The sequence below is a fragment of the Phoxinus phoxinus genome, assembly GCF_949152265.1.
Source record: "Phoxinus phoxinus genome assembly, chromosome: 18".
NCBI lineage: Eukaryota > Metazoa > Chordata > Actinopteri > Cypriniformes > Leuciscidae > Phoxinus > Phoxinus phoxinus.
In genome coordinates this window covers 9361146-9463730 of record NC_136893.1, presented here as the reverse complement: position 1 = coordinate 9463730, position 102585 = coordinate 9361146, and the positions used below count along the sequence as shown (strand labels likewise).

Below are 102585 nucleotides of genomic sequence, written 5' to 3'. Positions count from 1 at the left end.
AGCCGGTGGACATGTTTAGCTGGAGACGAGGATGATGGAGAGAACTGATTTGATGTAGTGGTTCTCTGAATGGCCCTGGAGATAACGCAACTGCCTTCAGTTGAAACGTGTCATGCGCGAGCTTGAGGATGACCGTAACTTGTAACTCACGAGCTAAAGGATCTTACCATTTATCTCTCGTGCTCAGGGGCGTGCCCCCGCACGCGGCAAGATACTCCTAGTGGAAGCAAAGACTAAACCTGCACAGATAATATGCACTAGTTTTGCTGCGATATAGTGCATTATAGCCTATAGTTGTCATTTATCAGCAGAAACAGAAAATCTCAAATTGTGATTTTACTTCACTATGCAATAATCCAGATTATTCTGAATAATTTAAAATATTTGTTTCAGGAATATAATTGGTATTCAAGGACAATACAACCACATTAAGCAACCATTAATTTAACAGAATAAATACTTTGAAATAATGAAATAATAATTGTAAATGTTTCTAATAAAGATAAAAAAAACTCGAGCACAATTAAGCTTTTTTCTACCTTCGTATTTAATAATAATTGAAATTGAGACAACGGAAATGACAACGTTTTGAGAGAAAAAAAATGACAAGAAATGTAATTCTTAAATTCTTAATTTCAAAGAAATAGTGTAGAGAAAGCAGAGTAAATTTCATAATTTTTTCTGTATTTCCAATTTATCTTCATGCAATATGCCATTTTGACATTATTAATAGTAATGTATTATTATTGTTATACTAATAATAATTATTATTAAAACGTTACATTTAAAATATAATTCTACATTTTTAAAACCGAAGTCTTTTGTGTTCCTGCTGTCCTGATGTAGCTATTGTACAGTTTGGAAACTGCTGAAGGACAGCTAAATGTCTGTTTCACGTTATGCATCAGCCAGGAGCGCCGCACTTGCTCTCTGATTTTTTTTTTTTTTTTTTTTTTGCAGTTGTCAGGTGGCATTTGCCTGAGGATTTTAATAGTGGGTCTCCGACCGGAAATAACAATAGCGCGCACTGGAACAGTGGGATTCATAAAATGGTACAGTGACGACCGCACGCGTAATCGCGCATTGCTCATGGGAGAGTCCGTGCAGCTTTCAGCACCGATGCCCTCTAATAGGATCCCACGAGAAGCGTCTCAAATGGCCCACTGGCGCCTCCGGAGGGGCACGTGAAATGGATACTCCGCGTCCCCAAACCCCATGTTTTGCTTTTTTAATGGTACCCCACACCAGTCTCTAATACAACCTACTAATTCAAGCCTAAACATCCCGATCTGGGCGAGCTCTAAGTGGCGAGGTTGAAGGCGACTCAAGAGTGGTTTTAAAACAGGTGATGATTGCTAGGACACACGCGGGGGTATCTGCTCTCTCCTCAGCATGCTAGTTAGTCCCCATCATCATCCTTAGATGCCCTTAGTTATAGTGACGCACATTAAATGAATGCATAAAATTGCAAAAAGAACAATAAAGTTCACGTGCTAATTGCAAGTTTCGAGATTACCCAAGAAGGAGAGCGAGAATCTCCAGAGATCTGCCCTCTGACACTACAGAGTTCCGGTGTCTTAGAAACAGCATCTCTTCTCTCCTTGAGGTATTTTAACCTTGCCATAGTTCTTATTAACCTGACAGATGAATGGACAGATCTTGTTTCTTGCAAGAGCATGTCAGATTTTACAGAGATTACAGGTGTGATAAACCAAATGAGAGTTGTTTTCAATAATCTTAAGAAGAAGTAATTGAAAGAACCTTTACAGATGAATGCTCAGTGCAGGTATATAAAAAGTTTATTTTAATAGGGTCACATACAGTCTTTGTGACTCTGTGAGTCTCTCTCTTTCCCTCCCTGGTGGGTGGGCTGGTCAAAATAAAATAAAAGTGGGATATAAGATTAATCGTCCTGTCCTAATGCAGCATTATGCGAAGAGCTTAAAATAGCCACTGTTTTCTCAGACTGAGCTCTCTCATCTTCACCGACACTAAAACCCAGAAAGATAAAAAAAAAAGACAGGCTAATACAGAACAGTTCCCATTGCATTCAATAACATTATAAAAAGGAACTTATAGACATGACCTGCAGAAATACTATTTACATATTTATTTATCATTTTGATATATTAGTCACATTTGGAGCATCCAATAAAAATGTTCACTGTGAAAAAATGCATTAAAACCAGATGATCTGAAATCCGGCAATTATTACTATGAATAATAACAACAGCAGCAACAATAAACAGTGAGACTGTACGTGGCCATAACCATCTTGATTTTTATACTGAGCAGTCATCTATAAAAAAATCTCTAAATTATGTTTGCTAAAAGTAATCAAAAACAATAAATGAAAATATAATTAAACATTCAATATATATTGCATTTTATGAATTACATAATATAGCCTATGGAAATTACGACTATGATATCAATTTCAAAATTCTTTTGTAATCACTGACTGCATACAAGATCTGTCTGTCTTTCTGTTCCTCTGGTGTAACGGTGACAGACAGCAGCAGGTGAACAGCAGTCTTTGTAAATGAAAAATGAATGAACAAATACCACAGAATGTGATGTTCTCAGTGGTGTTAGTGGGGATATCACTAATTAGCTCTATAGGGTCAAAGGTTACTGGAAACTGGACACTCACATGTCCGCATCCGACTTAGGGCTCAAGCACACACACACACACTGACTCTTACTCTGAGAGAGACACACACACACACACACACACACAAACAGAAGAGGCGGTCACCCAACTCGCAAGATGACGGATAACAGCAACTGCACACACACTTAATCTTGCATGTACTTCAACGACACGCTCACTACAACGTGGCGTCTAACAAATGGTATTTCCAGGCCAGAACTAAACTCTAGGAAGGGAAAAATTTAAGTGACAACCTTGGTAAAAAAAAAAAAAAAAGAGATGAATTAGAATAACAAAACAAGACACAAAAAAAACGTTGATTTACCGGCTTGAATACAAATGATCCAGTTAGGCAGCACTTGGGTCAAACATTGTGGAGTCACTTAATAAAAACATAACACCTCATGAAAGACTTTATAACTGACAAACTGTTTAATATAGATGGATCGTGTGGTTTTAAATGTTGCTTAAGGACTTTGTTTTCAAAAGAGGAAGCCTGACACATACAATACTTTGGAATGTACCAGACAAATCTGTGGGTTAGCGAAGATGTAGCTGTTTTGTTTTGATAATCATATACAGTAATGTCTGTGCATCTGACCTGTATGGTTATTGTGTCACAGGGACATGGACGAAAGCGGGGTAAGAGATGAGGGCATGGAGTGCAGTCTGGGATGAACACTGACCTGGAATGGATCGGCCGTCAGATATTATCAAGATGTCTTGCAGCTGTGTTGTATTTGTGGATGTGTGTGTGGCTTGTGTTTGTGTTTGTGTGTGTTTTGGGGTAGGGAAGCTGGGAGTGGCGGTGTTACTCCCCTGCATTAGAGCGGCTAACTGCCAAGGTCAATGTCCATAGTCGGAATGCAAGTGTTTTGCCTTGTCGCAAAAGTGTTAGGGAGGACGCACAACCCTGGACGTGAATATGTTTAAGAGAAGAATACTTTGCGAGGGAGAATATTCCACAGTCTTGCTGGGTGTCATTGGCAGGTGTTGCTGAAAGCTGCTAAGCTTTTCTAAAGTCAAACTGTGATAGAATAGAACTAAAAACAATCTAACAAATATATGACAAATATAAAATTATAAATATGGTAACTTAATACAATTCATATGAAGATGAAAACATTAATTCATCTTTTGGGTGTATCTACTCCTTTTTCTAAAATGTCAGAACAGTGAATTTTTCCAAGCAGACACAAACACAAACATTAAATATAATAAGACAAGCACATTTAAATTTTAGATGACAGTGCAAGACGGAAAGGAATTACACACACACACACAGACACACACACACTGTGTATATATATGTGTGTGTGTGTGTGTGTATGTATGTGTATATTATATGTATGTATGTGTATATTATATGTATATGTGTGTGTGTGTGTGTGAGACAAACACATTTTTTTAGATGTATAAACACATTCCAATATATATTAAAATGTTAATATATTTTTAATTATATCAAAATATTTGTAATAATATTATATGTAACAGAATTTAATAATATAAAAAAATTTACATTTTAATTATATGAAAATATTATTAATAATATTATGTAACAGAATTTAAATATACACACACACACACATATATGTGTGTGTGTGTGTGTGTGTGTGTGTGTGTGTGTGTGTGTGTGTGTGTGTGGAATTTTTACAAGGCATATTGTCTGTGACCTTCAGAACTGTGAAAACACTGGCGGTTCATCCAATCATGAGGTAGGAAAACAGTTCAAAATGTAATAATTCTCACCAGGCAGTTCTTTTAAAGATATGTTTATATAAAAGGAAGGCAGGCTCTCTAGCGCTCACACTCTATAGGTTCATCTTAAAGTTGCGCATGTGGGGACGGCCAGGCCGGACAGATGTGGGGGTCACCCCAAAGCTGTGTTTATGGGACGGTTTGTGAGATTGAGCCGAGGGTCTGATAAATCGATCATGTGAGGCTGAGGTTATTTACGTTATATCTCTCACACGGCCTGAGATAAACGACTCTCTCCTCTATATGAGCTTCATCACACTCAACCTACTGCTCCTCTTCTCATCGCTTAAAGTCTATGCGCACACACATGCTCAAACTCACCAGGTGCATGAAACTTCATACTATGTGAACATGTGTAATTATGATAGAGACGGAGCGGGACGAATAGAAAGAGAGAGACAGAAATGGAAGGACACAATTTTTGGATGAGAGTACTGTGGGAGGGAGTCACATGGGACATATTTTCAAATGAGCAGAGCCAGCACAATTTATAAAGCTAAAGGTTTCTGTGTCCACAGAGAGTGTGTTATCATCAGGATGAGAGTATGACCAGTGAGGCTAACAACCCCCAAACTTCCCAGCAAAACTCCAGTATCAGGCTTAATGTGTTCAAAAGATCCTGTCTGTGTCACTCTCTTCAAATCTCTTCACGCCTTCCTTATTAGGCGGTGGAAGAACCTTTTGGTTCAGATATACCTAGACAGTGAACTGTTAACAACCACCCAAAGCACAGTAATGCCCTTGTAATGCCCTAAATTTGTTCAGAATACCTTAGCAACCACATAGTAACACCCTCATAATTTATATCTACCTGGAACTTAAACCCATCCTCATGCACACAGCGTCTCCTATCAACAAGAAATATTCCTTATATGTTTCATGTTTCAAGTCGAAATAAGTCGAAAAACAGACTATGTTTGACACACATAATCCTATCCAGCACTAACACTCACAAACTTCTGTTTTCCACTCACACATACTGTACTTCTGATTTTTCCCAACATTAGTGGCTGTGTTTTTGCCAGTCGGCCCATTAGCGGGATAATGAGAGGAAGAGAGCTGGCTCGGGGCTGCTTGTTTCGTAATGCTGCATCTGTGACTCATAGCTCAAACACTATAACACACATACAAAACTCATACATCCAGCATCATACTTCCATCAGTCTGTTTGACAAGCCTGACACCACTTGTTTATGTCTGCAAACAGGAATTAATATCATGCAATAAAAAATATGAGGAGGGAGATGCTGTGAAAGATTTGGATGGATGAAGCATTTTTTTCTCCTCATCTGAGGTCAAGGGTCAGTTTCCCGATAGAAACACTAAAGCCCTATCTTGATGTCTACCGTTTAATGTGATGGGTTCTGCGCTTATACATGTGTGCATATGCTCCCACGTTCACTCCTCACACTGTCTTATCACCAAAAATTAGCCTGAAAGCTTGGACTGCCAAATATCTTTATGGTAATGAGCCGTTCTGAGGTTGGTTCTGACCCACTCCCAGGAAGCCTAGATATCAGTATGGTTCAGATGGAGCTCTCTTGGGCTTCTGCGGCGCTGAGCTCACGGCGTGGAGCTGATAACCAGGCAGAAAGGCAGACTGGAGTCCGCCGGGTTTCCGCCAAGCCGGGGAGAAGCCCTATCGCAGCAGTGATAGAGAGGACATGATGACTGCCTCAAATGCAATATGTCTCGAACTCCTACGTTATGATACTGCACATGACTGCCTCCCTATTCTCACACACAAACACACGTTCTCTTTATTTTCTATAGATTTCCATCCACATGGCCTATCAGTTCATATATGGAGTCCCTCCTTTAAACTGCTCCCCTCCATGCTCTAAGGTTTGAATTAAAACGTCTTAAAGCACAATGTAATAATACAAACCTTTAATTTGGGGGATTCTCAAGAAAACCATCATGTGCTGGTGTTTTAAAACAACCAAGATTCCCTTTTTGCTCTTCGTGAAAAATTCAGCACATATTTTTATGTCTCCTTGTTTATGAGGGAAGTGAATCAATTGTTTCCCAGACGCATTGTAATCCTAATTAGATCATAGAAACCATTGGCACCAATGCAGTCTACGATTTAGACTCGCCATGCAAATGCAGCCTTGAAATCACACAAATCCCATAGACCACTTTCTTATACTTTCATACTGCTTTTTTGTAATTTTAAAGCTTCAAACCTCTAGTCCATTCATAGTAAACTACATGGAAAACTGCAGAACTTTTGTGACATAACAAGGAGAAAGCAAGCCATGCGGGTTTGGACATGAGGATGAGTAAATGATGACAAAATATATATTTCTCCATTTAAAGTGGTCAGATCTGAATCTGTGGCATATAGCTCTTTCCAATGGACTGCTACATTTGTAAATCTTTTTGGGAATGGATTGAGGGTCAGAGCAGAGACTGAACCCCCAAAACTGCCACTTCAAAATCCTTCATCACTCTGTCAGACGGGGTTGGTCTAATGCGCTCTAATGTCTTCCAAAAGGATGTTACTACAGGAAGGAACACGAGGAGAGAGAAGTGGTCTCTGGGGGGCGTGCGTGTGTGTGTGTGTGTGTGTGTGTGTGTGTGTGTGTGTGTGTGTGTGTGTGTGTGTGTGTGTGTGTGTGTGAACCCTGTGCATCAAAGTGGGCAATGGTTCAAGGAGATGTTGCAGTAAGCGGCAAAGTCGATCAATCAATAATGTACTTCATTACACTGGTTTCACAGTGATTTATGGGGACATTCCATAGACATAATGATTTTTATACTGTACAAACTGTATATTCTATCTCCCTACACTACCCCTATCCGTAAACCTACCAATCACAGAAAGCTTTCTGCATTTTTAGATTTTCAAAACACCATTTTCTCATGGGGACCCAAAAAATGTCCCCAAATAAAGTCAAAATTTACTGGTATTACTTATAATTTTACTGGTATCCTTCTTGTGGGGATAACTTAGGGATAACTTAGGGATAACGTAGGGAATACCCCCCCCCCCCCCCCCCCCCCCCACACACACACACACTCTTACCTAAGACATGCAATACTGTTGGTAATACAGTAAAAACAGGAATTTACATTTGTGAACCATAAACCATTGTTTTACATGGTTTTGTCAGATTTAGGTAACTTTGTCGCTTAAGTATAGCTAAGTAAAGCCATACATCATTTAGGTGTGGAGTAACTGAGGATTGAGGGTCATTAAAACACAATCGCTGCCCTTTGTTTTCCGCCCCTTTGCCCTCTGCAGTTTTCCATTATCTCCATCTGTTCTTACCACGGAATGCAATGTCATTACTAGTGACCCTAAAAAGCTAAACTGCTAAATCTTTTCTTCCTTCGAACATATTTGTTACCATTTTGTTTAGTTGGCTGCATTTACATTTTTATCTTTGTTTATTGTCCGTCTAGCACCGCGTTAAGTGTGTGTCTGCTTTTCAAGAGACCAGCTGCAGGCGTTACACTTCCCATGTTCACAAACGCTCTAACACTCTCTCTATGAAACTGAAGCTACGTTCATTATATAGGTATTTGAGCTCTGTTGTACAGAGATGAGGTGAGCGATGACTGATGATTGAGACGTTTTATTTAACGCCAACACTTTAGGATATTCAAGACTGAGTGATTCATGTATAATGAGTCTCTCTCACACTCCCTCACGTACACATGCACTCAACATAGTCAGACAGACACTCGGATACATATAAACACCTTATACATTTTCCGATTCCTCCCCATGGTCCTTTCATCCTTCTTTCACTCTGTAAACATGACAGAGTTTAGCTGATGAACGAAGTTGAACTCATACAGTGTGGAGTAACACTCATGCTAATGACATACACATTCACACACCTAGATAGTTTCTGTTGTCTCTTAAAGGAACAGTTTACTCTAAAAAAAGAAATTGTCATTCCAAACCCACCTTTCGCAAAACAAGATATTTTGTAGACTATCCAGACTGCTTTTTCCTTAACCGTTTTTTCATGGGAAAAAGCACCATTTGTGCACTAGAAGTCTTCAAAATCAAAGATACATTTGTGTGAGCAAAAGGAAGAAACTGTTATCGTTATTCACAAAAAAATCTGCTGCTGTAGCTTTAAAATCGATTTTGCTTCCTTGTTCGATTCAAACATGAATACATGTTTGTCTATCACACCAGTCAATGACTTCAATGCTGATTGGTAACGAAACAACCGATGACGTGATGTTAAACTTGACTGAATTTGAACTCAAGCTCAAAGGAGATTCGAGAGTAACAACCTGCTCCAAATATAAGCTTTGCTCCTTGAAAATGAATCCACCAAAAAAAAAAATCACTCAAATATCTTGCCAACATGTGAATTTTTCCCCTTAAACATCACTCTAGTTTCTCTTCAGCATAACTTCAGTATCCGCGAGGCACTCCTGCCAAATATTTTGATAACTGTCAGTGAATAACTTGCGCAGTAAATCTGCATCATGGCCAGATTTCAAACTTAGTTTATCTGATTCATCCACACATTCACTCACAGTGCAGCCGGTCAGAGTTTTTCCAAACAAGCACAAAAATGCTTGATGTCTCCAAAATGCATCGTCTTCCCGTCAAGATGGTGGACAGAGTTCAGGCCAAGAGTCTGTGGCGGAAAGAAAACAAGTTGAGTGTTTGAGCTGCACTTCTTAGGAAACCTCCTTGGGTCAAAGGTCAAACTATCTCTCAAAGCGTGTCTATTTCTATCCTACGTACGAGTTCTCTGCATCTTTTGCCTTGTTCCTTTTTGTTGCTCGTGTTTATCTTGAAATAATGAAATATTAGCTATTTTAATCTAATTGAAACGCCTCATAGATTTGTATATGGGTTTGGCACACAAGACCTGTTTGACACAAAAGAGAAGTGTTTGAAAGGAAATAAGGAGTGTTTTACAGTTGGAGTGGATGTGGTGTGTGTCTGCATGCACGTGTATTTGTGTAAGAAAGCTTTCAATCTATCATTTTACCGACAGTTTGATGGCTCTTATCTATTTTTCACATGATTAAAGATAATAAACTTATATGCGCTTCCCTTGTGTCTTTTTCCTTATTCAGTCTCTCATTCATCTATCTCGTCTACACACACACAGGTGTCTGAGGCTGGGGTAATGCATATGTGCAGTCTCTCATCCATACACAGCTGCGCAGATAACTTTTAACCCACACACTACACACATACACATTCAGCATGATGGATCAGTTATCAGAGACATTGGCTATGGAAGTGCTGTTCTCCTCATTTAAAAGAAGTAAGGCTTCTTAAATATGAGAGAGAAGGTAAAAAAAACGAGAAGATGGTGGACAGGGTGAATGCTTAAGCAAGCAAAAAAGCAAGCAAGAAAGTTATTATGACTACAGATCTGGCTTTGATTGAGACTAAATTGGAAAATCCAACTTTTACAATCATCTTTTCCCATTCATTGCTTTCTAAACATCTTGTTCTCATTGAGAAAGAGTTTCTAAGGGAAGCAGAGAACATGAATCATTTGTTTAGCCTATTTTAGTCACCTAAAACAAAACCTCTTCTAGGGAAGCTCTCTTGTAACAGAGAAGAGAGAGAAAATGGCATTGTATCAAAGCCTGTAAAAAGAGAGTGCTGCTTCCCCCTCTCTTGATGACATTTACGCAGGTGCATTAATCCAGCACAGAGATAAATCAGTAATGCAAACATTTGCATTTGTACATTGCTTAAAATGTGGTACACCGCTTAAAGTGTGGTACATTGCTTCAAAATGAACAATTCTTATGGAAAATTGCAATATTTATTATAAATGATTTATCTGTTCCCATCTTTATTTTTTAAAATTGTAATCTTTAATCAAAATAACTTCCCCTCCCTCTTGCATAATCATCATCTCTTTATGACGTGTTTACTAGTGTGAGGGCGGGACAACCTGTCACTCACATGACATCAGCAAATCACGATCAATTTCCGATAGACAAAATCAAGTCCCGCACATCATTTTTCCTTGTTTCACTCAGATATACATCACAATAGTAAAGAAAAATCTATCGCAACTTCTGTTTCATGCCGACTTTAATATTTCTTTCAAGACAAATGTAGAACCAAGGAGGATCATTGGGTTATATTTACAGCCTATGTAGTTATTGACATCATTCAAATACTGTACACCTAAATACAGATACATTTCTTTGACATTTAGATATACAAACAAATGCAAACCTTCTACAATATCAGTGTAAATTAATTTTATTACAGGCTTGTTATCATACACACACACACACACACACACACAAACACACAGCCAATATCTGTGTCCTTGATAGGAGACAATCAACAATATTCGCTTTACCTGTGACTCGTCATAATGATGGCTCATCAGAAAAAGAAAAAAAAAAGCTCTGTCATGAAACTCTAGATGGTGAAGGTTAATTGGTCCTTAACTCAACCTGCTTGTAATCACATCGTTATCTATAGGGGACAGCTGATTGGTTCCTGCTGTATCAGTAGCCAATGAGCTCACCACTCAACCATACATGGGTAGCATTTACTGTAGCAGTGCAATGCACTTTCAGAAACCCTCCACCTTCCCCATCTCCACCTGTATAGATCTGCTGCGGGTAATTCATTTAGCAGACGCTTTTATCCCAAGCGACTTACAACTGAGGACTAAACCAAGCGAGTCATGGTGAAGAGGCAAAAACAACGCAAGAAGTGCTCAAAATACAAAGTTCAGGCATTGCTCAGAGTAGCATAAGCCAGACAAGGGAGGATTAAAGGAAAAGGAAAAAAAAAAAATCAGCAGCAGCATGTCTTACTTGCTCACAGCAGCGTGCCGTGTAATGGCAGAAGCAAGTCCCGCACTTACTCTAGCAGCAATAACAGCAGCAGCAGATCAATTCCACCAAGACCAAACATTTCAACATTGTCATACCCATTATCATGCCAAACACTCAGAGAGTCGTCATATTTATGTATGTGTGTTTATATATACTGTATATATATAACACATACAGTGATGTAATACTGTTGTGACACCTAGCAAATGCTTGCAAATACACAGAGAGAGAAAGAGAGAGAGCTGAGGGTTGCTGAACTCATAGTCACCCACGCATTGTAACAGGATATGAAACTCAAGAGGAGAAATATTACTCTCATGTGAATGAGTCTGATGATTAATCTCTGCTGGGGTCAGTCACATATTTGACAGATTTTTATTGGTTATGGTTTTGAGTTTTAATAACATCCTCAGATCTAAGAGGTGAATTGTTGTGTCATCTGACCGTTACGTTCGTTATGCTCAGGATCGGTATGGTTTAATGAGGGCTGCCATGACAATGATGAAGAATTATTTTCTAAGAATACTTTTCCTAAAACAGTCCAGCCTTTGGCTGACTCCCACAGACCAACATTAAAATATGCGCGCACACACACAAATACAAAACACATAAACAAACACACAGAGAGAGTATAAAGGTCATCAACTGGAACAGAGACCAAAAATTATATTTCAGAAATCAACCAAGTATCACCAGCATTCATTATAAATTGAATTCTAATTGTATGGATAAAAAAAGGAAGAAAAAAAAAACTTCAACACACAACCCTCTTAAAACACAACACACTCTCATTACATGTGCACTTTACCACTGCAGACAGTGACGTATGTGTCTGAGGTCAAACAGTCATTCACCTTCTTATCTGTACTGTCTTACCTCCTCAGTCACTCACTGGGGGTTGACAACTTCCAGTACAAAAAATACAACATCTTATGCGTGATGATGGTCACTTACTAGCAACTTTGTATTATGTCATGACATACAAACCATCTATCTTAAGTGACTAAAACAGAAGTTGCATACTGGGCACGTACACACTGCTGCTGAATACAGTCATCACTCTTCTTCAGAGTGCTTCATCGCAATCTGGACACACAAACATTGTTCACACTACCCAGGGTGAACATTTAAATAAAGACCAGGGTTAGTACAGGGTAAACACCACTTTTAACCCTGGGTTCCAAACAGGGTTAACAATGTAAAACAAGGATGTGCTAGAATGTTACAGCGAGTTACTTGGCAAAAAACAAGCAATCATAAACGGTCTTTGTACAGTCACAGACCTTTTCACATTTCCACATGTGCTGTAGGCTACTGTCCAATCAAAGTTATGGAAATACACTACCGTTCAAAAGTTTGGGGTCGATTTTTTAATATAAAAAATTTAAATAAAAGAAGTATCTTATGCTATGCTCACCAAGGCTGCTAATACAGCAGTAATTTTGAGAAATATTGCAATTTAAAATAATATGTATATTATTTATATGTGCATTTTATAATATATTTTAAAATGTAATTCATTCCTGTGATGGAAAGCTGAATTTTCAGCATCATTACTCCAGTCTTCAGTATCACATGATGCTTCAGAAATCATTCTAACATGCTGATTTGATGCTCAAACATTTATTAATATCAATGTTAAAGCAGTTGTGCTGGTTAATATTTTCAAACATTTATGTGATACATTTATTTTTCAGGATTCTCTGATGAATAGAAAAGAACAGCATTTATTTGAAATAAAAATCTTAAAGGCCATTTGTTACTGTCACTTTTGATCAATTTAATGTGTCCTTGCAGAATAAAGTATTAATTAATTGCAGCTTTTTGACACAATAATATCTACATAATCATTAAAGTACAAAAAAAAAAAAAATTGGACAATAATAACAAATGTTATTGTTATTTATGCCATTATATTTATGCAAAGTTGTTTTGTATCTAAATATTATTATGCATTATTATTATTATACTATGCTGTCATGAGTTTTGGGGAAATCCACAGACACAGAACCTTAACTAACGCTGTAGTCACTCGCAAAACTTTGCAGTGCGTACACGTGGCACAAACTCATGTTTAGTTCCAGTGCGCAAGATGTAGTGCATTTAGTTCATCCAGCTTTGTTATTTTTTGAGTAGTTGAACTCAGACGAGAAGCCCTCACATAAAACACTCCAGCCTGAGTGACAGCAGAGGTCAGGGAGAACTGTGACATCACTCACAGTTTTTAGGGGCCAGACTGACGTCATGGCCTTTCCCCCTCGCTTTTTTATCAGTTTATTTATCTCAAGGAGAGGATGAGAGAAAGATAGAGAGGCAGAGAGAAGAAGAGAGAGGTGTTTGTGATGAGAGAGGCTGGTCTTTATAAACACATCTTCTCTGCCTTTCTTGCTCAGTCCAAACACATCCACAGCACCACACCCAAGCACTTCATCTCCATGGAAATCAGCTGACCTCTTCCCCTCCATCCCCACCTGTGCCAGGCCTGAACTTCCTGCTAATGGGACTCTAGAAGACATGCACAGAGAAGCGGTGGCATGGGCAAATACTTGCAATGGCAGGTGAGGCGTCATTAAAAACGTGCATGTTCAGGGGCTCTGTCTTAGAAAATAGCCTAAGAAATATTTAATAATTATCACTTTCGTCTGTCCACTTAATATGGCTAGACAACAAAGTAAGCAATTTATAGGCTGATATACTGAAAAGTGTAAACACTGGTGCTATAAAAACATTGCTCTGTTTGTTTTTGTTTGAACATCCCAACCAGACCAACAACAGCAACATTGGCTCAACCAATGGCGTGAGTTTGGGGCGGTACCGTCTGCTTGTTTAACCAATGGCAGAAACCTGTTTGAAAACCAAATCATTATTTTGCCAATTCCATTTCGTGGAAATTGGGAAATTCTTAATTAGAGCAAATTGATTGTATGCATTTATTTTATTTAAAAAAAAAAAAAACTATTTGTAAGCATGTAAATATTTTGGGATTAAATTAAGAGGCTGATGATTTTTATGCAAATTATTGAATTGAAGCGAACACAGCATTTATCGTCTGACTTATGAACTTGTGTGTGATTTAGCTGGTATGAATGGATGATGTAAACATATGAAAGTTCCCAGAACTGTGTTTACGGCTGAGACGGAGTCTGTTCTCACACACACACTCACTCACACACACGCACGCACACACACACACACACACACACACACACACACACACACACACACACACACACACACACACACACACACACACACACACACACACACACACACACACACACACACACACACACGGTGTCTGCTCTCTTTTTATGGCTTAGTGCTGAAACACCAGACACTCATGTGCATAAATCTACTGACTTTAAATCACTTGTAGAAAATAAACCAGTGCATAGAGCAGGTGTGTGTGTGTGTGTGTGTCTTTCTCTTTTTATCTCACTTTGTCCTGCACTGTCTTCCTGCTCAGACGGTTCTCTTTTCTGCATTGCCAGATGTGATAAAGATGCAGAGATCTGAGAAGTCTCGCTCTCTATGATTTTACGGCACAATTGTTCACAAAGCTGCATGGGAAGTTTATCCATAAATTCCTTCTTTATTTAAAAGCTATCAGGAAACATCACATTTTGGCTGACTTATAGTGTATATATTTGCACAAAATCAACGTGTAAAATGTAGTAGGAAATTATCAAACAGTTTTTTTTTTAATTACAATTTTTATTTTTTCTGCAATGCTAAGGTTTATTACAAATTTCATTTTACTTGTTAGCCAGTCAAAAAAGAATGATTTTACTTTTGCTTAAACTATTTGTATTTAAATGGTTTTCTAATTCATTTTGGGGTAAAGTATGGCCTAGAATAAAAAAATAAAAAAATAAAATAAAATAAATTATAAAAAATAAATTATAAAAAATAAAATAAAATAAAAACCAAAACATAAAATTTAATTCTTCCCAAAAGTACAGTCACTGCACAATAAGTATCTGATTAGCCTCATGTTAACTTCCCATTACCTTCACCCACTTGATCTAAATATGTGAAACTGCTCTACGCCTATTCCTGTTATGGTGGCCTAAGAAAGACCTGATTACTGTAAGTGGTTTTATGCACATTACTTCATTTATTTACCTGAAAGCCCTTGAGATAAAGCTGTAAAAACAAGACCAAAAGCATTTTCATCTGTAAAGAAGAGAATATCTGAGATGGCTGCTCCCCAACGCGTATCATTACCCAGAATGCATGTCCTAGTGTTTGGTTCCTGTGATTTCTGCCCAATGTAAACACGGAGTGGAGGTCATGCTCCACCCCTCCTTGTTTACAAATCACCCTCATTACCTCAGCAGCACATCCAACCGCACAAACAATGTTTAATATGACATGGCGTTTCAGCGTCTCTGTCTTCAACCTAGACAAAGAGTCGCCCAGATGCGTTTGATTTTACTTTTACAAGGGGTTCTAAAGGGTTCCAGGACTCACATCCTCCTGCAAGCGTACGCCGTCCAATGCCCCTCATCTAACCCCAAACACTTTCCAACGGATCCGACCCTTTCCTAACCTCCGACCCGAGTTCTGAGCGATCGTGAACGTCCTCTTTACTAGCACAATATGCAAATGGTGCATAATGCTGGTATTAAGCCAGTGAGTCTTGTTTATGCTGTTTGGCAGAGGAGATAACAGTGATAGCACTTCCTTTTTCTGACCTCCAGCGCGGTAAACCAGAATGATGGCTCTGGAATCGACTGGAATAAAACCCACGGCTGTTTTTGTTTTTTCACATCCAAAAGATGAGCGGATAGGAGGACAGAAGATCCGAGAGGATCTTGGTGGTCGGGCTCACGGAAGAGCAAGGGAGTGATGGAGAATGTGTTTACTCTGCCTGTTCTGTCTGTTTATGTATCTTCTATCTTAATGAACAGTGCATTATTTCTCTCAGGAAGAGAATTTCAATGATGCTAAAGTCTATTTTATAGTCTATAAACACACTTAAGTCTCTGAAGTTGCAGTGAGGCAGGGGGCGCGGCGGACATCGCTTGTGGTCTGACACTGCCGTAACCTGCTTTAAATCTCAGGCTTTATAGTAAACAGCTCTGGACATCTCTACAGGGCTTTCCACACACAATTTATTTTATTTACTTCAGTATATTTCTGCCAGAGAGGCCCTTGAGATTTCACAAAGCCTATCTGGTAACCAAGGAGGAACCAAACAACAGCACTGAATCACTCTGAAGCTATTGTGCTGTTTTGCTTGGGAAACATCCAGTTTGGACTTGGAGTCAAGGGGTCTTTAGAGTTCAAGCGAGCCCAAATTAGTAAAATCAGAATGGCTCTGTAAACACGTTGGAATGAAAAAACAGGGACAGATGAAAGTACAATCGCATTTCTTCCAGGGACCTTACTGATAGGCTATCGTATAAATCAGGACTTTATCTGAGGTTGGTTCAGCGTGTAATATAGGTGTCATGAGTTCATTCATTAAAAGCACTGACAGCTGAAAACCCTTAGTTATATTCTTTACTCCTAGTCATGCCAGAGTGGCTACTTCAATTCTGCGGTTACCTTTCCAGAAACCACAAAAACAAAAAAAACACTAAAAATGCATTCTGTCCAGATGTGTCCACTTCAGACAAAAGCTGCTGACCCCTTTAAACCTGGACCTGAGACAGGACAAAATAAACACAGCAGTGGAAAGCTGTGAATAATATCTCAGAAAAAAGGGTGTCGGACACAATGCAACGCTGGACGATTCTTTCGGGCTCATGGACAGATGTCCAATGTACGATGGTCGCTAAGTAGAGAAGACAGTAAGAGAGTGTTTATGTCAAGCAATTATTTTGGATTAATTAGTTCAACATGTTCAAAGGAATTCACATATGTTGGGGTGCAAACTCCTGCTTTTCTCAATTCTTTACAAAATGTGTTTCTCAATGTCTGTCACTTAATTATGGTCCTCAATTATGGAATCTTAATTAACAACATCAGATTCAAAAAAGTGTCAAACTATTTTTATCTGTCATCCATATATTAAATGCAGCAGCCATTTTTAGAGTAATGATAAAAACAGCATGATGGAGTTGACATACAGATTGTGACAATGAAAATAAGCACAGAAACTTAAAATTATTATTTTTTAAAACTATAAAAGTCACCTGTTTCTTTGTGGTGGTGGTGCTGAACAGCAGGTTCATGGAAAGATGACCTTTAGAATGAAGGATTACTTTGATATTGTCTGATTTAAATATATATATGGACAAAAAATACTGACAAAACATAAAAGCTTATTTAAAATGTTATTAAAAATCTCTTTGTTTTATTGTTTTAGTTTTTTAAAGATACAAATAAAATATTTTATTTTGTTTATTGTAATCTATTTTTGAATGTATTAAAGCTGTGGCTGATTATGATTTCACTTTTTTCACTTTAGTTAGTGTGTAATGTTGCTGTTTGAGCATAAACAACATCTGCAAAGTTACGAAGCTCAAAGTTCAAAGCAAAGGGAGATATTTTCTTTTAAAGAAATTGCCTTTTAAGGATAACAACAAACTGGTAGGGACTACAGGACATTCCTCCCAGGTTAGTGACATCACCAACCGTAGAATTTACATAAACCCCGCCCCCTGAACGCGATTTATAGATTATCATGACAGAATATGTTAATCAATGACTAGAAGACAGAGGTGGAAAGTCCAGGGGTCAGAAAGTAAAAGTCCTGCAATATGTTTATTCCACCCATGAACTCAGTCAGCTGATTTCACTAATTAGTTCTATCTCCTGGCTGAAAAACTGTGCTAATTAGCAAATCCAGGTGATTGGAACAAAATACTGAGAAGGACTTTTACTTTCTGAACCTGGACTTTCCACCTCTGCTAGAAGATAACTACACATCACTACATAAATTCATCCACTAACCATTCAGAAATGTCCTGTTGCTTCTACATGTTGTCACTTCTTCTTGAGTCTCTCCATCTTTGGTTTGAACATAAAAAAGTGTTTGAAATTTTCAGTGCATGTCTGTGTGAGGTAAAAGGACATGAGCTCTTGAAGCTCCGCCCCCTTTGCTGGGAGCAGCAGCCCATTTGCATTTAAAGGAACAGACACAAAACGGTGCGTTTTTGCTGAACCTCAAAAAGTGACAATTTTTGTGAAAAAGGCCTTATACCACCCTTTTAAATTTGAATCTATCAAATGTATTAAATTAGAAAGAATTAAGTTCTGGTGGAAATGTTGCTATTTAAAAAACGAACAGCGGATAAAGTTTGATACATTTTGTCACATGTCTCAAAATTAAAGTTCACCCAAAAATTTAAATCCTGTCAACGTTTACTAACCCTCAAGTTGTTCCAAGCCTGTATGAGTTTCTTTCTTCTGCTGAACACAAAAGAAGACATTTTAAAGAATATGGATAACCAAACAGTTAATGGAACCCATTGACTTCCATAGTATGGGGAAAAAAATACTATGGAAGTCAATGGGGTCCATCAACTGTTTAGTTACAGACATTCTTCAAAATATATTGGTTTGTGTTCAGCAGAAGAAAGAAATTCATACAGGTTTGGAACAACTTGGAGTTATCTATCCCTTTAAGAGGGGGGTATTTTAACCCTTTGAATTTATGTATTAAATTCAATAATACGATCAAGCTTTGAGATATATGTTTATAATATAAATAATTATAAAATAATTATAATTATAAATAATGTTTATGTTTATAAATAGTCTGTGAGTAATGAAGGAAATGTATGGTCTACTTTACACACTTTTAAATTATGTCGCTGTTCTCCTCCCATCCGTTTGGTGGCGCTGTAGCGTCCTATAGCGACAGTTTCTCATCTCGCGCAGGAACTAAGGCATCCTTGACAACAATCGCCGGTTGACTGTTGTATGTGTGGTGACGCTTTTGTTTACTTTTGATGCTTTCTCAACCATTCATTTTATTCATATAGATTTTTAAACATTCATATAATTGTTTTAAAAACGTTTTACCACAGTATAGCTGAACATTTTATCGGACACACCATTTTAGCGCCCAATATCACTCAAGTAAGTGAAAGTTTTATTAGCTTAATGTGTTTGCTATTTATTTAGAAATTAACTAAAGGTCTCTGTGTTATTAAACCTTATTAATAATCACTTTCGCGTGGATATTAATCTACAATGTTTTATTTCCAACAGCGCTGCTCTGTTATTTACTCTTTGAGCTGAAAAACCGCTAGCATGCACGTTTAATGTTATTGTCTCCTATTGATGAATTGCATGCGTTGCTTTGTATAAATGTGTTTATTGAATGAAGGAATAAATTGTGCTGCGATCAAACAAAATATGACCATGGCATGGCGTATTGTTGTGTCATGTGATCTCCGTGCCAGTGCTTTGGGGGCACCTTCATTTTACGTTAAAAATAAAGTTGAAGATGTAAACTAATTGGCTGATTTGCATTATTTAAGTAGGCAGCTAAATTTGCATGGTTCCTTTTTCCACTTTACTGTATACTAACAGATGTTTTTTTTTTATCCAAAGTGACTTACAGTGTATTTATTACAGGGATAATTTCCATGGAAAAGCTGTGGTTAAGTGCCTTTGTTTTGGGGACAATGGTCTTAGTTAATGAATCACCACCACTATTGTGGGTTTTAAACCTAAACGCCTTTGGTTACGCCATCTAAGACATGTAACTTCATAAGTTAGATTCAGCTAAATTCTACATGTAATGTAAAACAACAATATGTTTATGTGTTCTGCAGGTTGTGTTTTGTAACGTGACATGCATCTGTAAAGGGGTTGTCAAGCCTAAAACATCTACGGCGGCTCCATGGAACCCAGTAACGATGTGGCGCTTGATATCATCATTACCAATGTCGTATCTGTCTTCAGAACCAGGTGCCATCTAAACCTGCGTACCATCGGCCTAGAGGGGACTAATGTCATCTACAAGCCTGAAGTGGGAGTAAGTAGACAGTCAGATGTTTTAGATCACATACATTAGCATGAAACCATTGGTAACTGCATTAACAGGGCCTGAAACAAATTGTTTTCATCAAATAGTCTGCCAACATTTGAGATGTGTTCCCATAAATTAAAGACAAAATGTTTGTTTGAGCATTTTTCATACAATAGGTAATAGAGATTAATTGTGCTAGATGAAAATTGAATAACAGAATGAGATGCCATGCTGTACGAAGAGTCCTACTTATTTTTTCTGTGAAGACCATCATGCCTGTTCTGTTACATAATAGTTTAACATGTCTAGACTAGTTTTGCATAATACAAAAACACATTTTGTTCGTCTAAAGTTGTAATAGGACACTAGCATGTACACAATTCATGGAAAGTGGCATCAGCGCTGTTTTCACCCTGAGATCGTCAGTATCAGCAGTATTAATCAGGATATGGCCAATCATTAACGCTTGTTGTTGCTTATGTTCTGTGGATGTTTTTCTAGAAAGTCCTGATGAAGCTGAGAAAACCACGTATCACTGCCTCTATATGGTCATCAGGGAAAATTATTTGCACTGGAGCAACAAGGTCCCAATAAAATCTAATTTTCAATTCTCAGAACTGCAGATAGTTGTTTGTGCTACTTCTAAAATTGAAGTTGTCTTCTAAGATACTGTTTGTTTGGTGAGTTGGTCAATTTTTTTTGTATGTTTATTTTTGTTTAGTGAGGAGGAAGCCAAACTGGGTGCTCGCCGTTTGGCCCGCTGTCTGCAGAAGATTGGATTCAAGGTGTCTAAATTGATTAATACCATACTTGACCATTTTGTAGATCTTCTGAATGATGATTAAAAATGTATTCTCTCATCTGCAGGTGAGGTTCTCGGAGTTTAAGGTTGTCAATGTGCTGGCTGTGTGCTCCCTGCCTTTTCAAATCCGTCTCATTGAGTTCACTAAAAATAATCGTCCCATCGCCAGGTAAGACGTCCCAGGGTGTTCTCCATCTACACACACAATTGATCATAATACCCATGTTTTTTTAATAGTAGGTGCACTTGTGTTGATGATGGTCAGTTTTAGAGACAACAGACTGGCTTCTTAGACATACACTTTGTGCTTATGCCTGTTGATTTGGTATACATCTGTTTTGAGCCGAACTGACAAATGGTCAGTGCAAAATACAGGTTTAAACCTTAAGTGATGAAAGTAGTGATGAAATTGGAGATCTTCCTCCTCTCAATAAAATTCAGTCACAAGTGGTCACAGGAGACACATTTGAGATTTTGTTAATACCAGCTGTGAACATTAATGTGCCTCCTCTGACCACTTGCGATCAGATCGCTAGAGATGGATGTTAACACCAGCTTCACAGGAACCTTAAGGGCCTAAAAAAGGGAACAGTGCTCTCTAGTGGTGGAATGGTGTATGCGGCGCATTGAGCAATCTCACATGTTCTCCTGCAGCTGGATTGCAGGGGTCTCATCTCTATGTTTGTGTCTGTATGTATTTTTAGCTATGAACCTGAGATCCATCCTGCTGCGACATACAGAATCAAAAACCTCAGGAGTACAGTGCAGGTGTTTTCCACAGGCAGTATCACTGTTACAGGTAAATCACTCACACACCTTTCACTCGGTTTCATTTTATCTACCGTAATCAGGGTTTTGTCTGAAAATCTAGACAGTTGAAGATCCTTTTACAGTTTTTCTCAAATGCTAAAACACAAAAGCCAATCCTCTAAACCAAATGACCAGTTGTCTAAACACTTTTACTAAATCTAGCCATCATTTTCCAATATCATAAACACATTTCACATGAAGACACAATTCACAAAACACAATCCTCCGTTCTCCTTGCTAAAACACAAGTTGCAAAAGAACTCTGCTCATATTCTCAAATGAAAGCTCATGTGATGCAAAATGCTTGCCACAGTCAGCAATATTTGAACACAAAGAACACACCTGGCGTCATTCATTACACACAACGACTCAAAATTGAAGACGCTTGTTGCTAATGCTGTGACCACATGTATAAAAGCAAGTTCAGAGTGCACAGTTTGCTGAAGATTTCAAACAAACACAATGGATGAAGGCAGAGTCAGGGGAAGAGGAATTTGAGTCAGAGGAGGGAGAAGAGCTGGCCATGGAAGAAGAGGAGCAGGCCAACAAGGGAGAGGAGAAGGTCCTGGAGGGAGACCAAGACAACCTCGCACCATCATTACGGACGAGATGCGAGCAACAGTCATTGACCATGTCATTGTATTTTTTTAAATTGAATTTGAATTTATTGTTAAGAGGAAAACCCCTTGAGATGTAACATCTCGTTTTCGAGGGGACCTCAAAAAAAAAAGAACTCTTCCTGGATGAGGCTGGCTTTAACCTACAGAGACGAAGGCAAAGAGGCCGTAACATCATTGGCCAAAGAGCCATCACTGAGGTTCCTGTCCAATGGGGGGTAATATTACTCTTTGTGCGGCCATGGGTTTGGAGGGGCTTGTCCACCGGCGTGCTGTCCTTGGGTCTTACAACACCCAACGTCTCCTCCCCTTTCTAGAGGAGCTAAAAGACATCCTCCTGGACAGCCAACAACACCATCCTGGGCCCGCACATCACATTTATGTGATCATTTGGGACAATGTACGCTTCCACAGAACAAACCAAATCAGAGAGTGGTTCACCCCCAACAGTAACCACTTTTTAAACGTCTGTCTGCCACCCTACTCCCCTTTCCTGAACCCTAGAGGAGTTCTTCTCATCGTGGAGATGGAAGGTTCATGACAGACAACCATACACACTAGAGAGAACCTCCTAAGGGCAATGGAGCTGGCCTGTGTTGACATCCCAGTGGAGGCCTTCCAAGGATGGATTCGCCATTCCAGGGCGTTTTTCCCGCGGTGCCTGGCAAGAGACAATATTGCCTGCGATGTGGATGAGGTGATGTGGCCCGATGCAGCTCAGCGACATGATGCCGCACAGTGATTGTGATGTGTGTGTGGTGTGAATAAAGTAAATAAAAAAAGTTCACACCCTGATCATGTTTTCAAGAGTACTGTTGTGTGCAATAGATTCTGTTTTTGCATTGAGTTGTGTTACAGTAGTGTACATGCAGAATTTACTATAGATTTATACTTTTGATGTGAAACTCACAAATCTAAATGCCTAATCCTCTGCAGAGATCTAAGAAGATCCATTACTGTAAAGTTTCTAAAAATATGCATTGGCAGTTATGAAACAAAGAACCTTCTCACAAATTGAGCATCGTGTTTTCACTTGTTTTGCTGTAGTGTGTAATGATGTGTATAGTGTTTACATTTTTGAAAGCTTCGAGCTGCTCTTTTGGTGTGAAAGTTTGAGTTTTGAAGTGAGAAGGTGTGGTTGTGTTTATGTAGCTTTAGAAAAGGGTGTTGTGTTTAGACATTGGGGAACATGGAGGAAACGTTTGTGAAATGTGTTTTAGCATTTGAGAAAAACTGTAATACAATGCCAGCCCTCGGTATGTAATGACTTCTCAGTGAATTCTCACCTTCTCAGTGCAGGCCTCGATAGAGCTCATACAGATTATTGCATTAGTCACATATTTGAAGGATTATTCCTAGATTATTTAGCCACAGTATATTAAAGACAGTCCGCAGGATTCATGCTATGCAGACTATGAAGGTCTGCAAATGACCAAACATAATGCTGTGAGCTACAATGAGGCTCTGGAGTCTTGAATCAATATTTTTATTCACTAGAGACTAAATGTTGTTATACACGCAGAAGGTATCATTTAAATTACATTAATATATTCAGCTACATTTTATTTATTTATAAGATTTTTTACTTAATATTTTATCTTAATATTTATAAAACATTTCAGCAAGAGTTTGTCTTTTAAAAACTTTTTTTTAAAATATTGCATTTTTTAGTTATTAATATTTTTGCATTGTTTGAGTTGTTTCAAATTGGTGTTTGAGAATAATTTGATGATTTTTTCGTGTTAACATTTACATAATTTAGATTGTGAATAATGAATGCGACCACCTGCTTTCTTGTGTTTATCATAAAGAACTAATGTTGGATCTTATTGTTAATGACCATTTCCCCTCTCTCTAGGACCAGATGTTCAGACTGTGGCATCTGCCGTGGAGCAGATTTATCCTCTTCTGTTTGAGTGTCGAAAAACACTGTCATAAACCACACACACACACACACGTAGGCACCAGTTTGAAATTAAAAGCACCTTATCATTGAATGTTTTAAGGCTTGTAACTGTTGTACTGTATGTGTCTCCAAGGCAGCTTTTGCCATTTTCACGTCCAAGCGGGTCTAGGTCGTGTGTTTTCAGAGTCATGCCTTTGAACGTTGACCGGTGTTCTGACCCCATGGCAATTACAGACGACCTCTTAAAGCTCAGAAGAGGACCATTAGTGCATTGACATTGTGTTGCTGGCATTGTGTAGTTATAAACACTTGAATTAACTGTATTATAATGCATGGACACCAAAGTAAAAACTGGCAGGCAGTGACATTTAAAGATTACATTTTACTGAAACTTCTTTGAAATTTTAAACTAAATTGATTCTAGCGATGTCTTCGCGGCTCATTTAATGATATTTTAAGTCAGAAGCAAGAGGTTAAAGGGCAAACACTTCACATTTAAACAGCAGGAGATGTATATCTGTTGTATGCTGTGGACAAGAACACTCTGGGTTGTTAAGGAATCTTTGGTCCATATGTTTATGTAATATGTGAAAACTTTTGTATTTTATAATAAACAAAATAAAAAATAACCCCTATATTAAGTCATAATTGTCACTCATTTTTGTGTGTCTGTGTCTTGCCAAGAGGAATATACCAGCATTATACTCATATTTAGGCCCAAGTCCTGCATATCTACTCAATAAAACGCCATGTAAACAAGTCACAAATACCACAAGAAAATCAATTTACTAAACTCACTAGTTCTGAATTTTTTTTTTTTTTTGCTACAATCGAAACTATATTTACATGCATTTTTTTATTTAACGATTTATAATTAGAAAATGTGTTTAAAGCTAATTCTTCCAGAAATGTATTTAATGCATATGTATTAATGCATAAATGATGGAGCGGGACACTTTTTATTTTACTAAAATCACATATATTTTTTAAATTAACCAAATTCCATTTTGTAATAATACATATTGCTTGTGTAATCTGATGGCATGAAGGCATCTCGTATCAGTGATGTCTATGGTGGTGCTCAGCACACAAATACTGATAGGCCTTTAACTTGACATGGCATGAGTATAGTCATGACTGCACACGCACAGCTTCCAAAACATTTCATAACAGTGAGTTATAAAAGCTCCAAGTCCAAAACTACTTACAATGCTTTTTAAAATGTAATACAAATAAATCAGATTGACATATTAAATTAATCTCAACTGACCCATCGTGCCACGGGAAGGCTTAAGCAAAAATGTTTGCTTTCATGACGACATGACAGCATTAATTAGTCATATCTCTTCTACACAGTAGATCAGTGTAGTCACAGATTTGGCCGTCCTGCAAGTTGTCCGACGGCACAGAGAACAATGTGTTGCTTGCAAATATCCTTGTGCTCTTCCACTCTTCATCTAGGTAAAAAGTCAAACGGTTGCAAGAGCTTTTTCCTCCAGTGAGGGCTGTGCTGCAGTCTCGTGTTTTCTTCTATGACACAGCAGTGTGCTGCTCAGGTGATTCCTACAAAACAGGACACGTGTCTAATCGCTACGTGATGCACTTTAGAACATAACTTCCCTGATGCATGCAGAGTGGGGCAAATGCCAAGCATCGTAAAAAGAATGTTTTTTGATTCTCACATCTTGCAAATATGTTTCCAAATATGTATCTGAAAGGGGTGTGTACCTGGTATAGAACAGGTTGCTGAAAAAATGTGTTTGATATTCTGGATATTCTCACACTTCTTTGTAAAACTATGGGAATGTTTAATTTAATAAAAACAATTATTAGTGTTTTCTGTAATTAATCGTGATTAATCGCACCTAACATTAAATAATTTAATGTATCTCTATATTGTAATAATTTCACATTTATCTCCAAATGAATGTACAAACAACATAAAGAAGACAGTATATTTTAAATATTTGTTTAATGACATCTTTTTATGAATGAAGGCCAGTATCCCCGATACTGATGCAATTTTAGCCATTGATTTTAGCCATTCAACATTACGGTATAATTGAAAGCTGTCGATTTTAACATTTATTAGGCTTTTAAAAATATAAAAACTTTTAATTTAAGTGAACTTAAAACAATCTTCACATAAACCCATTATAATAAATGTCATATTTAGCTGGGCCTTTAATATATCAGGTTATAACTGATTATAACATAATAAAAGGGATTTTTATATGAAGGACTCGTGGCGTTTTTGCTGGGAAAATCAAAAGCATGTGACCGCTACGCACGCTCCTGAGTACCTCTCTTCTGGAAATGAATGCTTACACCATATATATATATATATACACATAGATTCCTCATTAGCAGCTCTTTCTACGGGCCGCTATACGCAAGCCGTTCTGGTATATTGGAACGGTCAAAGCCGGTCCATGAACACTCGAGAGTGTTCACCATAGTTATACGCATGTATGAATATCTATATCTGCAATAGACATCCGCAGATGAAAGACAAGCAGAGGCCTTCGCTAACATAACATTACAAATTTACGATAGTTTAAAAACCTGTAATATTGCGTTAATACGGTACATATAAATACACAAAACAAAAACACAAAACATTTTAACTTGTGAAAGATGATCCCATCAGGAATTTAAATCTTGGCGTTTTTTTTTACAAAAAGAGGCTGTGCAAAGATGTGGCATCTTGAGAAACTAATAAAAAAATGATTTTTACAGTGTGTGATGATAGCATTTGAAACGCTGCAGTTCACTTAACGGCCACCAGTGCCGCTAATAACATTCTGAATTCTACATGTAGGTTTAAGATTTAATATTTACAATAAAACATATATTCAATTATTTAATAATTATAATTGTATTAATTTAAAAAAATATTGTCTTACAATGGCAAATTTGATTACGGTACATATAATGAGCAATAATAAAAGTGATGCCTTAATGATGTCACTAATTATCTTCATTTGAAAACAAGTAACATGATAATGCATTTGTGTGTGTGTACTCACTTCATGGCAAGTTCCTTAGAGATCTGTTCCAGTGATCGGCCTTTCGTCTCTGGCACGAATACAATCACAAACACCACCAACACAAAGCTCATAGCAGCATAGGAGAAGATCACGGTGGGCAGGCCGATCCTCTCTACAACCACAACACATGACACTAAGAAACACTCCTTTCTGCTACAAAAAACTTTTTTTCGTTTATTGTTCTGTGGAAAAGTTTTTGTTTCTTGTGTTTTCATTCCATCTCTGCAGGAACATCCCCACAGGTGGCAAATGAATGTTTGGCAGACTGCCTCTAAACACACAATCCTAACTCAGTCCGTACTTAGCGATCAGTTTCTGAGAACTAATACAGTCCTCAATGATGAGTATGATAGCAACAGTATTTCATACAAATTAGTCTACAGTCTGATGATATATGGAGTTTCTTTCTTCTGTTGAACACAAAAGAAGATTATTTAAAGAATGTCGGTAACCAGACAATTAGCCATTGACTTCCATAGTATTTTTTTCCCTACTATGCAAGTCAATGGCTACTGTCAACTGTCAGCTTACCAACATTCTTCAAAATATATTTTGTGTTCAACAGAAGAAAGAAACTCATATAGGTTTGGGACAACTTGAGGGTGAGTAAATTATGACAAAATTTTCATTTTGGGGTGAATTATCGCTTTAACTTATTGATACTATGTAAGAAAAAGTGTGATATTATCAAGACATTTGCTAAATCTATCTATCTATCTATCTATCTATCTATCTATCTATCTATCTATCTATCTATCTATCTATCTATCTATCTATCTATCTATCTATCTATCCATCCATCTATCTATCTATCTATCTAAGCAATGCTTGAAGGCTATGGGAACAACATGATGGGTTACATTCTAACATTAATAATTGATCCACTGTTTTTCCAGATTAGTAACTTGAATCAAAACAACACTTTTTACCTTGTTACAGTAGTTAATGATCTATGGCTAAATGAACTCTTACACAACTCCTGAAGGGACAATATTATGGTGTCTTTGTCAGACTCTATTTGAAATTTAAGGACATTTATGTCTGTAGTCATGTTAATAAGGGACAGGTTTCATATTAAAATGTAATACTTAGGCTTACGCATTTGAACAAACCACTAAATATAAGTATGAGAAAAATAATAGTGATGCTCACTAATTATAATATTTTCCTCCTCGTAGTGTCAGAACAAGGTCACAGAGTAAAAAAGCATCAAATCAGCAACTGCTGGGACCCTATGAGAAAGGACCAATTAGCCACTTATCTAAATTGAGAAATAAAGCCTAAATCTTCATGGTTTTATTGGATGACCATCAGAAGCTGGATACTGATAAATATACTGACTGCACCCTGCAATATAACTGGCTCATGATGACCTACTGATCTCATATCTGTAAATAAGCTCCTCTGTGTGTGTGTGTGTGTTACCTGTCATGGTAAGGAAGGTCATTGATATGAGTAAATTTGTGGCCCAGTTAAAAGCAGAGATGACGGACACAGCCTTTCCACGGATGCCAGTCGGGAAGATCGCACTCAAAACCACATGAACCACTGGAGAAAGATGATTACACAGGCAGAAATACATTTGGTTAAAAAGTGAGAGAATCAAAGAACAGCTTATTAAAAGTTGAAATGTGCAACATAAGCTTTTCACAGAAATGCATAATTAAAAGAATAGTTAAAAAAAACGATAAAATATTTTTTTTTATGAAAAAATCTTTTACTCAATCTCCTGTTTTTCCAAACCTATATGACTTCTTTTCTTCTATAGAACACAAAAGAAACAGTTTTGAAGAATATCCCAACTCTTTTCAATATATTGTAATGGAAGTGAATTGTGACTGTGAAGCTCCATAACAGAATCCCTCTTTTTAATGAATCGGTTTGAATGATTCGTTCACAAATTGAGCTGATCCAGTTCTCAAGTTCAACTCACTGATTCAATGATCCGGTCACAGCAGTTAAGAGATGAGAGTAGTAGCGATGTCCAATTCATGAATGAATCATTCTATTGGGGTTGAACTTTTCAAGAAATCAGTCTGAATGATAACAAATCGGGTTTGATATGATTCTTGAGTTTCAACTCACTGATTCAATGATCCGTTCACAACAGTTAAGAGATGAGAGTAGTAGGGTTGTGCAATTCATGAACAAATCCCTCTCTTGAGGTTGAACTTTTTTTTAATGAATTGGTCTGAATGATTCATTCACAAATCTGAATTTTCCCTTTTGCAATCCACAGACGATCTTATTAGTTTGGAATGACATGAGGATGATTAAAAGATGACAGAATTGTTTTTTTTTCAGGTGTATTATCCTTTTAAAGGGATAGTTCACCCAAAAATGAAAATTACCCCATGATTTACTCACCCTGAAGCCATCCTTGGGTGTATATGACATTCTTCTGTCAGACGAATACAGTCGGAGTTATATTAAAAAATGTCCTGGCTCTTCCATGCTTTATAATGAGAATGAATGGCTGGAGATAATTTGAAGACGAAAGTCTTAAAGAGGAATGTCATATACACCTAGGATGGCTTCAGAGTGAGTAAAAAAAGGGGTAATTGTTTGGGTGAACTAACCCTTTAACATGAATGTCACTTAACAGGAATGGTCACTTACTTGGTCCCAAGCTGATGGAGAATCCAGCTACATACACCAGCAGGCTGACCAGCGAGATCCATTTTAGAGAGGGCGACACCTCATTAACATGAAGAGATTGAAGAGCAATTTTTGAAGAACCCTCAGCAGGTTCGATCAATGCTGTTCTGTGATCATAAGTGTAGTTTAAAATCCAATGGCCCTTAGTGTCATTAATGCTAGTGTGGAAAGGATCTGATTTGTGCTTGGTTTGAAGTTCATAATCAGAAGGCTGGTATAAGCCCACTGGAGTGTTTGTCTGGATATCAGTCTCATCTCCCATCCCAAGTACCGTGAGGTTTGCTTTATTTATGGGGCCTTTGCATAGACTTGAAACATGTGTGCGGCTCTGCATAGTAACAGCCCCCAGTGTTGCAGTTGACAACGTCATAATGACGGCTCCAACACACAGAAGGGCTTTAGGCCCCACTTTGTCCACTAGAAAGACTGCAGGAATGGTCCCGCCCACTTTAACCACGCCAAACCCTGTGGACGCAAGAGTCGCTGCCTCGTTCCCATGGAAGCCCACGCTGCTGAGAACAGTTGACGCGTATGCCAAAATGTTGGGCTGTCCCGTAGCCTGCTGCAAGAAAACCAGCGCAGCGCCAACAAGTAGTCTCTGAAGCATGTTGTCACAGGAACGGAAGAGGTCCAGGAAGCCGTGCTGGCGCTCCGCCCCCAGTGCCATGCGAATCGCCCGAAGTTCGTCCTCCACCGCATCTACCCCTTCGATCCCAGCACGGAGACGGAGGAGAGTGGCGTGAGCCTCCTTCTCACGCTGTTGGGCTAGCAAAAAGCGCGGACTCTGCGGCAACAGCGGCATGATGCTGGCTTGCAGCAAAGCAGGGAGCAGTACGCCAGCGAACGTAAACCTCCATCCATTCGGGACACCTGCGAATGCCCAACTCAGTCCAAAACCCAACAGCATCCCTAAAACTACCATTAACTCATATACACACACACACCGTCCACGCCAGGTGGCCGGTGCCACTTCCGCCGCATACAGGCAAGACGCTGTGCCTGACAGCGCTACCGCCATGCCGACCAACATCCGCCCGACAACTAGCGCCCAAAATGACACCACACACACACTCAGAACTGTGCCCACCACACACAGCAGCGCTGTGAGGATGATAGAGAACCGCCGTCCGTAACGGTCGAGGATGGTGCCGCCACCCAGAGAGAGAAGGAAAGCTCCAAACAGAAGAGACCCGACGACTTGCTCTTGCTCCGGGCAGGAGAGAGTCAAAGCATCCCTGAGTTGAAGCAAAGCTCCTGATATCAGACTCATCTCATAACCCATCATCAACCCACTCAGGCAGGCCACAGACACAGAACACAACACCAGCGCTGCACCATTACCTACAGAGAGACAGAGAGAGGAGGACATTTTAAAAAGATTGCACCGAAAAGTACAATATTTAAATACATTAATATGACTCTCAAATTACCTAATAGATTCAACAGTGCCAGTATACAATCAAAATAAGCCATGAATATGGGATGTTACAATATGTCACAAAAATCATCACAGAATCACTTGACTGATTGTGTTTGCTGCAATCCCTATCCTCAAACACATCGCTTTCGTTCATGAGGTTTGTTTCATAATGTCCTACAAACATACAGTCAGCTCTAGCAAGCATATGAATTGCTTTATTGCAGACTCTATAATCCTTCTGGATAAATGCACACTAATAATTAGCTAACTGACTATCAAACTATAATTATTTGACTATATATGACTGATTGATTACAACATCACAGCTGTCGCAAGATATGTACAGTGACAATGGGGTTCCATTAGTTATGATTTGGATTACATAACTGTTGCACAACTAAGTCAACATGTTCTAGTGCATCTTATCATTTACAAACAAATTATGAAACAAATACTTACATGTGAAAGATTTCTAATTCTAACAGATTACCAAACAAATCATAAATATAAAAAAAACAGGAAATTTGAAAATTTCAAGGATGGATGAATTTCAATTTTGCCATGTGACAGATCTGTTTTTAGTAAAGTTTGAATGGATACACAGACTTTGACATTAAAAAACATTTGAATAATTTTTCTTCTTCTGTTAACTGTTATAAGGAATACTTACCTGATTTTGCAGATGGGCTTTTCTCTAGATGTATGTGTGTATCTGGACTCTGTAGAAATGTTTTTCTCTGGGGGTCAGAAGTCATTCTTATGGACTCTTCAGATGCTTCCATGTTCTTCAAGGGTTGTGGTGCAACTACAGTAGGTGGACAGTAAAAAAAACAATATTATTTAACAATAGGTTCATAATAAATATTTGGTGATCGTGCATCATCATCAGCAATAATATTAGCAATGAAAAAGGATACTGAGGAAACTTATTTACCATGACACATTCACAACACTGGAGATATTAATTCAGGATTAAACCAATAGAAACTTTTCAAACATAGTCTGTCTCTTATTAAAAAGATCTGCAATTAAATATATCTCCAAATCAGCATGCAAATAACAATTGAACTCCTAAAAAACACTAACTGGTTCTCTAGTTCATGGAAGCTCATACTGACTAACAAAGCCACCAATGAGAGCAGCACAACATGCATCACTTAAAATGACTGCTCTTAACACATTTGTTACAGCATGTCCCAAACAGGAATGTACAGCCATTGACCATCTTGGATTTCTCAATGCCATTGCTCTAGGCACAGATCAACAAGTAAAAGCTCACTATCATTCAAACAGAGCATTCGCGTGTTAATGCGTCCGTTACCTCTTTAACATCAAAAATGGGGACTGCTGTCTATGAAATCATTGCAGCTCTTCGTCTCTCCTCCTGGGTGGCAGGCAGTAACTTCTCTGTCCTTGTGTCGATACACGTTTCTTGTTTTGGAAGCAGTGACTTAAACTCCGCCTACATTAACCAATGCAAAACAGCGAGACTGAAAGTGTCAAGTAAGCAGAAGGGGTTGAAGAACTAAGCAGCTCTGACTGGTCTGTGTTAATAAAGGATCCATTATTAAACTATGACATTATTTTTTTTTACATAATGGTTTGGACTTAACGATGTGGTGGTGACCCACACACTATACGAACGCATGTTGTCAGCAGCTGTTGCGATGCCCGGTTTTTTCAGGAGTCGGTGTTCAGTTCCTTTAGATTGAATCTTTTCTATGAATCAATGAACCGGTTCAAAAATCATGAAATTCGCCATTCTAAGCCCAGCTGCTTTTTGTATACATGGGTTACCAGGGTAACTGTTATATTTCTGCTGTTCCATAAACGCCCCTTATTGGAGTGAATTTGCATTTTCATCCAGTCCACAGCAAAATTTCATCCATATTTTTGACTCATCCTTTTTCTTAAAGGCTGAAATGAGCACGGTTTATTTATTTATTCATTTGTTTGTCAAAACCGGTATTTGAACTATAACTATGAGCTATTTAAATATGAGTTGTTGTTTTTACAGTCATTTTACGGTTTAGGATGTTTTTTTTGTTTTTGTTTTTATTTACAGAAAAACAGTTTCAGGGCAAATGTCACAAAAAGTGCAGTTAAAATCAATATCACTAACGGGGTATTGCCCTAACTCGATTTGCGCAAAGTTACCAGATACCAGATATAAAATCAGATACGTTACCGTGGCGTAGGCTAGAACATCTGCTGAAATCTGGAACTCGCGTAGGCCTAATCCCAGCAAAGTGAGCAAAACAGAACGGTCCCGGTCTGTTTGGTTATTTTGGGAACCACACGAACGTTCTCGTAGGTTCTTTTTCTTTTCTTTTTTTTACCATAAACTAATTATTCCAAAAATGTTCTGGCCTGGGACCAAGAATTGTTAATTTCCTCTTTCAGATCATCTCAGGTAGAGGAACAGTTTGAAGAAGAAAAATTAGTTAAAGTCATAGGCTAATGCTTCCACAAAAACAAACGGCTTTTTACCTCTAAATCAACGTAATAGCGTACGTGCGTCAAAGTTTAGGCCATAGCAAATGTTATAAAATAGCCTAGCCTACGTATGCCATGGTTATGATGATGACTCGATGCTTTATCAACACGCATGCAAAGTGTCATGGACCAATTTCTTACGTAATCGTCGCATTGATGGTTTCGAACCAGTTTTTTGAGTCGAACTTCTCATCAACTGTGTATTTGAATAAGATAGCTGACTGCATTTACATTCCCTCTGTTGACTGATTTCCTCTGAGGTTTCGTTAGAGTTCACCGGCTACCGCCTCAAGTTTTTTTATGTTGGTCATTTTATACTAGTTTTTCCATTTTTTTCCCCACCAATATCGAAGGCCAGTTGCATAAACATAGCCGTTAAGACTGTCTTAAGAACAAGTAGGAACAACTAGTTGTAGCCTAGTTAGAGGTAACCAGTCTTACTTTTCAAATTCATGATCAAAATTAGACCAATCTACGTTTTAATGATAGGCCTAGTTATGAACAGTCTTAAAGAAAACATTTTATGACTAACTTGTAAGACTAGTCTTAGCCGTCTATGCAACTGGCCCCAGGCTAAGACTAGTCTTACTACTTAGTCATCACATTTCTTTCTTGTGCATCCTTATGGACATTTTTGTCATTTTTTGAAAGCTAATTTTTTTTGAGATACCAAACCTCAAATTTGGATCACAACTTATTCATAAATAAATTTCATAAACTTAAACCTATATAACTTTTTGGGGGATTTACTTATTAATTTTTCTTTACTTCAGCAATAATCTGCCAAGGGTCTTCTTTAAAATGAAACCAAACTGAAGTCTGTGCTCCCAAGCTTAAAATTTATGACAGTTTTTTGACACAGACATTTTTGTCCACCATGGACCTAGGCCTATGTGTAACTTTTTTAAATTGATGCACAAGGGTTACGATTGTTCATAACTGTTTCAAGTCAGTTGTATAAAAACGTAGATTGGTCTAATTTGATACAATAAAGTAAGACTGGTTGCTCCTTGACTCCACACTAGTTGGCCATACATAGTACTTAAGACACAGTCTTAACATAATGGCTATTTATGCAACCGGCCCACCTGGAATATATAGGCATAATGACACTTGATAACTGAATAGCCTTCATGATCATTTATTTAGCCTAGGTGCAAATGCTATTCCAGCTAATAATTTACACTACTACATTAGAATATAAATCTACCATGAAATTAACCATCAAGTGGCCAAATGTACTTACATTCACATATAATTAACTGTTTATAATCTCATTACATAATTAATAGGTTATAATAATATCTAAACATATAATCCACATAATGTATGTAAGAATAAACACATTATGTTTAATCTGATTGAAAGTTAATTTGTGGTTTGAAATCGACATGTAATATGTCGGTCTGCTGTCACAGATAAACTGAGTTGAGTCATAAGACACTGTATGTCATTTGCTGTGGTGTGTGAGTTGCTGAGTAGCAGCTATATATATATATATATAGACACATAGACATTATATACTGCAGTGCTAAATTCACAAGCCATGTTTTCGAGAACAATAGCACCATCCCAGGTCATAGGCATGTTTTATTTTCGGTGAAAAAAACCCTGTCATTTCCAGAATAGCTTATCTTGATGATTTAGTGCCATCTACTGGCCAGAGAACTGCAATTACATGAAAGAGTGACAAGTTCAACGGCACACAAACTATTTTTTTGACTAGATTTTTTTTTTCTTCCTAAAATTGACAGGACAGGTGAACATCTTTACAAACCATTACAATCATTGTCAATTAAAAAATAAATAAATACAAACTTCCCTACGTGATGGAAAACCCAAAGCAAATGCAAACCCATTGATGGAACACAAATCTGAAAGTAAACAGAAATAAAAAGTTTATACTTTATTATGTGTATATTTGCATGTATGTATCAATCTTCAGATCATGCACAACAAATGTGGTCACTTTTTAAAAGCAACACTGGGGGGCGCTAGCAGACAAGAGATATCAGATTGTCTATCTATCTATCTATCTATCTATCTATCTATCTATCTATCTATCTATCTATCTATCTATCTATCTATCTATCTATCTATCTATCTATCTATCTATCTATCTATCTATCTATCTAATCATCTACACTATATCTCGAAAAGATCATGGGACACCTGCCTGTTGCATAAACCAAGTTAGACATCAATTTTATAAAGTTTACAGAGTTTTCTTTAATACTGTTCATAACTTTTTGAAATCAATTAAATAAAGATGTAGACTATTATAATTTGATATGGATAAGTAAGAATGACTGCCCCTTGACTAACTGCTAGTGGGTAATAAAAGATCTTACGAGTATTAGTATTAGTATTAGTATTACTGTCTTACTGTAACATAATGTTTGTGCAACTGACCCCTGACCATCACATCAAAAGGGACTTTAATGACATTGCATTCTAAATACATATTGAGTTGGTCTTTATGGACATTGCTTTGTGCACTGGGGCGCAGTCTTGGTAGAAAGGGTCTTCCCCAAGTCTTCCAAAATGTCTTGGTATGCTGAAGCATTAAAAATTCCTTTCACCGGAAGTAAGGGTCCTATCCTGACCCCTGAAAAACAGCCTTATACTATTACCCTCCACACCATGCACAATGCAGTAAGACATGCAACGTTCTCCTGGCATCCGCCAAACCCAGACTCGCCAAACAGAGAAGCATGATTCATCCCTCCACAGAACATGTTTCCACTGCTCCAGAGTCCAGTGACTGTGTGCTTTACACCACTCCACCCGACGCTTGGCATTGTACTTTGCGCTGTGAGGTTTGCATGCATCTGCTGAGCCATGGAAACCCATTCCATGAAGCTCCCGCCACACAGTTTTTGTGCTGATATTAATGCCAGTGGAAGTTTGGAATCAGCAGAGCATTGGCGACTTTTACGCACCATGCACCTCAGCACTCGTGACTTTACGTGCTTTTCCACTTTGTGTCTGAGTTGCCGTTCTTCCTAAACGCTTCCACTTTCCTAGAATATCACTTAAAGTTGCCCATGGAATATCTAATTTCACAAAGTGACTTATTGCAAAGGTGCATCCTATCAGCATATCATGCTTGAATTCATGCTCTTCAGAACGACCCATTGTAGTACAATGCATTGTTGTTCCCCAAAATTTCTATTGTAAGATTTTATGATACCACATATTTGCATGTTATTGATAAGTGTTATATTTAGTAACCTTTCATTATCACGGTCACATAGCCATGTTGGCCTGCAGAGCCAAAGCATCTTTACAGCTAATAGTTCCCTGTGTATCTTGCATAGGATGTCTCTAAAATCTCTTTTACGTAAGCAATGCTCAGGTCAGGTTTACTTTTAACAAACTACCAGTCATTTCGCTGATGCGTGACCTAATTTAAGGCCGCGTTTCTGTTGAACTTGCTCAGACCATTACACCGGGTCTCAGAAAAGCAGTTCCAGGAGCCACAGTTAATAAATGCAAACATTGACAGCTGCCAGAGAAATTAAAATGATGCTTGGTTAAAGAATGTGCAGGGGTGGCGTGAGCGCTGGGTTGTGAAAGAAAGACTGTGACGCACAACACTGTACTAAAAGAGACCTTTGATCAGCTGAGGTAACCAATGACGTTTCATTTTTGCTTTACACTCTTAAATTATATGTCCCAGTGTTATAGTTTCATCTACCTATTGTCTTCTACAGGAAAACACAAAGATCGTTTTTGGGGAAAAATAACCATAAAGTTTTATTGCGAACCAAACAAGGTCACACGATTCAAACATTTTACAATTTTACAGTACATTTATAGTTACATATAAGCATACATTAGGTTTTTGTTCCATATACATTAAAACTAATACATAGACCTTAAAATGTACAAACAAACTTAAATAACCTTTACAGTCTTATTCAATGGAATGTGATGTTCAGACAAACTGGCCCATTTCTGAGCTGTTACGATTACTGTACATCCTAGGAAGACTAAGGAGGGACAGAGACGTCGTATTCCTTGGTCCAGGTGCGTATCGACAAACACCAGCAGCACATTCCTCTAGCACCTTCCGCTCAAGTCAAAAGAACAAAAAAAAAAAAAGAAAAAAAAAGCAAGTGCTCTTTAAATTAGAAAGATAAATGTGCACCCTGATCCCAGACGCGTAACTGAAAGATCACAGAAACATCAGATGCTGATATATTTTAGTGGTTTTAGCGTCATGTTGACTGTACTGTATCTGACACGGACTGACATGCCAGATCACATGGTTTAGATTAAACAAACATGTGTGAAGGGGTGTTAAAATGAAGGCACATACACATTACACACACATTCAATCCATCCAAAACAATGAAGTCTAGCACAAACAATCCTATAAAAGTTGGAAATAAATCTCAAGAAAGGAAAAGTACATAACCGACGTCCATTAGCATCAATCTTCTCTCGTTCCTTTTCCCCATCTGTCTGTCTGACACAACCTGGGGTGAAAGCGGAGGAGAAATCGTGCGTTTGGATGCAGACGATGAAGATGACAAGTCTTCTTTTAATGTGTAAAACTCAGGCCTTTAAACAAAGGCCTTATGAGCTGCCATATGTCATGTGCAAATGCCCCCTATCTGGAGGCAGGGAAATGAGACGGGGTTTCTTTTCTCATAGTGATGCACTACAGGTGTGAATCCATGGGACAGTGTTTCCATGGTAATGAGCTACAGGTCAAAGTCTATAGGATGAGGTTTCTGCTTCGACGGGCTACAGGTAGGAATCCATGGCAGGGGCGTAAGAGAATCCCAGGAAAGCCTCGCCTGCCTCCGTGATGCTGGCTGTGACTAGAGCGCTGTCCGGAGAGCAGCCGATTGAATTTGGCACCGGCTCGTCCGTGAACTCGGGGTCGAAGTGTCGCAAGTCATTAGGCCCCGTCTGAAACAACAAAATGGCATTGCAATAAATTGATTAGAAGTTGCAAAACTTGCATTGCTGGATTTTAACTGCGCGTTTTCTTATCACAAATGATGCCAGCATGACTAGGACCTTCTTATCTCTAAGAACCAGTGCAATGTGGTCATAACCCACAGTCAGCCAAGAAGAGCGGTGGAACGTACCACGTTAGGGTTGAAGGGCGGCGTCAGCTTCTTGGCGTTTAGATCATCCCAGTTTATGGGAGAGAAGAACATGTGGTTCTTGATCTCAGTCTACAAAAGTGAAATAGAAGATACATTAGATATGAGCAACAAACTGCTATTTGATATAATCAGGCAAAGACTTTGCTAAATTTCAAACACACTTACAAAGTCATCAGTGAAGCCCAGTCTCTTGGTTCGGTCTTTTTGCAGCAGGCCTTCCAGCAGGTGTCTGGCAGCGTTGGATATGTTGGGTTTGAGCTGCAGTGGCTTGTTCAAGATGTTGTCGTACATTTCCGCCGTGTTACGGCTGTAGAACGGAGGCTGTGGAGAAACCATAAAAACAGTCAGTTCCAATTCAGTTAAGTTAGCTAATTACTTCAATACATTCGATTTAGCCATGAAGTGCATTTATTTTGCTGAAATAACTCACCAGGCCATATAACATTTCATACAGCACTGCACCCAAACACCACCAGTCCACCGTCCGGTCATACGGCTGCTTGTGTAACACCTCCGGTGCCAAATACTGCAAGACAAATAGAGAAACATCAAGACGAGTTCGCTTATCGACTGCAAATGCAATGGCATTGTTTGAAAGCAGCCGTTGTCTACCAATAAAAGTGCACAGCGTTTACCTCGGGTGTTCCACAGAATGTTGATGTTGTTCCATTGGGTTCTATGTTCTCTTTGCACAGGCCGAAGTCAGTCAGGATTATGTGTCCTTGTGAATCCAAGAGAATGTTCTCTGGCTTCAGGTCTCGGTACACGATGTTCAGCGAGTGCAGGTACCCCAAGGCGCTTGCAATCTCGGCTGCATAGAACCGCGCGCGTGGCTCCAGAAAGCATCGCTCCCTTTGCAAGTGATAGAACAGCTATGGAAAGACAAAGAGAAAGAGGAGACCGATTAGGCTGTGAATTCCATATCCTGAATGACATACTTAATCAAGGCTTTCTAGACTCTGCAATCCTGAACAATGGCAGGAAATGAGAACGTAACCCCCCCCCTCCGTAGCCCCTCAGAGATGTCTGTTGAGTTAGATCGAGTCTAAACCACCACATCTGCTAAATCTGGCTCCCCCCACCTCACACACTTTCCCCTCCCAGCCATTTCCTGAGGAGAGTTTCCTATTCAGAGCCCAGCCGCTCCTCTTTGCTTCTCATGACAGGATATCCTTTTTCTGTCTGCATCTACCTCACTGTCTCCTTCCAATGATCTATTTTCTATCACTCTCTCTTGTCATTATTGTTCTTCTAGAATTAGACAAAAAACTCCATAAATAGAAAAATCATTTATAGTATGTTCTCACCAAAAAGTAGTGTTTCGAGTCATATAAATATCCGGTAACACTTTAGTTTAGTCCAATTCTCCCTATTAACTAGTTGCTTATTACCATGCATATTACAATTATATTGGCTGTTTATTGGTACTTATAAAGCACATATTAATGCACGACCATATTCAACCCTTTAATCCTAACCAATACCTAAACTTAACAACTACCTTACTAACTATTAATAAGCAGTGATTAGGAGTTTATTGAAGCAAAAGTAGTAGTTAATATTTAGTTAATAGTGAGAATTGGACCTTAATCTAAAGTGTGATCAAATATTCTTCTGTATGCTGTGTAACTTCTTAAAAACAATGCAAATTAAATTACGCACCTCTCCGCCGTTGATGTAGTCCAGTACAAAGTAGAGTTTATCAGCAGTCTGAAAGGAGTAATGCAGGCCCACCAAGAAAGGATGCTTGACATTCTTCAGTAACACGTTGCGCTCAGACATGATGTGTTTCTCCTGAGGTTAGAGGTCATGATAAGTGGTCTAACATACTTCAGGGTGCATATGCAACCAATGCGTTCTACATATTACTGCTTGTCTTGAATAGTGAATTGCTTTTTATGATCCCATACCTCCTTTTTCTTCAAGATGGCTTTCTTTTGCAGCACCTTGACTGCGTAGGACTTCTCATCGCTCCGGTGGCGGGCCAGAAGAACCTTGCCGAAGCTTCCTTTTCCGATGACCTTGAGGAAGTCAAAGTCCGACGGTTTGGCGGTGGGGTTGGAAGAAGGACCGAGGTTTATTTGCTGAGAAGGACTTGGCTGGAGAGGAGAGAGATATGATTAGACAAATATGATTCAGACATTGTTTTGTAGAAATATGTATTTGTGCATATACACACATGCTTTCAATGGCCAAACAACATACCGGTGGGGAAGGGTTGCTGTTCATCAGTTCAGGATCTTGTGGAGGTGTCAAGTTCAAGATGGACTGGACCTCAGGACTGCAAGAAGAAAATATCAGATGCAAAGTTTTAACAAGAGCAATTCAGCAAACAAACAAGGAGAAATGTAGAAATGTAAAAAAGTTAAAAAAGAAATAGTTACTATTTTAAAATTAAGTGTAAATAATTTAATATATGGCCTGGTGCGTTATTTCAACAAAATAAATGCATTTTAAGCCTTTAATTGAAAGTATATTAGCTATAATTGTACATTTTTAAAATAATTATAATTTTGGCAAAAGTAGAAAAAACATCTTTACATTTCTTTACATATGTACATAAAATAAACTTACTGCTTGCATGCATACGAGTTTGTGGAAAGCTTCTGGATAAAGTCATTCAGTCCCATCTTTCTCTGTTTCATAAAGGCTGCACATAAAAGAGAGAGAGAGACAAAATACATTTAAAGAAAGATCACTTAATATGCTTCCCTTAATTTGCTAAAGTTGGCTCAAGAGATTCCATTCATCTGAAAAACAAAGCCTACCACTGAGATTAGCTACTAGTCCTCTTGTTTTAGAGTAGGTCAAGTCTGGAGCTGGAACGCTCGTCTCCGTTTGAATTGTCATTGTAGTTTTCCACTCCGGGCCAGTAACCAAAAAGACACAAAGCGCTACTGAACTCCTACACTACTGTTCCAACTATTTAAAAGGCTGGGGGAGGAGGCTAGAGATCGCTTACCGCTAAGAGGCGTGGCTTTGTGTGTGTTCTTAGAGAGGAGGCGTGTCCTGACGCAATGTCTCTGTCTAAGGGGGCGTGGTCTGTCGTAGACAGCCGTGACGTCTATGAGGGGACAGCTGTGAGTGAAGGATACACCACGAGCACGTCACACGCCTCAAAATCTGATGTTTACATGCAGTTGCAAACAAGATCTTCCCGGATCTAACAAGCTCAGCAGGACTACATTCTGTTGAGAGCAACGTCAGAAGGGTTCAAAATCGATACAAAACTTGAGCCAATGAGTCATGCACTTTTCTTTTAATTAAAAAAACTCTGCCTGTCATAAGTCGCAATGTAAACAACGTGTCTGTTCAGTATACAACAGTAAAGAGAAAACAGGAGATATCGGGTTAATTTATCAGACCAAACGCACGCCATTCAGTGCACATGGCAATCCTATAGCTCACTATTTCACTCTTTCCCCTCACGTTTTCTCTCACAGACCCATTTTATTCGTTGTGACAGATGACGCATGAATGAGACAAAAGCAAAGGGAGTCGAGCCAAACTTACTCGCTGCCTGGAAAACTACCGACTGTATTAACTGTGAATGAACCGTTCTTTTGTGTCGGATCTTTCAAATGAATCGGTTGAACTTGAACCGGTTTACACCGAACGATTCAATCACGAATCAACTGATTCAGTCCGAGGCCGAGTCGTTCTGTCAACTTACAACGAACAGGAATAACGACTGTCGACATGTCTGAATAATGAGAACCGATAATAGTGATAGTAAGAGCATTTTTTACAATAAACATTTTATAAATAAACAAAACGTAAAAAAAGTGCATACCCAGCTAACACAAATACGTGACTGTTACGTAACTGCAACGTAATCTGGTGACCAAACTTTCGTCGTGGCAACGTAACTAGTTACGTCGTGGCAACCGGAAAAGTGAAATTCCTGGATTCGTTGCCACGACGTAACTTTGTAACGTTGTCAGTAAGTAACGGCGACGTCGTGGCAACGTTGCGGATCGACAGTCGTGTGTTGGTAACCAGTTGGTCATTTTAGTTTTTTAATAATATGGGCGGACATGCAGTGGTCTAATTTAACTTGTCCTCATTTGCCCAAAACTATTTTAGAGACTTTTTCAACGACATATGAAAGATACAGACTCAAAATGTGATTAATTCAGTCCATTTACTATAGAACAAAGCACAAACAGCAAAAACAGTATGCAAACAGGTTATACATTTAAATGAACAAGGTTTTCCCCAAAAGCTTGAACATCGAACTGCTCCTACACGTCTTCATTTTGGTGGCCCTAATAACGAAGCAAGAATAAGAAAAGAAAAATGCAAGAAAAAAGAATAGTTGAGTGTTTTCCCATTTAACATTTAAATACACAAAGCAAAGCACTGAAAGATAGAATCTGTATAAGCAGAGTTTTTTTCTTAAATCGCTCATATATATTTTCTAACCATGGTCACAAAATTATGTTGTGGCAAGTGCATTATTTCCTTTTAAAATAATTTGATAACTTCATGACGTATCACTATATTCTATAAAATCTTAGTTAGAATCTTAGAAATAATTTGATACTTTTGAAATATTTAATACATATTATTTTGTTTTTCTTCTTCTGAAGTCTTGATTACGATGTCCATTTTTTTAAAAACTAGATGACTAGTAGGCCTATTTATGATCATTCCTGAAGGCAGCATTAAACCCCCAAAATGTCAGGTGGTGGTGCAACTGTCTGAACAAATGAACAGACTAAAAGAAAATAATTTAAAATGGTGTCTTAATAATAAAAAACTAAAAACTATGCCATAATTTTAAGTTTGAAGCCTTTCCTATAATTGTCAATGATATGAAAGGCTTCAAACCTAAAATGATGGCATAGTTTTTAATTTATTGTTTTTTATAAATATCAGTAGTTTTAAAGCTGTTGAGATAATTGAGAAACTTTTGTCCAGCAATTTGTATATTCTCAAATGGTATTATGAATTTTAAGGTAATAACAGTAAACATGATAATGCATCATCCACAGTAGCCTAACTGATCTCTTTGGCAGAGTGAATAAGTTTGTAAAGCTCTCTCAAATACTGATAAAAACTGCTAATTTCAAGTATGGGTAGGTTGGTGGTACAATTTTCATGTCAGGTGGTACAACTACAATACATCATATTTTTGTTGTACTGCCTGACATAAAAACTTGAATTAGTTTAAACACTTTAAAATATCATTAAACATCTGAAAATTGTTTTAACACATTGTCTTCAAGAGTGTTGATGTCATTAGAAGTCTTCCCAAGTGAGGCTGGATCCGAACTGGAGCTGCTGTAATCTCTAGTAAAATATGCTGAGCATCCTGAGATAGAAACAAGGAGACAACAGGAGAAAGATTAGCATTGCTGCTGTTCATATTATTTCAGGCAAAAGATGGTCATGTGAACTTTTTACTATTTCATGACATAGTGCAAGATTATGAGATGTGTTACCGTAATTGAATGCTTGGCTAAAGAGATGATTTAAATTAGGATAGTGTTTCTGGGCCCCAAACATTATCAGGAAGGTTATTCTAGAGTTATTCCCTTACATTTAGTGATCGACCGATATATCAGGTCGATATTTGCGGGTTTTTTTACCGATGCCAATACACGGCTGCTGCGTTCGACTGATAGTTTTTCCAGGCATTATTTATAGACAGGCGTCTGTAATTTGGGACAGCAAGGAATGTGATTTGGACTTTGACTTACTAGTCATATGGTGTGTAACGTCTTGGAGATGTTGTCCGACAGAACAGCCGCTCCGATTCTGCTGGGGTGCAGGCCATCAGCACGGTAGAGCCTAGGTCGCTCCCAAAACAGATTCCAATTATTTACAAAGAGCAGTCTCTGTTCATTACACCATGACATTAACCATTCATTTAGTGCAAACAATCTACTGAACCTTTCTTGTCCTTGTCGGTACGTGGGAATGGTCCAGACACGATGATCGTTGCTTCAGGCGATGTTCTGCGTACCGTCTCGATCAGGCTCCTCTAGTCCCTCTTCAGAACCTCCGTCTGCCGCAGCCTGATGTCGTTCACCCCCGCGTGCAAAACGACAGCTCCTTCAGTGTTTTCAGAAAATGGAGCAAGGTTTCAGAAATTGTGTTTTGGCAATTGAGAAAAAAAACTGTAATAGGAAATCATCTGATTTTAATGAGAAAACATGACCTAACGAGTCAGCATTTTTATATTTTAATACTATACATTCTTACAATGCAAACGTCCTAAACATTTCTGAGTATTATCAATGTTAAAAACAGTTGTGCTGCTGATTAATCTTTTTGTGTAAACCAGTGTAACAGTTTAATCCATTTTCTTTTCTCTCTCTCCAGGATTCATTGTTAAATAGACCCAACATATATAAACAGTAGTTTACACTACTGTTCAAAAGTTTGGGTTCAATAGAGTAAAAAATAAATAAATAAATAAAATTTTATTCAGCAAGGATGCATTAAATTGACCAGAAGAGAGAGTAAATATTTCTTTTTCAAATAAATGCTGCTTTTTTTTTCTTTCATTCTTTAAATAACCCTGAAAAACACAAAAATATGAAGCAGCACAACTGTTTTCAACACTGATAATAATCATAAATGTTTAATTTATGTTTTTAGTTTTACTTATTCACTAATTCATATTGCTCATACAGTGTCACTTACGTTTGGATGTCAAAACGTTCTTAAAATAAATTAAACAAGTAAATGTAAATATGAGAAATTAAAATACATATGCATGGTGATACAGTAGGTGACAAAATATTGTGAGAAAATGGATATGAAGTTATTTAATGAAGTTCCTCACTTCACCTGTTTCCAACTTCTCTGGCAGCAGCTTTCTTCAGAAATGTTGAAGTAGTGGAGCTTCCCCTCTGTAGTAGAAGGATTATTTTGTTGCTCCTGAAACCACAGAACTATTTTGATCACTATTTGTTAGCTAGCTGCTAGTTTCAGCTGAATTTCACACTTCATGTAAGTGACGTCATCGAGTACGTTTATGTTAAATAAATTAACTCACTTCCAAACTAACTTATTTCTAACAAAACTATCAAAACCTCTCATCTACCCGTAAGATGTGATTAAAAGCCTAAACTTTCATATCAAAAGCTCAAGCTGAAGTTAGCATAACGTTACATTACCTCTTCTGAAAACGGTTGATATGCTAACGGACTTTTCTCGAAGACACTAAACCATTTCTATAAAGTAAATATTCAACAGAAGCGTGTCAATAACAAGTAAGAGAAGTGTCAAGAACAGTTGTGTGTATTATTTGTGTGATTTTAGAGACTAAACTCACCTGAAAGCACTGAAAACAACAGCGAGAGAGGGAGTTCTGCAGCTTGTCAGTTGGAGTCAGTCGGTGCCGCGCCGTCTCCATGGCAACTCATCTCCGCTCCAGTGTTTTAGGTCGACTCGAAGGTTCACGCGCACGCCCATTAAAACGTCAAAGCCACGCAACATTTACAAACATAAACATCTAGAATTATAACCTTACTTGAATAAAATGAACGTCTTTCAAACGTACGGAATACTAAACAAACAATTGAAACAAATAAATTATTTCATAGAAATGCAGTCTGATAAGATGGTAATCAAATTACCGGCCAGTGACGTTGCAGTTCCGTTGCCAGTAAGTCATGAAATTACCAAGTTATTACGAATAGAGTACGTATCTGGAACGTTGTTGGTTATCTTATAACCTTATGAGGACGTACTGACGACGTTGTGGGTTGGTAATATGATGGTAATGAAATTTCGAGCATGCGACGTTGTAGTTACGTTGTCAGTTAGTAAGTCATGACATGACCAAAAAGTACGAATTCATTACGTAACTGTTACGTCGTGTGTTAGCTGGGTAGCCTAAATGTTTGAAGTAGCCTATACACACCGTGATGCCAAGGCGTAATCATGAATCTTTTCATAAAAATGGCTTAATTTGTTTTTGAATGGGTGTTCAAAACGAATTCGCAGAAATGAGTCGGACTTTTACTGCATTAACTTGCTTCCAGGAAAATTCAAGCATCCTTCTGCATTCTTTCCTTCTGTTAAAGTCCGTGATATGTAGGCTACACAAGATCATGGCATGCCATAGTTTGCCACAGTTACACAATATCATATCATACTCCACTCACATAGCCTACCCAACTCATAAGTTAAATGAGTTGGGTAACTTAAAAAAACAACAACCTCAAAACATAAGCCTCAATAAGATTTAAGCTCATAAATGACTGGATTAATTGTTCGGTTTTGTGGCAAAAAAACAACAACAAAAAAACTTTATTATAGTAGCTCGTGGCACTGAGCCAGCACAGTCCCAATTAAAGCTTTACAACAAAATGCATTCGAGTCACCAGGGTTGTATTAGCTAGTATTAGTAGACAATTACTATAGCACATAACAACATTAATTGAATTAAGATAGCCTATGCATACATCCCAACAATATTATTTTATTGTGACAATTTAGACATCAGTCATGATACAGTGCAAGAAAGCATGAATTAATACAACATTGAAGACTATAATGATCATCCAGTTATGCATTTTTACTGTAGGCTAACCATATAAAAGTTTGAACGCTCGTTGCCCCCTTCCAGATGTTTTGAATAAATCGTTATATAAACTATAGCATACATTGGCAATTGGTAATATAGCCTACACATATCACCGATTTATTATGAATAATGTTCTTGAAAAAAGTAGGCTACAAACCTTTTATTTCCGCCGAAGTTCTCATTGTGCTGTACATCTCTGTAAATCTGTTATGAGAGCCGAGACTGACTAGCGTTTCATATATTTGGCAAAGGCAGAGCCAAGTGCCCTTATCAGACTAAATCTATATAGATATGAATACGGTGTTAAAACTGGGTCACTGCCCTTAAGGTAACGCACCTAGAGATGCCTCCAGTGCAGCCTCAATAAGCGGACCGTCATTTAAATTAAAACAGTTCCATTATACAAACTCTCCGCGATATTTTCGGCAAGATTCAACTTACATGTGAGCGGTGAAGTTTTGTCTTTCATATGGTCAATGAAAGAGTAAGGAGCCGAAGACACGCTTGATAAGGAAGTTTGGAGGTGAAAGGATTTTCTCAATCCGTCGCATTCCACCAGGGCTGATCTGACACCGGATATCTGCGGGGCGGAGTTTCTCCAGCCCTCCAACAATGTGCTTCACTATTTTCATGCGGAGCCAGAGCTAAATGAACTTGGAGGCTGTCTGTCAAAGCCCAGTCAGTTGCCTACCTCAACAGAGTATTTTGTGCATCAATGGCGTGTACAACACAATTGAGACCATTGAAGGGACTTTCAATATGCTTTCAATGCGGGAATGGAGTGTGTAGGCTACTACCGTTAGTTTTGTATTTTTCTGTCTGAATAAGATAATTCAGATGAAACAAACACAACGAAGCGAACCTCTCAAACACTTAAGTTATTAGAAAAACAAAGCATGAAAATGATCACACATAAAACACTGAAACACATAATCTTAAAACCGGGGCTAGCTTGTCACATTGAATGAGGTAAGTTGTCACATTGAATGAGGTAAGTTGTAACAATAAAAACTTAGCCTATTGTAATAATATATAATATCAGCTTTTCCGCTAAATGTAAACACTACAAAAATTATGAAGAAAATAATTCACAAAGCAAATGTAACCAGTCCTACTCAACCTGCTCCGAGCGGGATTGGAATCAGGGTTTCCGACATAGTGTGTGCCAACCATAGACAGTATATAAGATGGACACAGCGACCCCATAGATTTCAACAGAGAAAAGTGAAGCCCATTTGAAGCACTCACTTCCTGATCGCCAGGCGTACTGCGCAGGCTCAAACTGAGCTTGGCGACCTGAGCTTACGTGTCTGACAGTTTTCAGTCTTCTAGTAGATGTGCCGAGAGAAATGTGAATCATTCCCTTCCGAATCTCGCAGAGACGGAGAGCGTGAGTATTAGCTATCCATGAGCTAGCAGCAGGATCAACTGTATCACTTTCTGTGGGCTTCTCCCTTGACTTTATCGGACTTTATACCTCCACGTCCCCCCGATTGCTTGCGAGCTTCTCTGCCGGTAATTATACGGTAATTTCTCTACAGTGCGACAGAGAGTCGCATGGTTATGACGCAATCGTTAGCCTATTTTTACAAAAATGGCTTCTACGGGGCCATAACGTAAGGTACAAGGTAATGGAGCCTTTTATACATTGTCGAGTTTCTTTAGAAATAAATAATGGACAAATGGAGTCTTTGGACGCCTCCGATGTAAAGTTATTCGCTGTCAAAGTGACGCCAAAATGAATGGGAGTCAATGGAATGCTAACAGCAGGTGAAGTTCTGCTACAATGGCGGCTCCCGGGGAGGCTTCAGTTTCCGGCGGATGGATTACCCCCTTGGTGCTAACAAGGATGTTAAAGACTGTAGCCACTAGTGTCAGTCGCTAGCACACCTCTTGAGGCCAGGGGAGTGAGGTTTACACACACACAGCTCTTACTTGCTTACGTCTGTTACTAACCCCCTTAAAGGATTAGTTCACTTTTAAAAAAACTTTTGCTGATAATTTACTCACCCCGATGTCATCCAAGATGTCCATGTCTTTCTTTCTTCAGTCGAAAAGAAATTAAGGTTTTTGATGAAAACATTTCTCCATATAATGTACTTCACTGGCGACCAAACGGTTCAAGGTCCAAATGACAGTGTCAGTGCAGCTTCAATGGGCTTTAAACGATACAGACGATGAATAAGGGTCTTATCTAGCGAAACGCTCGGTCATTTCAAAAATAAATAAAAAAGTTTAAGTTTTATAAGCACAAACGCTCGCCTTGCTCTGTTCTGTGATGCGCGTTCGTGACGTCACATAATACGCAATTACGTTGAAAAGGTCACGCTTCTATGAAAAGTAAAACATTTCTATCCTGACGAAAATTTTCTTTTAGGCTTTTTAATATTACAACACCCAGGATACGCACACGCAATGGGCATTTTAAACGATAAACTGACACAAAGACATTTGAATATGTGTATATGGTCCTCCTTCTGCACATTTGTAAACACTGACTCAGTGAAGCGTGACCTTTTCAGCGTAATTGCGTATTACGTGACGTCACGAACGAACAGAGCAAGGCGAGCGTTTGTGCTTATAAAACTTAAACTTTTTTATTTATTTTTGAAATGACCGAGCGTTTCGCTAGATAAGACCCTTATTCATCGTCTGGTATCGTTTAAAGCCCGTTGAAGCTGCACTGACACTGTCATTTGGACCTTGAACCGTTTGATCGCCAGTGAAGTACATTATATGGAGAAATATTTTCATCAAAAACCTTCATTTCTTTTCGACTGAAGAAAGAAAGACATAGACATCTTGGATGACATCGGGGTGAGTAAATTATCAACAAAAGTTTTTTTTAAAGTGAACTAATCCTTTAAACCTCACTCCCATCCGGGTCACGGCACTAAATGTACCTCGCCTCGGGCGCGCTAACAAGGACGCTAAGTTGTTAGTGTCAGTCGCTAGCGCGCCTCTTGAGACCAGGGGAGTGTGGTTTACCCGCACAACATTGTTGTGTATAACATTCTAACATTTAAAACATGTGACAACTTTGCTGTGTGACAACTAGCCATGGTTTTCCCTATACATACGCCACTGTATGTCATCACCACTGTCATAAATTACTCTAATTGTAGTTGTCTATTTTTCGCAACAGTTTTATGCAATGTTTAGAAACTAAGTTTGCAGTTCAATACTCTTTATTTTGATTCTCTTCCCCTTCTGTCTCCTTGTGCTCATCTCATCCAGATTCTCATCCTTTTCAATCTCTCATTGTGTAAATAGGAAGTGTGTGAGTGAATAGAGGTCTGGGAGAGGATAGAGAGACAGAGGGAGCACACAGAGATCAACGGGGCTTCAGTCCTAAGTGTCCAAACACTTTGTTTATTTATGTTGGATGATGGAGATTACGTAAAATCTTATTTAAATGCTGCTAAGAACTCAATACAGGACCAAAACATTATGCATACTAATGTGGACTTAAATCATACGCTGGTTTCAAGAGCATTATGCAATTTCCCTCAGACACACACATTCGCATGAATGCATACAAATATGTGCGTACACAAACACACCTGCAATGACTACATCAGGAGAAACTCTGGAGCTTATGAGATCATTTAGACAGATTTAGTGTATGAGCAATGTAATATGGACACAAACAAATGTAATAAAGATGTACTGTATGTAGTTCATAGGGATTGTACTAAATTACACATTTATGAGACTGCTAAGTGTCAGTGATTACTCCATACTCTGGCATGTTTTGTTTAAATGGGAAGCACATGTAATCCAGCTAACTGGTCCCAGGACACCCTCTCTGTGTTGTGATATAACAAGGGACAATCTACTTTCCACAGTAATAAGAGAAAGGTAATAAATCAATTATTTTTTGTATTTTCCCTTTGCTTTTTCTCAGATAAGCTTATCACGTAACCTTTAAATGACTGGTATTATACAACCATGACATGGTTAAGGAATTTTGGAAAATCTTTTATCCACAGTGTCAGCAACAGATCATTTATGGGTGAGCTATTAATTAGGGCCTTTTTGACTACTTGATATCATGGAAAATAAAACAAACAGGAAACCGCTTCTAGGTCACTTCCAATTTACGCCATAACCCAATATAAACTTTATTTTTGTTGAAAAAATGTACACTACTGTTCAAAAGTTTAAGGTCGGTAAGATGTTTTTATATTGTTGAAAAGAAGTCTTGTATGCTCACCAAGGCTGCATTTATAGTAAAAACTTGATTTTCTGTTTTAATATATTTAAAAATGTCATTTATTCCTGTGATGGAACTCCAGTCTTCAGAAATCATTCTAATATTCGAAACTTTTCTTATTATTATCAATGTTGAAAACAATTTTGCAGCTTAAGATTTTTGTGAAAAGTTTTTCAGGATTCTTGTGATGAATAAAAAGCTCAAAAGAACAGCATTTATTTGAAATAGAAATCATTTTGTAACATTATAAATGTCTTTACTGTCACTTTTGATAATATTAAAAAAATATCTAAATTCCACATGAAAACATAATAAATGTGAAAGCAAAAATAATATATTAGGCCGACCGACAGATTGTGTTTGTGTATGTCTGATCATGCATGTGTGCAGTCTGGTTAAATCAGACAGTCACATAGTCATCGCCGACAGTCGCTTTACACTGCCAATCAAAGATATGATGATCCTCTCTCATGCAGATTCACCACAATGCCTGTCTTACACCCTTGATCACACCCTAAATCATCACCACACACTAAAGACCTAGCACAACATGAAATCTTACTTCTTTCATCGCCACTTGGATCTCTCTCTTCCTGTTTTGCATTATCAGACTGTTTTGCTCCATTTTTCCTATCATGCAACCCTAATTTTACATTCATCATTTCCCCGACCCCTCTAGAATTACATTATCTTCAGTCACCATTCACAAGTTAAACCCCAATAAAAGTCTGATGATGTCTCTACAAGACAGGAGCAAACTAATGCAGATCCATCAAAAGTGAACAAACACATATAAATCTGTCAATTCTAATATAACCAACCCTATTTCTTATTTTGTTCTTCATTTCCATGTAAATGGAGCTCGATTACAGTGATATGGCACCTAATAGGACCAGCATGCATTCATAAAATTAAAAATAGTGGATGAACAGGCACACATACAGTATGACGTAACCTATATAAAAACGCAATAAATATTAATTTTTATTCTTAATATCATACAGTTTTACTTCTCATGTAAATGCATCTGTTTTTATTTTTATTTTTAGATATTGAACTGTAAAAAAAAAGAGAAACAATACTGATTGAGAAATCATTTTTTGAGGTTCTCTGTGTGTCGTTTAGTCTAGTCCTTTGCTCTAAGGCCATACACTCTTTCTTAACCCATTTACTCCTAAAACGCCTGCTAAAAACGCCTATAAAAACCTATGTTATTCTAGGATAAATGTCCTTATCTCCTGAGGGTTTTCTGAAAAAATACTACGAATTGTCAACGTCTACCAAAACCTGAATATCTAAGCCTCTGTAGCACTTAGAAACATGAAATAAAATACATTTTGAAGGTAAGAATCACAGGTTTGATTAAAACATGCTCCCTTAGCACTAACATAACAACACATTTTTCAAAAAATTCTCAAAATCATATGGGGAAGAAAAAAATATATATTAATATATAAATCAATTATATAAAATATAACAAATAACATTTTAAACATGCCAACACACTGAACAAGGCATCTTGTTATCAGAGAGAGGTGGGGAAAGTCCTGAGGAGGAACTGGGAAGAGTATCAGTCTCTGAGCTCCATGGCTCAAATCTCTCCTCTTTGGCTTTATCAGCATTATCCTCGCACAGATAGACGCGCACGCACACACACACGCACGCACGCACACATACATACACGCACACACACGCGCACACACACACACATACATACACGCACACACACGCGCACACACACACACACGCACACGCACACACACACACAGAGAGAGAGAGACAGACAAGAGTCAGATCAAATCATTTGTGACGAACGACGTGGTACATTTGGTACATGAAGCACTCGCGGTGCAGAGGAAGGTGCAAAACTTCTCACTAAACTCCTCACTATCTTCCAAACTCCTCACTATCTTCCAAGTCAATGTCACTGCCCTCGCTGTCAAAATCCTCTTCTGTCGTTGCCATTTTCGCACTCGCGTCTTCAAAAATCCAAAACAAATGCGCGTGTATGTCTGATTGATTGACGTGATTTTCAGCGAACCACAGTACATTTGGGTGGTCACGTGGTCTTTGAAAACTCAACAAGACCCACCTCGTGTGTATTTGAACCTATGACAGTGCGTTATATGCTGCACGTGTCATTAAAAGTATGACGAATACAAAATGCTGCGCTACGCAGCAGCCGGCAGGAGGTTCAGAGTTGCGCAACGCAGTAACCGGCGGTAGATATAATGTTTCGGCGCGCAGCATCCGGCACAAATGGGTTAATGTCTCTCTCTGTCTCTCACACTCTTTTGAAGAGCAGTATTTATTTGTTATATAAGTGCAAAGTAAAAGTGCATATTTTATCAATTTCCTACACGAAAAGTTAAACAAGCCCAAAATTGAAGAAGTCTGGCTAATAAAAGAACAATTCAAATCTATTATATTATATCATTTGAAACTAGATATGTTTTCCCCTTAAAAATCATCCAAAGAAAAGGGCAAAGAAAAGTTCCTCTAATTGAATAATCACACTTATACATAACATCTTTTTTGTTATCAGTGTCAGTTTAGCAAATACAATGCATGTTCACAAGCACTTGATATGTGTGGTGCATTTGTACCATTACCAGGTGGCGTTGAGTGTTTGCACTTGAATAGGAGTGCTTTATTCACAGAAGTGCTGTTTTGAGCACTTACCTAAAAATAGTTATTAAAGGTTCAACTCTAAGCCTACATGGATCAAGGTGATTACGGGTTATGCTTATACCAGCAAAACAGCAAAACAGAGAGAAGAAACAAAGCAACTAAAAAAGGAGAAGAAGGAACTGAACTGTACTGACCAATCGAAGAGAGATCCTGAGGGAATTATGATGATGAGTGAATGAGAGAAAATGTATAAGAAAGAGAGGGAGAGTGTGGAAATGAGGCAATGAAAGGAGGAAAACTTACTGGTGTCAGAGGGGCAACAATAATCAGACTCAGGGTCTCCATGGTAGTAGAGGTCCATTGCCTGGGGAAAAAAAAGTAATGTAGGTCAGTGCAACATGTCTTCAATGAAAACATTATCTTGTTGTGTTAATATTGCATGCATGTCTCTTTAGACCTATACACAAGTTTAATGACAGAATGAGGCCTTGGTCCTTAAAAGTAACAGCACTGAATGTGATAAGTTTCCCTAAATGTTTTTTTTAGTTTTTTTTTTAGCGAAGCTGCATTTCTAACAATATTAGAAATAGGACTTTGCTTCATTAATAATGTGCCTTAGATTTACTGAGAGACGTGATGACATTCAGATGGACTAGTGTCGCATCGGTCTTAATCTACAGTTTGCAAAAAATTAAATGATGTGACATCCGGTATGCAGTTTTCCACCCAAGCAGCAAAGCTTTCTGTGTGAAGTGAGCGAGAGAGGATGAGAGAGAGAGAGAGAGAGAGAGAGAGAGAGAGAGAGAGAGAGAGAGAGAGAGAAATTACCCATATACACTTCTTTAATAACCACCCTGGAGAGCGGACTAACAGAATGCTGAAATATGTGAGGGATAGTATTAACATCTTTGCACATGCACCTACGCTAAGCTTTCCTGGCCCATGTGTCTCACTGCTCTTTTATCTTGTGTAAACAACTAAGTGGCTAAATTAAGCTCAGTCCAGAAAGATTGAAGAGAAATGGAAAATGGGCACAAATGTCACAAATGTCAACAAATAATGCTTCCAGAAATTGTTCACAAGGTTTGACAACCAGAAGGCATCCAAATGTCTTATTTTTATGCACTCTTTAAAAAATGCTGGGTTGTTTCAACCCATGTTTGGGTCAAATATGAACGAACCCAACCGTTGGGTTTAAAATTCCATCAAAAATTTTAAACCAATGGCTGGGTTTGTCCATATTTGACCCAAACATGAGTTGAAACATTCCAGCATTGTTTTAGTGATTTTGTTTGATATCGTTTTATGATTTAAAAATGTAGAAGCTTTTTGTGAAATATGCAAACATTTTGCATGAGACACTGTAATTCATTTGTAATTCATTCGTTTCTGTGCTGACCTGTGTGCGCTGACGTGGTTGCCATGCCTCCTCGTGCCCGTAAGTGATGAAGGGCCCATTGCAGATGCAACATTCCAGCAGAACGGGGCTTCCCAGCAGGGGTGACATCACCCAGGGACAGATCACATGCCCGTCTGACTCTGCCTCCCTCACCTTACTATCATTGTGATGTCGACTGAGCATCTTCCATTTTCTCACCTGTTGAAAAACACAAACTAGGTAAGCCTTGAGGTAAAGCAAGTAAAGAGCTAATCATAGTTCAGTGGTTTCCCGACAACTTGATGCCAATGACCCCCAAATATGATGAAAAAATCCCCTTGCAAGGAACACTCTTCTTAAAATCTATATTTTCATGTATAAACCCCTGTAAATACTGCATGATTTTGCCAAATGAGACATGACCCTGGACCAACATTTTGTTGATCCTTGAACAACATTCTTCTCTGAAAATGTAGTCCTAACCATATCCCTATGCCTGAACTTATAACCGTACCCATAAGATATCCCTAAAATCAGAGGGAAATGATAGATGAATAACACTGATGTAGAAGCACCTAACCCTGGTTGTAAACCTAAACTTGACATACACTGTAAACTTGTCCCTTAAATCTGATTGGCTGATTGGAATGTTGTTCAAGGATCAACAAAGATGTTGATCATGTTGGGACTGGGACATGTACTTAAGTGCGATGAATCTACAGTGATACTGTAAAGATAACAATAATTGTTTATAAATAATTGATTTCATATTGTATAAAGTCCTATAAGACTTTAAGACTATAAGACACAGTACATTTAGAGGAGGAACAATCTCTCGGAAACAATCTGTTCAAGGCCATAATGATAATAGTTAAAGGATTGACTATTGTGGGGTTCAACCCACCAAAAAAAAGTTTAGTTACCAGCTCAGACTTTAACCACTATGTCACACCACCTCATGAGTAAGCATTATATGCAAAAACAACACAATAAGTGAGACAGTAAAGTATAAATTTAATAAATAATTTCGCCATTTAATATTTCCTTTTCTCAGTTAATAAATAATCAAGTTAATCAAGACGTATAGGGGGAAATTCACTAAGAATATATTATTCTGCACTGTTTATTTGCATAGCCTTCCTGCATTGCTTTAGCACCCAATTCATTATCACATAAAATACTGATTCAAAAGTTTATTTTTAGCACATTCACCCCGAGTTATGACAAGATCTGTAAATGTATTGATAAAAGCTCAAGGGTCAGTGAAAGACGTCACTGCAGCGACTCAATCTTATTCTATAATCCACAATAATCAGAAGGACACACTTTGCTCTTTAGCCCTTGCTGGCAGAAATGAAGCACAGATTCCAGGGAAAGGTGATCTCAGAACTGCAACTAGCCTTTCTTAAGGGCCTAGTGCACACACACTCAGCCTGGCCCAAATATTTCAACATCAAAAGCTGCCGATTATGTAAGTGCACTTACAGGAAAATGCTAAGATAAAAAATGGTTAATCAGCAACTCTTCCCTCCCTTCGCTCCTCTCCTCCAAACAGTGTGTGAGTTGGCATTTCTCATGCAAGGCTTCGCACTGCTATTGTTATCTAAAGTCTCTCAGACAGTATTTACCAGGCAGAGATTTTCTAGTCAATACAATGTCATTATATTTTTGAAGACCTGGGGTGTGTTTATGTCTGTTTATGTGTGCATATGTTGCCATGGAGGGTAAATCTCACATTGTAGCCCTGTTTGAGGAGATTAGACCCAAACCCTTGTATGGGATCAGCCTATATTAAATTCCCAAGTCTTCCTCCCTCTGCATCCCATCATGAAACCCAGCTGGGAACAAAAAGCTACTGAATGTCTCCAGTCCTTCACCTGCAGCATGAAATACTTCTGGGAAGTTGTCCTGTATTAGGTGTGTACATTTTATTTTTGTCAAATGTCAAAAGTGATTAAAAACTGTGAAAAAGAAAAATGGTGACCAGTCACAGGAACTAAGATTTAGTGGTTCCCTTACATTCATATAAAATTTAACATAACATCTTGATGTTGATTTAACAAAAAGTTCATGGACATGTCATGTGTAAACTAAACTACAATTTATTAGTTTCCATAAAGGCTAAAAATAATTGATGAGTGCTTTAGAGTGCAAGTCTCATCTCTCCAACCCGAACTATCTAAATTATGACATACCATAAACCTCTGTTGGTTTCATGTAATACTATTTTTTAATCAATGCAGACAAACCCTGTCATTATGTAAAAAAAAACCCACTTTACTCATGAATCATTTTTTACCTTCGAGAACATCCTCAGATGTCCCCAAAGGCAGGTTTTCTGAGATTTAGCTCAATTGGGGCGGTTTTTGTCCCTGAAGTATAGCTAAGTAAAGCCCTACACACTAAATCCTATAAGCATAATTAAACCCGCTCTGTATAGGAAAGTATTCCATTCCCACAGAATAAATATTAACCCCCCACCCTTTAAAAATCTATTAGCCCGCTGTGCTTCTTTGTAGCAGGATTGCAGAACGATTCAGGAAAGATTACAGAATGATTCAGGCCTTTTCTGCACCAGTATAAAGCTCTCTAAATATAATAGCTCCTTCAACTTTTAGATAGTGGGAAATATATAAAGTAGGTGAAGGTCATAAACTTCCTCGGAAGAACTTCTATCCAGCTGACACCAGCCCACGCTTGGAAGGTGAGAGGGAATTTGGCCCGGAGCCACCCTCGACTGGCACAGCACCAGCATACAGCGGCGTATAAGGGCCGGAGAAAGACACGAGGCCCAAAACAGAGATAAAGAATCACCCGAACCTGCGCAGGAGGTCTGACTGGAACTGACACTGATGTTTCCACTTTAAGGGCTCTGGTTAAGCACTTCTGTGTGACGCGTTTTCCCTGAAACCTAGTAACCATTAGCCTCATTAACCCCCAACCAGAGATTCATACGGGACAAAGGGTTACAATGCCAGAGACGAGACGCGTGAACAAACAGATAAAAATAGTGCGTTGCTAATTGGCCTCCAGAAGCCATGATTGTATAATCCTATACTTATATAACAGAAATGTTGTTTTGTACTAAAAATAAGACATGATAATCAGGGTTAAGTTAAACTACCCCCAGCACTTAAAAAACACATTTTTGTAACTTGAAATAAAATTCAACTTGGATGTTTAAGTTCAGCAACATTTCTCATTATATAGCCTATATTATCCCAATGATACTAAAACTGGTCCACAACATCTCAGCAGGGTTTGATCCGTTTAAAAGCCGATCTCTTCCAGTGACACATCAAAACAGCTTTGAATTTACGGGAACTAATGACACATGCTCTGGATTGTGGACAGATTAAGGCAGAAGTGTGTGTTTTTGTGGTTGTGTTTGCACAAAGGAACATTTCATAGCTCAGAAGTTGCTCTTTTATGGCTCAGGAGACTTTTTGTTGAAGTATCAATGTTTTTTAACATGTTTCTCCTTAGGAAAAATAACAGAAGAGTATACATTGATAAAACTAATGTGGTTAGCATGTCTTAGATCATTTGTTCCTGGGAGAACTTATTGAGAAATGTTTGAGTTCATTTTGACTTTTGATTGAATCTGAGCTATTGAGGAGACACATATACGATTATTGGGAGTTATATACATATAAGATAATTATCCTCCTCATATCTAAGAAGGAGACATGAACAAGTGCTCCATTTGATCTCATTGCCACTTTCACTCTTTAAAAAAAAAAAATTCCCGCAGTCATGCAATACCATTTTGGGTTACAAAAAGAGCCTTTTTTTATTGAATAGATCTTAAAAGAACCATTTTTTTTCAAATGTATAGAAATTTGAATAACCTTTTGTGCAGAGGAAAGATTTCATGGATGTTATAGGTTCATAATGGAACCTTCGATACCAATAAAGAACCATTATATTTAAGGGTGTATGATACACAGTTGAGAAATTAACAGGATCACATATGTAATGTTTCTTTCCTATGACTTTCATTGTTCTGCATGACACAAAAGAAAATATTTTCAGTGGGTTTTTTTTTTCCGTCCATGCAATGAAAGTCAATATAGTCCAATGTTCTTCTGAACCCCATTTACTTTTATTGTATGGACGAAAAACAATTGAAACATTCTTAAAATATACTATTTTGTTTTCTGCAGAAGAAAGAAAGTCATACAGGTTTGGAACGACACAAGGAGGGTGAGTAAGTGCTATGAGCAAAAGTCTCCATTTAATTATGTTACCAAGAGAAGTGTTAATGAGATATTAAAAAGGTCTCATTTTAAACACTCAGCGAAGAATCTAATCAGTAACTAATCTGTTTTATACAGTAATTATTTAGCAGAGACTCCATATTATATCTCATCCCAGGCTCACAGTAGAAGAAGCCTCCTCCATCTGAAGGCCAGCGCAATGTGGTCAATCAAACTTTATGCTCATTTCAACCCGGTGAAACCTGGCACTATATAAACTCGCCCTGCGTGTGTGCGTTTGTGTGATCCGACCACAGACCACATGAGCGATGAGTCATCGGCACAACCTCCCGCTCCTTGCATCTCTCTGCCACATTAATTCCACAAACACAAACAAGCACACAAACCCTCATGCAGAGCGAGAAGGAGCCCCACTGCTCTCCATATTTTCACAGGGCGTGAAATAAAAATCCTTCCAGGCAACATCTACTGTAAAACACGATCATGTTCCTCAGTCAAGAGTCAATAAAGCTAAATGAATGAAACACAATACAGATCCACCACATGCCCAGGTTACTGCACGGGGAGAGTTTGGAAGGACTTTATCTACAAAACCAAAATGAGCTGTAGCTTTAGAATAACAATTAAAACGATGACTGATCAGCGACAGATCCGAGCCGACAGTGATGATGAAGGCAGGTTATGAGAGTGAACAGAATTAGATATTACTCTCAGGTTGTCATTTATAGACGCTGCTGCTGCGATTCGGTCATTCTCACCCTGATATACGTTACATAACTTCACCCTCAGGACAGACCGGACACAAAATGATGTGTCATCTCTCTCGCTTTTTCTTTCTCCTGTAATATTTCCTCTTCTCCTCTCCCGTTCTCCCTGTCAGGACACATATATTTTTAACCCGACCTAACCTTGATATACACAGTTGTGTAGCTCCTACACAAAATGTATCATGGATAAAAACGTTTATCATGAATAAAACAGCTCAGGCATTATTCTGTGTTATTTTAAGAACTGTTTTATGGCAAAGCAGGGCAGAAGCAAGAGGTTATTAAATCAATCGTACTCAAAATCTAACAAACCTCAGACGGCTAGAGGTTTAACCGCCGTTATGTAATTGACACTGTCTGTCTATCTATATAATGCTGCAAATAAAACAACATAGGAAGGAATAATACAGCTGGGTTAATGTTTTTAATGTATTTTAAAAAAACATTTTTATACTACTATATTATACATATTAAGTAATTTAAAACATGGAAATAATGTTAATTAGTTAATTATTTTTTTTACTTTTTAAATCAAATATCCCAAATATGAACCAAGGGACCCCCATCCTAAAATATAAAGATGGATATATATTTGTTCATGTATATAGACCCATTTATGCTCTGCATAAATAGTGTAATGTCAAAAACAGCACATTGTTTCTAATAAATAATGAAGTAAATCAAATAAAATAAAATATATTATCTAGACAATATTTACTTCGTAATTTTAATATGAAAATATATAATAAATCTGTATAAAATCTTTGTATTAAATATACAATATTTATATAATATATCATATCTTGTTTATTACATAAAAAATACAGTTCAATTTTTAAATTTACTTGCATGACTCTTTTTTTCTTCCATTTGTTGCTGTTAAAATGTGCTTCATAAAATCCTTTTATTTTTGGGGGATCTCAGTTTAAAATAAAATGTTACAAATATTTCCAGTGTATAGGCTATAGGGATTTTGACAATAGACAATTTATTAAAGAATATTCCTAATGTTTCTGCATATTTTCCTTTGTCTGATTAAAATATTTCAAACAAATGTTTTATTGTTTTAATTGGTAAAGCATTTATAGATTCATGCTGAGTCCCCAACATAACTTTCCATTATTTTAGTCTTTTGCAGTCTCCAAACAAAAAACACTTCCTGTGACTTTCTGGAAGTTGATGCAATTAGGAATTAGCTAAAGTATTGGCAATGGCCAGTGATGTTCTGTGATGTTATTTGGTTTGTCTCGCTGTAAAACATACCATTGTGTTTAATAAAATAACAGAAATTGGTATGACACTATCAACATTTAAAGCTGACACCCTCATGTAAGCTAACAGTCCATCACTGAGCAATGGCTAACTTTAGCACTTAACATTTTTCCATCCTGACAGCTTCCTTACTATTATGCAATTCTCCAAATAATCAGATTACCGGTATATGCTAATACAGTTAATGTGCTAGAGCTTGACCAAAGCACTTTTCTGAAAGTTTGCTAAATAAATACATTCTTACATAACAACACAACAGAATGTATTTCAAACGTTCTGTCTGTTACATAAACTGTAACAGCACTGAGGCAGCATATAACAAGCAGAAATGCTGTCATGTGATCATCTCTCTCTCGCTCTCTCTCTCTCTCTCTCTCTCTCTGCGGGGATGACTGAGATACAGACCCCCTCTGAGCTCTGTGTCATCTTTCTAATACTCATTGTCTGAGAGCCAATCAAACAGTCAGAATAGCAACTGCTGAAGAAAGTGAGAGAGCGCTCAACTCATCTAACCTAGGCCAACCCTGAGAAGCTGTTTAGCATTGCTAAATGGAAAGACAACATGCTCAGCCTCTTATGCATCCCTACGGCACGCTAAGATTAAAAGCTTGCACCGCAAGGGATCAGAATAAATAAGCAAAATAGAGGAAAATTACATCAAGAGCGAGTTTTTTAGGTCCTGGAGTATATGGCATAGCCATTCCCAGACCCTATTTATAATTGATACTCTCATCTCGTTTGCTGTAAACTGTGGTAAGCTATCTGAGGTAATTTCAATCTGAATATTCATAAAATCCTTTTATTTTCTCTCAAATTTTCCATGGACCATGGAGCTTATTTCTGTCTATTTCTGTGTTTAGCATGGTAATGATTTGACAATGTTGATGTTTGGTCTTGGCAGAATTGATCTGCTACGCTGCTGTTATTGCTGCTGCAGGACTTGCTGCTGCCATTATATACACGACACGCTGCTGTGAGCAAGTAAGACATGCACAATCTATACAGGTGGAGCTGGGGAAGGTGGAGGGTTTCTAAAAGTGCGCTGCACTGCTACAGTAAATGATGACCATATAGTTGTAGGTTGAGCAGCGACCTCATTGGCTACTGATACAGCAGGAACCAATCAGCTGTCCCCTATAGAGAATTACCTGATTGCAAGCAGATCGAGTTTCCAGACAGAACTTTGTATTTATCACAATACCTGATTTAATTGAACATGAAGGAGGAATTTAAATATTTGTAGGGATTTTGTACCCAGGTAAAATAAAACAATTGGCAATTTATTAAAGAATATTCCAGGTGTTTCCTCATGTGTTCCTTTCTCTCATCAAAATGTTTCTAGAGAATTTTTTTATTATTGGTCTAAAACTCAGTTTTTATCTAAAAGCTCGTAGTTCCAATAAAACATCAAAATAAAATGCAACCAATTACGACACTGTATACTGACAACAACAAAAAAGGAGCAATTTTAATTGTCAGTCAAGAAAGACTTGAGATGCCTGAGATCTTAATAATCACTCCAAAAGGATGAATAGATGCACGAATAAACAATTAACAGATAACTGAAAGGTTAATAAACAGACAGTTTCCTGACCTTGCATGTCTTGTTCTTGTCTGGCTGGCAGGGTGTGCAGGGGGCACAGGTCTGATAGAGAGGGCTGGGGGGGTGAGGGAGGTAGTATCTTCCAGGACTGTTGTGGCAGCAGCCGTAAGGTGCTGGGAAGTGTGTGTACCACAGGTCCTGCCCCTCCTGACATTTCGGACATGGAGACAAGTAGCCCTTAGCCTGGACCTTCTCCACATTCACCTTCGGATTCCTCATCCACCTGCGCACCTGAGGCCAAAACAAGACAGAGTTTTCATCCATATTACCATGCACCATCACACATTATATAATTCAAGGCGCAGGGGTGGTAACCACCAGTAGCTTGGTGATTTAACTTGCCCTGGAGTATCCACCTGACAAACTAAATCCAGGAAGCAAATTCTGTGTTGATGAATGAAGATCAATTGACTTCCATGAAATGATTATAAAACCACGAGTTCTGCTGATATCTGGGGAGAGTATGTTGGATTTGGATATAAAATCCCAGAGGAGAGTGTTAAAAACAGATGTTGCTCTTTCATAGCTCAGGATATTTAATAGCATTCTCAGCATTGTTTCATTAAGAATCAGCTTTGTGTCTTATATTTCTCTTAAACCTCTTAGCTAAAAATAGAAACAAATGAGACTGGTATTTACTGTAAGAGTACTGAGTTAAAATAAAATGATGTAAAATATTATTTCAAAGTAACTAAGAAGACAATATTTTGTCATGTCAAAACATCTTGAATTTATTGTTTGAGGCAAACCGTGAATGTGAGTTTTGGAGTGGTGCATTTGCTCCTGTACAAGCAGATTAAACAGAACACGGGACCTCAGGGCCGTACCCGTGTATGTCTTTACAAGCTAAACAATGAAATCTGAAATGCGTCCTCCAAATCACCAGCAGCGACCGACTAAAAGAGGCAGGGCACAGGGTCGTATGTCTTCTTTGTAGTTTACAATGCATTTAATGACTTCAATCCCTTGAGTGAAAAGCAATTTTCTAGGCCCCAGGAAATCCTGCAGCTCACGGCGAGCACAGGCTGAGATATTTCCACTTCTCACTTCATTTCATACAGCTTCCAAACAACCAGACAAAAAAAAAAAGAATCTCAAAGCTCTATATAATCAAACTTTTGTCTTTTTTTAGAATGAGGAAAACAATGGGGAAAATCCTATAATGAATGAAAACAATGCTTCTCAATGTGCTACATACATAAACAATCACACTGTACAGTCAAGAATCCCAATAATTCACTGCCACCCCCCCCCCCCCCTTCCTCTCTCCCTCCCTCTCTCTCTCTCTCTCTCTCTCTCTCTCTCTTCTTTGATCGGATTGTTAAAGTTATGTCACCGTGTGTTGTCACTGTGGCTGTACACTAGCACTCGGGAGTCTTTTTGCTTTAGGCATCAAAGACCTTTTTTTCTTCTCTTCTCTTCTCTTCTCTTCTCTTCTCTTCTCTTCTCTTCTCTTCTCTTCTCTTCTATTCTCTTCTCTTCTCTTCTCTTCTCAATAATATATTATTATTATAATTTTTTTATCAATATTTTGTCATGTCATATTCATTCAGTCAGATGTCATCTCTTAACATTTTAATTGTAAATGGCATGTAATTTTAGTCGGCGAAAATAATATTTCGGTTGGCAAGAAAGTGCTAAATTAAACCAAATATTTAAACATTATTTCAACAAAATTTCATTTTCGTCAACTAAAATCTTGTCTCATCTCATCTTTGACCTGCTTAATGTTATTGTTATGATCAGGTCTGTCAGGCACATGAATCATTCCTTACAGGAATAAAGCAACAGCAACTCAATAAAGCACTCCAAACACAGGCTCTACTGATGACTCAGCAACCACAAAACTTTTAGTCACTAGAGAAACACATCAGTGCAAATACACAGCGCAAAGTAACAAACCCACAACACACTCCGGTTGTGTTAATGCTACACACGTACGAGACAACGCTGCGAGCTGACCTACAAAAGACAAACATCAACCTTGGCACTCTAGAATATTCTCTCTTTTTCTGTCTCGGTGTACACATAAATACATAATAATCCAACAAAACCATCTCACTGAGTCACTCTCTGACACTCCATCTGCTGTGTGTGTGTGTGTGTGTGTGTGTGTGTGTGTGTGTGTGTGTGTGTGTGTGTGTAGGAGTCTGGACTCAATCCCAAACCACACACACTTTCTCGCCTATAACCAAAACAAATACATTATATTTAAATAAATAACTCAAAACATGATCATATTGGCCACTGCAACAGTCACAAATCAAATCTGAATATTAGTTTCATTTTTTTTGTTTTCTTAAAATGTATTTAAATGCAAACACAATAAAGCCATAAATATCTCAATATGAATATCAAATTACATGGCAATATTACTTGCATATTTACAGTTAGCGTCAATCTCACAATCATGACACAAAGAGAGATTGTGTATATACACTTCACAAAATAAGAGTTGCACAGTATATCACTACTATATGCAATATATCGGTTATTGGCTGATTTTAGAGATTTTTTTTATTTACTGTATTGCTTGATATTAAGCTTAAGTGTTCCAACTAATATTTATATTTTATTTTATTTCAGCTTAATTCCACTTAAAGGGATAGTTCACCCAGAATGAAAATTCTGTCATCATTTACTCACACTCAAGTTGTTCCAAACCTGTATGAATTTCTTTCTTCTGCTGAACACAAAATAAGTGCTTTTGAAGAATGTCGATAACTAAACAGTTGATGGACCCCATTGACTTCCATAGTTTTTTTTTTTCATACTATGGAAGTCAATGGGGCCCATCAACTGTTTGGTTACAGACATTCTTCAAAATATCTTCTTTTGTGTTCAGCAGAAGAATGAAATTCATATGACAGAATTTTTGGGTGAACTATCCCTTTAACAGAAATGTTTTTAATAGTTTTAGTTAACGATAATATCCCTTTTTTTAATCCATAAACACCAGCTATATCCATGAACGCAGACAAATATTTATGCCTAACTTCATCCATAGAGAAAAATACATTTAAAAACCTTAAAACGTCTGTTTATAGGAGAGCAGATAGAATAAAGAAGCAAGGATCAGGGAAACACCTCGAGTCTGATAAGTTTGTCCACATCACCGATTGAACAGCACCTTTAAGTCTCCCCCAGCCAAATAAGTTCTGCAACCAACACACACACATGCTCACACACTCACCTTCCTCTTGACGAACTGGAAAGCAGAGCACTTCTTAAAGGAGAAAGACTGTTTCTCTGCATTATGGACCAGCCTCATGGCCTCTGGCCGGCCTGCGTACTCTGCGGACCCCAGCGTGATGCCTTCGAGAGGGACGAGAAGGTGAAAACAAGATTATGAGGTCTTTTGTGTTGCCTGACATAAGTACGACAACAACAAATCTGAGATATCTGTTGCCTGGCGAGCACATGTGTGTCTGCGGTCATACCTGTGCAGTTGTCCTTCCTGCTCCTTGATATTATTGTCAGTTCTGAGCGATGATATCAGCCGATGCCGTGAGCCGTCCCAGTGATGCTGATGGATTTCACAGTTCCTGCAGAGCCACCGCTGTATGTGCGTATGTGAGAGACACACAGAATGAGATGAAGCCGAACACACACCTTGTCAATGTGACAGAGAGTGAGTGTTTCAATCGAAGAGAAGCGCACCTTCTTCCCTGCCCTCGCTCTCTCTCTCTCTCTCTCTGTAGCTCTTCGTTCTTCTCTGGCAGCACTGATACACTCTCTCTCTCCTCCTCCTCCGCCCCCCTCAGTTTTCTGCAGCAGCGGATGCTCTCTCTATCGCAGCATCTCTCTCTCCATCCCTCCCTCCCCGCTGCTGCTTTCATTGTGTGAATGGAAGGATGGGCGAAGGATGAATGAAGGCTGATGGATTGGATGGGTGTGTTTAGCCTGACCACTGGTGTTACAGGAACCGCTGCAGTGCTGCAAGCCTCTTCTGACTCACACACAGAGCATCTCTCATGCTCCCTTTCTCTCCTACCTGGCGGTTGTGTTCTGGAATTTTCTTGGTCAAGAATCATTTATGAATGAGCAGGGGTGAATGAGTCAACAGGTTTGTCATCCTGCAGGCAGCGGATGTCACACATCTGCAGAAAGAGAGAACGGAAGATAATGAGGGGAGAATCAATATACTGAGACTGAGTTAAAGATATAATGATGGAGAGATCCATCAACTCCTTGTCCTTTTGAGTAAGTCGTAAGTATATCAGGGGGTTGACATCATTCAAAGAATGCTTCAAGATGGCGGGATTTTTTGGTAAATATGTAAATCTGTTTTAACCAAATAAACGAAGCGAAATCAGAATGGAATTTTTTTCCCTAATAGACGTTCACAAAAAATATACGACAAAAATTCCAAACCACCCCACCTAATAAAATATATTAATCAGATATGCTTATTAATTTATGATTAATTAATAATACAATTAATAATTGATAAAAATAAATGAATACTAAATAATAAAATATCTATATAAATCCAATAAATATACAATTAATAAAATGTATAATTGATAAGATAATAGAAATCTGAATAAATACAATAAATATTGATATATTGTATTGTATTAAAAAATTACATTCCTCATTGTACATTAAATAGGAACGCTTGCAACACAAATGTCATAGGTTTGATTCTCAGGGAATGTAATCAAATGTATACTTTGACTGTTGAATGCACTTTGGATAAAAGCATCTGCCAAATGCATAAATGTAAATGCATTATTAATATAAATCTAATATAATTAACCCACCAAAAATGTAAATACCATAAACAGACAAGCAAAAAAAACAGCGACTAAACTGTCACCGTATTAATTAATTGAGTGTTGTTTATGAATTGACAGTTTCAAGTAGCTTGGCACTGTGCAGTGACTAATTTTTATTCATCACGCAAACACAGCCGCAAAAATAATTTAGTGAAATCTCAGTGGTCATTTACTTGATTAGTGCGGATGACGAACCTTGTGTAGACTATGACTCATAGCTCTAAACCTACATCAAAGATATCTGAATCTCGCACACACACAAAAATAGAAAAATATTTTCTTCTTTCTGGAGACGACAGAAAGATAAAATGCCATTTACGGAGAGGCAATTTCACAAATTACAGATAAGGAGAAAATGCATTTCCCATCTTGACTGTGAGAGCTGTCTGATTCACAATAACAGACTGGGTCCTTTTATTCGAGAGACAACCTGAGAAAGAAAGAAAAAAACGCCTTTCATCCTGGACAAAAGAGGTATTCATTTTATGCATATCACTGATCTTGCTGTCTGCTCTGCCCAATCAAACCCCAAATACCTCGCAAGGAGCCACCAAAGAATAAACTGCTGTTGGAAAATAAGATTATTGCATGCGTCTCATGGCTCACTCTTCATTTTTCACAGTAAGACTGGTGTTGCATCAGCAGTGAAAGGAGTCTCATATAATCTGTCTGATATAATCAGTCGCTCTGTGAAATATGAAAATGTACAAAAGATGAGCTATTTCAAATATCCGTAAGTCACAGATATAAATTCCTGATGTGTTGTTTTGAGTAACAGCTGCTCCACGTTATATAAGAAGACCCATAGTATATCACTGGACACCAACATATACCGCTGGATTATTCCTGTTATTATTTTTGGACACATTCTGGGTCAACTTCACCCATCTAAATGCAGATAAACTTTCTGCATAAAGCAAATATCATTGCTTGTGGATTGTACATTTAATCAATCGATATATGTGCATATATTTAGTAATCAAAGCGCAGAGCAGCAGAGGGCATCTATTATTTATAGAGTAGTTTATTCATCATCAACATACTGGCCAACTGTTAGGCACACAGTGTACAACTCTAGCTAAAAAAAATTTTTTTTTCCCTGTAAGTATGCAAGATGAATTAAAACATAATTTTGATATAAATTGACACAGAACCTCTGTTTCTCTCTCTTGTGCCTTTGTAGTAGGTTTGTAGTAGGTACGTTTTAGTCAAAGGATACAAATCTGAAGTTCAAAACTATACAGAGCAACAGAAGAGAGAAAATGTAAATAAGGAACTGTGGTGTGAATGTGTCTAAATGGAAAGTAATTTTGCAATTCATTTAGAGAACATTTTATTGCTCAGTTTTGAGCAATCATTTTATGTAACAGTGTAAAAGTTTGAGGTCTTTCAAAAAAAAAAAATCCCTCACGGAAAGAAGTCCCTTGTGCTCAACAAGGCTGATCAAAAATACAGTAAAAAAAAAAAAAAAAAAAGTAATATTGTGAAATGTTATTACAATTTTTTTTTTTTTTTTTTTTTTTTTTTTTTAAAGGTAATCAGCCATTACTCCAGTCTTCTGTGTCCCATGATCCATCAGAAATCAGTCATTATCATCGTCAATTTTGTCCTGCTCTTCATATAAATGTTGAGTCATCCTCTGCCATATCGTGAGTGTGCAGTGTAATTTGAGTTGTGTTTTGTGGAAAAGATTAGATCACTGTTGGAGCATTAGTACCTCAGTCCAAAAAACCCACAGGCACCACGATACCAACAACATCATCTGCCCTCTTCTCTCCTCTCCTTCCAAATGCTCAGCTCCTGTTCAAAGTTACTCTCTCACACACAAACACACACGCACACATAAAAGAGAGAGTGTGAGCCTTATAAAATAAACATGACTCTCTGCTCATCTCTCTCTATACTACAGGGAAGGCAAGATATCTTTGGGAACACAGTTTTCTCTCTCTCTCTCTCTCTCTCTCTCTCTCTCTCTCTCTCTCTCTCTCTCTCTCTCTCTCTCTCTTTTCTTTTTCTCTCTCTCAGAATAGCTTCTTTCCCCTCACGTGCTGATGATGCTTCAGAGCCAAACAGAATAAGTTACACGTGAGAGCGTGAAATCTAGATTGACACAATTATGAATACAAAAGAGAGAGATGTACAATTTTGCTTCAGTCTTCCCTTTACAAAGTTTATAAGGTAGTGGTACATTTGCCAATATAGTACTCAGACTGAGAGAAATAGAGAGAGAGAGAGATGGAGAGATGGCAAGCATGGAAGGATGACAGGTGGAGTGGGAGGAGTAGCTATGACTGATGCATTTTGGTACTAAGTGTGTGTGTGTGTGTGTGTGTGTGTGTGTGTGTGTGTGTGTGTGTGTGTGTGTGTGTGTGTGTGTGTGTGTGTGTGTGTGTGTGTGTGTGTGTGTGTGTGTGTGTGTGTGTGTGTGTGTGATAAAAATGGCTGCGAAGAGTGACATTCAAGGCCACTGACAGGAGGTAAATAAGAAATCTAGACTCCAAACCATAATATGCACTTTTTTTATAGAAGACAATTGCAAAATGTGGTTTAGAGCAACTAGCGAGATCAAAACCGATGCCACCGTCATCTTTAGCCGACAGTACGTATGTGTCAGCGTGTCAGATTTTCAAACATGATGAGTCATTAGGATTCTGAATCTCCCAGGATTCAGTGTTCCTCAGACTTCTGCGGCGAGAACGAGATAAGTGTGGGAGTGAAAAAAGCAGAGACGTATCATGATGCTTCGACAGGGGCATCCGTGAAAACAGTGTGTGTTTGTGTCTGTGAATTAGAGGTGTATATCGGAGAACCGACTTTCACACACATGTACAAATTTGATGCTCATATAATCTTTAAGGATGGTAAAGGTGATGTTGCTTAATGGGGCAATGTTTTTACAAAGAAACAAAAGTATCCAATTAAATAGGCCTGATTTATCATTTAATCAGAGCTGTATGCATGCAGGCACAATAAGAACAAGGTATAATAATGAATGAACAAAATCAATTATGATACAATATTCACTACAATAAATGAGACTTTCCAATGGACTGTCTGAGCACACAGATTCATTAGATTGATAGGACTTTTGTAATGCTATATACACTACTGATTGAATGTTTAGAGTCAGTGATTTAAAAAAAAAATACTTGTATTCATCAAGGACACATTCAATTGACCAAAAAGTAACGGTAGAGGCATGTATAGTGTTACAAAAGATTTATATTTCAAATCAATGCTGAACCTTCAATTCATCAAAGAATCCACAAAAATATTGAGCAGCACAACTATTTTCAATATTAAAAATAATATTAAATGTTTTTTTCGGCACCAAAAAAAATATATTATAAGAACCATGTGACTCTGAAGACTGGAGTAATGATGCTGAAAATTCAGCTTTGCATCACAAGCATAAATTACATTTCAAAATATATTCAAGTAGAAAACTTATTCGCTTTTAATGTTTTTACTGTATTTTTGATCGAATAAATGCAGCCTTGGTGAGTATAGAAGAGACTTCTTTCAAAAACATTTTAAAAATCATACCTACTCCTGCATTAAAAATTGTACTGTCCAAACAAAACGTTTGATTATTGCCTCAGCTCATACATTTAAAAACATGTGTTTGGTCTTGCTAACCTGCCAATCTTTGGAAAAAGTAGTAAGTTCTAGAAAAGGTTGTTTGCACATGCCACTTGTTCTCCAAGGCATTTGTAAGCTTGTCTAAATATTTCTTGTGAAAACTGTATACATAACTTGCCTTTGTATCACATGCAAGACTAGATGCTCCTCCCAAACATAAATTTACAACCTCATTCCATTTACACTCATTAAAACCCATTTTGAAAGGGACTGGCTTAAATGACAGCATATGTGTGCAACATCTGTTTTGTCTCAGTGAGCAGTGGGAGGATTGTATATGTGCTTTCACATTCTCTGCACGTGGAGAGAATGATTGAGGGACAGATTGATTATGCCCTGACTGACACAACAACAGACTGGATGCACGGCGTGTGTGTTTGAATGCATTTCATGCTTAAGACCGTGAACGTGACCGTGTCAAATATGACATGAGGTTAAGTTATAGACATATGCTGCTCACAGACACTCTCTCTTACACACACACACTCACACACACACACAGCACTCAGGGCATGTGTGTATCATCTGTGTCTCTAAACTGCTCAGCATTTCTGAAAAGGTCAAAGCACGAGATGGGTGAGATAAGACAGAAAGAAGGAAGGAAAGAAACTATAAATGTTTTTAAGCAGCAGGGATATAGTGAGGAGAATCCGATTATTTTGGTAGTGTATATTACAGTAAGCTCTTGTCACAGTTTAGCTCTGTCTTTTAGTAAATACAGGAGAATGCATTTAAAATTTCTAGTTGCACAACTGTCTTGTTACCAATCTCAATGGTTAACACAGTCATTATTCAAACTTAATTTATACATAAAGGTTTAGCCAATATAAAGATTATATTTTAAAAAACAATATAATTTATATAAAAAAATATGGATTTTTTTTTTAACAAATATTACAATTTAAATAACTTATTGATAATTTATTTCATTATATTTACATTTATATTGTATATTTTGAATAATTATTATATTATAAAATTATAATTCATTGTAATATTAAAGAAAAACTATATATAAATAAGCCTGATATACTGATGAAAACATGTTCACAATTAACTACAGTTAACTACCTATTCACTTTTATTTGTATGGAGGAAAAAGTAACTTGGACATTTTTGGTTGAACTATTCCTTTAATATCTAATCCAATTTTACTTCTCATACATTTATCTTGTTGAATTTTTATTGGACAACAAGACAAAATGATTTTCAGTGTGATCTTGATAGTAGTACTATATGCAGTGAATGTGCAACTCTTGTAAACTAGATTAGACTAAACTAGCGGCAGTTGATTGGAAGAGGACCGGAGCTCGACAGAAGCACGTTTCATCCCTCATTTGTGAAAATGCCTCCACTTACTTACAGCTAATGACAAGGAGTCACTCACAACCCAGACAAGACCATACAAAGAGAATATTTAACCACGATTGAAAGGAAAAGAGAGAGAGAGAGAGAGAGAGAGAGAGAGAGAGAGAGAGAGAGAGAGAGAGAGAGAAAGAGAGAGAGAGAGAGAGAGAGAGAGAGAGAGAGAGAGAGAGAGAGAGAGAGAGAGAGAGAGAGGAGAGAGAGAGAGAGAGAGAGAGAGAGATATGAGTCAGAGAGATGAAAACAATAAATTTGAGACAGAACAGAAAGGACGGCTTGTGTTAAAGTGAATTGGATATGAGCAGAGAAATCCCAAAGGACTTGGCCTGGATTCTCACTGTTGGAAAAAAAGAGAAACACACCTCACTCTCACAGCTGATTGGTCCAAAATCACCCCCAATTCAGCCGTTCCACGGGCGGCTTTATCCGAAATGCTAAACCGCTCAATAATGAGAATAGCTAATGAGAACGTTAATGACACAAAGAATGATAGAAGTGAACCTCTTCTCAACAACTTGCTTGCTTCCACACACACAGGCACAGCACAGGCATGCACGAAAAACCTGTCAGATCTGTCGATTTCACAGACAGCCTGAAGTGGCATCTTAACCTAGTTTTACTTCACTGCTGCAGTTTTGTGGCATCAGGATAAGAATGTAGAGGATATATCACAGATGCATACACACACACACACACACACACACACACACACACACACCCTTCATTGTTTCCTGGAGCCTTAGTGGTCAATTTATTGTCCAGTGAGTGGAATGCCATTGTAACATGTTACATAACTCAAGAAAGTCTTCCTGGCATTAGAACCAGCACTGATAACATTCAACTGCCCTTCAGAATGACCTTCAACACACACACACACACACACACACACACACACACACACACACACACACACACACACACACACACACACACACACACACACACACACACACACACACACACACACACACACACACACACACACACACACACACACACACACACACACACACACACACACACACACACACACACACTCAGACATTTACTCTTTTCTGATCTAAATTCCTTCTTGCTTGAACATGGTCTGAATGCGTGTTTGAATTTGGATTTGAGTGAAAGTGCTAATGTGTGCATGAATTTTATACTCAATGCATTTTTCCATTTCAGTGAATTAATTATAAAAATTATAATACAGGTACACAATAAAATCATATAGGCAACATGATGTTGCTCTCAAAAATATTGATTCACTTGCTCACCAAAGAGTTTCATTTCAAGCCACAAGCTCTTCATCAGACTCTGGCTTGAAATGTAGCGTGAAAAGTTGGATTTGGTAAAGTCTAAATATCTAATCATATTTTGTTTGCAGAAACAGTTTACCAATCAATATCATGTTTCAATAATAGAACTAGAACTGAAGTAGTAATTTCTTTAGCAATATATTTCCAAGTTTGAGGTCGGTAAGATTTTTTTATGTTTTAATGAAAGACGGCTCTTATGCTGCATGTATTTGATCAATACAGTAAAAACAGTAATATTGTGAAATATTATTACTATTTTAAAATAAATAAATAATTTGATTAAAATGTAATTTATTTGTGTGATTTCAAAGCAATTTTTTAAGCTGCCATTACTTTAGTCTTCAGTGTCACATGATCTGTGAAACAGTTGTTCAGCTTAATATTTTTGTGGAAACTGTAATAAAAAAAAACAGGATTCTTTGATTAATATAAATAGAAATATTTTGTAACAATGTAAAAGTCTTTACCATCACTTGTAATAAATTGAACGCATCCTTGCTGAATAAAAGTATTCATTTCTTTTTTTTTTTAAATCTTACTTTTTAACAACTTTATTTTCACAGTGTGTGCAAAATATGGTAAACATACTTCACAAGAATCATCTTCTTTTATCACTCAGTCCATCAGAAAGGGATGTCAGCTGATGAAGAGGTCCAGCAGGATGACTCATGAATTTCCTTCAGCATCCGGTGCAGTTGACTCCTTGATCCCATCCGGAGTTCCAGCTTCAGGCTGCAGAAGTTCATCAGGACAGGATTTACAAGGCTTTACATGCCTACGGTCCCTTTACGATTCCCCTCACCATATAGGACATATTCTGCCGTGAGAAAAAAGGGAGAAAACAACACCCTGACCCCCTCAAATGTGGTTTGAGTGATAAATCACATAACACATTGGACCCCATATTTGTATCTGTATCACTTCCAATCAGATCACCCATACTGTAAAAAATCTATTTGGACTCTTTTCTTTCACTATAACAGCTAAAATGAAAGCAATTAGTGACGTTGGGAGTGTTGTCAGCCACGTTTTTTTAGGGGTTTGGGGGATGGGAAGTGCATTGTACGTTTTCCAAGATGGCACGGCTTTGAGCTTGTGAGTTGTTTGTTTTCAGTGAGTGACTGAAGTGTGTTAAAGGCTTGAATGGTTATTCATGTGCTAATGAAGATGTGAGTCAAATTTCTCTCATCCACACACACAAACACATAATTAGAAGTAAAGGTTTGTATGAATGAAAGTTAATTAGTTAATTTCATTCTTTTGTTCCAGTGTGTGTGTGTGTGTCAGCTGATCAGTATTCAGACTGTGTGCACACTAAGTTCATTTGTATGCGCGCTGTATGTTCTTACCTCTTGCATAAGCACTCCACAGCTCATCCTGCATGCTGATTGGCTGCAACTTGACATCACAACTGTAGGAGTCTCATCTGACCACGGAAAGATACAGGCCACACATGGAAACAATGGTATCCAGGCAACAATATCCCAGCAACAGCATCCACCTCTCGTGGGACAGTAAAACAGTCAACTTTTCTAAAGTGGAGAACTACATTGAAATACATTCAACAATTATTGAAGGAATAGTTCAGGCAAAAATGAAAATTATGTAATTATTTACTCAACGCTATGTCATTACAAAGCCATACATTGTTAGTCCAGCTGTGGAAAACATAAAAGAGAATTTCTCATGGATTTTTTCAACAAAATGAGCATGAGCTGTCAAATACGTCATCAACATCAAACATAATTTATTCTATAAGTATGGACCACTTTTGTGAAACTTGACAGCGTGTTCACTATGAATTCTTGTTTGGAATGAAGTGAGGTCGAGTAAATAATGAAAATGAATTTTTTTGGCTGAACCATCACTTTAACTATAGCTGAGCTCGCTGCCATATCTTTGGATGTTTGATAAAGAGAAATACTATGACATTTTTAATGACCATCATTCAGTCCAAAAAGCATGATCTATAAAAATGGCCCATTGCAATACTTTCTCAATTCTTAGCCCAGGTTTTCAACAGCAACTGTATATATGTGTGTTTGGGGACTGTCGGACCAAAAGAAAATCTAAAAATAAATTTGATCCGCTGTGAACCACCATATCTCTGGCATATATTTCAACACAGCAGCAGCACAAACAATTCATATACATTTTTATTGATCACATTGTAACCTAAAAAAAAAATAGAAAACTAGATTAGACGCAACTACCTGTAATAAGATAAAACTTTTATTTCTCACTTATTACAGATGTATTCATTGCTGGTGACGGCATTATTTAATTATTTCCCATCTTCAGTGTTTAGTATGCAAATTCAGAAAACATTAAAGAAAAAATACTAGGGGAATAAAAAAAAACATTAGTGAAGAAAATCACCAAAAAGGTATCTATGACTGTTCTAGTTCTTCAGCCTTCTCTTCTTTTCTTTTTCCCTTGCTCCTCTGTTTTTCTTTTTCTACAGACTTCTGATATTTTAATCTGCAAAATATCATCTGTATAAACAAAATAAGTTAGTATAATAAACAAAAATGATGGTAAGACATTTAAATTCTAATATCACATCAAGTACCAGACATTCAGGGCTTAAGGCTGATCCTAAAAACAGAAGAATTAGCGCTGTGAATCATTGCTGGTAAAGATCCTCACGTAACCTGCGTTTAGGGGGGGCTGTGCTTGTTAAGGAGGCTGCAGAGACGGTAAGTCAGCCGGTTCCCTCCGCCCTGAGGCCTGTGAGGCAGGAGGAGACAGCCTGTCCTCTTTATCTCTCGGCCTGGCTTATGTAAGACTGACAATCAGCATCTCCTTTATCTGATGCTAGTAGAAGTGGCATATGTTCGAGTATCTCAATTCAATCTTGGAGATTATGCTCTAATTAATCTTTCCAAAATTAAGCTTTGTGCTATTCTTTTACTTATTTTTCCCTTTCTGCTTACCCTTGAGATTTCTGATTCTAGCATCACTTTTATGCACTCATGATTTTTGTTGCATTTAGTCTGCATTGATGGCCAATGGCCTCTTAGACCACTAGAAAAGCAATCCTCTCTCCACAACCATATTACACAACAGCAAGGTCACTGCCTCTTTCTTGTCAAAATATTTGTGTGTCAACATTGATGTAGAAATCGTTGGACATAATGAAACATTTCATCTTACATTGTAATGATGTGTCTATTGTCCCTGTGTGTTTGCTTTAGGGTTACAGTTCTTATTTGTATATATATTTTGCTATGTTTCTGCTTATTTATCTGTGGAAAAAGTCTGTTATAACTGTAGGGAGATTTTTCTTTGCTGCGGACAAGTGATTTTGGCTGTCTCTATGAGGGTTTGTAGGTCACCATTATATTCTCTGTAAAACTGCACTGGGGAAATGTTTATTGTGAAAAGCTCTAAATTAAATGTAGTTTTCTCTCAAAAAAATTAAGATACATTTTCTTCTGTCTAAATGTCATATGGGTGACAAAAATTATTAAAATGATCCATCATGTTGCATATTTCACTTCATAGTCATACTCCTGAAACATAAAGTAACTTTTTTACCCTGAAAATTAGTCTTATCCCCACGTTAAGAAAGCAGTTACAAAACTCTTGCATTGTTTCCTGTTCAGAAAGATCTACACAATGCACTGCACTTCCCTTTGTATTTCATTGTGAAATCACCAGTTTGCACAGTGATACGGTGTTGTTTATCACACTAGATCATCATTTCTCCATTCTGTACATTCCTTTCTGACTGAACTTTCCAAAAGGATCATGTGATGTATGAAAGTGTTTGTTCTGTAAGTCTGCAAAGCATGATGGTGTGAATGTGAACCACATGCTTCTGGCCTTCTACACAACTTTAGTAAATACACCCACTTTACTTCAATCTTAAGAGAAGACTATCTGTGTGTATATAAGTCTCTACATTTATTGGACATGTTCAACAACATTATTGCCTAGGAAAAAAGATCAAGTTAATTTTACACAAGTTTTGTGACAAAATTGGGGCATGTAAACACAAAATACTTAAAAGTGTAAAAATATTAAATCAGTGCTTTGGCCAACAACTACTGTAACTAATCAGTAAAATTGGTAAAGCACAAATTACAACATACTGTACCCCAACCTGACATTAAAAATGTCCTTTCCAACATATTTTGGTCAAAAGGTACATTTATTATGTAGTTGACACTTACCTTAATGTATGCCAGTGTGGTTTTATTGTGTCTACTATGTTTGTTGTCTCTGATGCTTCACAGTATTTTTCTAAACTTCCTTCATTAATATTTTGAAGCATAAAAAATAGCTAGAAGTTTCATAATTAGTCATTTTTATTTATGTCTACAACATTGATATTTCCTTATTAGAAGAGGATTGAGGAAGAACAGTGAGATCATTGTTCTAGTTCTCTCCTGATTTCCTCAATCATCAAAGCTATTAAGCTGATGGAATCCTTCCTCTCACTCACACACACACACACACACACACACACACACACACACACACACACACACACACACACACACACACACACACACACACACACACACACACACACACACACACACACACACACACACACACACACACAGTCAGCAGTCAGTGTGTCTCCACTCTTGGCCATCCCAGGCCTTCACTGGCTTTAAAATAGCTCTCCTCTGTGGACAGGAAGAGGGGTGTGTGTGGACAGGAAGTAGCTGAGAAGCGCTGGAGACGGCCGTCTGCACAGCACAGCTCAGGGTCAAGAGTCACACACACAACTCTACTCACAATGCACTTCAAATCCTAAAATGTTTGTTTATTTGCAGGTTTTACTTAGATTTTCAATCCCAGTGTGCTCGGCAAATTTCAACCCCATTGTATGCAGATACACAAATGTATACACACACAATTTGTATGTAAATGGCAAACACAATAGCTCAAATGCAGACTTCATCAAGCAGAATATCCAATAGTAAGCATAAAACACAAACATAGCCATCTCTCTTTCCTGTCTTTTTCACTTACAGACTGTTATTATTTATTGCACACAAAGAGAGATTGACAGTACAATGTACTATCCTGGTATCTTTTTTGCTGGGAATTATCCCGGAAAACAGCCTCTGGCAGCTCAATGTCTGTTAGCAAATTTATGAGAGCTCTGATGACCCCATAAATGCAAGGTCAGGCTTCTATGTTTGAGTCAAAGACCTTCATGGGTCATTACGTGGTGGGGTGAATTTTACAAAGAAATGTCCTGAAAGGTCACAACTCACCTCAAAAAAAAAAAAAAAAATATATATATATATATATTGCATAAAGACAATGAAGTCTATTTTAGGACCATTAAGCTTTTTGCATTATGGCATTATGGTCAAGACAATTAAGCACAATTACTCCTAACGTTCTCTACATTAAAGTTGAAACAATATATAATACAGTAATGAAAATCTATGCACAATAAATTATTCCCTTTTTAAGGAAAATACAATTATAATTTAGTACAACAAATAATATAATAATCCATCATTTACATTGACTTAAGTTTCCTAAAAAATTAAATATTTATTCTATTTACTTTTTTGCATTTATTGATTATTTGCATAATGAAAATAAGATATATTTAATGTCCAGACAATTTTTGGGAGAAAGATGGTCATAAAAATAGTGCCACAATGCAAAAAATGTTCATCTTAAATTAAGCATTGTTTGGCATTTCATATTTTAACATATTCTTTTGATGTTGGGGATAAATATGTTTTTCTAACCGAGTAATAATGAACGTCATTAGCAAATAAAGGAACCGGCAGAATCTTGTTTTCTTCTTACCAACAACACATCTGTCTCTGCCTATCATGTGATTGGTTACCTATATTTCTAACCTGTAATAACCTTGAAAACACCTGACAAGCACGTGCTTGCCTGTAAAATTTGTGTAGTGGTGTATGTGCATTTGCTCACATGATAACGTAAAATCCAAACACCGAAACCAAAACAACATCTGGATGGAGATGACATCTCTGTGAGGTCCAATGACGCACAGCATTCACAATACACCCAAGCACTGAAAATCAACACAAACACAAAGACTGAATTAATGATTAGTAGAGGATCAATGAAGAATTTTGGAACTAAGATATGGGGACTGAGAAGGTTAGTTTCAAAACAAAGGTAAAAATTCCTGTGTCATGCTGATATGGCTTGCTAGAGACCAGGAAACATTAAAGCATATAGACCATGCATATAAAGAATAAAACCATCACAGGCTTGCAAAGCAAACATCAGATGGGCGTCCTTGAGCGGCATTTGAGAGCTTTAAAGAGCTTGTGCCAGTCTAAATTGACGTTTGCTCTGAGATGCCCACTCATGCTCATGGGTCAGCTGACTAGGGTGGAACAGAGTGCCTTTTGTACACTGGTATCTTTTGTTCACTAGAACCACCTCCGTTTACAGAGGAAACTAATGACAAAAGGCTATGACCAGTGTTGGTGATGGGTACACTCTGTACTCTCGGTAGTTTCCGGAGAAAGAGTTCCGGGGGAAAACTTTCTTTCTTTCGGTCTTCACAGTAAAATTGGATTGGTTTGGTTTGCCATACTTAAAAGCGTGCAAAATGCTTGCCTTACAAAAAGTAAACATATAGGCCTACTTATTTGGCTTGGAAACTCGGAAAATTGGACAGGGAAAATCATTGAAACTAATTCTAGAACTTAACAAGTAAGTTAACAGGCGGACTTAACTCACATCGATGGTTAAAATATTACTTACTCAAAAAGAATTAGCTCGTAATTCTTTATTACTTTAAAAAAAATCAAATAATAATTATAATCATCATCATACTAAAGTGTGTGGTATTACAGGGAAATTATGACTGGACTCTGTGTCAGTCTCACTAATTATTCTCCATAGTGTAGCGTAGCCTAATTTGAAGCTTACAAGCCATGTCAGTCGTTGTAGGCAAGAGACACGCTCGGTTGCTTTGAAGTAACCATTGTATTTTTTTTTACCTGTCAATCAAAAGCAAAGTAAGTTCGGCATCTGTTTTCACACTCCATTTTGGTCTCTTTATATTATTTTTTTCTTTTCTTTACTGTCTTTCTATTCCTTTACGGACGTTTCACCGTGTAGGCCATTTTTGACGGATGAGAAATCTCACGCTCTCAGCTACCGGCTGACCAACCATATATGGACCTCCTGCTGTGAAGCGCAATATGATTGACAGGCGGAAAATACGGAGCCCCGTAGGCTACACAGTGGTTTACATTGTGACGTAACTTGGTTGAAACTAGAGTTTACAATAAGTTTTTAAAAAATAAAATCAGATTAAGCTCACTACTTTGTAGCTTCTTTCTTTCTAGGTTGGAATGCATTGTGTAAATGTATCCTTTGCTTTGTCCTTTTTTCTTCATGGTATAAGAATAATAGAAAAAGAATCGTATGAAATGTCTGTCTATAATTGGCAAAATACTTAAAAGAAAAATGTCTCTCCCTTGTCTGTGGGGTTTCTGGATGCTTTAAAAAAAAAATTCCCTGCAGTGTCTACGTCATATTCTTTTACCTGCTAACATTGTGTGTGTTGAAGGGACAATGTGGGCTGAGAAGAATCCAAGGAAATGCTGCTTTCTCTAGTCTACATGCTTTGTTCAGGACAGGAAATCAGCTGTTGCATGCTCATTGAATACAGTAATAATACAGATGCACAGACATATGGACTCGCACACACTCTTGATACACTCCCTGAATGGCTGACAGAGACGCCTGTCTGAGGCGGAAGGAGTATAATAGACTGAAAGAGACAGTAACACAACATATACACACGCACAGGGGAAACGCAGTTGTAGTGATGTCTTCCGCATCAAGGCGTCTCCTTTGCGTCTTTTGAACACACCTAAACACACCCTTCCAGCAATGGAGTCAAGATGTCTGCCTCTCTCGGGGTCCTTTATCAGACAGATCTGTAAAACGAACATGCTTTCAATCAATCAGCCAGACCAAAAGAAGAGCAGAAAAATGTTTTTAACAAGCAAAATCCGTACAACTGCAGGTACAGACATCCTGGAGATTGAACTTTTGACCTTTGTGTTGGCAGCCCAAATCACAAACACATCTATCTGCAGAACATCTGATATCTCCATGGATTTATGTGTCATCCTGTCCCTGGGCCATACTAATCTTCTCTGTGCAGATTAAATATTACATGTGATGCAAAAGCAAGCACGATGCTTCTAAGACATTTATAGAAATGTCATCCAGCACAAAAATATCTAAACATGTATTTCAGTTCTGTGGTTATTACTCTAAACTGATACATGAAACATTAGTGCAGTTAACTGGCAATGTGTAAGAAAAGCCTTAAGAAAAAATAATAAAGAAATATTATACATGAGATCTTTTTAATATCTCAAATGGTAAGCAAAATGAACCTAATGTTTTCAAAATTCAATATAACTCAAACATTTGTCATCTCATTTAAAGCCAAATGGTTCGAGTTATACAATCCACAATATTCTTACTGCATTTTTGTATAATGAAATGAAACAGGCCTAAACTGTAACTAACTCTTATGAATTATAAAATAACAACCTCTGAGTAATAAAACTTCACTTTTTTGATTAAAAAATAAAGGATTCGCCATGCACTTTTCCCTTCAGGGAATGTGATCTCCACTGATTATTTCCAACATTTGGACTTGGTTCAGTGTGCTTACACAATTTAATCTTCTTATTTCTAGCCACCTAATAATCATATTCTTATGGTTTGATCATGTGATGGACAAACCAGTGAACATAAGTAAAATAATAATTTGAAGCAGGGTTTCCAAACTGCCGAACGCAGACTATAACTGATTGTGATGCATTGGAGAGGCAGAAAAATGTAATGAGAACACATCTAAACATTTAAAATTGGGAAGGTCAAATGTAATAATTTAAGAATGCGCCAATGAAAAACTCATATTGATCGACCATTATTCTGAATGTGGGGAAATGTGCTCCCCTCCATTGTGAAATGTAAATAAAAGCAATGACGCACTCAGTATCTAGGACAAGGTCAGCCAGTCACCTTTGTGTTTGCAGTAGGTGGGTTTGTGTCTGTGTGTGAAGGGAATGTTAAGGGAGGTGTGTCACTGTCCACCAATTCAGAGAGTTCTAGCCGCCTGCCCGTATTTCTGGAGCGAGACCTAGAAAATGATGTATTTATTGCATAGCTCATCATCCCATTCTGTGAATATTCTTTAAAGGATCACAAACTCTTTAAATTGCCGCGATAACTTCCTCTATCAACAATGGGAATTACGCACAAGCCGTTATCATTTCATCATAATTGCCTGTATTGTTTACACATCCAGGACAAATATCCATTCATCACAAGTGTGTAAGTGAGTTTGGAATCAGAGTGCTGAGTGCTGATCCATGACGCAGGGCCGTGATAGATGGATTTAGATGTCATTTCATATAATCAACTGTGTGCGAGTGTCTTCATGTCACATGACTAAATCTTTGTGTGAAACTGGTGCTCTTATTGGGTGGGACACTAAGTTCTGGCTGAAACCTTTGATGACAGATCGCAATCAAAGTATTTCCATTGTGGATCATGTCATCATGGTTTGGGTCAGATGGAGGTCAGTAACATATGATGGGAACTGTTATCTGAATCTCATCTCATATTTTACACTAAACGGATGGTAGTCAAATTAATTCACCGGTAATGAGTAGGCCTTGAGAAAGAAAAACCCATAAAGAAGAAGAAAAATATATTTTTAACATAAAAGGTTTTTCCTAGACATCAGTGAGATTAAATGGTGAACAAAATTAACATTATTTTTCAAAAGTCTGTTCAAACTTCAACATTTGCCATTCATTCAAAGCCAAATGATCTGAGCTAAAGCATACAAATTCATTTTAGAGGTTTACGCTCTTACTGTATGTCAACAATTATCTTTTTTCATTCATCAGAGGAAGGATGACAGATGCAATCAAACTATATGACGAAATTGACCATTATTGGGGTTATTTTATATTCTAAAAAAAATCTGTAAAAGCTCAAAGTGGTTTAATGAAAACACAATGGTGAAGATCTCAACTACTCAACTATAACAGTGAGATTACATAGAGATTTTATGCAATGCTTTTATGAGATTTGTCTCCTGAGAAAAAGGCCCTAATCTCGCAAGCGTCTTCTTCTGGACATCGGTAAAAACATCTCAAAATGTGCTCAAAATTGCCAGTACACTAATATATGAAATCAAAAGTCACAAATTTCAAAGTGAACTCAAAATTTCAATTCAACATTAAACTCCCAATTTCACTTTATAGTTATTTCATTACATTACTTTTTATTCTCTCAATATAGGCTTAACCGAGAAACCGAGAACTCCATTAAGTCTCCCAAACTAAACCTTGAACATAAAACAATCCTCTGTTATGAGGGCAAATAAAACACTTATTTTGGTATTTCTGTTAGCTTTATTTAAACCTCACTTAATCCTTGTGTCCTCACATTCAGTATATGCAGCATCTCTCATCTTAGAAATTCAAATCATAACAGAAGAACGCTTAGCATGATTTCATCATCATCATGTGTCTGTGTGTATAGTCATTTCTGTTGCTGTGTGTGTGTGTGTGTGTGTGTGTGTGTGTGTGTGTGTGTGTGTGTGTGTGTGTGTGTGTGTGTGTTGTTTCCATGGAGCGAGACCATCTGGTTAAATGGTAAAACACTAGTCAGCAGAAAGTGATCCAACACTTGGATTAATTTGATCATGAATGAGGTCATGCTGAGGAGGACTGGGAACTACGGCCCCATATGACTGATAAATGAAGGAGGATGTCAGAACTAAGATGTCGACCTCGCTCTTATATAAACTGATGTGTCCTGATGCAGCATTATGGAAAAACATTTTTTTAAAGCTCATGTTTGCCCGGGCTAAATCCACATATGTTCACAAACACATGTTGAAATATCCAATTATTAATGTTTGACTTGTTTGACCCAAATCTGTCTATTTTTTGGCATTTCATTTGTCACATGGAGCTTAAATTTTAGTAATACAGGCAAACAATTACATAAGTCCCGAGTCATGTGCCATGGAATCAACACACTTTATTCACAATTTCTGTGCTAATTGTGGTGGGAAATATCGGCGGGATAGATTGAATTATGGTAAAACGTGTTAAATGAATCTGTGCACCACAACCAGTTATCAGTAGCATGATCAAACTAGACAAAATATCTAATCAACAACTGGCGGGACACATTTTTGTATGAATTGAAATGTGCATTTTGTGGAATTATGTGGGCACCCTAGGGGAAAAGAAATATACAAAAATGTATTTGATGTATAAAAAAAATGTTATGCTAAGTATAGCCTATTCTATACAATTATATTTACATATTTATGTACTTAAATACCCTGCAATTGTACTTTTGGTATACTAAATTGGTATACCTAAAGTCTACTAAATTGGAACATTATCTGGAAATACTGAAGATCACCTTAAGATATACTTGATTGTGCTAAAGTGGAACTGTTGAGACATGAGTCATGAGTTTCATAACAGCTGCTTTCAGAAATCTGGACAGTAAGTGCATTTCTGTATCCATCAATATATGGAAACTGTTAGACAGGCTTCAAAGGCACCATAACTTCATACCTGATGACTTGAGTGCTTTAAAGATAAATATATAGTGACTACAGTCTACAATAATTATTTATACTGTATGAAAGCCTTCCACAGCATAATGCGGATGGCTATTTCATGTTGCCCACCGTCATCTCCGGGGTAAAAGACTCCTCCTTGATGAAGGAAGAGATTTTCGGTCCCGTAAGTAGGCCTAACCTGTGTAACACCCGTCGATGAAGAAGAAGAGGAAGTGATATAACGGGCCAACGGCGTACGCTACGGCTTTTCCGCCACGGTGTTTCCACCTCAGAGTAAAAATACTCCTAAGATAATTATTTTAAGATATATATATATATATATATATATATATATATATATATATATATATATATATATATATATATATATATATATTTTTTTTTTTTTTTTTTTAAATAAGATAAACAAAAGCCCAACATTATGGGAAGTAGCAAATTTTGAGATACAAAATCGCAATTGTGATATATAAAGACATTGTGAGAAATAAAGTCACAAATTTTCATCATTAGCTTTCTCTCTCGCACCCTCTCCACGCCCTCGCGTTGGCAAGAAGGGTGGACTGGGTGGGTTGTACAGACACAAACACACTTACACACACGTATTCCATACTTTTTTTCTTCTGCAGGATGTTTTACAAGCTACGTGATCTTCCGCCATTTTCTTCCTGGGTCACGCACACCAGGGACAAATGAATGAATGGGGGGAGAGGGAGAGGGAGAGGGAGAAAGAGGGGGGGGGGGGGGAGTTTATTTAACCTGATTACACTTGTGATATTTCTCACAACTCTGCAATATTCTTTGGAGCATTAGATGCCCTCCGCCCACCGAGGGCCTCAACGGAAAATTGCCCTGATATGACCTGCTGTTCTGTTCACACAACACACACACACACACACACACGCACACGCACACGCACACACACACACACACACACACACACACACACGTTTATCTTGATATTTAATGGGCACATGCCACAGGTGCCTGGTTTTTTTACAAACTTAATTGTAACACTATAAAAAAACTTCTGGTAACACTTTAGGGTCCAATTCTCAGTATTAACTATTAACTTATTAGCATGCATATTATGATATTGGCGATTTATTAGTACGTAGCCTATAAAGCACATAGTAATGCCTTATTCTGCATGACCTTATTTTATTCCTAATTATACCCAATACCTAAACGTAACAACTACCTTGATTATTAATAAGCAGTAATTAGGAGTTTGAGGCAAGCCGTACAGTTAATAGTGAGAATCGGACCCTAATCAGACCCTAATTCAGACGAAGCTACATTTTTATGACAATTTTGAAAAAATAAGTATGTTAGAAACAAAAGTTTGGAAACTATACATTTCTGTATTTTTGATTAAATAAATGCTGACTTGTTGAGTATAAGAGACTTCTTTAAATAAAGATATCAGACCCTTGGCTAATGGATATTATGGGTTGTATCCTCATGTCTGTGTGTGATTATTTACATGATTTATGAGGACACAAATTTGTCTAATGACATGGGTATTACACTGTATTGCAACGTAAACATGGTTTATGGGGACATTTCCTGAGTCCTCCTTGTAATTAAAATGGCTTAAAAACATATTAAACTATGTTTTATTAAAAATCTAAAAATGCTGAAAGTTTTCTGTGATGATGGGTAGGTTTAGGGCACAGAATATTCAGTTTGTACAGTATAAAAACAACTACAATTGTGTGTGTGCGTGCGTGCGTGTGTGTGTGTACAAAGGGTGGTACAGGGCATTGCCTGTGGTCAAGTCAAAATAAAGCTGCCAGTGAGGGCTCTGCCCTTTGAGCACGGATGCTATGTGATGTAGAGACGTGACTGAACACATTCACAAGTTTCCCTCAGTTTTTTCACTCAAACGTGCACACACACTCCTCATTAACTGAGAAAACCTTTCAATACAGATGTAAGATATCACTGCAGGAGCTTTCCACTTGCTTCTGTTGTGCTTTCCTGCACCACACAGACACGTAACGTAGACTGTTCCTGGCATTTCTCTGTCTTTTTCAAACACATACCCAGGCTACTAATAGCCAATGAAATACTTTAAAACTGAACATGCCAGAAAATTCACCAGAACTATTTAAATGCATTTAAAATGAAATGTCTTTTTAAGATTGTATTAATTCCCATGATTTTCCCTGGCCTAGACATCATATTTTTTTAAATCCCCCAATGGTTTTCCATGACTGTGGGAAGCCTTCTGCTTGTTAATGTTTAATGTTTAAGGCATTTGGGAATCACCCTGAAGACCAGAGAGGCTTGAACAGAGATGAGAAACTCAGTCCATCACTTTAGCTGGTGCTCTGACTCACATGAAACATTCTGAAGCACAGAACAGTTGTGGGATTTTGAAGAAATGTTTTGTGCTATGTGTCAGATAGTCACTTCCCACACTCGGTAGAACTCACTATCTTATAATTCTTGGAAATGCCATATTATGCTCCCAGCTGTGGGACGGTTTCACACAAAAGTCTACCAACCTAATCCCAATCTTTGCACAAAAAGGATATCAAAACTCATATGAGATCTCTTTGATATCTCAATTGTTTCTCCAAGACTACAATGAGAGGAAATGGAGAGCAAATGGAGCTCTCCTGCTTCATGTTTAACTCCAAGATAGCATAATCTTCAATCAAGTCAAAGGTTCATTCTTTTATTTGTGCCTTTTTTGTGGCTATTTTAGGAAAAACATTTAAAGCTGATAATTAAATCACAACTGAAAACTCCATTAAGTCTCTAAGATATGAAACAGCAACTTCCAAGCAATAAAATTGAACACTGGTCTGTCTTAAAAATTATGCTAAGGAATATGAGTTTAAGACTATTAAAATGATTCACCCACATTTGATAAACCAAAATACTATGACACACTTTTTTTAAATTAAATTTATTCCCAATCATATTAAGTCTGAATGCTTCCTTTATATAATTTGCACACAGATTAGAAATGACACATGAGTGATTCACTATCCCTGCATGCATTGCTTCATCCTGTGTCAGTGTTTGATGGTGATGACTTTAACCTCTGTGAAGAAGTGGTACGAGTCTTTGCCCCCCTCTCGACCAATGCCAGAGTTTTTCATGCCACCGAATGGAAGATTTAAATCTCTGACCAGCCAGCAGTTGGTCCACACCAACCCAGCCTGCAGTTTCCTAGCAACCCTGTGTACGCGCGCCACATCTCGGGACCACACCGTGGCGGATAAGCCGTAGCGTACGCCGTTGGCCCGTGATATCACTTCCTCTTCTTCATCGAAGGGTGTCACACAGGTTACGGGACCGAAAATCTCTTCCTGCATCAATGCGGAGGAGTCTTTTACCCCAGAGATGACGGTGGGCAACATGAAATAGCCATCCGCATTATGCTGTGGAAGGGTAAGGTTGTCCACACCCTCCCCACAATGCACCTGTGCACCTTCTGCCAGCGCCAAAGCAACATAACCTTTAACCTGTAGGAGTTAGCAAGAAATGTAGATGTTTTAAAAGCATGTATCTGTTTGTAAACCAAGAAATTAGATTTTATATGAACAGAGAGAGAGAGAGAGAGAGAGAGAGAGAGAGAGAGAGAGAGAGAGAGAGAGAGAGAGAGAGAGAGAGAGAGAGAGAGAGATAAAGACACAGACCTTCTGTAGATGCTCTTTGCTGATGAGCGCTCCATTATCGTTAGAGGGGTCAGAGGGCACTCCAGTTTTCCACAGACGAACCGCCTCCACGAAACGAGTGAGGAATTCTGGGTAAATGCTCCGCTCAACGAAGATTCTGCTGGTACACAGGCAGATCTCTCCCTGAGAGAGAAAAGAAAAAGAATGCAAATAAGTTCTTCAGTAATTCTCACAGTTATCACTGGGCTGTGTAAACGAATTATATATGGACACTTTAAATATTAGCACAGCGATGATGTGTTTGTGTGTGTGCGCGATGTGAAGGCCTGAGTGAGAGAGAAAGAGTGTGAGAAAACACAATGTACAATGCTGTGTTCTGAGCACCACATTGTGGCAGAAAACGGAACTGGTGTTATCCCATTAAAAAAAGATTTGAGAAAAATATATCAAATATTTCCCAGTTACTCCAAAATGTTGCATGTTTAACTCAGCAAATGGAGTCAGGTTGTCATCATCAACTTAATATATATATATTTTTTCAAATTGCTAAATGAAAGCTGAAATAAAATATGGAAATTATATAGAATGATTACGAATTATTGAATTATATATTCATAGTATATAGAAAAGTCACATTTTACACCCAGTATTCATACTGTATGGAAACATTTTGAGAAGTATAGTATGTTATTCTGCACTAAGCTAAAGTCGTTTAAACCTAATGCCAATGCAGACACATGCAGGAGTTTGATTGGATGAGCTCAGTAATGGCATAACATTTTTTGCAAAAGAAAGCATTTAGTGTAACTGAAAGTGTAACCTGATTGGTCAAGCTGTGCATGAGCTCACCTGATTGGAGAAGCTGGATCGTACAGTAGTGCTGATGGATTGATCCATGTCAGCATCAGCAAATATAACAGCCGGGTTTTTCCCGCCAAGCTCCAATGAAAGCCTCTTACAATGCGGCGCACTGCGTTCTGTTATCAGTCTTGCTGTAGCCGTGCTCCCCGTAAATGAGATCAACGGCACGTCAGGGTGAGACACCAATGCATCCCCGGCTCGTGGGCCCGTACCAAAGACCATGTTGACCACACCGGGTGGAAAGCCTAGAAGAAACACACACACTCGTATTATATAGACACATTCACTCAATTCAGATGCATCCCGGTAATAAGAGAAAAATAAAGCTATAATGTACCCTGAGATGAGCTAATTAACAAATCTGTCCCAGATACACACACAAATCCCTCACCAGCTTCCTCCAATAGCTGACACATCATCCAGGCAGTGACTGAGGTCATTTCACTAGGTTTCGCAACCACAGTGTTTCCTGTACCAACAGCCGGGGCAATCTTCCAGGTCAGGAGATACAGTGGCAGGTTCCATGGGCTTATAAGACCAGCTACAGACAGGGAATTTAAACAGACATAAACCATCCGAGAGAGAGTGATTTGCATTGGAGAGTAATAGAACGTAGAGACTGACACATACCCACTCCTACGGGACAGCGTACTGTGTAGTTGAGGCAGCCCATGTGATCCATCGTACTGCAGTCATTAGTGTGATGCAGGACAGATGAAGCAAAAAAACGGAAGTTGTAGGCTGATCGGGGAATGTCCACATTTCGGGCAAAAGTTATAGTCTTCCCTGGAAAAAAGAGAAGAGGAAATGAGAGTCCATTTCATGCTTTAAGAGCCCTATAAAGAACTGAATAAAACCTAATAAATTGCTCAGTGAGACAAAGTAACAAGATATATTAGATGCTGTATATAAGATATATATATATTGTTCAATAATTGCTTTTATATTTTTGCAAATATTGTCTTAAATACTATGTTAAAAATATTGGGATGGATGGATGGATGGATGGATGGATGGATGGATGGATGGATGGATGGACAGACAGATACTGTAGAACAAAGAATGGATGGATGGATGGATGGATGGATGGATGGATGGATGGATGGATGGACAGACAGATACTGTAGAACAACGGATGGATGGATGGATGGACAGACAGATACTGTAGAACAACGGATGGATGGATGGATGGATGGATGGATGGATGGATGGATGGACAGACAGATACTGTAGAACAACGGATGGATGGATGGATGGATGGATGGATTGATGGATGGATTGATGGATGGATGGACAGACAGATACTGTAGAACAACGGATGGATGGATGGATGGATGGATGGATGGATGGATGGAAAGACATACAGATACTGTAGAATGACAGATGGAATGATAGATAGAACGACAGGAAAACGGATGAATGGATGATCTTACCAACCCCAAACCTTTGAACAGTAGTATAGATAGACACATACAGTGTGCAGCATATATATATACAAATATCAGCCACTCAGCTCTCTATATTATATCAGCTATACTGAAAAGAAAATCTGTTGACCACTAAAAAAAATACATTGCTGAGTATTCAATTCTGTCTACCTTTGGTCTATTGTGCATTAGTAAGTCCTTTGAACTTCTTCAGTCTAACCTGTTTAGTGTGTCCTGGGGCCTGTTGCATATAGCCATTATGTTAAGACTGTCTTACTAGTATGACCAACTAACGGTTAAAGGGGCGACCATCTTACTTTTTAGTATCAAATTAGACCAAACTATGTTTATTTCTAACTGACTTAAAACAGTTATGAACAGTTTAAAAGAAAAAAATGTGATGACTAACTTTTAAGACTAGTCTTAGCAGTTTATGCCTCCGGCCCCTGTACTATGATGCTGTAGTGTTTCTAGTGTTTTACCCTGGTCTTTAGACTCAGCCTGAGCAAACTCCTCCAGTCGAGCCTCTATCAGGTCTGCCAGTTTATTCAGTACTTTGGCTCTCTCTGCTGGGCTCTTAGCTGACCAATCAGGAAAGGCCTCTTTGGCTGCTCTCACTGCAGCATCCACCTATTACCATCGAGAAAAGGGTAAACCAACCAATATATTTCACAATTGAGAAGGGGGGTGTCTTGCTTTGTATTGGTCATCGATAGGTAAGACCTCATTTTTGGTATTTAAAGGCTTTATTAAATGCATTATCATAAAACATAATATTAAAAAATAAAAATGACCTTTTTTGTTTCACTGATCCACACGAGCTCCAGGTTATTTGGCTTAATCATTAGACACTGGACCTTGAGCGTTGCCCAATTGTTTTTATGGCCAAAGTGTTTACAGCAAGAAATATATGAGACCAAAGGTACGTCACCCGGACTCAGCAAGCAATTATTACTCTGAACTTTCTTAGAATTTGTGTCTTCAGCCAAACAATGGTGTGAGTAGTTAAATATTTTTTAAAGGTAAAACTGCACTTTTTTTTTTAGTAATGCAGTGCATAATTGATCATGCACAAGTGACATCGTCAAATATTCAACAAAACCTGAGAAAAATAGTTGAGAAAAACCTCACCTCCTCAGGTCCACTGTCTGGAACTTTGCAATAAATCTCTCCCGTCGATGGGTCAAAAGAGTCCATTAGCTTGGAACATGGTACAAACTTCCCACCGATATAGTTTTCCAGCACTAGATATTTCATATCTTTTGACATTGCAGAAAAATCAGCTTAGCAAACAAAGGTATCCGAGATGTTTGCGCACCAGTCAGCGTGCTGTCACATATGAGCTTTCACCGGACTCTTTTGCAATCTGTTTACTTAAGTAAATGAGAGGTTGTATAGGAAACTAAAGGGCTTCACCAGCAGACATGTGTCAACACTGATTAATTTGAGCACGAGCTGGACATTAAAAGACCTCAACTTGCTGGAGGTTCTGAGATATTATTCACATTTCCATGAAATGGGAATATGCATAATTTATATACTATTTTGTAATTATAAAACATTCATTGTTATATATATATATATATATATATATTGGCCTATACACACACAACATAAACACACAAAATATGTACTAAATAAATATTTGGCAGGAATAATCTGAAACTGACATGTGTTTATCGGTTTCGTTTGTGTGCTGCAATAACCTTTAAAAAACGAGATATGAATATGAGGTCATTTTAAGAAATGATGGAGAAACACGCTAGTCCCACACTAAGACAGAAACCCTAAAAAGGCCCTAAAAATATTGAGTTAAATGATGTTCAATTAAATTATATAAATCAGTGTATTCAGTTTCTTTCGAATTTAGTTTAAATTATATAAGTGGATATTTTATATTAAAACAAGTATTTGACTTCAGATGCAAAGGCCTCTAGTGCCATCTGAAATTTTCTTCTAAAATGAGCATATTTATCAACCTTTTATATTTAGGTTCAGTAATTTCACTTTAATGACATTTAATAGGTAATTTGTATTGCCATTAAAGTGAAATAACTGAACATAAATATACAAGCTTGATAAAAAATGATCATTCTAGAAGAAGGAAATCAGACGGCACTTAGAGGCTTTTGCATCAGAAGTCTTCATATTTAAAAGGATATAGCAACAACAAAGCATTTTGCTACTTTTAAGTTGACATACTTCAAGATTCTTTGAAAATCATTTTAAGTGGCCAGTTTTAGATAGGCCACAAAGATGGCTGGTGAAAGTCTGCCATCTCCTTTCTTTCCTGAAGATGCAGTGATGGCGGGAAATCCAATCACACTTAATTTTTCACCCTCACTTCACTTTATTTGCCCGCAGGTTCTCAATGCAACACTAGATGACCCCACTTCATTGAATTTCAAGTTTTGAAAGAGTTATCCAGAACAGGGATCTTAGAAAGCTTCTAGAATTTTGGCAACATGATCAGTTGGGGGTAATGCATTACCAGTAACACGAGTTACATAATCAGATTACCCTTTTCAGGTAACTAAATTAACATTACTTTATAATGTGAGCGTGCATTTACTACTTGCACAAAAACAGATTCAATATTGGTTCAAATTAATAAATACATGGAAATGCAAATTCGGATTATTACACAAACCAGCAATAATGAAATATGTTACCACAAATATACTTTTATTAACCAATGACTTTGCAGCTGACCTTTGATGACCAATTGTAGCATACAAATAAGCAAAAACGACTTAACTTAAAAAGTAAAAGAGTTCAACTTCGTCAATCCAGAATGTATAGGCATGAATTTGCATTTCCTTCAGCCCGAGGCTTACATATTTCACTTTTGATATGAAAGGGCTTTAATATTTGCCAAAATTATAACTTTTTTTTGTTATTACAAAAACAGACGAGCCTAAAAAAAGTCATGCAAAAGTAACAGAACACATTACTTTCCATAAAGAGTATTAATGCAATTATTTCTTTAGGGAGTAACGCAAAATTGTAATGCATTACTTTTAAAAGTAACTTTCCCCAACACTGAACATGATAAATAATGTAAATAATAATAATGTAATGTAAACTGTAAATGAAAAATAATGAAAGAATGAGAATTATAAAATATAAAATCAGATGACTAAAAGACACCCATATACAGTGTTAGTTAATTTAAAAAAAAATATTTAAACTATTTTTAGCAAAGTGATTTTATAATTTTATATTACTTTTTTAATGAAGCAGCATTAGAACAAATCATAAAAAAAAACTATTTATGGAGAAGAGCAGAAAGACTCGAGTGAGAGACTTTGCTCATTCTAAATCAAAAGACAAACCCTAGAGTAAAGTGGGTGGACGTCTGATTCCTCAAGATAAAGATATAAACCTCCAAGCCAAGAAAAATAACAAGCAGAAAAAAAGAACCCTTATTATGCCGAAAATACCATTGTAGGCAGTGATGCAGAAAATTCAAGGAAGGAAAAGATCATTAGACAATCATTTGGGATGATTCAAACAGAGGATCAAAGAGAACAATGAGTAGAAATTAGAGCAAGTGTCAAGAATGTTCTTTTAGTTATTTCAAAAAAAATCTTTGATGCTTTTAAAGCAGAACTAATGTCAGAATCCCTTGCGACTATGCACTTTTAATAGGTCTGCAGCACGTATACTTCATATCCCAAAAACTCAAATTGAGAAAGTATTTTGTTTGAACCAGCAACCCCAATGCTATAAACCCAGAGGCAAAGGCCAAGCAAAGTTCCCTCATTTCTTTTGACTTCTGATGGTAGTCTTACAATCTTGTGTGGTGGATAAGGTCGAAGCAGCACATTCCCGAGCACAGTGGAAACATGCTATTCATTCTTCAGGGTATTCCTCTACAACCCAGAAGCAGAGACAAACCGATTAAAAAACAAGCTTTTCTTAACCGACGTGTCATAATCTTCGAGTCTTTATCTATTCTGAACACGCTGCGTTCATGAAGTCTTTTGATTGTGAAGTGGAAAATTACAGCACCAAATCCTCACAGAAGAAAACAACTTTTTAGCTCCATCTATTAGCATTTGAGCACATAATGAGCATTTGTAGAAGTGAGCAGAAGTGGAAAATGACTTGATTCGCATAAATCATACTGCAATAGTAAAGACAGTTAATAAAACATGAATACATTGGGATTTATGTCATTCAGCATCAGGCCAAAAGGTGCAAAAAGCTCAATCGAGAATTAATAAAAATTGTAGGGATGGAAAGCAAAGCTTGCATGCAGGAAAAATATACATTCCTGTCCAGAGAAAATACTTTTGTGAATTTTAAGCAGGGTCATAAAGCCAATTAGCTTACACTATGTATGTATTTACCGGCCCAAAAATACATAGACAAGTTTTCCACAGTGATGAATATTTTATTTTTCTGATGAAGAAGCTTTCATCAAACAACTTCAGCTTTGATACACCCAAACAAATGTTCTTTAAATTAAAACCCCTTAATAAACAAGTCCAAAAACAGATGAGCAAGAGTCAAGTCTGTTAGGTCCTTAAAGGGATTACGGTTACGGTTACATTACAGACACCAGATGAGTTTCTCCCAATTTACCAAATATTTCTCAGCCCACTGGTTCTCAATCCTCCCGTTTTCTTGTCACTGACCCATTAAAGATCAGGGAAAAGACTGAGAGTAGCAGCAATGGAAGGGCAGGTTTCATTCACACACTGTCCGGCTCATATGAGAAACTGGAGGAGATGAGAGCAGCCAGATGTGTTGTTTATTGTCTTCTATTTCCCCTTTTACTAATGTACACATCCTTAACTAATCAGAATAACTAACCTTAAAATCCTTCGATTTGAACCAAGCCTAAATGTCCATTATATGCTGCCATTTTAGTCAAAAATAATGCCATTTACAATAATCTAAATAAAATATTAAATAAAAGAATATGAGTTCAGTTTGTTGCGCAATTAATGAATGGAAGAAAAGGACAGGTAAACGTTCTGTCTGTTCCTGCGTGTTATTAGGAGGGTTTGAGTTGAAACTTGGGGTGAATTAGAGTTCAGTTGTATTTTGCAAGCTGAAGAACAGGACAGAAGGCATTCTCTCTTTAACACACACATTCACGCTCACTCTAGGGCCTTTAGACAGGTGAGAGGTGAAATGAACTGTAGCTAGAATCACTGTCAGGTTACCCGGTGGGCATCTGTGTGCATTCAATGTGTGTGTGTTCGCTCTGAAGGGAAAGTGCACTTCTCTCCGCTCTTCCAGTTCCGACTGGTCCTTACTCTTTGATCTAAAACGGTATAAACATCAGCATTAACAAGCGTCACATTCTTATGATGCAATATCAAAGATTTTTTTGCAACAGGAATGTGTTTAGTGAGAAAAGGTGGACATGTGCTGTGTTTTACCTCTGTGACAACTCCAGCAGCGATGGTGGAGCCCACGTATCTCAGCATGAACCGCCCCAGTTCTTTATAGTCCTTATAGAGCTCTAGAGCCACCGGCCTCTGCGTTTGAATCTCCACCACTGCGTTCTGTCCTTTACTCAAACACCTGCAAAACATTTATACAACATCAATATTACACTGATAATGAATCTTCAGCGAAAAATCCATTCTGAACCATCGTTAAAGGAATATTTAGTCCAAAAATTATATTAAAAAGTGGCAAATCACAACAAACACCATTCGTCCTTGTTTGGGTCTATGCCAATCACCAACTTGGAAAATGGGTTTAGTTTTAATATTACTTAATGCATAAAATATTAATAAATACTAATATAGTCATTTTAAGTGCTTTTGTCATTTTTTTTTTATATATATTTCCATTTAGCTTTAACTTTTTTTATTTCAGCTTTAGCTTTGATTATTTCATGCAAAATTTCACATTTCAGTTTCTTAAGCTTTACATCTACTATTTATATTTTAGCTTTATTTAAATTTTCTGTAATGTATTTTTATTCAGTTTTAGTTAACAATAACAACAGTAGCCATGTTTCCATCCACCTATTTTTATGCAGATTTTGTGATATCCCTTTTTTTTTTTTTACTGATACACCAAGATGTGCATAAATTCTAAAAATGCGTATATAAAAAATGTAGGCGCTCAATTGAGCTGAGACATGTGCATAATCTATGATGTAAAGACATTTACCAAATAAATTGCTTGATGTGCAACAAAAAAATAATGTTACTTTGCCTCAACAGAGGATGTGATTTGGAACCTGACGAATGTCATTGCACAGCATCTCAAATGTTGGTTTTGATCATTCTGAAATGCGTGAGCCAAAGTCTGTCATTGGAATTCCCTCCCAGAAGCTTCTCACATGATTGTGTTCCCAAACACCAGGCATCCAAACGCAAGATAACATGAAGCCATTTATTGTGTTTCCATTGTAGAGCCATTGTAGCTTTCCCGATTGTAGCAACTTCCATTTTTATTACAGGTATTTTGCGCCAATTTCCCAGGAAGTGACGATTTGGTTCACTTGAACATCTGAGATGGAAACAGTGCTTTATTCACAAATATTGTATGCAATATTTGAATTTTGCACGAGTTAAATTCACAACTTTGGATGGAAACAGCTACTGATGCAGAAGCGTGGATGACATTTCAGAGCTAATGCAGAAAAAAGATGTTTGTGTTCATCATACAAATTGTGTCATATGGATTCAGAGGACTTGTACTATAGAGCTGGTAAGTCCCGCCCCCTCCGTAAAACCCCGCTGGACCTCAAAGTTGAAAAACCGTCAATACAAGTGAATGGGAGAAAATTATTATTTTCTGGTCCCGTTTGAATTGTGCCATGAATGTGAACATATGTTGTCTGTGAATTTTTTATATAATCTTTCATGTTACAAGTTTGACAGTATATGGTATGATTCGTCGGCTAGCAGTTGTGGAAAAGACATAACGAGAAAGACTACATGTCGCCTATGTGACGTCACCACATAAAGTTGACTTACCCGTGATTTTCGCCAACCTCAACGATTTTGTACTCTCCCTGAAAGAAGGCGGTGAAGTGCACCAAAGACAGCCATGTCTAGCGGGATCCGTGAGCTAGAGCCGTGAGCTAGTGGTGTTGACGTTTCAAACGCGTCGAAAGCAGCGAGGAGTTGTAGTCCACAAAGTGCTCTCACACAAAGTATACCCGTATCAAACTTCTACCCGCTAAATTGTAGCATTTTTCACACGAAAGATTATATAAAAAATTCACAGTCAACATATGTTCAAATTCATGGCACAATTCAAACGGGACCAGAAAATAATTATTTTCTCCCATTCACTTGCATTGACGGTTTTTCAACTTTGAGGTCCAGCGGTGTTAGCGGAGGGGGCGGGACTTACCAGCTCTATAGCACACAAAGACTACTTTTACTATACTTCAATGACGCTTTATTTTTAAATATGACAGTTGGTTCACTTTATGCAATTGTTATATGCAAATGAGCACATTCTTCAAAGCTTTTGTTTCACTGAGGAAAGTCATACAGGTTTGGAACAACATGAGGGTGAATAAATGATCTTTTTAATTTGTGTAACATACCGTATGATTCCATATCATTCATCCACTTACTTTGGTTTCTTCTTGAGAACTTCTCCACTGCTCTTGTGTAATATACTGACTAACTTCCTAATAGTGGCCGGTTCGCTTACAGTCTGATAATGCAACAGCACCTGACAATCAAGCACAAAACACAAGGAATAGTTGACAAATGCACTTGCACATCCCACGTAAAAACATGCAGAGATGTTTATATACTAGAAGTTTGAACGCAGAGAGAGTGTTTTCTCACAGGGAAGCCTTGCGTGATGGGAAGTTCTATATTAAAGAGAAGAATTCTTGCTCGGAATCTTGTGCAGGCTCTGATGGGCTCTCTGGGATCACAGAATATACATCCGATGCTAGAGAGAAAAACATGATCATACAGAATCATAAGCGCCCCAAAGAAAGTTTTCTAATCAAGTATTATGTAATATAATCAAAATATTATATAACCACAATATTACAGTATACTCTAAGGAAAGGAATGCTTTTCAACACCAGTGATTCATTCCACACTCACTTTATTTTGATGATGTCCATGCCTGTTACAGTTAGACTGACATGATCACCGGCAGCTGCCCAGTCTAATGCTTCATCATGGAGAGTGATCCCTAGAGCGAGATGACTGTATTTTAAGGATGCATCACTTATTTATATATTTTTTTAATAAGAAATAATTGCCAATTAGGGCTTGGCAATACATTACAATTCAAAAGTTTGCGGTGTAAAAACTCTGCGTCGCATTTACAGTTTACAGAAAACACTTCTTGTTTTATTACAAGCTCTGTTGGTTTCTCTTTTATATTCCATTCTCCATACATTTTTTTTTTATATGGACTATGATATTATTATTTTACTGAAATAATATTCTAAAAAAGAAACAAACTGCCAGTAGGTGGCACTAAATGCCAGTAAGTCATTGAGTCAGTCATCAATCGATTTGTTCAAACGGCTGATTCATTCTGGAATTAAGTAAATGGCTCTCTTTATGAATGGGGCGATTGAATCATTCATTCACCCGATTGATTCGTTCAAAACGCGAATTCATTCAGGAAAACCACTGTGTTGCTGAGACAATTGTTCTGCTGTGGCTTTATATGATGTAATGTTTTCGTTGACAAACACAGACAATATTGTGTCTAGAATATAACAATATTAACTTATTTATTGAATTGTTGTATAAAATCAGTATCAATTTGCACTTGTGCTATTCAGGATAAAAACAGCACTCGTGTGATATTGCGCTCATTGCTCGAATTATATTTCTTTACTATATCATTTGATATAAATGAGACAAAAAGTCATTCAGGGGCTATTGAATTTTGAATATTGAATTTTAGGGGTATATTAATGAATTCTATTGGCTGCATCATTGCTGGTCACTATTAGTCTCAGCCCCACGGACCACTGGCTGAACGTCTGATGCATATGGTACACTTTTCTGCAAACAATTCAGGAGTTTCGAAGTCGCGATCTGATTGGTTGAATTCTACAGGGTGTCCGCGAGACTGTGTGTCGAGACTCACCATTAACTGTATGAAATGTCAGATGACCTACATTAGGTCTGGGGCGGGGCGGGGCAGGTGTGTTATATGTATTAATTTGAACACATTATTTTTTATCCATAACTAATTAAATTAATTAATGTGATAAATCGACAACCCTATTTGTTATATTGGTGCAAGGAAACGATTAAATATAATTCTTTGTTTTCAATTATAAAAAAATCAATGTGGAAAACATGCATTTTCCTGCTTGAATTAAACAACTATATATATATATATACACTGGCAAATGCCAAAATTTCAGCATCCATTTCTTAGTCACAGGTCTGGAAAAAAGCTCTAAAACAAGTCTAAAGCAGTATTAACCAGTAATCACGGTGCTTTGTGAAAACACCAGAAGAGGGTGCTGTTGCATATCCACCTAGACCAATGCAGGTCTCTAGAAGTTGATAAAGCTGCTGTGCGTTTACCTTTAACTGTGCAGGTCTCATTAGGAGGCATGACCAGCGCTTTATCTCCTGTTTGAATGAAGCCAGCCTCGACCTTCCCCGTCACACAGAATCCAGAGCCCTGGTCTGAAAACAGTGAAATTGTTTAGGTGATCATAAAAATAAACATCTCTGAACTGCCACTAAGAGAATAAGGGTTTGTTTAACTTTTTTGAAAACATGGGAGTATTTGCACAGAATCTAACAAAATCCAATATTTGTGCATTTAGATTTTGTACACTTTGCTTTTATGTGGGTTCCCAAGCTGACCTTTGAAGACGTCCGAGACACAAAGCCTGAACGGCTTCTCCACTGACCTCTGGGGCGGTTTAAATGCATCTGCAAACAGACAGAAGGAGAGAGATGAGGAAAGATGCAGTGGCCTGAAGGTTTTCTGTTTGCCTCAGCAAGTTTTGATGAGTCAAAGTAAAACTGCTGAGGATTCTCACAGCTCAGCCACCAATCAGATCAGAACCATGACACAGAGCTTCTGTGAAAACACTACACTAACACACTCACCCATGTGCATGAACATAGACGTGCCCGTTCAAACTTATAAACATGATGCAGAAGATTTGACATTTTTGAACTTCCAATTTTTTTTTATCTTTGATAATTAATTTGCATGATTATTGAAGGGGGGAAAACACTGCAGAAATGATTTGGTCAATTTAGATGCAGTTACACCTTCTACTGACCGTTTGATCATTATCTACTCACCCTCATGTTACACAAAACATTTTTGCCCACAAAAAAAAA

General features: G+C 37.7%; 7 protein-coding genes and 2 long non-coding RNA genes across 17 annotated transcripts in view; 1 reads left to right on the top strand and 8 right to left on the bottom strand.

The window, feature by feature from the left end:
* The window catches only part of tcf21 (transcription factor 21), a 1865-nt gene extending 1632 nt beyond the window's left edge, over positions 1–233 (bottom strand). The window contains exon 1 of the mRNA XM_079589212.1: positions 1–233. This exon is cut by the window's left edge and continues 428 nt beyond it. Within this exon, the coding sequence (XP_079445338.1) occupies positions 1–13 (13 nt within the window). The 5' untranslated portion in view covers positions 14–233.
* An 18774-nt stretch (positions 234–19007) lies between these two features.
* On the top strand, positions 19008–24945 carry tbpl1 (TBP-like 1). 2 transcript variants are annotated; one of them, XM_079587327.1, is made up of 8 exons: positions 19046–19094; positions 19209–19255; positions 19957–20159; positions 20655–20737; positions 20875–20938; positions 21021–21124; positions 21660–21754; positions 24241–24945. In XM_079587327.1, exons 3-8 carry the CDS (start codon positions 20025–20027, stop codon positions 24318–24320), a joined length of 561 nt encoding a protein of 186 aa, XP_079443453.1. In that variant the 5' UTR covers positions 19046–19094; positions 19209–19255; positions 19957–20024; the 3' UTR covers positions 24321–24945. The 2 variants fall into 2 exon arrangements, with proteins under 2 accessions (XP_079443452.1, XP_079443453.1); XM_079587326.1 differs by having other exon boundaries at positions 19008–19255.
* A 166-nt stretch (positions 24946–25111) lies between these two features.
* Positions 25112–33014, bottom strand: slc2a12 (solute carrier family 2 member 12). Its single transcript, XM_079587325.1, has 6 exons — positions 32738–33014; positions 32087–32221; positions 29958–31337; positions 28764–28886; positions 27318–27450; positions 25112–25851 (listed from the first exon to the last, which is right to left on the bottom strand). Exons 2-6 carry the CDS (start codon positions 32196–32198, stop codon positions 25758–25760), a joined length of 1842 nt encoding a protein of 613 aa, XP_079443451.1. The 5' UTR covers positions 32199–32221; positions 32738–33014; the 3' UTR covers positions 25112–25757.
* Positions 33015–37641: 4627 nt separating this feature from the next.
* Positions 37642–67514, bottom strand: sgk1 (serum/glucocorticoid regulated kinase 1). 5 transcript variants are annotated; one of them, XM_079589228.1, is made up of 15 exons: positions 67331–67514; positions 67111–67229; positions 66864–66985; positions 63662–63901; positions 55830–56027; positions 54734–54794; positions 41613–41688; positions 41244–41319; positions 40949–41137; positions 40701–40832; positions 39674–39910; positions 39469–39564; positions 39204–39359; positions 39018–39107; positions 37642–38835 (listed from the first exon to the last, which is right to left on the bottom strand). In XM_079589228.1, exons 3-15 carry the CDS (start codon positions 66939–66941, stop codon positions 38668–38670), a joined length of 1797 nt encoding a protein of 598 aa, XP_079445354.1. In that variant the 5' UTR covers positions 66942–66985; positions 67111–67229; positions 67331–67514; the 3' UTR covers positions 37642–38667. The 5 variants fall into 5 exon arrangements, with proteins under 5 accessions (XP_079445354.1, XP_079445355.1, XP_079445358.1 ...); XM_079589229.1 differs by lacking the exon at positions 67331–67514 and having other exon boundaries at positions 67111–67238; XM_079589232.1 differs by lacking the exons at positions 54734–54794; positions 55830–56027; positions 63662–63901; ... (1 more) ...; positions 67111–67229; positions 67331–67514 and adding an exon at positions 48025–48145.
* LOC306986231 (uncharacterized protein) lies at positions 43164–47742 on the bottom strand. Of its 3 annotated transcripts, none has more exons than XM_079589243.1 (5): positions 46327–47742; positions 46169–46225; positions 45835–45929; positions 44744–45098; positions 43164–44355 (listed from the first exon to the last, which is right to left on the bottom strand). In XM_079589243.1, the coding sequence occupies exons 1-4, from the start codon at positions 46405–46407 to the stop codon at positions 44990–44992; spliced, it is 342 nt and encodes a 113-aa protein (XP_079445369.1). In that variant the 5' UTR covers positions 46408–47742; the 3' UTR covers positions 43164–44355; positions 44744–44989. The 3 variants fall into 3 exon arrangements, with proteins under 3 accessions (XP_079445369.1, XP_079445371.1, XP_079445370.1); XM_079589245.1 differs by having other exon boundaries at positions 45840–45929; positions 46327–46558; XM_079589244.1 differs by lacking the exon at positions 46169–46225.
* A 132-nt stretch (positions 67515–67646) lies between the features above and the next one.
* LOC306986232 lies at positions 67647–75484 on the bottom strand. The gene is made up of 3 exons (XR_013794943.1): positions 75351–75484; positions 70169–70268; positions 67647–67770 (listed from the first exon to the last, which is right to left on the bottom strand). It is a non-coding gene; the product is annotated as an uncharacterized lncRNA (long non-coding RNA).
* Positions 75485–76125: 641 nt separating this feature from the next.
* On the bottom strand, positions 76126–81871 carry LOC306986233. The gene is made up of 3 exons (XR_013794944.1): positions 81731–81871; positions 80685–80787; positions 76126–76263 (listed from the first exon to the last, which is right to left on the bottom strand). It is a non-coding gene; the product is annotated as an uncharacterized lncRNA (long non-coding RNA).
* A 6842-nt stretch (positions 81872–88713) lies between these two features.
* Positions 88714–93736, bottom strand: aldh8a1 (aldehyde dehydrogenase 8 family, member A1). The gene is made up of 7 exons (XM_079589236.1): positions 93431–93736; positions 92782–92929; positions 91503–91658; positions 91264–91413; positions 90861–91117; positions 90033–90194; positions 88714–89858 (listed from the first exon to the last, which is right to left on the bottom strand). Exons 1-7 carry the CDS (start codon positions 93566–93568, stop codon positions 89406–89408), a joined length of 1464 nt encoding a protein of 487 aa, XP_079445362.1. The 5' UTR covers positions 93569–93736; the 3' UTR covers positions 88714–89405.
* A 2945-nt stretch (positions 93737–96681) lies between these two features.
* The window catches only part of hbs1l (HBS1-like translational GTPase), a 28005-nt gene continuing 22101 nt past the window's right edge, over positions 96682–102585 (bottom strand). For both annotated transcript variants that reach the window (XM_079589223.1, XM_079589222.1), the window contains 7 exons: positions 102097–102165; positions 101809–101913; positions 100354–100444; positions 100084–100192; positions 99864–99964; positions 97696–97840; positions 96682–97577 (listed from right to left, as the gene is read on the bottom strand). In XM_079589223.1, coding sequence (XP_079445349.1) covers positions 97566–97577; positions 97696–97840; positions 99864–99964; positions 100084–100192; positions 100354–100444; positions 101809–101913; positions 102097–102165 — 632 coding nt within the window. In that variant the 3' untranslated portion in view covers positions 96682–97565. The remainder of the gene's footprint in view (positions 97578–97695; positions 97841–99863; positions 99965–100083; positions 100193–100353; positions 100445–101808; positions 101914–102096; positions 102166–102585) is intronic.

Excerpts from the sequence above, each read along its gene's own strand:
- tbpl1 (XM_079587326.1), top strand. The coding sequence starts at position 20,025 with ATGGAACCCAGTAACGATGTGGCGCTTGATATCATCATTACCAATGTC. Across the intron at positions 20,160-20,654 it reads TCTACAAGCCTGAAGTGGGA|AAAGTCCTGATGAAGCTGAG; the intron begins GTAAGTAGACAG and ends ATGTTTTTCTAG. Across the intron at positions 20,939-21,020 it reads TGCAGAAGATTGGATTCAAG|GTGAGGTTCTCGGAGTTTAA; the intron begins GTGTCTAAATTG and ends TCTCATCTGCAG.
- slc2a12 (XM_079587325.1), bottom strand. The coding sequence starts at position 32,198 with ATGGAAGCATCTGAAGAGTCCATAAGAATGACTTCTGACCCCCAGAGA. Across the intron at positions 31,338-32,086 it reads AAGCCCATCTGCAAAATCAG|GTAATGGTGCAGCGCTGGTG; the intron begins GTAAGTATTCCT and ends GTCTCTCTGTAG. Across the intron at positions 27,451-28,763 it reads GACCTTCCTTACCATGACAG|AGAGGATCGGCCTGCCCACC; the intron begins GTAACACACACA and ends TTGTGGTTGTAG.
- LOC306986231 (XM_079589243.1), bottom strand. The coding sequence starts at position 46,407 with ATGGAGACGGCGCGGCACCGACTGACTCCAACTGACAAGCTGCAGAAC. Across the intron at positions 45,930-46,168 it reads ATCAACCGTTTTCAGAAGAG|GAGCAACAAAATAATCCTTC; the intron begins GTAATGTAACGT and ends CTGTGGTTTCAG. Across the intron at positions 45,099-45,834 it reads AGAAGTTGGAAACAGGTGAA|GAGCTGTCGTTTTGCACGCG; the intron begins GTGAGGAACTTC and ends AAAACACTGAAG.
- aldh8a1 (XM_079589236.1), bottom strand. The coding sequence starts at position 93,568 with ATGTCAAAAGATATGAAATATCTAGTGCTGGAAAACTATATCGGTGGG. Across the intron at positions 91,659-92,781 it reads GGCTGAGTCTAAAGACCAGG|GGAAGACTATAACTTTTGCC; the intron begins GTAAAACACTAG and ends TCTTTTTTCCAG. Across the intron at positions 91,414-91,502 it reads ACGCTGTCCCGTAGGAGTGG|CTGGTCTTATAAGCCCATGG; the intron begins GTATGTGTCAGT and ends CCCTGTCTGTAG.
- sgk1 (XM_079589228.1), bottom strand. The coding sequence starts at position 66,941 with ATGAGGCTGGTCCATAATGCAGAGAAACAGTCTTTCTCCTTTAAGAAG. Across the intron at positions 40,833-40,948 it reads CCATCTTGAAGAAAAAGGAG|GAGAAACACATCATGTCTGA; the intron begins GTATGGGATCAT and ends CTCTAACCTCAG. Across the intron at positions 39,108-39,203 it reads TGGGCTTCACTGATGACTTT|ACTGAGATCAAGAACCACAT; the intron begins GTAAGTGTGTTT and ends TCACTTTTGTAG.